Source organism: Oncorhynchus keta, chromosome 29, assembly GCF_023373465.1.
Source record: "Oncorhynchus keta strain PuntledgeMale-10-30-2019 chromosome 29, Oket_V2, whole genome shotgun sequence".
NCBI lineage: Eukaryota > Metazoa > Chordata > Actinopteri > Salmoniformes > Salmonidae > Oncorhynchus > Oncorhynchus keta.
Window position 1 is genome coordinate 40,035,453 of NC_068449.1, and position 143,605 is coordinate 40,179,057.

Below are 143,605 nucleotides of genomic sequence, written 5' to 3' on the forward strand. Positions count from 1 at the left end.
TATAAAGAGTCCTATGGTAGACCCTCAGCTGTACAACAGCACCTCCCAACAGCGCCATCTTAGTGGAAATATCTTAATGTACTTACTACGTCAATCAATAATTCAACTGGATCAAAACAATCATATAAACATAGGCATGTAAATCCTGTGTCAAATTATGCTCCATATTCAGAGTTCATTCTTCATCAAACGTCACACAAAAGGTCTGATAAAAATCTTTATTGACTTTTAAATTCTGAGTAATTGTTTTCCAATTGTAATTAGTACGTTATTCTTTTTTTTTTAATCAGGGCACGTTATTAACAACAACAAAAAAGTCAGGTTACGTCATTTATACGTAGGCTTAGCAGTCATCTTATTACTGGGAATTGACGACCAACAGTTTCTGCATGTAGGAGTTAAGCCACTTCTGTCTCTCCATAGCTGTGAGCATCTTACTCTTCTCTCTGAACGCTACATCATCCGCCACCACGATGTTCCTCTTCCCCTCATTGTTGGAGCCCTGCGGAGCCCAGTCGCCCAGCCAGCCCTTGGCCATATCCTCGTCCATCTGCCACTGGCCCACCACTGGGAGCCACTGCTCCCCCAGGAGCTCTGCTTTGCTCTTGGCCTCACCAAAGTACGGGGCTGACATCATCTGCATGCTCCAATCACGGAGCGAGATGGAAGGGTAGAGCACCTCCCACTCCTCCCTCTTATTGGAGTCTCCTGGATCACTTGGAGAGGAACCTCTGGAAGCAAAGAGTAGAGCAGGATGATAGAACAATAGATCTCATTAGGAACAATGCAAACACGTCTATGGATAGAACTACCATATAAGAATAAGAGTGCTCACTACCATAGAAAGATTGATCTCCGTACATTGTGTCTCAGTCTCAAAATACAACAGTAAAAGGGTAGATTCAGATGAAAGAAAGGCACACATCTGAGGAGAAGGGGGAAAAAGCGGCCCAGGCGAATGTCAAAATTGGTCCCGTTTCCACGGTCCTCACCTCGCCTCCTTTTCAAAATGTCAGAATGAAACGAGTTCTGTCCTCAAATCCTCTCCACGCTTCCCTCTGACATTTGGAAAAGGAGACATGGAGAGGACAGAGGATAGAAGACACAAGCGTGTCGTCATTATACCCAGTATGTCAGGTCATACCTGTGTATGGGTCGGAGGCGTGGCTGAGGGTAGCTGGAGGTCACCAGGGTCATGGCCATAAGGGTGAACAGCAGGAGGGCAGGGCGTGAGGCGGGGGGAGGAGCCACACCAGCCATCCTTAAACCCACACGACTGGCCTAACCGGCAACACAACCCACCAATCAGAATAGCACATATTAGTGTTTTCTAATTTGACCAAACAGTACATTCATAGTCACTCACTCTTTTAAATAACGCTTTCACATTTATATTCAGTGAAAAAAATAAGCTCACACACTTTAAGCTCCTACTTTACAAGCTATATACTCAGTACCTTCTCAAATGTCAACTGTCTAGCAATCAAGGAAAAAAATATATAACACACACACTATCAGTACACTAGATATTCTCACTGATTTATAAAACAATGGAATTCTCGCAGAATTCTAGAGAACCCTCATTAACGTACTGGTGCAGCATAAGGAGCCAGCACTCACGTCACACAATTCAGAAATCCACATGAACTGTGAATAAATACATGAGTAACCTACTCATCTCAGATGTACTAAGTTTTATACCATCTATTGCATTTCGTCTATGCCGGTCGGTCATTGCCCATCCATATATTTATATGTACACATTCTTATTCCATCCCTTTACATAGATTTGTGGGGTAGTTGTTGTGGAATTGTTAGATTACTTGTTAGATATTGCCACACTGTCGGGACTAGAAGCTCAAGCATCTCGCTACACTTGCAATAACATCTGCTGAGCATGTGTACGTGACCAATACAATTCGATTTGATTTGATGTTCTATGCTAAGAAATAAGTGGTAAATTGCTGCCAGTATTATTTCTACTTGGCCTACTCTATTTCTTCTGCTGTTGTTTTTGTGTGACTTTTCTTTGTTGCTTTCCTTCCGTCTTAAAACATAAGCAAATCCAAAAGATGCCAGAGAGCAGATTAAATTCATCATAGAATACTATAAATATACACATACTTTTTTTTTTAAATAAAAGCACAAAAAAACTAACATTAACTTGAATGATAGGGCAAAATGTAGATTTCCGCCTAAATTAACATACCCGAACGTAATCATTTTTCATGAGATGGCCATAAACAATAACTGGTAATGTTGCATAGTCTCAGAAAGGTCTAGAACTCACCTTACTGTAAGAAAATATACATCATAAGTTGCTGAGCTTTTACAAATTCTGAAATTGACATATTTCGTGAATTCATTCAAGTCAAGCAATGTCCCAAGATTTTCCGAAACATTGCACTTACTTTTGTTGATGAGCAGCGCCTTGTCGCCAGTACGTTGTGGTCGGGAACCTAAGTCTTCAGCTTTTTTTCTAACTTCAGACTGGTTAGCTCTTCTGTCATACAGCGTGGTGAAGAATGTTTGGAGGCTACTCCAGTGATGACCTGAGTCTCCTGTCCCCTGGGCTCCAGCTGAGACTCAGGTAATGTACCACAGGTCAACCGCTCTTACTGTGTGCCTGTGTGTGTGTGTGTGTGTGTGTATGGTGGAGAGGTTAAGTACTCTCAAGTGTGAGTGTGTGTGCCCAGGGGTATGTACAGCCCACAATAAAGGGAGTCAGAGTTTGCCTGCTTATATACTCCTGCTTCTGACAGGGGGTAGGGATGATGTAGGGAGGGTAGGGGTGGTAGATGGTATGAGATTAAAAAAAAGGCCACATCTCATTGTCTCCTTTAAAAACAGACCTGAAACATCATAAACAACACCGCTGGATGGATGTCCTGTTTGGTACAATTCTTAATATAGAGACAGGAGGAATCAGAGAATGAGAGAGAGAGAGAGAGAGAGAGAGAGGGAGAGAGAGAGAGTTAGAGAGAGAGAGAGGGAGAGAGAGAGAGAGAGAGAGAGAGAGGGAGAGAGAGAGAGCTAGAGAGAGAGAGAGAGAGAGAGAGAGAGAGAGAGAGAGAGAGAGAGGGAGAGAGAGAGGGAGAGAGAGGGAGAGAGCTAGAGAGAGAGAGAGAGATAGAGAGGGAGAGAGAGAGAGAGAGAGAGAGAGAGAGAGAGAGAGAGAGGGAGAGAGAGGGAGAGAGAGAGAGAGAGAGAGCTAGAGAGAGAGAGAAAGCCTGGCTTGTACCTCACAGAACATAATGATGTCTTGGGAAATCTAAAAAGTTTTTTTATCTAATAGCAGCACACATGTTGAGTCCATAACCCCGGAAGTCCTCATTCCCCGTGGTGGAATATCAGGTGGACGACATAGGGGCTAAGGGCTTGACTCAAACGGTACACAGAATACAGAATACACAAGAGTGGTGTTTGTAGCATTAATTCTGTCTACTGCCTACGCACACCTTGGAATACGGGGAAGCAGGGAGAAGCAATGCATTGGTCTCGTTAAAATTGAAGAGTCCTTTTAGACACATGTCAAACACGACAAATCACTCTCAGCAAACAAACACATAGACACACACACACACGCACAACAGAAAACATGCGCACACAAAAATGCGGTCTTCTCTATGTGACAACTATGACATACCGTTTACACTTCACTTTGTAAATGGTTTCTTTAGCTATAAATATGTCCCCAAAAAAAAGCCTCATTCAAAATGTACCGTTTCAACACCTACACTTATACCCACACCTATATTTCAACATCAATGAACACCTTAGTCATAGAAGCAGAACCCGGTCTGATTGATGGCCAAAGTACTGGACGTGCTCCTCTTTGTGAGACGATCAAAATGCATTTTCATACACCTGGTCTCGTTACCCAGGTGGAACTTCATTAGGTAGTCATTTAAAAAATAATGGCCAGCATGGAAGGAGCTGTTTGTTAGAAGTACAGGCCCTTATACCTCCTTACCTGACGCTCGTTATGGACAGACAGAGCGGAAGGAAGGAGAGGTGGAAAGAAAGACAAAGAGGGGAAGTAGGAGAGATGGGGAAAATAAAAACACAAGAGGGAGAGAGATAGAGAAACACAAGCGGGGAACTTTTTTTCATTTGCTTAAATCATACTTAATTCACATATATTAAGTATAATATAAATTATCTAAATTGGAACGATTTTAAATACATTTAATGTCAATTGTATTTGTATTTTATTAGCATTTAAGTATATTAAATACTGTACATTTAAAATGATCTAAATTGGGACACTTTTTTGTACCTAAGTATATTCTTAGTATATTGGACAAAGAGCTAAACAAATAGACTTTGAATACACCTTAAGTACATTTGATGTATGGTTCTTATAAATTAGAAATATACTAAAATGGTATTTGAATTTGAATTCCTGTATTTTCTTTACAAAAAAAGTGTACTTATTTATGTTTTTCAAGGATACTTTTACAAGTATACTTTTACTAATGAACCACATTAGCTATTTTAATTAGCCATGTAAAGGTTACCTTGATTGACCAAGACATCTTCTCAGCCAGTGTTAACATGTTCTTTACAAAGCAGTTGTGGCTGGAGCAGCAATTTACAAGTAACTCTTTTGAGAACTGTGCACAATTTGCATTTAACACTTTAGTTGTTCACATTATGGTAATGTATAATGTGTAATGTGTAATTAAAAGTGCAACATTATTCAGTTTGAAAATGAACATCAAAACATTTGAATACTGCAGAAAAAGATGGTGGGGAATACGCACATGTTTGTGCACATGCATGAAAGTATATTTAAAATATATTTTGTGGACATTGAAGTTAAATATACTTTTTTGAAAGTATACTTTAGTATTCATACCTCTTGGATTTTTTTTTGTTTTTTTTGTTACGAAGTGAGATTAAAATTGATTTAATTGTAATTCTTTTGTCAACAATCTACACAAAATAATGTCAAAGTGGAAGATTTGTATTTTTAAAAAAAAGATTATTAGAAGTGAAATAACTCAAATATAGTCGTTGCTCCCTGAGTCAATACATGCTAGGAACACTGTTGTCAACGATTACGGCGGTGAGTCTTCTTGGGTAAGTATCTAAGAGCTTCACACACCTGGATTGTGTAATATTTATCCATTCTTTTTTTCATAATTCTTCAAGCTCTGTCAAGATGTTGGTGCTCATGACTACACAGAAATGTTCAAACCTTGCCTTTGATTTTCAAGCAGATTTAAGTCAAAACTGTAACTTGGCCACATTCGCTGTCTTCTTGGTAAGCAACTAGATTTGGTCTTGTGTTTGTACGTTAAAATGTCCTGCTAAAAGGTGAATTCCTCTCCCGGCGTCTGTTGTAAAGCAGACTGAAACAGGTTTCCTCAAGGATTTTGCCTGTGCTTAACGTTATAACTCCATCCCGTTTCTTTTTATCCTGAAAAACACCCCAGTATTTGCCAATGTCAAGCATAGCCATACCGTGAAGCAGCCACCACCATGCTTTAAAATAACGAGGTAATTACTCAGTAATGTGTTGTCTTGGATTTGCCCCAAACATACGGCTTTTGCATTTACGCCAAAAGTTTTTTGTATACAATATCTACAGTATATTTTGGAAAATGTTGATTGTGTATATTTGTATTATTACTTTCCCTCTGTCTTTTAAATCATTACTGTGGAGTCACTATAATGTTGTTGATCCATCCTCCGTTTTCTCCCATCACAGCCATTGAACTCTGTAACTGTTTTACAATCCCCAATGGCCTCCTGGTAACATTCCTATCATGACTCAGGATGAAACCCAGATGCAGAATCTTGAGGCAGATGGTTCAAGTCTCAGAGATTTACTGAATATACAGGGGCAAGAAACAAAAAAGAGACCATGTTAATATGCGGCTTTATATGCGATATATATATTTTTTTACATTGTTTGCAAACTGATATGTGACACGTGTTAATGCCAAAATAACATGCAAAACAGGCATGCTCCCCCCCAAAAAATGGAATACATGTTTTTTGAAATCTTTTTGCTAAAAATGTGGGGCTGAAAACAGGTGGGGCTCTGCCCTTTGACATTACAGAGTATTTTGTGTTCACTGTTGACAACGAATGACAATTAAAACAATTTATTCCCACTTTTTAACACAATAAAATGTGAAGAAATGCGAGGGGTATGAATTACTTTTGCAAGACACTGTACACTTGTAGTTTACATGATCACTGCAAAGCAGAGTTTCATTAAAAAAAACAATGCTTTTTCCAAATCCAAGTGTATTTTTAATGAATACTAAATTACAAATAAAGCGATTGAAGTTGAAGACCAGTTTTAATGAGTGTGTTTAAATTTAATGATAGTGAACATATAGTATTTTATTATTTTATTTAATTAACATTTATTTAACTAGACAAGTATAGTATTCTGAAAGACTGAAAAAACTTAACATAAAGTACACTTTTAACTTTTAAAAAGTGTGTTGAAGTGTAATGATATTATATTTACAGTATACATAAGATGTACTCAAAAAATACATCTCGTATTTGAAGTATATTATTTACATTTTATTTATTTTTTTACAGTTGAAGTCAGAAGTTTACATACACTTAGGTTGAAGTCATTAAAACTCGTTTTTCAACCACTCCACAAATTTCTTGTTAACAAACTATAGTTTTGGCAAGTCTCTTAGGACATCTACTTCGTGCATGACACAAGTCATTTTCCCAACAATTGTTTACAGACAGATTGTTTCACTTTTAATTCACTATATCACAATTCCAGTGGGTCAGAAGTTTACATACACTAAGTTGACTGTGCCTTTAAACAGCTTGGAAAATTCCAGAAAATTATGTCATGGCTTTAGAAGCTGCTGATAGGCGAATTAACATAATTTGTGTCAATTGGAGATGTACCTGTGGATGTATTTCAAGGCCTACCTTCAAACTCAGTGCCTCTTTGCTTGACATCATGGGAAAATCAAAAGAAATCAGCCAAGACCTCAGAAAAAAATTGGGAGCAATTTCTAAACGCCTGAAGGTACCACGTTCATCTGTACAAACAATAGTGCGCAAGTATAAACACCATGGGACCACGCAGCCGTCATACCGCTCAGGAAGGAGACATGTTCTGTCTCTTAGAGATGATGCGAAAAGTTTGGTGCGAAAAGTGCAAATCAATCCCAGAACAGGAAAGGACCTTGTGAAGATGCTGGAGGAAACAGGTACAAAAGTACCTACTGTATATCCACAGTAAAACGAGTCCTATATCGACATAACCTGAAAGGCCGCTCAGCAAGGAAGAAGCCACTGCTCCAAAACCGCCATAAATAAGCCAGACTACGGTTTGTAACTGCACATGGGGACAAAGATTGTACTTTTTGGAGAAATGTCCTCTGGTCTGATGAAACAAAAATAGAACTGTTTGGCCATAATGACCATCGTTATGTTTGGAGGAAAAAGGGGGAGGCTTGCAAGCTGAGGAACACCATACCAACTGTGAAGCATGGGAGTGACAGCATCATGTTGTGGGGGTGCTTTGCTGCAGGAGGGACTGGTGCACGTCACAAAATAGATGGCATCATGAGGATGGAAAATTATGTGGATATATTGAAGCAACATCTCAAGACATCATTCAGGAAGTTAAAGCTTGGTCGCAAATGAGTCTTCCAAATGGACAATGACCCCAAGCATACTTCCAAAGTTGTGGAAAAATGGCTTAAGGACAACAAAGTCAAGGTATTGGAGTGGCCATCACAAATCCCTGTCCTCAATCCTGTAGAAAATGTGTGGGCAGAACTGAAAAAGTGTGGGCGAGCAAGGGGGAGATCATGACAGAAAGAGATGTGGAATGTGTAAGACTCCGAGATGTAGGGAGACCGAGGGAGGCCGAGAGAAGCAACGTGATGAGGGGTAAGTAGTAAACGAGAGGCCATCTTACAAAGACATCCTGGGGTCACACTATTCTAAAACGTCCTTACAGTGTCATCGTGTTCGAGCAGAGCAGGGCTAAGATAGTGTCATTGCTCCAGAAGTAACTAAGGGCCTGGCACGAAAAAATGTAGTCCTGAAAAAGAGAGAAGAGGAAAAAGGGAAAGAAGAGGGATAAGTAAGTGAGGTGCGTTTTGACTCACCTCGTTTCAACGCACTCTTATGACGTTCACATAGCCTTAACCTCAACCTCTTTCTCACTGGTCTCTCTTTTTCTTCCTCTTTTTATCGCCCATGATCATTTCGCTGTCAGCTTCTCGGTGCTGTCTCCTTACTGTTGTTGGCTTCATCCAATCAAATGCAAGTATACACTTCCAAATGGAGAACGACATAAAGACACTTCGTGGCATTGCATAATACCAGTTCAATGATTCTGAAACCATGTCATCTCTAAACCTCTGTGTTGCATTGCAAAGAGGGTCCAAACAAAGAACTAACATATTGCATCATCGCCTTGTACACTTTATGCAAATAGGGAGTCAACCAGTGGAAATGACGTCAGTGTGCTGCTAACAGCACTGCTTCCTCCACTGTCCCTGCCTAAGCTCGTACCAACCAATTAAGCTATAAAAAAAACTAGTTTTAATTTGATAGTTCCATTGGCGACATTTCAAGCTAGATGTGGAGTGAGCTTTCGGTAAGTTCTTAAAGCTAAAATCCATAGTTGCCACATCCATTTTTGGAATTTGAATCCATGATATTATACCCATTGATTCTTGAAGAATATAACGTATAAATGCTTCATGAGCTTAGATCGATTGTCAAACCCCATCAGAACCCAAAGTAGAAGCTTGTTTTACTCCATTGGTTATAAACACTGTAAATGTAAACAAACAAACAAACACTGTGTAGCCTCAAAACATGGTTACAACTATACTTGTGACATCATGGATGGTCAGTCCTTGCAGATTACCGACCATTTCGAATCCCACCATACCTTCTCCGCTATGCAATCTGGTTTCAGAGCTGGTTATGGGTGCACCTCAGCCACGCTCAAGGTCCTAAACGATATCTTAACCGCCATCGATAAGAAACAATACTGTGCAGCTGTCTTCATTGACCTGGCCAAGGCTTTCGACTCTGAAGCCTTGGTTTCTCAAATGATTGCCTCGCCTGGTTCACCAACTACTTCTCTGATAGAGTTCAGTGTGTCAAATCGGAGGGCCTGTTGTCCGGGCCTCTGGCAGTCTCTATGGGGGTGCCACAGGGTTCAATTCTTGGACCGACTCGCTTCTCTGTATACATCAATGATGTCGCTCTTGCTGCTGGTGAGTCTCTGATCCACCTCTACGCAGATGAGACCATTCTGTAATACTTCTGGCCCTTATTTGGACACTGTGTTAACAACCCTCCTGACGAGCTTCAATGCCATACAACTCTCCTTCTGTGGCCTTCAATTGCTCTTAAATACAAGTCAAACTAAATGCATGCTCTTCAACCCATCGCTGCCTGCACCTGCCTGCCTGTCCAACATCACTAGTCTGGACGGTTCTGACTTAGAATATGTGGACAACTACAAATACATAGGTGTCTGGTTAGACTGTAAACTCTCCTTCCAGACTCACACCAAACATCTCCAATCCAAAGTTAAATCTAGAATTGGCTTCCTATTTCACAACAAAGTATCCTTCACTCATGCTGCCAAACATACCCTTGTAAAACTGACCATCCTACTGATCCTCGACTTTGGCCATGTCATTTACAAAATAGCCTCCAATACACTACTCAATAAATTGGATGCAGTCTATCACAGTGCCATCCGTTTTTTCACCAAAGCCCCATATACTACCCACCACTGCGACCTGTACGCTCTCGTTGGCTGGCCCTCGCTTCATACTCGTCGCCAAACCCACTGGCTCCAGATCATCTACAAGACCCTGCTAGGTAAAGTCCCCCCTTCTCTCAGCTCGCTGGTCACTATAGCAGCACCCACCTGTAGCACGCACTCCAGCAGGTATATCTCTCTAGTCACCCCCAAAACCAATTCTTCCTTTGGCCGCCTCTCCTTCCAGTTCTCTGCTGCCAATGACTGGAACGAACTACAAAAATCTCTGAAACTGGAAACACTTATCTCCCTCACTAACTCTAAGCACCAGCTGTCAGAGCAGCTCACAGATTACTGCACCTGTACATAGCCCATCTATAATTTAGCCCAAACAACTACCTCTCCTCCTACTGTATTTATTTATTTTGCTACCCATTATTTCTATCTCTACTTTGCACATTCTTCCACTGCAAATCTACCATTCCAGTGTTTTACTTGCTATATTGTATTTACTTCGCCACCATGGCCTTTTTTTGCCTTTACCTCCCTTATCTCACCTCACTTGCTCACATTGTATATTATTTTTCTACTGTATTATTGACTGTATGCTTGTTTCACTCCATGTGTAACTCTGTGTTGTTGTATGTGTCGAACTGCTCTGCTTTATCTTGGCCAGGTCGCAGTTGTAAATGAGAACTTGTTCTCAACTTGCCTACCTGGTTAAATAAAGGTGAAATAAAAACAATTTTTTTTAAATCCATAGCTCTGCCTATGAATTTGAGAGTGGTTACATTTCTCCAGTCCCGTCCCTCAGCATGTTAGCAAAACAGAGGCGGGGTGACGCTTTGTTATTGTTTCAATTAAGGACTCTGTTACGTGCGCAAACTGATAACCTCTTAGACGTCATCTCGCGTACTCTCCATCTCCCTCTCTCCTCATCTCTCCGTCTCTCCCTCTCTCCATCTCTCCCTCTCCTCCTCTCCCCCTCTTTATCTCTCCCCCTCTTTATCTCTCCCGCTCTCCATCTGACATACAGACAACACACCCCCTCATTTCTTTGTACCCCCAAAACGTCACAGACAGAAAGACATCACACATGCACTCACCAACAAAAATAACCTGATATATCCTTGTCCCGTCTCCTTTTGTAAAGACAATATTTCACTTCATTCTGATTTTTTAGGAAAGCAAGCCAATATGACATAATTTTCCACAGAATTCTACACGGGTAAATTAGGGATTTTGTTATTCAGTGTGTGGATTAATTCTATTGATACCACATTGGAATTTCTGAAAGGAAATTCAGCATTTCTTCTCCTGATACGTCCACATAAAACAGTTCACATATGAAAAACGACACAATTCACTTATCAAATGTGAAAAACAATAAAAGACACACACTATATAAAGCCATGGTGACAGTTTAATTAATTACAGTATAATATGGCTTAGCACCATTAACCAATGTAAACCATGAGTGCCTGGTAGACTTAAGGGAATTGCGTTTGACCTTAATGGATGGTATTGTAACAGATACCTTCTAGAATGAGACATCAAAGGTTCTTTCAGGACGTTGATGAAACCTATCCACAGCACAGCTGCAAGAGTATACAAATCCAGCAGAGCAAATACGGATATACAGAGAGTAGCAGTCTTTCTTGAGCATATAAACCCACTCAGATAATATTGGCAAGGATATTGTCATGCAAAATTCAATTAGCTAAACCATTGAACAGCTCATTGTCTGTCGGAACTGTTGAGGAAGCGTAAAGTCGGTTAAATATGAAAATGAACACCGACCAGACAGGACACATGGTCGGCCCAAATTAGACCCTATTCCCTACATCCCTACATAGTGCCCTTAATGGTCCCCCGGTCAAAAGTACACTACTAGGGAATAGAGAATAGGGTGCCATTTGGGATGCAAGCCGAGTCTCCTTGTCCTGATCCTTTATCTTTTAATTATCCATGCCATTGTACCCTTTCAAACAAGAGGAGGACAATATCCCTTTATCGCTGCAGCTTTGGTCAACCTTGCAGGGACTCACTGAGCAAGATGAGTCAGTGTAGAAGTCATACAGAAGCCAAAGTAAACTTGAGTGAAATTTAGACCTGAGGTCCGAGGTGTGGTGATGGTTCTCTTCTTTCACAAAGTCTCCACATGTTCTCAAACCTGAAGATGGTATTTTTATTGAAGATTGTATGGTTTGGCAGAACTATCATGTCCATCTTGGACTTGAGTCCATTTTGCTCCACGAAATAAAAAAATCCATTGTCTCGTTTAAAATGTCTGTTGTGGTTGAGGAGGATGCCATTGCATTCCCTTGAGCAGCTCCTCAATCATTTGAGCTTCGTCTGGCCATGCACGCACCACACACACACACACACACACACCTTAATATCATATCTCGATCAGCCTCTTCTCCTCGTCAGGCTCTGTCTCCGCTGTGGGTGCTGGCTCCTCACTCTCTGCCTCCTGCCCTTCCGACTCTGTCCTTCCAGGCCGGTAGACAAAATGGTACTCCTTGCGGGGCTCACAGTGGTGGAAACTAGACTTGATGGTGAGGGGGGACTCCCCCGGGGCCAGGAGCTGGTAGTGGCCCTCAACTAGTACACTCAGGCTGTGGAATAGAATAGAATCAAATAGAATCGATACTTTATTGTCCATTTTGTGAGAAAGGTAAATGTGTCTTTTGCCTACATCAACCATCCCAAAAGCATACACATACACTATTGACAGGCACAGTGTCAGCCGCAGAACAGCATGCCTGGATGGAGACGTTTTTAGGGGTTAAATGCCTTGCTCAAGGGCACAACGGCAGGAGATTGTACCTGTAGAACTCTGGCTCCAGCACCTCGAACTTGTCAGCACACTGGGCACACAGGTCCTGGGCCGTGGTGGTGGGGAGAACCCCCAGGGTCTTAGTGTTAGACCCCGCCTCCAGGAACGACACATTGATGAAGTCCTGGAATGGGACCAGAGCAAAAAGCGGGAGGACATCAGATATCATAGGAACATTGTTTTCGTGGTGACAATTACAATTTCAAAGAATAATCATACAGTCATAACTATCCAATGTCCCAATACTGCGGTGACATTTTGTATTGTATTCATGTGGTGGTCCAAACTGACCTGTACAGATGAGCGTGACACCCGAGCCTTGTTCAGGGTGCGTCTCTTCTCCCAGCGGTGGATAGAGTCCTGGATCTCCAGACTGAGCTGCTGTGTCACCGCCTGCTTGTCATAGTTCTTTATGTGCTCCAAGGCTCCATACGTGGTCGTCAGGTAGTAGGAGCCTGGTGCCACACACACAAAATATAGTCACCATTAACAGTGGTACTATCTGTGTGTTTGGGTACAGCAGTTGGTATGAGTGTGTCCGCATGTGTGCTTGCGTGTGGTCTGTGTGTGTGTGTGTGAGATCTTGTCTGCACCTATGTGTGCGTGTGTATGGCATGTTGTTTCTCCCTACCTTCTCCTAGCTGCAGTGCAGGGTCCATCAGCTCCATCATGTACTCTACGTCCAGTAGCAGGAAGGCCATGTTGCTCCTGGCCAGGACGTACATCAGCACTGGCAGGAAGTCATCTACACCAAAGGCTTTTCCTGTTGGCAAGTCAACCGCCATCCCAATCAGTTCACATGACAGTCAGGTGTCGTTGGTGTCGTCAGGCAGTAATGATCGCTCATCATCAACTTCAATCTGCACTCTTATACTAGCCTTGATTTCCATGCTTCCTAACGTTCGTTCGGAGGTAGTCGAGGAAATAAGCAAGACTTGGAAGGATGGCATTGTGAGACTACTGTTACACTAGCAAACATGACAAAGATCATTATAATTGAACCACCTAAATCTACCCGGCAACAAAGACAGTGCCTCACCTGGGCAGCCTATAGACATGGACTCATAGATGATCTTGCAGGTCTTGAGGAGCAGATCAATCTTCTTCTGAGGGGAGTACTCAAGGTGGAGGGTCATCAGCTTCAGCTGGATCTAAGATAGATAGATAGATAGATAGATAGATAGATAGATAGATAGATAGATAGATAGATAGATAGATAGATAGATAGATAGATAGATAGATAGATAGATAGATAGATAGATAGATAGATAGATAGATAGATAGATAGATAGATAGATAGTATTCACCCCCTTGGATTTTTGCACATTTTGTTATGTTACAAAGTGGGATTGAAATAGATTTTTAGCTGCAATATGTAACTTTTTGAGCTACCTGACCAAATTTACATAGAAATGTGTGTAATAGATATGTCATTCTGATTGAAAGCAAGTCTAAGAAGTGGTAGATCTGTTCTATGTGGGCTATTTTTATGCTTCCCTTTCTTAAGTTTAGTTTTTGCGGGGGGTTTTGTACACCAGCTTCAATATTTTGGTTATGGAAAATATATTTCACAGCGGTTTAGATGGTACAATGATTCTCTACACATATACTGAAATTAAGAGAACTATTCAAATTTTAGCCATGATCCCCAACACCTTGACAGAGCTTGAATTGTTTTGTTTAAGAATAATGGGCAAATATTGCACAATCCAGGTGTGCAAAGCTCTTAGCGACTTACCCAAGAAGACTCACGGCTGTAGTCACTGCCAAAGGTGATTCTACCATGTATTGACTCGGCGTGAATACTTATCTCATCAAGGTATATTCGTGTTTTAGTTTATATTCATAATTCATCTTCCACTTTGACTTTACAGAGTATTTTGTATAGATCACAATTAAATCTATTTGAATCCCACTTTGTAGCACAATAAAATGTGAAGAAATCCAAAGGGGGTGAATACTTATGATACCTAGTATAGATAGGTACTTTATTAATCCCAGAGGGGAAATCCACATCGGACAAAAACACACAAGACAAATAGTCAGGAGCCATAGAAAGTGATCAAAGGGTCCAAGCAACGCACTACACAGAGAATCATGTGCCGTTTCAGATGCAGCCCTGTCTACCTTCTCCATGACAGGGATCTCTGGAACGCTGGTGGTGACCCCCAGATCTGTGGTGGTGGTGCCCAGGACCACACTCTGGTTCTCCTTCAGCCTCTTCAGAGAGCCCCCCCTGGAGTGGATGTCCTTCAGGCCGGAGTAGACAGCCTCCCGCAGAGGCTTCAGCACAGCCTTACACAGAGCAGCCTCCATAATCACCTCTGGAGAGGTACAAGACCCAAAACAAACACAGGTTAGAAATCATTGGGGAGAGAGCATGTTGCGGCCACAGTTAGTCTTCTGTGCAGTGCAAAGAGTAGAGGAGGAAACTCGAAAGTGGCTACTCAATGCTGCTGGTTATTATACTCTCTACGCAAATACGGAAGCCGATTAATTCAAGTGTTTTTGGAACTATTGTCATTTTGCCTGCAATTTTGCCTGCATTTTGCATACTGTAGTTCTTTATGGGGGGGGGATCTATCCAAATGGTTATTAATTCAGTATGAATATTATCCTCCCTTTAATATATATTGTATTCTGTATGTACACTGTGTAAGAAAACCTGACATTCAGCATTTCATGCAAAATAAGTTGTATCTCAAAGGGGACTTCTTGTTTAACTGGCAACCCAGTTAAGCCATCAAATGTCAACGGTGACAACGCTCACTAACAACGATGTCTTCTGTCCCTGTTGTAATTTGATAGGTGCCACTACAAAGTCTAATTTACCACGCACAAAGAGAAGACTGGTAATGACAACTGCCTCCTGTTTGACAGGGAATAATGGTAACATAATGGGAACATTTTTGTCAAAATTCTTCAAATGAACACCACCATATCCAACCATATCCAACCCACCATATCCAGTGTCCAACAGGACAATTAAAGTAAGGAACAAGTGGAACTTTAACCGTGTAAGGAATGGAGGAATGGAGTGGAGTCATTCATCTGTATTGACAGATGCATGTTGAGTATATCGAGGGGAATTATGTAAGTAAGCAGGTACCTAGTTTGTCCTCTGTGTAGACGTTGGGCTCCAGGAGGTTCTGCAGCTCAGTGCTCTGGATGAGGTAACTCTTCAGCTGCGTTATCATCTGCCTGATCTCCTGCAGCAGCTCAGTGCTGGAGCTGTGCTTCCCCATGGTCTCCAAAATGTACACCCTGGGATAGATTCACTAATTAGTCGATCATGGGTTTCTGAAGTGATCTTTATTTTATGCTAATTTAAGGGACATTTTCCGTGGCTGGACAGAGATAAGAGTTGATATGAACTAGATTCTGCTTTGAATGAAAATATGTTCGGCCCTAATCAGCCCATCAACTAAGAGATTCTAAAAAAAAATCTTGAGTTGAACTGGTCCGTACCTGTAATCCTTCACCAGGTTCCCGAAGTAGGAGCTCCCGTCCCGGGACAGTTCCACCATCCTCTTCTGCAGCTTGTGGTCAGCGCTCATGAAGTTGGTGAACACACTGGAGAAGTTGACCATGGAGAGGCGTTGCTTGGCACGGTCCAGCATGATGGTCGGGGTCCTTTTCATTGACACCTGGGGTTTGTTGGTTTTTCAATGATAAGTACTTTAATTTACAGGAAAATGTCGTGCAAAATTCTCATACAGTAAAACAGCAACAGCAGCAAGTGAAGATTGTAGTTAGGATCATGTCAGTTACACAGCGGAGCTGCATAATAATGTTAAATGGGATTTCCTGGGGAAATAAAGGTTGAAAATAAATGAATGAAATGAATATATATACTTTGGTATTGTTGGTCCCAACGGCCCCTCCAGCCTGACTGGCCACCGTGTCGGCCTCCTCCTCTGTGCTGCTGGTAGAGTAAGAGTCATGGTCCAGTGCAGGGAGGGCCGCGCCACCATCAGGGGCGTACAGGGACACATCTGCCCCCCTGGCCTCCCTCACCTCCCCCTCAGCGATGGAAATGGCCCTCCGGGCTGGCGAGGGGATGCTGGAGGTCTGGGGTGTGTCTGATGACGCATTGATTGAAAGAAGTCCTCCACCTATCACGTCTGGGGAGAGAGTTGTAGTGGGCGTGGCCTGGGAGGGCTTATTCTTTCTGGGAGGCGGGACTGGCGGTGCGGCCCTCTTCGTCAGAGGGGCTGGTGCAGCCACGCTAACAGCGTCACTGCTGTTTGAAGTCTCTGATGTCCCTTGCCTCTGCAGTGTCTCTGTCTCAACAGCATAGGGCTCCACTCTTAACTCCTTCTTCTCCTCTACCATGTTGGTGGTGCCATCGATGCACACCAGTGAAGCAACAGGCACTGTGCCAACACTGCCCTCCTCCTTCATCTTCCTCTTTGGGGTTGTGGTGAGGGTCAGGGGGCCTCCTTCTGGCTGGGGCGGCTCCTGTCCTGGGGGTGGGGGACGCTTCTCTGAGGGCATCCGCCGTAGGGGCACAAGTGGTATCCTGTGTGGGGGTGGCCGGGGTGCTGGGTGCTGATGGCTAGCTGTTGCTCCGTGTGGTGACAGATGCTGTAGAGGCTGAGTAGCTGCTACTGAGTCAGTGGCTGTAACTGACATCTCTCTCTCTGAGAAAAGCTGAGAAGCAGCTCTCTCTCCCTCCCCACTGCCTTTGCTGCTGTTTCCTTCTCCTTTCTGCCCTAACTTGGTTGTAACTCTAAGAGGTGTGGGTGGTGAGCGTGGGGAGGGGGAATCAGATGTCACTCTGTTCCCATGCTTGGCCCCCTGTGACAGTAACAATCCCTCAGGGGCATTAGGGGGTCGGGGTGGGGGGCGTTTGATTTTGGGGGGTACTTGGCCCTGCCCTTGGCCTGGGGTGTTCAGGCTCTGGCTCCTGAGGATGGGAGCAACGACGGGAGTGGAGGCCTCCAGGCTGCTGCAATACTCCTCAATGAAGACGGGGTTAACGTACCACAGCCGCTCGTTACCGGTCCCAGCAGACAGATGGATCTCACAGGAGGAGCTGTGACCCCGGCCCTGGTCTACTGGTGTGTCCCTTTGTCCTGGATCCTCAGAGGAACTGTTCAGCTGAGAGCCCCAGAAATCTGACAGGAGAAACTGACAATTACCCATCACACTATCACTAGAGAGCTGAACCCCAAATGGACAGTTCCATCATTAGACATGCATGTTACTCTTATGTTCATGTTACTCTTATGTTCAAAATATGCTGAATCTTTGTTGAATCTGGAGGGTTGTGTTGTGTAGATATTAAAGGAGGAAGCTCGCCTCAATATATTCAGTACAGGACACTTCGCTGTCTGAACATCCGCTCACTCACACATCAACACGGTTGTCACACTTCCTCTCTATTTCACCAAAAGGCTCCTCTACACTTTTAGTTTTGCCTTGCCGTGAGATAATGTGCCCCTACCCCATAGACACACCAAAGGGAAGATACATTCAAAGTACCTGAGCCTAACTCCGATATCGTCTCTATATCTTCATACTTGGTTGCCTGGACGATGACCTCAGGCAACCTCAGAGTGAAGGGGAGAATATCCCTGGAAGAGAATTCATGATTATTAATTTAGAACAAGTGAATATGTTGAGTGCCAGGCTGTAGGATCTGAAGTATCAGTCTTGTCTTACCGGCTGACACAGTAGAAGGAGATGAGTTTGAAGATGGTGTCAAAGACCAGGACAGACCCTTCCAGGTAGATCACTGTTACGGGATGGAAAGGGTGGTAATAACGCAAAACTGTATCAATATTGACACTGTATCAATACTGATATTACGTACTGATACTGTATCAATTCTGAAGCAACTGACAGTCATGCTTGTATACATGTTTAATTGATGGGTGGTCCTTTGGGATCAAACGACACACCCTATCCTGGCATTGCAAGCGCCACGCCGTTCCAACTGAGCCACAGAGGATCACTCTACATCACAATGATCCCTTAATCATGTAGTAGGGACAGATTGGGGCATGCACACATGATTCTCTCTCTCTCTCTCTCTCTCTCTCTCTCTCTCTCTCTCTCTCTCTCTCTCTCTCTCTCTCTCTCTCTCTCTCTCTCTCTCTCTCTCTCTCTCTCTCTCTCTCTCTCTCTCTCTCTCTCTCTCTCTCTCTCTCTCTCTCTCTCTCTCTCTCTCTCTCTCATACCGTGCATAACTATACTATGGTAACTATCAATGTGCAAAGTGAAACTTAAACCCATCCAAGCCACAGACAATAACTATTTATAGAGGGGAGAAAACGTTGAAAGTTGACAGAGATGAGCAAAAGATAACAGCTTTGTTACAAGCACTTCCCAATCCTAGGCCAACACATTTACTGGACGTAGCTGCAAGGACATGCATACCAAGTGCATTTCATGCACTCCTTGACAAATATAGATTCTGAACATGCAGATATTGTTATACTTATACTTTACATATCTGGACATCTCTCTCTCACACACACACACCTACCTGGACTCAGGGGTAGACGTAACATAGTAAACGTAAATCGGGGACATTCCAATTATACTGTATGTTGCATTTTGTATGGTATGTATTATGGATTAGGGTTAGGGGGTTAGGGTCAGGGTTGGGGTTAGTTAAGTTTGGTATGGTTATATAAGACAGAAGGTTACGTAGAGCAAAAACTAAAGTAGGGTGGCCTGGATTTATATTTACTATGTTGTCTAGTCTATGATACCAGGCTGCACACACACACACAAACACACACACACACACACACCTCCCTACACTGCGGCCGGGGTCTGGTGAGCTCAGAGTGTCAGGAAGTCCTGTACTGTCGACATACAGCCCAGAAGAGCAGGGGACAGGAAGTTAGTACCCTCACCCTCCCCTCTCCACCACAGAAGTCACACATGTCACATAGAGCAGCTGTAATAATGTGTTCTGTGTGTGGATGGATGGGCAAGCATCATGTGTTCTGTGTGTGTGGATGGATGGATGGATGGCCTAGCATCATGTGTTCTGTGTGTGTGGATGGATGGGCTAGCATCATGTGTTCTGTGTGTGTGTGGATGGATGGGCTAGCATCATGTGTTCTGTGTGTGTGGATGGATGGGCTAGCATCATGTGTTCTGTGTGTGTGGATGGATGGATGGATGGGCTAGCATAATGTGTTCTGTGTGTGTGGATGGATGGATGGCCTAGCATCATGTGTTCTGTGTATGTGGATGGATGGATGGCCTAGCATCATGTGTTCTGTGTGTGTGGATGGATGGGCTAGCATCATGTGTTCTGTGTGTGTGTGGATGGATGGGCTAGCATCATGTGTTCTGTGTGTGTGTGGATGGATGGGCTAGCATCATGTGTTCTGTGTGTGTGGATGGATGGGGTAGCAGGACCAAGGGCTTTAACACTGATATTCCCCATATCTATTTACCACCGACTGTTCACTAGGGTTTGAGGACAGGACACAAACAGACATCCCCTTTGAGTGGGAAACTGTGAAGGCTTAGGGTTAGAACAAAGTTGTTACAAGGTGCATTACAACATTATAGACCATCTCTAGTTAGGATACTCACATGACTTCTCCTCTTTAACCAGAATGTCCTGGACCTGAAGCTCCCCCTGCTGGTTAGACACACGTACTGACAGAACCATGGCCTTCTGGTCCGGGATTTTGCGCACTAAAAAAATCTGGGTGCACAATGTCACGCTATCAATATCATAAGGAAATATCTCGACAGTGATATTTGTTATGTCAGAAAACGATGTCTGGCCCTTCATGTGTTTGTGTGTGTGTGTATGTATTTGACGTCTATGTTTGCAAGTCTATGAAACGGTGTTTGAGTAATAAATTAATCCAAATTTGAGGCTCATTATCCTCAGACAGTAACAACATGTGCCTGTGTGTTTGCGTAAATAGAATTTGTCTGTCACTCACCCCAGGAGTTTCTTTCTTCAGTATAAGTGAGGATTTCTCCTGGGCCATGGCTAACTGCAACCACACAGGACATGTTTTGATCAGCTTCTCCAGGATACTGATGCTAGGTGGTGGGGCTGTGGCTGTGGCTGTGGCTGGGGTTGGGGTTGGGGCTGGGGCTGAGGAGGGCTTAGCTGAAAGAGGGACTAGTGGGGTGGGGAGAGGGGGAGACGAGGGCTTGGTAGATGGAAGAGGGGGTCTGGGGATAGCAGGGGAGGATGGCTTCGCTATCGAGTGAGGGTGAGGAACAGGGGGTCTCGGCTGGGATGGACCGGAGAGTTTTCGAGTTGCTGAGGGTCTAGGAAGAGGGGGGGAGGAGAACTTTGAGACAGGAGGAACAGGGGGAGAGGAGAAAGGAGATAAGGAGGGTTTTGAGAGAGGATGAATGGGGGGTGGGGGGAGGGGTTTTGCTATAGGAGGTACACAGGCAGAGGAGAGAGGAAGTGAGGAGGGATTTGGGACTGGGTGAGAGGAAAGTGCTGGTACGGTTGGCTCTGAAGAAGAGAGCTCTGGGACTGAAGAGGACATATCTAAGGGGAGAGGAGGAGGAGAGACATCCAAGATATTAGGAACAGGGATTGTAGAGGGTACTGAGACTTGAGGGGATATTGGTGTGGGGAGGAGTGAAGTGGATGCCTCTGCTAGGGGTTTGGGGAGTGGGGGGGTACAGTCCTCTGGGACAGTGGCATGAGGGACATCAGTGGTGTCAGTGGAGCCAATGGTCAAGTCAATTTGAGGAGGGAGCGGTTCAGATGCTGAAAGAAGGGGTGGTGTGGATGAGGAGGGTGAGGAGGGAGTGAGGGGTTTAGGGGGGAGGGGGGTGGAGGAGTCTAAATGGAATGGTGGTGAGGGAGTGGGGTCAGCTGGTGAGACAGGGGGTGGGGGTGAGACAGGGGGAGAGGAGGGTTTAGAGGGGGGAGTCGGGGGAGTCGGGGGAGTCATCAGGGGTGGTTCTGAGGAGAGGGGGGTCTAGGTGGAGGGAACGGTGCTGTTGACCCTGAGGATAAGTTAGGGGTGAGGGGGGGTCGAGGTTGGGAGCGAGACTCAGCATTCACCCTATGGAGAGAAGTGAGGGAGAGATTAGATTTCCTTACTAATGTCCCTTAGCCATGAGTAAAGTCTGTTTATATTACCCATGGCTGTGTATATCATGTACTCATTGGTGCAAAAAGTACCTACATGTAATTGTCATACTTGAGTGAAAGTAAATGTAATTGCTAAAATATACTTAAGTTTCAAAAGTAAAAGCATAAATACTTTTCAAGTTCCTTATATAAAGCAAACAAGACGGCAACAATTTAAAAAAAAAATGTGTTGCACTCAGACATCATTTACAAATGAAGCATGTGTGTTTAGTGAGTCCACCAGATCAGAGGCAGTAGGGATGACCAGGGATGTTCTCTGTTTAGTGAGTCCACCAGATCAGAGGCAGTAGGGATGACCAGGGATGTTCTCTGTTTAGTGAGTCCACCAGATCAGAGGCAGTAGGGATGACCAGGGATGTTCTCTGTTTAGTGAGTCCACCAGATCAGAGGCAGTAGGGATGACCAGGGATGTTCTCTGTTTAGTGAGTCCACCAGATCAGAGGCAGTATGGATGACCAGGGATGTTCTCTGTTTAGTGAGTCCACCAGATCAGAGGCAGTAGGGATGACCAGGGATGTTCTCTGTTTAGTGAGTCCACCAGATCAGAGGCAGTAGGGATGACCAGGGATGTTCTCTGTTTAGTGAGTCCACCAGATCAGAGGCAGTAGGGATGACCAGGGATGTTCTCTGTTTAGTGAGTCCACCAGATCAGAGGCAGTAGGGATGACCAGGGATGTTCTCTGTTTAGTGAGTCCACCAGATCCACCAGAGGCAGTATGGATGACCAGGGATGTTCTCTGTTTAGTGAGTCCACCAGATCAGAGGCAGTAGGGATGACCAGGGATGTTCTCTGTTTAGTGAGTCCACCAGATCAGAGGCAGTAGGGATGACCAGGGATGTTCTCTGTTTAGTGAGTCCACCAGATCAGAGGCAGTAGGGATGACCAGGGATGTTCTCTGTTTAGTGAGTCCACCAGATCAGAGGCAGTAGGGATGACCAGGGATGTTCTCTTGATAAGTGTGTAAATTGGACCATTTTCCTTTCCTGCTAAGCATTCAAAATATAACGAGTACTTTTGGGTGTCAGGGAAAATGCATGGAGTAAAAAAGTACATTCATTTCTATAGGAAATGTTGTCAAAAATACAAAAAGTAAAGTACAGATACCCAAAAAAACTACTTAAGTAGTACTTTAAAGTATTTTTCCTCAAGTATTTTACACCACCGCATGTACTGTATATTAGTCACATGTGCAGTACATAACGCACCTACGCCTGAAATACTTGGGAAATATCTGTGGCTAACAGTTCCAATGCAAAGAGGTCCAAGAACAACGTTTTCAGTCGGCTCAAAGGTAGTGGAGAGATCATGAAAAAAAAACATGTCAACCATGACTCATGCATGCCGTCTGCAATCCTCCTCTCCAGTTAGGAACATTTCCCCACATTCTCAGCAGATTCAGCAAATACATTTCCCCCCCCTGAAGCTGCCCTCTTCTCGTTTTCATCTGGATCCCCCACCCCAACCTCTTGGCAGGCAGCCCTAACTTAATTATACCCTAGAAAGATTTGTGCATGTATCAAATACTATTCGTACATCATATGTTTGCTTTAAAACAATCATGTGGCCAAGGGCGGGGCTATCTTTTGACGCAAGCTTTTCGAAAAAACGTTCGCAAAGTTAGGATTGTTCAGCTAGAGGCACACAACCAAACCAGTTGCTGAATTAGTGTCTTCTCTTAGGTTCAGAAAAGAAAAGAGGGCGAGGCCTTGAGCCCCGAGTTGCATAGACTAAACGCCTGTTCATTTAGTTTGCCCTTGAAGAACAGATTGTTTCGACTACAGACCCTGCAGACCTTCTAGTTCTACAGCAGATTGTTTGTACATACCCAGCCAGCAAATGCTCCGGTTTCCTTAGCGAGAACAGCTGTTTTCATAATTATTTGTTTGGACGCCAAACCTATCCCTGCGTCAGTCACACACAACTCCACTGGAACAATCCATGTTGGTAGACTGAGAAGTCCTTCTCTCTTTCGTCAATATCCTTCTTCTATATCTTTTCCATTTCACACTGTGTTCCTACCCTAAATCTGTATTTCTCACACTCCAGTCCAGCACAGTTTGCAAGAAGTTAGGTGACAGGAAAAGTATCCCCTCTCTCTCTCTCTCTCTCTCTCTCTCTCTCTCTCTCTCTCTCTCTCTCTCTCTCTCTCTCTCTCTCTCTCTCTCTCTCTCTCTCTCTGTCTGTCCGTCTCTCTCTCTCTCCCGTCCCACCTCCCCTCTTTCTGTGTGTCTCTACTTCCTGTCTCTGTGAACTGCAGTGCTGTCAGGAAGAGGCAGATCAGGGTGGTCAGCCTGCCCGCCCCCCTCCTCGGTCCTCTCCTCCACTCCTCTCTTAAACTCCTCCCCCCTTCACACAGCTATACTTCAGGTATGTAAGTTTTAGTTCTATACCTACCCTCTCTCCTCTCCTTGTCCCACTTCTCTCTCTCTCTCTCTCTCTCTCTCTCTCTCTCTCTCTCTCTCTCTCTCTCTCTCTCTCTCTCTCTCTCTCTCTCTCTCTCTCTCTCTCTCTCTCTGTCTGTCCGTCTCTCTCTCTCTCCCGTCCCACCTCCCCTCTTTCTGTGTGTCTCTACTTCCTGTCTCTGTGAACTGCAGTGCTGTCAGGAAGAGGCAGATCAGGGTGGTCAGCCTGCCCGCCCCCCTCCTCGGTCCTCTCCTCCACTCCTCTCTTAAACTCCTCCCCCCTTCACACAGCTATACTTCAGGTATGTAAGTTTTAGTTCTATACCTACCCTCTCTTCTCTCCTTGTCCCACTTCTCTCTCTCTCTCTCTCTCTCTCTCTCTCTCTCTCTCTCTCTCTCTCTCTGTCACTCTTAGTTCCTCAACAGTCACATCTGGCTTTTTCTTATTTTCTCTGTAAGGAGTTTGGAAACTAAAACTATAACACAGCGTTACGTCTTGATTGGGTTTAGCACAAAGAAGAAGGCGTGTTTTAGCTTAAACAGATCCAGATGCTGACCCCTTTAATCCCCCCTCAAACCCAGATCCAGACACAGGGAATGTAGGGTAGTATAGCATGTGGTCGGTTTCACAGCTGCAAGCACACACACTGCCATTCTCATTCCCCCCTTCTTTTATAACCTGGATCGAGACTTGAAACTATAGTGAAATGCAGGGTGTGCAGCGTTTCACTGCTAGTGCACAATGGCATTCCCCCTTCTCTATCTAGCCTGGAACCCAACTGAGTTCTTCCCTCTATTTACAGCGTTTCACTCTATGATAAAAACGAAGCAATTCAATGTACATCTTTTCTACTCCTCATCTCAATCCTTACTTCTGATCAAACACATGCAACATATATCCGAGTTGCGTATGCCTATGAACTGCATACTGTATTGGGAAATCGGTGACTAAACAGATCCCTGGCCATAGATGTCTTGTGTTTGTAATGTAGAGTACAGTTCATTTAAATCTTCGCCAAACGACGGTGTAGAACGTCTTGGCGTTTCAGCCAGTGCGTTTGCTTTGATTGTTTTTGATTGAGCTGTCACTGAAAAATCTAACTGAGATCGGGAAACAAATGATTTTCCTCTTTTTCTTTATGTCACGCAAGAGCGTAGCCGAGCAGATGCTTCCTGTTAGCAGTGTGTGTGACCTCTTCTAGGCAGTGGGTTAGAGAGATAGAGGGGGGGGTGAGAAAGAGAGAGAGAGAAATGTACACACTCAAAGGTTAGAGACTGAACCACAGTGAGCTAGTGCACCATGTGTGATCATCACAGTATGCAAGTTCCCTCTTAAATCCATCACTCTAAATTAAAGGGCAATTCCATGCCGGCATAGTCCAGAAATACTTTTGATATCACATACAATATTGTTCTGGCAAATCTCACATAATAATGGAATTGGGAGAAAGGGTGTTTAACATGCTTTTTACATTTGTATCACACCCATTTTTTTTTTTTAATCATGACGAAAGTGGACATTTTAGGCTCTTTTTAGTTCTAAAAATGAAAAACAAACACAGCTGCCACAAATTTCATGCCTTTTGGAGGGTCCGTAGAGTGGGCCGTCAGCTATAGGTGTCACGGATCCCTCCGGAACTGTGTCATTACGCAAACCTGGTCCCTAGTCCCATTGATTAGTAATTGTATAAGTGTGATATTTGTCAGTTGGTGCGTGTGAGTACCTGTGCTGTGTGTTTTGGGCTTTCGAGCCCTTGTGGATTGCGCAGATGATTACGGGTCTCGTCCCGTGCATTAATCACTGTGCACTGGTGTTTTTTATTCAAGGTACTCCTCACTCTTTTGTTTTGGTTTCAACAATGTGTTTTGTTACGTGTTTGTTTGGTCTTCATCCCAGTGCCTTTACACGGCACGCCGTAATTTGGCCTGAGTAAAAAAAACTATTACGTATTCCTGCGCCTGTCTCCCGAATCTCTTCATGCCAGCGTGACAATAGGAAAGATAAAACTTGGACACGAGACAGGATATGGAATTACAACAGGACGTGACTTTATTCCAGGACATGCTACCACCATCAATGAGTCAATTAGTTAATGTGACACAGATGAATTTATAGACACAGGTCTGGAATTAGTCATCAATGATGAACATCCAAATATCATCCTTACTCCTGTTAGACTATGATCTGTGAACTGTACATGGAACAGACAACATCTTGGTGTCATTATAGTCCTTATAGTGTGCTCTAAAATAGACAATATGTCTATATTCTGGAGAGAAAAAAAGCATCACTTTAATTTATTCAACATGAAAAATATTATCGTTAATAACTCAAAAGAAGCCTTTTTAAATTTGCTTATTTTTTTTAACAATAAACTCTTAAAACACATCACATTTACAGAGAGGGCTCTCTGTTACTTTTAAATAAATTATCAATTTTATACATACAATTGAAGTCGGAAGTTTACATACAGTGGAGAGAACAAGTATTTGATACACTGCTGATTTTGCAGGTTGTCCTACTTACAAAGCATGTAGAGGTCTGTAAGTTTTATCACAGATACACTTCAACTGTGAGAGACGGAATCTAAAACAAAAATCCAGAAAATCACATTGTATGATTTTTAAGTAATTAATTTGCATTTTATTGCATGACATAAGTATTTGATACATCAGAAAAGCAGAACTTAATATTTGATACAGAGATCATACGTTTCCTGTAGTTCTTGACCAGGTTTGCACACACTGCAGCAGGGATTTTGGCCCACTCCTCCATACCGACCTTCTCCAGATCCTTCAGGTTTCGGGGCTGTCGCTGGGCAACACGGACTTTCAGCTCCCTCCAAAGATTTTCTATTGGGTTCAGGTCTGGAGACTGGCTAGGCCACTCCAAGACCTTGAGATGCTTCTTAATAAGGAGCCACTCCTTAGTTGCCCTGGCTGTGTGTATCTGGTCGGTGTCATGCTGGAAGACCCAGCCACAACCCATCTTCAATGCTCTTACTGGGGGAAGAAGGTTGTTGGCCAAGATCTCACGATATATGGCCCCATCCATCCTCCCCTCAATACGGTGCAGTCGTCCTGTCCACTTTGCAGAAAAGCATCCCCAAAGAATGATGTTTCCACCTCCATGCTTCACGGTTGGGATGGTGTTCTTGGGGTTGTACTCATCCTTCTTCTTCCTCCAAACACGGTGAGTGGAGTTTAGACCAAAAAGCTCTATTTTTGTCCCATCAGACCACATGACCTTCTCCCATTCCTCCTCTGGATCATCCAGATGGTCATTGGCAATATTCAGACGGGCCTGGACATGCGCTGGCTTGAGCAGGGGGACCTTGCGTGCGCTGCAGGATTTTACTAATGGTTTTCTTTGAGACTGTGGTCCCAGCTCTCTTCAGGTCATTGACCAGGTCCTGCCGTGTAGTTCTGGGCTGATCCCTCACCTCCCTCATGATCATTGATGCCCCACGAGGTGAGATCTTGCATGGAGCCCCAGACCGAGGGTGATTGACCGTCATCTTGAACTTCTTCCATTTTCTAATAATTGCGCCAACAGTTGTTGCCTTTTCACCAAGCTGCTTGCCTATTGTCCTGTAGCCCATCCCAGCCTTGTGCAGGTCTACAGATTTATCCCTGATGTCCTTACACAGCTCTCTGGTCTTGGCCATTGTGGAGAGGTTGGAGTCTGTTTGATTGAGTGTGTGGACAGGTGTCTTTTATAACGAGTTTAAACAGGTGCAGTTAATACAGGTAATGAGTGGAACAGGAGGGCTTCTTAAATTGAAACTAACAGGTCTGTGAGAGCCGGAATTCTTACTGTTCTTACTGTCTACTGGTGATCAAATCCTTATGTCATGCAATAAAATGCAAATTAATTACTTAAAAATCATACAATGTGATTTTCTGGATTTTTGTTTTAGATTCCGTCTCTCACAGTTGAAGTGTACCTATGATAAAAAATTACAGACCTCTACATGCTTTGTAAGTAGGAAACCTGCCAAATCTGCAGTGTATTAAATACTTGTTCTCCCCACTGTATACATTACATTACATTACATTTAAGTCATTTAGCAGACGCTCTTATCCAGAGCGACTTACAAATTGGTGCATTCACCTTATGACATCCAGTGGAACAGCCACTTTACAATAGTGCATCTAAATCTTTTAAGGGGGGGGGGTGAGAAGGATTACTTTATCCTATCCTAGGTATTCCTTAAAGAGGTGGGGTTTCAGGTGTCTCCGGAAGGTGGTGATTGGCTCCGCTGTCCTGGCGTCGTGAGGGAGTTTGTTCCACCATTGGGGGCCAGAGCAGCGAACAGTTTTGACTGGGCTGAGCGGGAACTGTACTTCCTCAGTGGTAGGGAGGCGAGCAGGCCAGAGGTGGATGAACGCAGTGCCCTTGTTTGGGTGTAGGGCCTGATCAGAGCCTGGAGGTACTGAGGTGCCGTTCCCCTCACAGCTCCGTAGGCAAGCACCATGGTCTTGTAGCGGATGCGAGCTTCAACTGGAAGCCAGTGGAGAGAGCGGAGGAGCGGGGTGACGTGAGAGAACTTGGGAAGGTTGAACACCAGACGGGCTGTGGCGTTCTGGATGAGTTGTAGGGGTTTAATGGCACAGGCAGGAGCCCAGCCAACAGCGAGTTGCAGTAATCCAGACGGGAGATGACAAGTGCCTGGATTAGGACCTGCGCCGTTTCCTGTGTGAGGCAGGGTCGTACTCTGCGGATGTTGTAGAGCATGAACCTACAGGAACGGGCCACCGCCTTGATGTTAGTTGAGAACGACAGGGTGTTGTCCAGGATCACGCCAAGGTTCTTAGCGCTCTGGGAGGAGGACACAATGGAGTTGTCAACCGTGATGGCGAGATCATGGAACGGGCAGTCCTTCCCCGGGAGGAAGAGCAGCTCCGTCTTGCCAAGGTTCAGCTTGAGGTGGTGATCCGTCATCCACACTGATATGTCTGCCAGACATGCAGAGATGCGATTCGCCACCTGGTCATCAGAAGGGGGAAAGGAGAAGATTAATTGTGTGTCGTCTGCATAGCAATGATAGGAGAGACCATGTGAGGTTATGACAGAGCCAAGTGACTTGGTGTATAGCGAGAATAGGAGAGGGCCTAGAACAGAGCCCTGGGGGACACCAGTGGTGAGAGCGCGTGGTGAGGAGACAGATTCTCGCCACGCCACCTGGTAGGAGCGACCTGTCAGGTAGGACGCAACAAGCGTGGGCCGCGCCGGAGATGCCCAACTCGGAGAGGGTGGAGAGGAGGATCTGATGGTTCACAGTATCGAAGGCAGCCGATAGGTCTAGAAGGATGAGAGCAGAGGAGAGAGAGTTAGCTTTAGCAGTGCGGAGCGCCTCCGTGATACAGAGAAGAGCAGTCTCAGTTGAATGACTAGTCTTGAAACCTGACTGATTTGGATCAAGAAGGTCATTCTGAGAGAGATAGCGGCAGAGCTGGCCAAGGACGGCACGTTCAAGAGTTTTGGAGAGAAAAGAAAGAAGGGATACTGGTCTGTAGTTGTTGACATCGGAGGGATCGAGTGTAGGTTTTTTCAGAAGGGGTGCAACTCTCGCTCTCTTGAAGACGGAAGGGACGTAGCCAGCGGTCAGGGATGAGTTGATGAGCGAGGTGAGGTAAGGGAGAAGGTCTCCGGAAATGGTCTGGAGAAGAGAGGAGGGGATAGGGTCAAGCGGGCAGGTTGTTGGGCGGCCGGCCGTCACAAGACGCGAGATTTCATCTGGAGAGAGAGGGGAGAAAGAGGTCAGAGCACAGGGTAGGGCAGTGTGAGCAGAACCAGCGGTGTCGTTTGACTTAGCAAACGAGGATCGGATGTCGTCGACCTTCTTTTCAAAATGGTTGATGAAGTCATCTGCAGAGAGGGAGGAGGGGGGGGAGGGGGAGGAGGATTCAGGAGGGAGGAGAAGGTGGCAAAGAGCTTCCTAGGGTTAGAGGCAGATGCTTGGAATTTAGAGTGGTAGAAAGTGGCTTTAGCAGCAGAGACAGAGGAGGAAAATGTAGAGAGGAGGGAGTGAAAGGATGCCAGGTCCGCAGGGAGGCGAGTTTTCCTCCATTTCCGCTCGGCTGCCCGGAGCCCTGTTCTGTGAGCTCGCAATGAGTCGTCGAGCCACGGAGCGGGAGGGGAGGACCGAGCCGGCCTAGAGGATAGGGGACATAGAGAGTCAAAGGATGCAGAAAGGGAGGAGAGGAGGGTTGAGGAGGCAGAATCAGGAGATAGGTTGGAGAAGGTTTGAGCAGAGGGAAGAGATGATAGGATGGAAGAGGAGAGAGTAGCGGGGGAGAGAGAGCGAAGGTTGGGACGGCGCGATACCATCCGAGTAGGGGCAGTGTGGGAAGTGTTGGATGAGAGCGAGAGGGGAAAGGATACAAGGTAGTGGTCGGAGACTTGGAGGGGAGTTGCAATGAGGTTAGTGGAAGAACAGCATCTAGTAAAGATGAGGTCGAGCGTATTGCCTGCCTTGTGAGTAGGGGGGGAAGGTGAGAGGGTGAGGTCAAAAGAGGAGAGGAGGGAAAGAAGGAGGCAGAGAGGAATGAGTCAAAAGTAGACGTGGGGAGGTTAAAGTCGCCCAGAACTGTGAGAGGTGAGCCGTCCTCAGGAAAGGAGCTTATCAAGGCATCAAGCTCATTGATGAACTCTCCGAGGGGACCTGGAGGGCGATAAATGATAAGGATGTTAAGCTTGAAAGGGCTGGTAACTGTGACAGCATGAAATTCAAAGGAGGCGATAGACAGATGGGTAAGGGGAGAAAGAGAGAATGACCACTTGGGAGAGATGAGGATCCCGGTGCCACCACCCCGCTGACCAGAAGCTCTCGGGGTGTGCGAGAACACGTGGGCGGACGAAGAGAGCAGTAGGAGTAGCAGTGTTATCTGTGGTGATCCATGTTTTCGTCAGTGCCAAGAAGTCGAGGGACTGGAGGGAGGCATAGGCTGAGATGAACTCTGCCTTGTTGGCCGCAGATCGGCAGTTCCAGAGGCTACCGGAGACCTGGAACTCCACGTGGGTCGTGCGCGCTGGGACCACCAGATTAGGGTGGCCGCGGCCACGCTTGTGTGGAGCGTTTGTATGGTCTGTGCAGAGAGGAGAGAACAGGGATAGACAGACACATAGTTGACAGGCTACAGAAGAGGCTACGCTAATGCAAGGAGATTGGAATGACAAGTGGACTACACGTCTCGAATGTTCAGAAAGTTAAGCTTACGTAGCAAGAATCTTATTGACTAAAATGATTAAAATGATACAGTACTGCTGAAGTAGGCTAGCTGGCAGTGGCTGCGTTGTTGACTTTGTAGGCTAGCTGGCAGTGACTGCGTTGTTGACACTACACTAATCAAGTCGTTCCGTTGAGTGTAATAGTTTCTACAGTGCTGCTATTCGGGGGCTAGCTGGCTAGCTAGCAGTGTTGATTACGTTACGTTGCGTTAAAAGAACGACAATAGCTGGCTAGCTAACCTAGAAAATCGCTCTAGACTACACAATTATCTTTGATACACAGACGGCTATGTAGCAAGCTATGTAGCTAGCTACGATCAAACAAATCAAACCGTTGTGCTGTAATGAAATGAAATGAAAATGTGATACTACCTGTGGAGCGAAGCGGAATGCGACCGGGTTGTTGAGTGCGGAAGTTCTATTCAGTAGACGTTGGCTAGCTGTTGGCTAGCTAGCAGTGTCTCCTACGTTAAGGACGACAAATAGCTGGCTAGCTAACCTCGGTAAATTAAGATAATCACTCTAAGACTACACGCTCTAAACTACACAATTATCTTGGATACGAAGACAGCAAAGACAACTATGTAGCTAGCTAACACTACACTAATCAAGTCGTTCAGTTGAGTGTAATAGTTTCTACAGTGCTGCTATTCGGTAGACAGTGGACGTTTGCTAGCTGGCTAGCTGCTGGGCAGATAGCAGTGTAGACTACGTTAGGACGACGAAATACGAAGTTGCAATAGAAGTGCTGACTGTTTCACTTTGTTGTCCTCTTTCTTTTCCTTTTTCTTCTGTCCTTCTTTTGTCCTTATTTTGTCTTCCTTTCTTCTGTTAACTAGATATTTTTTGTTGTTATTCTTTGATACCTTAGCCAAATACATTTAAACTCAGTTTTTTCCCTGTCTTAGGTCAGTTAGGATAACCACTTTATTTTAAGAATGTGAAATGTCAGAATAATAGTAGAGAGAATGATTTATTTCAGCGTTTATTTCTTTCATCACATTCCCAGTGGGTCAGAAGTTTACATACACTCAATTAGCATTTGGTAGCATTGTCTTTCAATTGTTTAACTTGTTTCAAACATTTTGCGTAGCCTTCCACAAGCTTCCCACAATAAGTTGGGTGAATTTTGGCCCATTCCTCCTGACAGACCTTGTGTAACTGAGTCAGGTTTGGAGGCCTCCTTGCTCGCACACGCTTTTTCAGTTCTCCCCACAAATTTTCAATAAGATTGAGGTCAGGGCTTTGTGATGGCCACTCCAATACCTTGACTTTGTTGTCCTTAAGCCATTTTGCCTCAACTTTGGAAGTATGCTTGGGGTCATTGTCCATTTGGAAGACCCATTTGCGACCAAGCTTTAACTCCCTGACTGATGTTTTGAGATTCAATATATGCTTCAATATATTCACATCACTTTTCTTCCTCATGATGCCACTTATTTTGTGTGCACCAGTCCCTCCTGCAGCAAAGCACCGCCACAACATGATGCTGCCACCCCCGTGCTTCACGGTTGGGATGGTGTTCTTCAGCTTGCAAGCCACCCCCTTTTTCCTCCAAACATAATGATGGTAATTATGGCCAAACAGTTCTATTTTTGTTTCGTCAGACGAGAGGACATTTCTACAAAAAGTACGATCTTTGTCCCCATGTGCAGTTGCAAACCGTAGTCTGTATTCTTTATGGTGGTTTTGGAGCAGTGGCTTCTTCCTTGCTGAGAGGCCTTTCAGGTTATGTCGATATAGGACTCGTTTTACTGTGGATATAGATACTTTTGTACCTGTTTCCTCCAGCATCTTCACAAGGTCCTTTGCTGTTGTTCTGGGATCGATTTGCACTTTTCACACCAAATATGTTAATCTCTAGGAGACAGAACGCGTCTCCTTCCTGAGCGGTATGATGGCTGCGTGGTCCCATGGTGTTTATACTTGCGTACTATTGTTTGTACAGATGAACGTGGTACCTTCAGGCGTTTGGAAATTGCTCCCAAGGATGAACCAGACTTGCGGAGGTCCACCATTTTTTTCTGAGGTCTTGGCTGATTTCTTTAGATTTTCCCATGATGTCAAGCAAAGAGGCACTGAGTTTGAAGGTAGGCCTTGAAATACAGGAACATCTCTAATTGACGCAAATGATGTCAATTAGCCAATCAGAAGCTTCGAAAGCTATGACATCATTTCCTGGAGTTTTCCAAGCTGTTTAAAGGCATAGTCAACTTAGTGCATGTAAACTTCTGACCCACTGGAATTGTGATACAGTGGGTTATAAATCAAATAATCTGTCTGTAAACAATTGTTGTAAAAATTACTTGTGTCATGCACAAAGTAATGTCCTAACCGACTTGCCAAAACTATAGTTTGTTAACAAGAAATATGTGGCGTGGCTGAAAAACGACTTTTAATGACTCCAACCTAAGTTTCTGTAAACTTCCGACTTCAACTGTATATACTGTACGTTGACATTATAGGTCATTAACCAATCACAGTCCTTCTGTAGCATTGCACTTTCAGCAAATCACCAGCAGAGGGAGTTCCCTTTAAATGCATTTTCCCATTCACCGTGCTGGTGGTGCTCATAAAATGTATCAAAACTTCAAAAGTTGCAGAGAGCTCACTCTGACAAACCAGGAGAAATTGGGAGACAGGTCTGGGGAGAGCAGCGGAGGATGGCTTCGCTATCGAGTGAGGGTGAGGAACAGGGGGTCTCGGCTGGGATGGACCGGAGAGTTTTCGAGTTGCTGAGGGTCTAGGAAGAGGGGGGGGAGAACTTTGAGACAGGAGGAACAGGGGGAGAGGAGAAAGGAATTATTATTATTATTATTATTATTAAAGGAGATAAGGAGGGTTTTGAGAGAGGATGAATGGGGGGTTGCTATAGGAGGTACACAGGCAGAGGAGAGAGGAAGTGAGGAGGGATTTGGGACTGGGTGAGAGGAAAGTGCTGGTACAGTTGGCTCTGAAGAAGAGAGCTCTGGGACTGAAGAGGACATATCTAAGGGGAGAGGAGGAGGAGAGACATCCAAGATATTAGGAACAGGGATTGTAGAGGGTACTGAGACTTGAGGGGATATTGGTGTGGGGAGGAGTGAAGTGGATGCCTCTGCTAGGGGTTTGGGGAGTGGGGGGGTACAGTCCTCTGGGACAGTGGCATGAGGGACATCAGTGGTGTCAGTGGAGCCAATGGTCAAGTCAATTTGAGGAGGGAGCGGTTCAGATGCTGAAAGAAGGGGTGGTGTGGATGAGGAGGGTGAGGAGGGAGTGAGGGGTTTAGGGGGGAGGGGGGTGGAGGAGTCTAAATGGAATGGTGGTGAGGGAGTGGGGTCAGCGGGTGAGACAGGGGGTGGGGGTGAGACAGGGGGAGAGGAGGGTTTAGAGGGGGGAGTCGGGGGAGTCGGAGGAGTCATCAGGGGTGGTTCTGAGGAGAGGGGGGTCTAGGTGGTGGGAACGGTGCTGTTGACCCTGAGGATAAGTTAGGGGTGAGGGGGGGGTCTAGGTGGGGAGCGAGACTCAGCATTCACCCTATGGAGAGAAGTGAGGGAGAGATTAGATTTCCTTACTAATGTCCCTTAGCCAAGAGTAAAGTCTGTTTATATTACCCATGGCTGTGTATATCATGTACTCATTGGTGCAAAAAGTACCTGCATGTAATTGTCATACTTGAGTGAAAGTAAATGTAATTGCTAAAATATACTTAAGTATCAAAAGTAAAAGCATAAATATTTTTCAAGTTCCTTATATAAAGCAAACAAGACGGCAACAATTTAAAAAAAAAATGTGTTACACTCAGACATCATTTACAAATGAAGCATGTGTGTTTAGTGAGTCCACCAGATCAGAGGCAGTAGGGATGACCAGGGATGTTCTCTGTTTAGTGAGTCCACCAGATCAGAGGCAGTAGGGATGACCAGGGATGTTCTCTGTTTAGTGAGTCCACCAGATCAGAGGCAGTAGGGATGACCAGGGATGTTCTCTGTTTAGTGAGTCCACCAGCTCAGAGGCAGTAGGGATGACCAGGGATGTTCTCTGTTTAGTGAGTCCACCAGATCAGAGGCAGTAGGGATGACCAGGGATGTTCTCTGTTTAGTGAGTCCACCAGATCAGAGGCAGTAGGGATGACCAGGGATGTTCTCTGTTTAGTGAGTCCACCAGATCAGAGGCAGTAGGGATGACCAGGGATGTTCTCTGTTTAGTGAGTCCACCAGATCAGAGGCAGTAGGGATGACCAGGGATGTTCTCTGTTTAGTGAGTCCACCAGATCAGAGGCAGTAGGGATGACCAGGGATGTTCTCTGTTTAGTGAGTCCACCAGATCAGAGGCAGTAGGGATGACCAGGGATGTTCTCTGTTTAATGAGTCCACCAGATCAGAGGCAGTAGGGATGACCAGGGATTTTCTCTGTTTAATGAGTCCACCAGATCAGAGGCAGTAGGGATGACCAGGGATGTTCTCTTGATAAGTGTGTAAATTGGACCATTTTCCTTTCCTGCTAAGCATTCAAAATATAATGAGTACATTTGGTTGTCAGGGAAAATGCGTTATAACCCTTTTAGTTACATTGTACTTGTAATGTAACATTCTTTAACAACTATCTCTGCAATTAGTGTTGTTACAACTTACCCAGGAGCAAGCAACTTAACCCATATGTAAAAATAATAATAATAATAATCCCAGATATGCCACTATCAAAATATTCTGTCATTTGTAACCCTAACATGTAATACATATTGCTGTTACCCCAAAGCCCAAACACCCACATGCCAATACCTTTATATTGATACAATCAAGTACCGATACACCCATATCCTACCCTTAAATGCCCTATTTCTTACTTATAGCACCCGGTTCTTTTGCCAATACACCACATCCCTCTTACTTGCCTATCTCAGCCCTGTTACCCACTTCCCATAGGCCTGTAGTCCTCAAGTCACCAACAGTAACCCTGTATCCAGCTATTCACTGTACACCTCAACCCTGTTATTTGCATATCTTAATCCCATGAGCTCTGACCTGTATATGCTAATCATTTCATAGATAAACTCAGAGTACAGTGGTATAACACATGTGCCCCATCCTCATTTACTTTTTTCCTACCACAAACTTGTTGCCAGAAATTATTTGAATGGGCAAATATACGGTGAAATAGGTGAAATAAAATTATAATCAATAAGATGTAAATCTGGACCCATTACCTGTAGGAACGTTGTGTATCCCTACACCCCATTACTCATATAAACCAGATAAATCCATGGGCATACTCATATTAGACAGGTCCACCCCAGTGCTCAAGCCTTCATAAAAACCAGGTCTAAACTTGTTTACACCTGCACATCTAACCCAATATAGATTTTTTTTTGATAACTGGTCTACTGCTATATGTCCTCCAAAATTGTCATAAAAATAGGTGCATTTCAGCCCCAAAATTCATACAGCCATGATCTACACCTGTACTTCAGCTCCAATTTACCAGGTTTACACCTGTGGTTATGTCTCAATACTCTGATAAACTAGGTCTACCCTTGTGACTATACAGAACAACTCACATAAACCAGGTCTATGATTGTGCAAGAGTGACTAAATAAACCTATTGAAATTAAATATTTGTTATTACACTAATTCAATATACAGTCGTGGCCAAAAGTTTTGAGAATGACACAAATATTCATTTCCACAAAGTTTTCTGCTTCAGTGTCTAGATATTTTTGTCAGACGTTACTATAAAATACTGAAGTATTTTTACAAGCATTTTATAAATGTCAAAGGCTTTTATTGACAATTACAGTGGGGCAAAAAAGTATTTAGTCAGCCACCAATTGTGCAAGTTCTCCCACTAAAAAAAATGAGAGAGGCCTGTAATTTTCATCATAATTTCCGTACACTTCAACTATGACAGACAAAATGAGAAGGAAAAAAATCCAGAAAATCACATTGTAGGATTTTTAATGAATTTATTTGCAAATTATGGTGGAAAATAAGTATTTGGTCACCTACAAACAAGCAAGATTTCTGGCTCTCACAGACCTGTAACTTATTCTTTAAGAGGCTCCTCTGTCCTCCACTCATTACCTGTATTAATGGCACCTGTTTGAACTTGTTATCAGTATAAAAGACACCTGTCCACAACCTCAAACAGTCACACTCCAAACTCCACTATGGCCAAGACCAAAGAGGTGTCAAAGGACACCAGAAACAAAATTGTAGACCTGCACCAGGCTGGGAAGACTGAATCTGCAATAGGTAAGCAGCTTGGTTTGAAGAAATCAACTGTGGGAGCAATTATTAGGAAACAGAAGACATACAAGACCACTGATAATCTCCCTTGATCTGGGACTCCACACAAGATCTCACCCCGTGGGGTCAAAATGATCACAAGAATGGTGAGCAAAAATCCCAGAACCACACGGGACATAGTGAATGACCTGCAGAGAGCTGGGACCAAAGTAACAAAGCCTACCATCAGTAACACACTACGCCACCAGGGACTCAAATCCTGCAGTGCCAGGCGTGTCCCCCTGCTTAAGCCAGTACATGTCCAGGCCCGTCTGAAGTTTGCTAGAGAGCATTTGGATGACCCAGAAGAAGATTGGAAGAATGTCATATGGTCAGATAAAAATATAACTTTTTGGTAAAAACTGAACTCGTTGTGTTTGGAGGACAAAGAATGCTGAGTTGCATCCAAAGAACACCATACCTACTGCGAAGAATGGGGGTGGAAGCATCATGCTTTGGGGCTGTTTTTCTTCAAAGGGACCAGGACGACTGATTCATGTAAAGGAAAGAATGAATGGGGCCATGTATCGTGGGATTTTGAGTGAAAACATCCTTCCATCAGCAAGGGCATTGAAGATGAAACGTGGCTGGGTCTTTCAGCATGACAATGATCCCAAACACACCGGCCGGGCAACGAAGGAGTGGCTTCGTAAGAAGCATTTCAAGGTTCTGGATTGGCCTAGCCAGTCTCCAGATCTCAACCCCATAGAAAATCTTTGGAGGGAGTTGAAAGTCCGTGTTGCCCAGCAACAGCCCCAAATCATCACTGCTCTAGAGGAGATCTGCATGGAGGAATGGGCCAAAATACAAGCAACAGTGTGTGAAAACCTTGTGAAGACTCACAGAAAACGTTTGACCTCTGTCATTGCCAACAAAGGGTATATAACAAAGTATTGAGATAACCTTTTGTTATTGACCAAATACTTATTTTCCACCATAATTTGCAAATAAATTCATTAAAAATCCTACAATGTGATTTTCTGGATTTTTTTCTCATTTTGTCTGTCAAATTACAGGGCTCTCTCATCTTTTTAAGTGGGAGAACTTGCACAATTTGTGGCTGACTAAATACTTTTTTGCCCCACTGTACATGAAGTTGATAAAAATAGTCAATATTTGCAGTGTTGACCCTTCTTTTTCAAGACCTCTGCAATCCACACTGGCATGCTGTCAATTAACTTCTGGGCCCCACTGATGGCAGCCCATTCTTGCATAATCAATGCTTGGAGTTTGTCATAATTTGTGGGGTTTTGTTTGTCCACCCACCTCTTGAGGATTGACCACAAGTTCTCATTTGGGATTAAGGTCTGGGGAGATTCCTGGCCATGGACCCAAAATGTCAATGTTTTGTTCCCAGAGCCACTTAGTTATCACTTTTGCCTTATGGCAAGGTGCTCCATCATGCTGGAAAAGGCATTGTTTGTCACCAAACTGTTCCTGGATGGTTGGGAGAAGTTGCTCTCGGAGGATGTGTTGGTACCATTCTTTATTCATGGCTGTGTTCTTAGGCAAAATTGTGAGTGAGCCCACTCCCTTGGCTGAGAAGCAACTCCACACATGAATGGTCTCAGGATGCTTTACTGTTGGCATGACACGGGACTGATGGTAGCTCTCACCTTGTCTTCTCCGGACAAGCTTTTTTCCGGATACCCCAAACAATCGGAAAGGGGATTCATCAGAGAAAATGACTTTACCCCAGTCCTCAGCAGTCCAATCCCTGTTTCTTTTGCAGAATATCAGTCTGTCCCTGATGTATTTCCTGGAGAGAAGTGGCTTCTTTGCTGTCCTTCTTGACACCAGGCCATCCTCCAAAAGTCTTTGCCTCACTGTGCGTGCAGATGCACTCAAACCTGCCTGCTGCCATTCCTGAGCAAGCTCTGTACTGGTGGTGCCCCGATCCCGCAGCTGAATCAACTTTAGGAGATGGTCCTGGCGCTTGGGCGCCCTGAAGCCTTCTTCACAACAATAGAACCCCTCTCCTTGAAGTTTTTGATGATCCGACAAATGGTTGATTTAGGTGCAATCTTACTGGCAGCAATATCCTTGCCTGTGAAGCCCTTTTTGTGCAAAGCATTGATGACGGCACGTGTTTCCTTGCAGGTAAGCATGGTTGACAGAGGAAAAACAATGATTCCAAGCACCATCCTCCTTTTGAAGCTTCCAGTCTGTTATTCCAACTCAATCAGCATGACAGAGTGATCTCCAGCCTTGTCCTCGTCAACACTCACACCTGTGGTCCTTTTGTGGAAGGGCTGAAATTCAGTGGAAATATTTTTGGGGGATTGTCACGTCCTGACCTTAGTTCCTTTTTTATGTCTCTGTTTTAGTTTGGTTAGGGCGTGAGTTGAGGTGGGCATTCACTGTTTTTGTTCTAGGTTTTGTATTTCTTCTTTTGGCCTGGTTTGGTTCCCAATCAGAGGCAGCTGTCAATCGTTGTCTCTGATTGAGAACCATACTTCGGTAGCCTGTGTTACCACTATGATTTGTGGGTAGTTCTGTGTTTTGTGTATTCACCTGACAGAAATGTTTCGTTTCTTCCTTTCACTTTGTTATTTTGTTTTGTGTGTTCAGTCTAATAAATTAACATGGACACTTACCACGCGGCAGGGTAGCCTAGTGGTTAGAGTGTTGGACTAGTAAGTGAAAGGTTGCAAGTTTGAATCCCTGAGCTGACAAGGTACAAATCTGTCTATCTGCCCCTGAACAGGCAGTTAACCCACTGTTCCTAGGCCGTCATTGAAAATAAGAATTTGTTCTTAACTGACTTGCCTAGTAAAATAAAGGTAAAATTAAAAATTAAATATTGGTCCGATCCTTCCTACTCCTCCTCAGACGACGAAGAGATTCGTTACAGGGATTCAGTTCATTTGCATGGCAAAGAGGGACTTTGCAATTCATCTGATCGCTCTTCATAACATTCTGGAGTATATGCAAATTGCCATCATACAAACTGAGGTAGCAGACTTTGTGAAAATTAAGATTTTTGTCATTCTCAAAACCTTTGGCCACGACTGTACTGTATGGGTCTATACATGGCCAATTCTCCCTAAAATATTACTTTTTAAAGTCAAAACCATTGATTTAAACATATGTAAAGGCTAAGGGGTGGATTGAAATTTACATGATGGGTACCTGGAGGAAAATGGGGGAAGGTCATGCTTTTTCAATTTCAGTCAAGGGGAGTGTTAAGTATTTTTTAAATCTAGTCCAGGGGAGGGTCATGTAATTTGTAATGGATGAAATGTAAATATTTATCAGTGTTTTAGAATGTGTTGCTAATTAGGCTATATAACTGTTAAGTTCAAATCAAGACTCAAATTGAGGGGGTATGAGAGGGTAAGCTATAAGCCTACTTTTTATTAAAGAAAATGGCAAAAAGCACAGGCCTTTTTAGTTTAACATTTTGAAGAACATTAAACAGATCAGATTATATAAAGTGATCTAATAACAGCACTTTGGTCCACGATGATTTACGCTAGAAAACAAAAGACCCGGGGAAGACTCCAAAGTATATGGGGATATCATTGTTTTGTTTCATTGATATTTAGAGGCTGAGCTTACAACCTTCTTTAGCCGAGGAGACTGGAAACATTGACTTTGCTTGGGAAGTAATCCAATTCTGTCACTATCAATTGATTAAGCCTGTCACTTTCTGTACAATAGAAGATGTTTAAACCCAGCCAGCTTTTAGGGTGACCTTCTCTCATTGGGTTAAGCCACGGAAGAATATTAGCCAGCAGGTAAAGCTTATATTTGTCTGCGTCAGTAGGCCTACTCTGTCTGTGGTGGAAAGATAGGCCTAACTTTTGTTTGAAAGCACCATGCTCCGATTCCTAATGAAGTCTCAGGTTGAATTATTTGCGAAACAAGACACACTGATTTGGCAGTAAATAAATATGATAAGATGAACACCTAGGCCTATCTCTCTGTCCATTCTTATCCTGTAATTTTGGTAATATTTGTGGTATTAAAAAAGATTCTGCTAATATGTCAAATGATGTAGAGTTGCATGAAATGTTTAAAAGGCTATTTTTTTATCTGTGATTGGCTCAGTGTTCTGTCACTCTCCAGAGATGTTCGATCGGGTTCAAGTCCAGGCTCTGGCTGGGCCACTAAAGGACATTCAGAGACTTATCCTGAAGATGGGTGTACTTCTGGAGGATTCATCTCCACAGAGGAACTATAGAGCTCTATCAGAGTGACCATCAGGTTCTTGGTCACCTCCCTGACCAAGGCCCTTCTCCCCTGATTGCTCAGTTTGTCCGGGTGGCCAGCTCTAGGAAGAGTCTTGGTGGTTCCAAACATCTTCCATTTTAAGAATGATAGAGGCCACTGTGTTCTTGGGTACCTTCAGTGCTGCAGAAATGTTTTGGTACCCTTCCCCAGATCTGTGCCTATACACAATCCTGTTGGAGCTCTACTGACAATTCCTTCGACCTCATGGATTGGTTTTTGGTCTGACATGCACTGTCAACTGTGGGACCATATATAGACAGGTGTGTGCCAAATCATGTCCAATTGATTGAATTTACCACAGTTTGACTCCAATCAAGTTGTAGACACATCTCAAGGATGATCAATGGAAACAGGATGCACCTTAGCTCAATTTTCGAGTCTCATAGCAAAGGGTCTGAATACTTATGTAAATAAGTTATTTTTGTTTTTTTATTTTAATAAATTGGCAAAATTTCTAAATTCCTATAATCGCTTTGCCATTATGGGGCATTGTGTGTTGATGAGAAGAATTTAGTTTTTTTAATCCAATATAGAGGAAGGCCGTAACAAAATGTGTAAAAAGTTAAGGGGTCTGAATGAATACTTTCCGAATTCACTGTATATACAAAAGTATGTGGACAACCCTTCAAATTAGTGGATTTGGCTATTTCAGCCACACCCATTGCTGACAGGTGTATAAAATCAAGCACAGCCATGCAGTCTCCATACACAAACATTGGCAGTAGAATGGCCCATACATCATAGGATGCCACCTTTCCAACAAGTAATTTCATCAAATTTCTATCATGCTAGAGCTGCCCCGGAGAACTGTAAGTGCTGTTATTGTAAAGTGGAAACTTCTAGGAGCAACAACAGCTCAGCCGGGAAGTGGTAGGCCACACAAGGTCACAGAACGGGACCGCTGAGTGCTAAAGCGCATAGAGCGTAAAGATCGTCTGTCCTCGGTTGCAACACACACTACTGAGTTCCAAACTGCCTTTGGAAGCAATGGCAGCACAATAACTGTTCGTCTGGAGCTTCATGAAATGGGTTTCCATGGCTGAGCAGCCGCACACAAGCCTAAGATCACCATGCACAATGCCAAGCATCGGCTGGAGTGGTGTAAAGCTCGACACCATTGGACTCTGGAGCAGTGGAAATGCGTTCACTGGAGTGATGAATCACGCTTCACCCAGCGACACAAAACTCCCAAATAAGCTAAACGCCTTTTAGGGTCGCTTTGAGGAATATAACACTGTGTCTCGTTTTTCATGGTCTGAGAGTTCTTTATAGGTGCCTTTTGGCAGACTCCAAGCGGTCTGTCATGTGCCTTTTACCATCTGGCCACTCTACTATAAAGGCCTGATTGGTGGAGTGCTGCAGAGATGGGTGTCCTTCCTCCACAGAGGGACTCTAGAGCTCTCTCAGAGTGACCATCAGGTTCTTGGTCTGCTCCCTGACCAAGGGCCTTCTCCCCCGATTTCTAGGCTTTGGCCTTTCCAAATCATGTCCAATCAATTGAATTTACCACAGTTTGAATCCAATCAAGTTGTAGAAACTTCTCAAGGATGATCATGAAAACAGGATGCACCTTAGCTCACTTTTGAGTCTAATAGCAAAAGGTCTGAATAATTATGTAAATAAGTTATTTCTGTTTTGAATTTTTCTAAATTTGCAAAACATTCTAAAAACCTGTTTTAGAATAAGGCTGTAACGTAACAACATGTGGAAAAAGGATAAGGGGTCTGAATACTTTCCAAATGCACTATACAATCACAAAGCCACCGGGATTATGCATTACCAGGGCGTGACTCAGAGCATGAGCTGACCAGCTAGCAGGTGTCTTCATTGACATTTTCAACCTCTCCCTGCCCCAGTCTGTAATACCTACATAGTCCCTGTGCCCCAAAATGCCAAGGTACATGCTTAGTTCCTTCCCCCACTCCCTGTTCACCCACGACTGCGTGGCTATGCACGACTCCAACGCCATCATTGTTTGCCGACGACATGATGGTGGTAGGCCATGAGAAAGACAAAGGAGCTAATTGTAGACTACAGGAAGAGGGCAGAGCAAACCCCATTCACATCGACTGGATTTTGGTGGAGAAGGTTGAGAGCTTTAAGTGTCCACATCACTAGGAACTATCATGGTCCAGACAAACCAACACAGCGTTGAAGACAACGCCTCTTCCCCCTCAGGAGGCTGAAAATATTTGCCATGGATTCTCAGATCCTCAAAAAGATCTACAGCTGCACCATCAAGAGCATCATGTACCCACTGGACTCTAACCCCACACTCACACATATTACACTGACACTCCAACACACACACTGATACACACACATTCTTTCACACTCTTCACACATGCTGCTGCTACTCTCATTGTTGGTTAATGGCTCGTAAAGTAAGCATTTCACAGTAAGATTGAATACCTGTTGTATTTGGCACATGCGACAAATACAATTTGATGTGATTCGATTTTTTTATTGAGAGAGCGCTGCAGGCAGAGCAGGGATCTGGGCGAGTGATAGGAGAAGCACCATGACATGCTGTGTGAAAAACAATTGCCTAGTTTTCAGTGTTCATGCTACCCGGGATCCTTGGGATGTCCACCCAAAAAATAGATATGTTTTATTGTCACATACTCCAGATAGTACCGTTTTACGAAGCATGTTACAAATACAATTTGACTTGATGAGCTTCGCACCTTAAACATTGTAATGGGTGCTGGACAAAGGCTCTCATGGGATTACATCCTAACTTGATGTTGGTGGGCAAAGACTCTGCACCAAGACAGTGGGTGTTTCTCAATATGCATAATACCGTGCTCCACACTCTAATTCTCCGAGTAGGTTCTTGTGAGGACGAGAGTGTGGAGAACGCATAAAACATTACATTTGAGATTACATCACTCTCCCTAGCTACTCTATTACCTCACGCTGCACCTCCCCATTCACTGAACCTTCTTCCAGTAGCTAGCCAGTTCACCTTATTGAATTACTATGGGCTTGCGATCTATACACACTACTGCGGGTATAGTAGGCAGGTTAACATGCCAAAATGAACACAGTATGTATTTATTAACATGTCAAGATAAAATATTGTAATCAGGCTACATATGAGATGTGAATGGGCAACATTTCATTCCGAAGTCAGTTTATTTTTCTCTCGCTTCAGCTCAAATAGTGGCCACCATTGATTTCAATACATTTTTCTTGTTTTTTTTACATGGTTGCATCATAGTTTTGTGCATACTTTCTGTTGAAGCTTGCATACTTTTATTTCCCTTTTGACCTACTTTTTTATGACATGATAGACAATCTGGGGAATCAAGTGTCAAACAAACATGAAGATGGCTAGAGGCAATCAAGATGGCGTGTCCTCGACAAGGGAGGAGGGGACGTTACTGCAGCAACCAAGGGGGGGGGAGCCACACGAGGCAATCACACTGTTATTGGAGACAAACACCAACCCGTTCCTGCTTGGTAGGCCTTCATCAGCCAAAAATGATACTGCTTTTAGCCGGGGGGGAGACAGAAATATAAAAATCATAAATATAAAATATGTTTGGTATATAATCCACGTGTCATTGTAATCAAATATCAGAACAGTAGCTACAGATACCACTGTAAACAGTAGGCTACACAAACTTAGCTGTTAAGGTGTGATCCAACGCATGCGCAAATCGCCTTCCGCCACTTGTGGAATCATATGACAGGACATGCGCACCATCGACTCTCAGTCCATATCAATGAATTTCAGAAATTGCAAAGATCACATACGGATAACCTGAAGAAGGAGATTTTTTTCCTACTTGGGAAGCGTGGCAGTAAGTAGCTTTCATCCAGAAGACAACTCATTGTCATTATGTGTTCATCAATCAAATTATCCACAGTCGGGGAGTTTTACGCGACTTGTCTGTGTTGTGTGAGAGGAACTAGCAAGCCTAGCTGGCTTCCACTGCTAGCGGATCTAACAATTACTAGTAGTATGCTGTGTTGGGCTAGCACAACATACTTAATTACAGGAAGACAATGCTTTTAGTGTGTCGGGACGAAGTTTAGAGCATTATAAGTTACTTGGAAAAACTGACACCAACCAGATTCCTGTTGGAGCGTTCCACAAATTATACCCACCCAGCGAAGTTAGCAAAATAAAGTTGGTGACAGTTTTTCCAAGTAACTTTTAATACGTACCAAGGTTGCCAACACAAAGTAGCAACGCATACGAACCTAGCTAACGAGCTGCCGAATAGGCATCAACTCACCACGTAGTTTATTTTTAATGTTTGTCCATAAGGCTACCAGAATGAGAACAGACATTTATCGGAATAAACGTGATGAGTGAAAAACGGAATGAAATAGCCCACTCCCTACCCTGTATCTTATTCTGCCGCTATACAACTTTGTATGCGTTGTTTGTTACCAACCTTGTTATTTGCGTTTTTGGAACAGATTCATGTTGGAAGGTTCGACAAATAATACCCACCCAACTTCGCTAGCCAGCTCACTTTTGCTAGAATACCTAACAACTCCTTTGGTGTTTGGGTGTCTGTTTGCATCACCTTGTTACAGTACAGCTGGCCTAACTACTTGTCAGCTGATGACCAAGCACGTCCAACTAGTTACACTGTAACTGCAGCTAACCCCAATGAACTCATTCATACATGAATATCAGCACAGACCAGACACAGCAGTGGAATCACCCACATTGCTACAAGTTTGCAGATAAATGATTAACAGGTGTCATGATCATGAGGTTGTGTTTGAAATAGGGGTCGACTGATTATGATTTTTCAACTCCGATACTGATTATTGGAGGACCAAAAAAAGCCGATGCCAATTTTTATATTTATTTGTAATAATAATGACAATTACAACAATACTGAATGAACACTAATTTTAACTCAATATAATACATGAATAAAATCAATTTAGTCTCAAATAAGGAAACATGTTCAATTTGCTTAAAATAATGCAAAAACACAGTGTTGGAGAAGGAAGTCAAAGTGCAACATTTGCCATGTAAAAAAACAAAAGCTAACGTTTAAGTTCCTTGCTCAGAACATGAGCGCATATGAAAGCTGATGGTTCCTTTTAACATGAGTCTTCAATATTCCCAGGTAAGTTTTAGGTTGTAGTTGATATAGGACTATTTCTCTCTCTACCATTTGTATTTCATATTCCTTTGAGTATTGGATGTTCTTATAGGCACTATAGTATTGCCAGCCTAATCTCGAGAGTTAATAGGCTTGAAGTCATAAACAGCACTGTGCTTCAAGCATTGAGAAGAGCTGGTTGGATTAATGCTTACGAGCCTGCTGTTGCCTACCACCGCTCAGTCAGACTGCTCTATCAAATCATAGTCTTAATTATAATAAACACACAGAAATACGAGCCTTTGGTCAGTAATATGGTCAAATCCGGAAACGATTGTTTCGAAAACAAAACATTTGATTCTTTCAGTGAAAATACAGAACCGTTCCATATTTTATCTAACGGGTGGCAACCCTAAGTCTACGTATTGCTGTTACATTGCACAACCTTCAATGTTATGTCATAATTATGTAAAATTCTGGCAAATTAATTAGTCTTTTAGGAAGAAATGGTATTCACATTGTTCGCGACGAGCCAAGCGGCCCAAACTCCTGCATATACCCTGACGCGAATGCGCTTTTTCTTAAATCATCACCCGTTTGTTGAAGTAGGCTGTGATTCGATTACAAATTAACAGGCACCAAATTGATTATATGCATCGCAGGACAAGCTAGTTAAAAGAGTAATAGCGTCAACCATGTGTAGTTAGTTTTTTTTTTTTTATATACGTTAAGTTTAATGCTAGCTAGCAACTTACCTTGGCTCCTTGCTGCACTCACGTAACAGGTGGTCAGCCTGCCACGCAGTCTTCTTGTGGATTGCAATGTAATCAACCATAATCGGCGTCCAATGCAGATTATCGATTGTTATGAAAACTTGAAGTCGGCCCTAATTAATCGGCCATGCCGATTTTTAATCGCTCAACCTGTATTGCCATCAAATGATATGTTGACCAATGGATACCTACTGAATGTAACGTTTTAGCTAAGTGGATTGGTAGTTATATGTACTTGTTGATAAAATTAGCTATTTCTGATAATTACCATCTATAACTTTTGCCTGTAAAGACTTGTATATTTGTTCTGATCTGGGATATGAAACCCACAGCTAAATCATTATACTCAGCAAAAATATAAACACAACAATTTTACTGAGTTACAGTTCATATAAGTAAAGTAAATTAGGCCCTAATCTATGGATTTCACATGACTGGACAGGGGTGAAGCCATGGGTGGGCCTTGGAGGGCATGGGTCCACCCACTGGGGAGCCAGGCCCAGCCAATCAGAATGAGTTTTTCCCCACAAAATGGCTTTATTACAGTGGTGGAAAAAGTACCAAAATATCATGCTTGAGTTAAAGTAAGTCTTCCTTAAAATAAATTGAAAGTCACCAATTAAAATACTACTTCAGTAAAAGTCTACAAGTATTTGTTTTTAAATATACTTAAGTATGAAAAATAAATAATTTTCTAATTCCTTATATTAAGCAACCCAGATGGCACGATTTTCTTTTCTTTCATTGACAGATATCCCGGGGCACAATTCAACAGTCAGACATAAGTTACAAACAAAGCATTTTTGTTTCGTGAGTCTGCCAGATCAGAGGCAGTAAGGATGACCAGTGATGTTCTCTTTATGAGTGTGTGAATTTGAGAATTTTCCTGTCCTGCTAAGCATTCAAAATGTAACAAGTACTTTTGTGTGTCAGGGAAAATGTAACGATTAAAAAGTACATTATATTATTTAGGAATGTAGTGGTGTAAATGTTGTCAAAAATATAAATGGTAAACTACAGATACCCCCAAAAACTACTTAAGTTGTACTTTAAAGTAGTTTTACTGAAGTACTTTACACCACTGCTTTATTACAGACACAAATACTCCTCAGCCTCTCTAGATATTCTTGCAGGTGATGAAGCTGGAGGTCCTGGGCTGGGGTGGTTACACGTGGTCTGCGGTTGTGAGGCTGGTTGGAAATACTGCCAAATTATCTAAACTGACGTTGGAGGTGGCTTATGGTAGAGAAATAAACATTAAATTCTCTGACAACAGTTCTGGTGGACATTACTGCAGTCAGCATCCCAATTGTGCGCTCCTTCAAAACTTGAGACATCTGTGGCATTGTTGTGACAAAACTGCAAATTTTAAAGTGGTCTTTTATTGGCCTTGGCACAATGCACCTGTGTAATGATCATGCTGTTTAATCAGCTTCTTGATTTGCCACACCTGTCAGGTTAATGGATTATTTTAGCAAAGGGGAAATAATGACTAACATATGTAAACAAATGTGTGCACAACATTTTAGAGAAATAAGCTTTTTGTGCATAAGGAACATTTCTGGGATTTTATTTCAGCTCATGAAACATGGGACCAACATTTTACATGTTGCATTTTTATATTTTTGTTCAGTGTATTGGGCATTATAAGAAGGTGGTGAGAAATTGTTAAACTTTTCTGTTCTGGTAATTATTACCTATCTTGTACTAGACATCTCAAATCACTTGGCAGACAAATGCATGGACAGGTAGTGCCATATGCTACCTCTGTGTGTAGCCATTGTCATACTGTCTATTGCCATAAGACATTGTTCAGCATGAACAACCTAAGTATGAAAGAAAAGAACAGAACGGAGGGATGTTGTAGTTGTTGAAATCTAACCTGGAGGAACTGGTTTGAGTAGAAGAGCAGGAAATGTGTGTCCCTGTTGTGTTGTGGAGGCATGTATGGATCAGCAGGCTAGGTAAAACACTACAGTAGTTGGGCTGTATGGAGTGGAACGGTGGAAAGATGAATAGGTATGTACAGTAGATTATTTAATTGCAGTTAATCCTCATTGTTTTCATAATCATAAATGTGTGTGTGTGTGGTGTATTGCTGCTGGGTGTAGTGTGACAAAGTATTTTTATGGTGTGAAATTGAGGACCATTTGGTGGATCATAGGGTGATGTAGCAATAGCCTATGTGTTAGGCTTTACCATAAAGAATGAGCAGCAGGGTCGTTCCATGTCATTTCAGCAAGCCTTGACACCCACCATCCGGAAGCATTATTTTGTTGAAAAATAATTTGATCTCTGAGAAATTAAGGGAATTGATTGCACCCAAATTGGCCATTTTTAATTTCTAGGATTCATATAATATTACATCATTTTTGTGTCTAACATCCTATTTGGACAACTTTTTTTTCTAACAATGGGTAAGACATGAGGAATCAAAAGTGGTTAAAGGTCATTCTACACTTCATATCCAAATAATCTATAAGTAACATTGTTGAGTTACACGATACATTTCTAGATCCTTTTAGGATGATTTGGACATGAATCGTGATGATGCTAATATAGGTACCATTGACACACATGCTGAAAAGTTACCATTTGAAACAGTGGCCAGGTAATACAACCAACGCATGGGTTGCTGTCATACCAGAAGGGTATCCTACGGGTATACTACTCAGGGTTTTCTAAAGCTAACCAGCTTCAGTAACTGATACTATACACTCATTGTCAATTTGAGTGCAATTAATAATGTTGCAGGAATGCTAATCTGTTTCTAGCAGAAATGATTTCAGAAAAAATCTGAGACTGTGGGTGTCAATCCTCTTTCTTGTGCTTTTTGAAGTGGAACGACCCAGCACTCTGAAGAGTGAGACATTTCCTGTCTGTCTGAAATGTGCTGATGTGTTCTTAAGTTTGAGATGGTATCTTTACAGGAATATAGCCTCTCGTTTTTTGAATCCAACTTGAAATTTAGAAGTTCAGCGTTTAGGCAAACAATATTTAGGGAAAGGCTATAGTGTGAAATAGGCTTTAAAAGTGCTGTCTTTTATTTTATTACTACTAATTAAAGTAATACTTTGGTTTGTTCTGAAATCATTTGTTAGAAACTGGACAATTTTCTCAATCTCTTAATTCAAAGACTCAATCATGGACACTCTTACTGACAGTTGTGGCTGCTTTGTGTGATGTGCTGTTGTCTGTGCCCAATAATGTTTGTACCATGTTTTGTGTTGCAACCATGTTTTTATGTTGTGTGGCTACTATGCTGTGTTGTCTTAGGTCTCTCTTTATGTAGTGTTGTCTCTCTTTATGTAGTGTTGTCTCTCTCTTGTTGTGATGTGTGTATTGTCCTATATTTATATTGTATGTATTTTTAATTAGTTCTTAACTGACTTGCCTAGTTAAATAAAAGTACGCAGGTAGGCATATGAAAAGTCAACTGAACATCACTAACAGTCAGCCAACCATCCCCTTTCCCTGTTTTTGTAGTGTGGGGAAGTTATAGTTCAGGGGTTATTGCAAAAACAGGAAATAGTTACTCTAAGCAGGTCCAAAGGAAAAGGGGGGAGCAGGAGAGGTAAAGCGAGCCCTAGATACTGAACTTCAACTAGGCCCTCGATAGGCCTACATCTAGGGCTAGGCTATGCCTGCTGGTCCAAACTGTCAGTACCCCTCTGGTCCCAAAGCATCTTAATTGCAGCGGTCTTCCATCAAAGAGCTGGTCAGCATTTCACACATGAACCTTGAACAGAACATACTTTTAGTTATGTGGTGTATGTGGAGACCTGCTCGTCGAACATCTCATTGCATATTCATCTCATTCCATATATTTGTCGATCTCGACAAACCGTTTCTGTATGGACCTTGCTTTGTGCACGGGGGCATTGTCATGGTGAAACATGAAGGGTCCTTTCCCAAACTGTTGCCTCAAGGTTGGATGCACAGAATTGACAGATGATTTTTACGCGCTTTTCAGCACTTGCCGGTCCCGTTCTGTGAGCTTGTGTGGGCCTACCACTTTCCGGCTGAGCCGTTGTTATGCCTCGAATTTTCCACTTCAAAGTAACAGCACTTACAGTTGACTGGGGCAGCTCTAGCAGGGCAGAAATTTGACGAACTGACTTGTTGGAAAGGCGGCATCCTATGACAGTGCCACGTCAAGTCACTGAGCTCTTCGGTAAAACACACAAGTATATCTTCTGCTGCTTTTCTCAAATGCAGTCCACAGGAATAGTGATGTCATGTGAGCCATTAAACACCCTGGCTCTGTTCCAATATCTATGCTAGTTTAAATATTGGAACACACGGGCACTAAAACATGTGACTAAAACCGTCTATCTCTGTCATAACCCAGTGGAGAATCCAGTGCAGCTTGTCAACACCAAGTGTGACATCCAGTGCTAATTGTGTTCCTGACTGTGGTGCCAAACGCATGATCCTCATTTCCCTATCAAGCGCTCCTTATCACCAGCCTCCTCATTGTCAGCATGCTTTCTGCTTAACAACACCAGGCCCTAATGTCACTGACAAGGAACCCACCCGCCTGCTGCTGTTTCCTTTTCCACATTCCAACATTGGGCTGGCAGGAAAATAATCCAATTTGTTTAATGTTTTGCATAATTTCCCTTTATGTAGGCCTAAGTCAAAAAACGTTTTTTTATGTAGTTCCATAGTATGCCATTTCTGTCCGCAAACTTAAATGGGACCTTTTCAGACAATTTTTTAAAATGTATATCTGTGATTCTGATACAACCTTATGCCCCCCCATCTTTTTCCAACTCGCTCTCCCTCTCCACTCCCTGTCCTTTCCCACACTCCTTCCATCCCTCCCTCTCTCTCTCTCTCCCAGGCCTCAGAGTGTAGAGCTTGGTGTGACAGGAGGAACCTCCAACTTTGACAGCAGCAAAATGGCAGACATGTCAGTGGAAGAGATCACCATGAGGGCCAACCAAGTGACCGATGAGGTACAGCTGCCTTTCGTTTCCATGGGGACACCATAGCAATGCTGGGAATGGGGGTAGTAGGTGTTTACAATTAGCATACATTTTCCACTTCAATTTAACTAGGCTACTTAAAATTTTAAAAATGATTGACCTTAGTAGGGAATCAACTAAATGTATTACGTTAATTAATTTGTCCCAAGTTTATCATTAGACATGAACAGAATGCGTCCATGATTCATATTTCCTGCAGCCTTCTGAAGAGGCAACGAGAATGTCCTTGTGTGTGGTGTGCGCGGCTACCACTTTGTGTATCTGTTAGCGATGATGCTAATGAAAATGGTAGTGCTGAGCGATTTAGTGCTTTTTTGAGGTAAGTTCGATTATTAAAAACTAATCACGGTTTTCAATTTCGGTTTCTATTATTTTTTACATTAATTGCACTATGTATTATGTGGGTTGAATTCTGAAAAACAGAATAAAATAAGTTAATAAAAGTCCCATAATGGTAGTGACTGCCCATTTACTGCTCATCACTTATTAACCATCATTTATTCACATTACTTTAATAGAATATTTGTCTAAATTATTTGTTTAATTTTACATTATTTTATTCCAAGGCATCATCTCATCTCTAGAGAGCTGCTGTCTGACAAAATCACAATTTCAGTAGTTCAAAGGGCATATGGCATACTTTTATGACTGCTAAATACCAACCATTAATCACTTAGTTGATTTATTTTCAGCTAGAGATGCCTCGCAAAGCAACTGCTTTCTATCTCTCTTGCGCGTCCTCTTCTCTCAGGCCGTGTCATGACTTGACAGTCCACGTAGCTACAAAGTAGCCTATGTTGACCTGGCAGAATGATATCAGGATTGTTTTTCATTAATCCAGTGGGTATCTGTTTTGCAAACTCAACCATCACATGTGGCTTCAACTCAGCTTAACAGCAGCCTTTTGCTAGACCATGCACACTTGAATTAAAGACACCCCAAAATAAAAATGTATCAAAAAGGTGCATGTTGAAGATATTGGAAGAACTGTCCACATGCACTTTTCATCAGCCAACAAGATGAGTAGACCTAACAAAGAGCAAAATAAGTAGCCTATGTCAATCTACTATCCCCCATAGTACAAAAGTTAACCTACTGTATTCTGTGGGAGAAATAAATAACCAAACATAGTCTGGGAAAGTTGTGGGATGCGATAAGATCCCAAATTAATAAAACCATTAGCATCAAAACAACTTATTTAAACAATGTGGCTGACGCAACGGATCAGAACGTTTAGCTTAAAATGTTGATATGAACTATTAGGCTATTTTTTTTTCACATTATGAGTTCACCAATACGCACACGGCAGTAGGCTATAAGTGTGAATGTTCCAAAATGCAATCAATTAGCTGAAAAACACTCTCAAAAGTGACTGCAAATGAGATTATACATGTAGTTATTTTATTATAAAGGTGCATTTTTACGGTGAAAATGAACTTCCCCAAACTTGAACGATGTTATTTGGCCAGTTGTGATACAAACCTTATCAAAACATATAGGCCTATGGGTTAGGCTACATGAGGTGAGTGACTGATTGGAGAAAGTTGCTGTTTCTTTCCTTACGCCACACAATCTGGACATCGTTCACAAGTGAGAGGCTAATATTGTCACCCTTTCAGACTATTCTTGATTTAATCTGATCTTCACATACACCTAAATAATATAGGTGTGAAATTTGTTTTGATTTAGAATGGACCATTATCATGCACCTGTCTCAACTGGCAGTGGGGAAAAACGCATGTCTTCTATACACTTAAATAGTGAATGGAGGATGGTTTTCCCGTGGTTTATTTTAATGCCAGCCAGGTAGGCTATACTCCTGTTGTAAATATAAGCAATGTGCTTAATATTAGGAAAGTTGAGAAATAAATATAGTAGGCCTAGCCTATAGAAAGCTCATGGGGTCCTCCTCTTTCTATTAGCGGCCATCACTCTGTTTTTCTCCCGCATAGCCTATAGACATTTTGCAAAACATGGGCTCTCATTAAGTGTTTGAATACATTTGCATTGATGTCAGAGGGATTAGTGGGACAATGGAGTGCTGAGTACCAGGCAGTTAGCAAGTTTGGTAGGCTACTAATGACCATCCGCAGCATCAGAGCTTGGAGAATGTCTAAATGGTTTGACCGCCGTCAACCAAGTGTTTGCACCTCTTTGTGAATTGCAGTATGTCATTCATTAAAATGACATACTGACCCACGGATTATTCTTAAAGAATCCTGTAAGAGTCTGCCAACTTCCACAAGCTTCAAGCTTCCTTTTAAGAGGCATTTTCTCAGCTATCTGTAATACAGGTATGATTGAAGAATGAAGCGGGTGCTAATCAATGGCTTTGCTCCACAGAAAGCCGCAATTGACGACTCCATTGTCAATAGTAGACCCATAATATCTTTGAAAATACCATACAAGTATCATGGGCTTTTAAAACAATTCAATCTGTTTTCTTTGATCATATTTTGGACCATATTTTCTCTCTATTGGCCTAGGTGAATCCTCCTCACTGCGCGAATAACATCTGTATCAAATGTTTTCATAATTTATCTGCAGATAATCACCAAAAAGCCTACCAGTGCAAATTATGGTGCTAAATATACGGCTCTCTTACCGATTCGGTAGGCTACTGTCGAGTCTCTCTCACTTTAAACGTCACTGTCTGACAAGTCCTGATGGGACTTCCATGTTGAAAATACAAACAGAATCTTTAGTTTACTTGTAACGCATCGGGACAACACCAGTTTTGTCCATTTTATATGATTTCTGAATGGGAAGGATATGAGATCGGCTTTATTCAGTCAGTACGACACCATTTATAAACTAGTCAAGCTTGCTGTTTGTCAATCATAGCACAGTAAGCCTATGCGCCAGCACTTTGTGGCTGCATATGAAACACGCTCACTTAGATTCTAGATTGCTCGAAGATGCATATCGTTCATTCTAGTGGGAGAGGGCTCGGCCATGCTTTTTCTATGACTTGCAAATTGTAAACAAAAAGTAGTCTAGTTAGTTTGTGGGACTGAAAATGATTGTGTAACTGGCTGTGTAGCCGACAGCCGGCGCTAGTGGAAAACACTGATCTAAGCAAAGTTATTCAGGTCCAGGTTAGTAAAACTGTTCTTTTAACACTATACTAAATAGTGTGGTCCTCTGACATTTTGATTCTAATCTTTATCTCGTCTTACCAACCTGAATTTCTCTCTCCGTCTTTCTCTCTCTCTCTCTCTCTCTCTCTCCTTGCTGCCTGACTGACAGACTGATACCTATGTGCTGGGTTTAGGACAACATGGCTTGGGGTAAACTGTCACAGTAACCTCTTACTGTACCCCACACACATACACACACACACGCACACAGCTTTGAGTGGTTCGGACAAAAGGTAAGCTTAGAAATGTGTCAGAGGTGAATAATTTTCAACTCTGTTAGCTTAAGCCATTTTAGTGAGGTGGCATGGTGTAGCCGCTCATACTGCTGAAGTCGTCATACCCTGAGTCATCCTTTCTCCTAGCTCTACCTCCTAGTGCTCCTCTGCTGTAGGCTACACCTTTCAGTCTTTCACACTCAGTCCTGTCCTGCCTCTCTTGTTGTTATCATTAGGTCCTCTGTCTCACCTGACTGCATTCCATCATTACGCCATGTCACCTGCTGCTGCTGCTGTTTTGTGTATTGATGAGCTGCTGGGAGGGAGAGGGTTCCTGCCTGATTTGAATTATTCTACCTCGTCTGACCAGGCACAGTAAACTGGGCTCGTCACGGGGAAATACCGTGTCTCTTCCTCGCCTAACTGATTTTAAAATGAGGCCATTGTTGTATTTTAGACCAATAGAACCTAGCCTTTGTGTTTCCTAGACCTTGAGCATCTGCTCATGATTGCCTGTACCCCTAAAAGACACTGACTTCTGTCAGTCCAGCTGTCATGTTCATGCATTCGGAAGGAATTCAGACCCATCGACTTTTCCCACAATCTTGTTACATTACAGCCTTATTCTAAAATGGATTAAGTCGTTTTAACCTACACACAATACTCCAAAATCACAAAGCCAAAACAGGTTTTTAGAGATGTTTGCAAATGTATAGAAAAATTATGAAATATCACATTTACATAAGTATTCAGACCCTTTACTCCGTACTTTGTTGAAGCACCTTTGGCAGTAATAACAGCCTCAAGTCTTCTTGGGTATGACACTACATTCTTGGCACACCTGTATATGAGGAGTTTCTCCCATTCTTCTCTGCAGATCCTCTCAAGCTCTGTCAGGTTGGGTGGGGAGCGTTGCTGCACAGTTATATTCAGCTCAGGCTGGGCCACTCATGGACATTCAGAGACTTGTCCCAAAGCCGCTCCTGCGTTGTCTTAGCTGTGTGCTAAAGGTCGCTGTCCTGTTGGAGGGTGAACCTTTGCCACCAGTCTGAGGTCCTGGGCTCTCTGGAGCAGGTTTTCATCAAGAATCTCTCTCTACTTTGCTCTGTTCATCTTTCCCTCGATCCTGAATGGTCTCCCAGTCCCTGCCGTTGAAAAACATCCCCACAGCATTATGCTGCCACCACCATGCTTCACTGTAGGGATGGTGCCAGGTTTCCTCCAGGCGTGACGCTTGGCATTCAGTCCAAAGATTTAATCTTGTTTCTCATGGTTTGCCTGTCATGCTTTTTACTGAGAAGTGACTTCCGTCTGGCCGCTCTACCATAAAGGCCTGATTTGGTAGAGTGCTGCAAAGACTGAAGAACCTTCCAGAAGGACAACCATCTTGGTTACCTCCCTGACCAAGACTCTTCTCCCTCGATTGTTCAATTTGGCCGAGCAGCCAGCTCTAGGAAGAGTTTTGGTGGTTCCAAACTGCTTCCATTTTATGAATGATAACGGCCACTGTTTTTGGGGACCTTCAATGCTGCAGACATTTGTTGGTACCCTTCCCCGGGTCTGTGCCTCGACACAATCCTGTCTCGGAGCTCTACGGACAATTCCTTCGACCTCTTGGCTTGGCTTTTACTGTCAAGTGTGGGACCATTATAAAGACAAGTGTGTGTGTGTGTGTGCCTTTCCGAATCATGTCCAATCAATTGAATTTACCACAGGTGGACTCCAATCAAGTTGTAGAAACATCTTGAGGATGATCAATGGAAACAGGATGCAGCTGAGCTCAATTTCGAGTCTCATAGCAAAGGGTCTGGATACTTATGTAAATATGAGGTATTTCTGTTTATTTGTAATACATTTGCAAAAAATGTCACTCTTTTCGCTGTGTCATTATGGAGTACTGTGTGTAGATTGATTTAATCCATTTTAGAATAAGGCTGTAACATGGAAAAAGGGAAGCGGTCTGAATACTTTCTGAATATTGTATGTACTACTTGTAACATTACTGCTTTGTTCCTCTATTGTCCTCCCCCAGTCCTTGGAGAGCACCAGGCGGATGCTACAGATGGCTGAGGAGGTGAGAAAGATTATTGCCCTTAAATTATCTAAACTGTGGTCTTTGAGTTCCTGATGTGGTGCTGAACTGTGGTCTTGTCTTGTGTCCACAGAGCAGGCAGACTGGTGTCAATACCATTGAAATGCTGGACCAACAGGGGGGTGAGTCAGAGACATATGGTTCACTTCCAAGTACCAGCTCTGGAACACCATCTTTTGTTAGAGGGTGATTCCACGCCAGGAAGGCCCCAAAAAATATTTTTGTTACAGTGGTTGCTCAACTAAAAGTTTTGAGATTATGCTGTGGGATTTAGAGGTAATGTGTGGTTTAGTACGGTACCCTGCGCCACTGCTTCAACCCATGAGGGTTTTGTTGTTTTGTAGAAACACTAGAATATTAAGCTACACTTCTTCAAATCAATCCCATATACTAAGGTTTTAAATTCTCTAGTACAGACAATATTGAAGACTATCAAATATCAGATGCCCTCTGGTGGTCAAACTTGCATTAATCGCAACAATGGCTGACAATTAAATAATATGCCCATAGAATATTGCGGCAGCCCGCAAAGGTGTGCTGCGGTATGACAGTGGTTCTTCCTGTAAAAGTTGCATCTCAGGTAGAAATTTCACTGGGAGGAAGGATTTTTAAATATTCTTTTTACATTTATATCACAAACTATTTTGGGCCATTTTAGACCTATACATCAGGGTTGGGGGTCAAATAATTCCAGTTTAATTTTAAATTATTTTATGTAAAACTGAATTCAAATTTCAACAATCTTCAAATTCTGGAATTGGTATTAGACTGACTTTTTAAATTGGAATTGTAAAACATTTTGTTTAATTTGAATTCAGTGTTTTTACATTTTCCAGTAAATGGAATTAATGCACATAGTATCAAACATTGGCTACAGGATTTGTTATAAATCATTTCAACTTGTATTTCTATATTTCCAGTATACAGTGGGTATCATAAGTACCCACCCCACTTTGATCAAAACAATTCTAATAAATGCATGCCAGTGGAATTGAAATGGATTTAGTTCTGATTTCTTGTCATTGATCTATTCAAAATACTCAAAAAAACAACATATAGCTGTTGTGGAAGTGTTCACCCCTTTTATTAAGGCACGGGTAAAATAGTTACGGAGTAAAATCTGGCTTTACATATCACATAAATTACATTAACCCTTCCTCTGTACCCCATACATGTGTAAGGGCCCTCAGTCAAGTATTGCATTTTAAGCACAGACTCAACTACAAAGATCGGGGAGTGATTGGTAGAAGGGTAACGATAAATCAAATCTGATATTGAATATCTATTTGAGCATGGTCAAGTGAATAATTGGATGATGTATTAAACCACCCAGACACATCAAAGATAGTCTTTCTGAACTGAGCTGCAGAACAGGAAGGAAACTGCTCAAGTGGCGTCACCATGAGGCCTTTGGCCATTTTTAAAGCAGCTGCGGGCTTCAATGGCTATGAAGGGAGAAAACAACTGAGAATGGAGCAACACAATTGTACTTACTCCAGAACAATGACCTAAATGTGAAAAGAAGAATTAAAGTATACAGAAGATATTCCAAAACATGGATCCTGTATGCAACAAAGGCACTACAGTAATACTGCATAAAAACACCACAAAGGAATACAATGTTTGGCCTAAACCCCCCCCGATACATGTTTCAATATTGTACTATAAATTGTTCCTTTTTGTATTATACTTATGCTAAAATGTTTATTCAATTCTACTGAGCCATTTAACTTTGTTTGTCTTTATCTTTTATTTCTTATTGTCAAGAAGGAACCTGCGAGTAAGCATTTTATTGGCCGGTGAATACCATGTGCATTCTGTACATACGACTAATAATAAAACATCAAACACAACACATCACTTGGTAAATGCTTAAATCTATGGCAAGACCCCCAACACCTCGAGTATGTTTACATGCACACTAATAATTCGATATTAAACTGCTTATGGCAGTAGGCAGATTATGCAACAGTCGTGCAAACGCCTTACTCTGCCTACCTTAATCGGCGTACGGTCAAGATCGAAGGAAGCGTACGTCGGTTAAAACACCTGGTTTTCTGCGCCATCTTTCACGTTTATCAGGACATGTAAACGCCTTCCTCGGCGTTCCAGCGGTGCGTTTGATCTGCACGTGTTCGAGAACCAGCCAAGTGAAGCCTCCCTTATTTTAAAAGAATAATGGGCAAATATTACACCATCCAGGTGTGCAAAGCTCTTCGTTACCTAAGACTCACAGCTGTAATTACTTTTTTTCTTCTTCCATTTTAGGTATTGTGTCGATCAATGACAACAAACAACAAAAAATCACAATGAAATGAATTTTAATCCCACTTTGTAACGCAACAGAATGTGAACAAATCCCAGGGGTGGCGGAATGCTTCTGATACCCTCTGTAGCTATGCTGTCTGAATAGTGACATGATACGCCTGAGGGAATTGAATTCTAATTGGGTATTGTTGGGGATAATATTGAATTACTGGAATGTACCTACAATTGGAATTGAGACGAACCTGGAATTTGAATTAAATTGAATTTACAGGGAGAGAGAATTTAATTAGACTTTAACATAAATATAATTATTTGTGCACTGTAAATTGACCACAACTAAGCCCAATAAGAAATTGTATTTTAAAAATAACAATTTCATACCTTGATTCCATTTAGATACAAACATAACTTTATTTTTGGGAATACTTGGGAACATTTTCGAAACTAATTTACCTGGTGATTCTAGTCTTTTTTTAAATGATTTTATCTAAAAACAAAACATCCCTTTCGGGCAGGTTTTGCCCCGTGGGCCGCTTGTTTCCGACCCCTGATACTGTCTAAAATATGTCGAAACATTTACTAAATCAAAAAGGGTACTTTTTGAGATGGTCATGTTGAATAAATTGATTGTGTATTTCTAAATCTAGACAATTCTCCATATTTTAGGGCACACTATAATGAGTTGTTTTAAAAAGGGCCTAAAATGTCTACTTTCATCGTGATTTGTAAAAAGCATATCAAACATCCTTCCTCCCCAAAGTCTCTACGTGAGAATTGCCAGTGCAATCTAAGATACCAAATATATTTCTGGGCCTTCCTGTTGTGGAATCGCCCTAGTGAAGACACTGTCATTGGTCATCAAAACCATTTTTTTTTTTAAAACAACAAAAAACAAGCCAGGTTTTCATTTTAAGTCATTTGTTTTTTATGTTGCATTTCCCTGAGCTGGATCTTTTTGATGTTCTGTTTGTGTAACAGAGCAACTGAAGCGTACGGAGGAGGGTATGGACCAGATCAACCAGGATATGAGACAGGCTGAGAAGAACCTGACTGACCTGTCCAAGTGCTGTGGCCTCTGTGTCTGCCCCTGTGACAGGTAGCAAACTGTAACCTAACCTTTCAGCTACCTAACCTCACTTCTGTCTGCTACGCTGGAAATGAGTCATTGTAACTTACTGTACTGTACCTTCTGTAGTGATCGCTCTGTTTCCTAGCATGTTTTAATCTATCTTCTCCTGAAGTTGTCCCCTGATTTTGATTGGCGGACTGAATGACTTTTATTGATCTTGTCCATCAGGGTAACGTCCATAGAGCATGACTCTAAGTACAAGCGTACCTGGGGAATTGGTGATGGTGGCAGTGCAGGTGGAGGAGAGGGAGTGGACAGCTCTGTGGTGTCCACTCAACCGGCAGGGATCCGTAATGGACAGGCCAACCAGCAGCAGTCCATGGGGGGACCTTACGTCAAGAGGTGAGTGAAGCCAGTCAACCATATAATACACACCTAGTTAGAATTTATTAGCCGGTCCCAAGTCACTCTTGCTTCCTTTGCCCTTTCAATGTTTGCAGATCTGTAAGGTGGCCGGCAATATGGTGGAAGGTCCATCGCTACATTGATTTTACTTATCTAGACCCTTCAGATCTGGTAAAACCGAAGGGTTTAGGGCCATCAAGCAAGAGCAAGAAGTCTCATGAAAATGCGTATGAGATTAGTAGATATTTATGTAACGTGTCCCTTTCTCTCCCCCAGGATAACCAACGATGCTCGGGAGGATGAGATGGAGGAGAATCTGGACCAGGTGGGCAGCATCATAGGCAACCTGAAGAACATGGCCATGGACATGGGCTCTGAGATAGACAAGCAGAACAAACATATCGACCGCATCACAGATAAGGTGGGTTGTCATCATAGCTGGGCTGTGTTATCCAATCCATACACTGCCTCACTCCTTACGCCTTTATTATACTGCGAGGCTCTCTTTCTATGGGCTATTTTTTTTTTCTCTCACTAATTGGTCTTTGGACAAATCTGATCAGCTCTGAATAAAATCTGTGATTGGACAAAACACCGAACCGGGCTGCCTGTATAAACGCAGCCATGGATGTCACCAGTATGCTCTGGAGGTCTTTGTGAGCAAAAGTTTGCCATGTTAGATCAATGCAAACTTCAGTCATTTAAGTGTGAAGAGATTATTTGTAATAAAAAAAAAATACAGTTTAGTCTTTCACCTTCCTACACCTCAGATACCGTAGTCAAGTCTGTTGTATATTTCTCTAGTGTACCATGAGGCTGCCTAACGTTGGCCTCCACTGTCAAGGAAGTGCTACTGTTGCACTAAGTGATGGAAATGTAGACGTGTTCATCCACCTCTCACCTGGTGTCTGTACTGTCTCTCTCTCTCTCTCTCTCAGGCGGACATGAACAAAGCGCGTATCGACGAAGCCAACCAGCGAGCTAACAAGCTCATCAAGTAGACCTACCTGCTCTCCCTTCAGCATCCACTTTGACTCTCTGCCTCAGCTTGCATGTGCACACATGTACAGACTAGTGTTTAAATATACAATACATACTCACACGCACACCTTGAACAAAGATAATCAACCAGCACAAAAATCCATTGAACCACACTTGCCTTCTCTGTAATGATATATGTAAATATGCACACACACACTCTTATTGTGCCTTTTATGACGAGATGAAAGTCTTCGCCCGGGGCCCAATCCCTAGCATGTGACCCGGTGAATCACTTCTCCAGGCGTTGTGAGATCTGTGCCCATATTTATAAAGCGTCACAGAGTAGGAGTCCTAATGTGGGAGAAGTTGCGCAGGACGGGGGACCCGCTCCTAGATCAGCACTCCTACCCTGAAAAGCTTTATTTATACAAGCCCTGATAATCTGCCGTGCGTTCTAGGAGTATAACGTGGAACGCCACCTGATTCACAGCCATATGCGTCTGTCGCCCCCCGGAGGTCTGAAGGTGTCACAGCGGCTGTATCCGCTTCGGGGTTTCCAGGGCAAGGTTGTGAGAGACGACGCTTTAGGTCATGGGTGTCAAACTATTTTTTTCCCGGGGGCCGCATTCGATCTTTAATGAGGTCCGGAGGGCCGCACTGAGAATCGGTTATATTTCCTCACCGTCAAAATTTGCTTTTGGCATTTTCGATGCTCCCTGACTGTCTAGCTTTCATTTTGGTGATTTATTGGTGAGCTGAACACTGTCAAGAAACTGTATAAATGTAGGTCCATTTAATCTTTACAGTTTTGATTTGGTGTTTGTCATTATAAAGTATATGGAGTTTGCTGGATCCCCCCCCATCCAGCCGTATGTTTAACACCCCTGCTTTAAATCCTGTAATTTGGTTCCTGGCTCTTGTAATTATTGTAATTGTATCCAATTGTTATTGTTTGAAATTATGTGCCTATTTAATTATTTGAATAAAGTTAGTTTTTTTAACCCCCCACCCCATTTATCCCCTTTTTAATGCAATGGTTGATCTATAAAGTTCTATGCTGGAAGAATTGTAGCAATACCTCTTTGATCAAGAGTAACAACTAATATTAATGGAAGATCTTAGCATGGTTTGGCACTCAGGCTAGCAGAGTCTGTCAGTTTGTGCAAAACTCATTGTCCCTCATTTGCTTTACATTGAGCAATGGAGTTGGTAACAGTACAAACAGATCTGGGACCAGGCTATACCTCTGCCACCAATGGATCAAGTGCTGTGCTTCATCTCAATGTTATTTCACTCATTTTCATTTGAACTGCCTCGTTGTCACCTGAGGCCTTACTGCCTGTTTCTTTGAAAGGGAAAAGTGGCTGTGTTGTAACAGCCTTGTCCCCAAAACGGCTCTTCTGTCAGTAACCTACTCATCCAGAAATGTCCCATCAGTTTCTTTCCTTACTTTCCCCTATAAATATTTGTAAGAAAATGTCAAACAAAATGTTATGTTCTTCTGCATTCAGGTATACTTTTGGTCAGTTATTGGTTTCCTACAGAGTGAACTGAACTGTTATCCAAGGCTGTATTTAAACCAAAGTGACACTGAAGGACTTCAGAGTGTCTTAATATTAGTCGATAATGCTACTGCTACATTATATTTCTGTCTTGATGCTGTTGGTTCAACACCAGTGTGGGGTTACCGACTGTAATGTAAACTCAGCAACGGCCTCTTTAAGTTTGAATATGTCGAGGAACAGAGCTTGTTCTGTCTGGATGATTGTTTAACATAATAAGTGCCTTTTCTTCAGCAACAGATTTGTTCTTTCTGTTTAAAAGTTATATTTGTATAATTCATTAAACTCTTCAGTAAAACCCTGTTGAGCTTTGAATTTACTCAAGCAAGGCACCCTTATGGCGGCTGACCCTGCTGCTCACCTTGCTCTCTACCCAGTGTGTGTGTTGCCTGGGGGGAACATACAGTTACTCCAAACTATCGGGTTATGAGTTTTATTTTCAAGTTCACCTCTCAATGTAATAGACGTTTTCTGTCAACATTTTGGGATATTTTACATAGCTTGTAGAGAGTAGAAAATGCTGATTTAAAAACCACTACACAGAGGACTGGAAGATAAAGATGTTGAGTTTATGTGATGAGTAGATGTGAGGGTGGGAAAGTGTAATGGATGAAGGATCTAGAGGGACAGTACAGCCAGTACATTAAAAGGCAATGTGTAGCAGGTTTGGGGTCAATTCGATTTAGAGTGATTACCCCTAAAAAGCAACTTTGCGTTTTGGACACAACCTATGCAGCATCAATTTCAGTAAAACATTTATTCTAGTGTCAAAATTGATTACAATGTGACATGTACAGTGCATTCGTAAAGTATTCTGACCCCTTGACTTTTTCCACATTGTTACATTACAGCCTTATTCTAAAATGGAGTAAATTCGTTTTATTGACCTCAATCTACACAATACCCCATAATGACAAAGCAAAACAGGGACAATACTTTGACCTCCATGTTTTTGCTCTGACATGCACTGTCAACTGTGATACCTTTGCAAATGTATACAAAAATATATATTTACATAAGTATTCAGACCATTTACTCAGTACTTTGTTGAAGGACCTTTTGGCAGGGATTACAGCATTGAGTCTTCTTGGGTATGACGCTACAAGTTTGGCACACCTGTATTAGTCAAATTTCTCTCATTCTTCTCTGCAGATCCTCTTAAGCTCCGTCAGGTTGGATGGGGAGTGCCGCTGCACAGCTATTTTCATGTCTCTCCAGAGGTGTTCCATCGAGTTCCAAGTCTGGGCTCCCGCAAGGACATTGAGACTTGTCCCAAAGCCACTCCTGTGTCATATTGGCAGTGTGCTTAGGGTCTTTCTGATGGAAGTCCCTGCCTATGAAAAACATCCCCACAGCATGATTCTGCCACCACCTTGTTTCACCATCGGGATGGTGCCAGGTTTCTTCCAGACTTGACACTTGGCATTCAGTCCAGAGTTCAATATTGGTTTCATCAGGCCAGAGAATATTATGTCATGGTCAGAGTCATTTATGTGCCCTCCAAGCGGGCTGTCATTTGCCTTTTATTCAGGAGTGGCTGTCTGGCCATTGTACCAGAAAGGCTTGATGGAGTGCTACAGAGATGGTTGTTGTTCTGGAAGGTTCTCCCATCTCCACAGAGGAACTCTGGCTCTCTGCTGGAGTGAACATCGGGTCTTCGTCTTGGTGGTTCCAAACTTCTTCCATTTTTAATAATGATGGTGGCCACTGTTCTTGGGGACCTGTTTCAGAAATGTTTTTGGTACCCGTCCCCAGATCTGTGCCTCAACGCAATCCTGTCTCTCTGAGCTTTACGAACAATTCCTTCGACCTCTTGGCTTGATTTTTTGTTCTGACAACTGTGGGCACCTTATGTAGACAGGTGTGTGCCTTTTCTAAATCATGTCCAATCAATTGAATTTACCACAGGTGGACTCCAATCATGTTGTAGAAACATCTCAAGGATGATCCATTGGAAACAGGATGCACTTGAGCTCAATTTCTAGTCTCATAGCAAAGGGTCTGAATTCTTTTGTAAATAAGGTGTCTGTTTTGCAAATGTTTTATATAAAATGTTCTAAAAACCTGTTTTCACTTTGTCATTATAGGGTATTGTATGTTTGTGTGTATATTTTTTTTTTTTTTGAATAAGGGTGTAACTTAATGTGGGCAAAGTCAAGGGGTCTGAATATTTTCTGTAAATAGGTCATTTTGTTTTGGCATTCGATATCGCACACCAGCAACCAACCAACCAGCACAAAGGAAGGGGTTATACCTGATACAAAGGAAAAACAAACTACACAAACAATGTTGTACTGTCAGTAGTCAAATGTATGAGTATATTTTCCTAGTTCCATTATATACTGTACATGTATAGATTTAGGTGATGTAAAATATTTGAGAATGGATTCCTTTTTAAAATATGTATCATTAAGTTTACTAATGTCATTGAGGGAAAAAAATGAAATTTGAATATTCTGACGGTCGATTTCAAATTAAATACATTTTTTTCTGGTTTTCCACATTGCACATCGTTGTCTTTACCCCATCTTCAACGATTTCTGTATTTCCATACATACATACATACATTCATTCATTCATTCATTCATTTTGACACATTCTTCCATTATGAATTTTCATACTGTGTGGGTTTTGGAAAAGCAATTTAGATTTGATTGACCCACAATTTTTATCCTCGATTTTTGACAGACTAAAAAAGTATTTCTGTCTCCGATTTTATGTCATTGAAGATGTTTTGAGTGAAACCAAACAAAGTGTGATAGAATCAGTTGCAGTCCAAAGTAAAAGACCAATCGGGCAGGCCAAGTTGGTCTCGTTTGATTGTGAGTCCTAGATTCAATCAGATCAAGCGTTTACCGGCAATAGCAGACACTCGCATAGAGGATGTGGATTTGACAAATCTAACACAGTTCCATCACCTACACTGTCAAAACAACCGCTATGCGGAGGTTGGCTAAAGCAGAGCTGATTGAAGAGCCCGAATAATATCACGACACTATAGCACCATATTTTAAAAAAACATGCATCTTTAGATACAGTACCAGACAAACGTTTGGACACACCTACTCATTCAAAGCTGGTTGAGAGAATTCCTTGAATGACTAGGTGTGTCCAAACTTTTGACTGGTACTGTATATAGAAATGAGATTCGATACACAGGTGTTTTAGGCATAGGCTATTTCAAGTTCTCAGCAACAGAGATGGCCACAGTGCTATTCTGGTAAAAGTCATTTTTGAAAGTAATTGAGTTGATTTTTTGTTTTAGGTAAAAGCAAGACAATAATCAGGTAACATTATTGTCTTTCAATTGTGTTACTTTCATAATCTCAGCTAAAACAGTCTATAACATCCAATTTCGGTAATGTTATTTGGCTTTCACAGTGCATAGGACAATTAGTTTGCATACTTGCTGTTGTACTTGTCGTGCATGCAGGTATTGTACTGTGCAGCACTGTACAATGTTTCACTCTCTTTCAGGCAACACTAGGCCTATCATTTAATTAGCTAAAATAGCATTTACAAAGCTCTACAAAGAAAATAGCTACCATATTTATGATATGAGCTCCAAATTTACAAACATTCTTCGGTTGAGTGTCAAAAGAACATTCCTGTGCTTTTAATGAACTATTTAAATGTAGCATATTTTGTCAAAGAGAAAACAAAAAGGGAAAGAAAAAGGTGGACATTTGCGTTGATACACTGGCTTTAAATACACTCCGCAGCACGAGCGTAGGTTTAAATCTAAAAACTACAATATCTCATGTATTTTATTGTAAAAAAAAAAAAATCAATATTTTAAGGTGATAAAAATCTGTCTTACTGATTGTACACTACTTCTGCCCATGTGACGGAAATATCGTCATTCAGTCCTCACTTCTTCTTTGCGAACCGACTGAATCCCTTCTTCTCCTTGTCTTTCTTGTCTTTCGCTGGCTCTGTGGTGGTGGTGGAGGAGGAAGGAGGGGGCAAGCTGTGGGCCCGGGCCCCTGCGGACCCTGAGGGTCCTACCTCTTCCTGCGCCAGGGGCTTCACTGCCTTCTCCATTGCCTGGGTCCAAAGATCCAGCTCCTTCTGAAATAACCATTTATGTTCAATATATTTCTTTGAATTTGGGTGTTGGGGTTAAGATTGCTACAAGATTATGGTTCATAATACATCGACAGATGTAACACAGCTGCACAGATACTTGTGATTTAATTCCAGAAAGAGCAGAAAGCTGATCTATTAGATGGTTCAACAGAGCCGTATTTTGCTGACTCATTGATTGACTGATATAGTATAACACGAGTATTTAGGAGTGCATGAAGAACTCACCTTTTCTTTACACTGGAACAAGTACTCACTACCATCGCCAAGCCTGGAAGAGAGACAGCCCAAAATGAACAACATTCAGTACGGATTCAAACAAAAAGTGCAATTAACGGAGCGTGTGAATCACAGGTGGTTGGCGGCAACTTAATTGGGGAGGACGGTCTCGTGGTAATGGCTGGGGCGGAATGGGCGGAATGGTATCAAATACAGCAAACAGGCGTTTTGATGCCATTCCATTCGCTCCGTTCCAGCCATTATTATGAGCCGTTCCTCCCCTCGGCAGCCTCCACGGATGTGAACTATGTAAACTTGAGAGACTCCGGGATCCTCGCCTCAGTTTGAATACGTGCTTCTTCTTCTTGTAGTTGGTCAGGACTTCACAACTGGCGTTGCCGAGCGACAGAGGGTCCTCTCCGTGGTAGGTGGAGCCATGGCTGATGCTCTTGGCGTCCTTATAGACAGACAGCTGACCAGGCTTCAGCACACAGTACAGGTTGTTCCAGGACCTGTGAGAGGACAGGAGCACAAACACATTTAGCTGGAGGAGACCTTAACCAAGATACATAGGCATCCCAAGCTTACCCCAAACTATTTGAATGATCTTGCGGTAGAGCCATGAACTTGAATGATATTAACTTGAACTATACTTTATATCCTATCTACTGTAAGGCCTCGATTCAATCCGATCGAGCGCTAACCTGTGTTGGCAGATATCCGAATAGCGGATGTTTTGGAGGTGTAACTGCGGTATGAGCTGACAAATACACTATTTAGACAAAAGTATGTAGACACCCCTTCAAATTAGTGGATTTGGCTATTTCAGCCACACCCGTTGCTGACAGGTGTTAAAATCGATCACACAGACAGGGAATGTCCATAGACAAACATTGGCAGTAGAATGGCCTTACTACTGAAGAGTTCAGTGACTTTCAACCTGGCACCGTCATAGGATGCCACCTTTCCAACAAGTCAGTTTGCCAAATTTCTGCCCTGCTAGAGCTGCCCCGGGCCAACTGTAAGTGCTGTTATTGTGAAGTGGAAACATCTAGGATCAACAACGGCTCAGTCGCGAAGCGGTAGGCCACACAAGCTCACAGAACGGGAACGTCAAGTGCTGAAGCACGTAAAAATTGTCTCACTACTGAACTGCCCCTGGAACATCAGCACATCAACTGTTCGCCGGGGGCTTCATGAAATGGGTTTCCATGGCCGAGCAGCTGCACACAAGCCTAAGATCACCATGTGCAATGCTAAGCGTCGCCTGGAGTGGTGTAAAGCAAGCCGACATTGGACTCTGGAGCAGCGAAAACACATTCTCTGGAGTGATGAATCATGCTGCACCATCTGGCAGTCCGACAGGAATCTGGGTTTGGCGGATGCAAGGACAATGCTACCTGCCCCAATGCATAATGCTAACTGTAAAGTTTGGTGGAGGAGGAATAATGGTCTGGGGCTGTTTTCATGTTTTGGGGAGGTCCCTTAGTTCCAGTGAAGGGAAATCGTAACGCTACGGCAAACAATAACATTCGAGACAATTCTGTGCTTCCAACTTTGTGGCAACAGTTTGGGGAAGGCCCTTTCCTGTTTCAGCATGACAATGCCCCGTGTAAGGTCCATACAGAAATTGCTAGGTCCATACAGAAATTGTTTGTTGAGACCCGTGTGGAAGAACTTGACAGAGGCCTGACCTCAACCCCATTGAACACCTTTGGGATAAATTGGAACGCCGACTGCGAGCCAGACCTAATCGCCCAACATCAGTGCCCGACCTCACTAATCTTGTTGTGGCTGAATGGAAGCAAGTCCCCGCAGCAATGTTCCAGCATCTAGTGGAAAGCCTTCCCAGAAGAGTGGATTTTGGAATGAGATGCTCGACGACTTTTGGTCATGTGATGTAGATGAGCGGCTGCTCTTGTATGTCACAAACCACTCCCTTCCTTATTATCACTACCAAGTTAGATGTTCAAAACGGCAATAGAAAGTTGACTCTTAAGGCATGTTCTCATGTTCATTTGGTTGTTGTTTATCTGTCTAATTGAGGTGTAGACAATAGAATACGTGGCTGCATAGGATTTGTCCGATTAGAAAGTTGGGTGGTTTCATTGCATCCAGTGGCAGTGCCCACAACAAGCTAAAGCAAGGAGCCACTCGTGGATTTGATGGTTCTAACACAGTTTTACCTCTTACACCGCCAAAACAACCCTTGTGCGGGTGTTGGCTAGCGCGGATCTGATCAAATGTAGCCCGCAGTCGAGTGAGTGCAATGGTACCTTCTTATAATACCCCAAATGATAAAAAGAATGTTACACGTTACGTGGATAGTCCATCTATAGATGCTCTACAGACTCACTAACCTTTCCACTATCTACTCACCCTAGGTCGAACCCTAACCTTAACCCTTATCCTAACCCAAAACTTCACCGTAACCCTAACCATAGCCTCAGCAAGAAGTTGTTAATGAGCAGATAGTTTGTTGATTGTATGGCCTTCTGTAGAGCATCTACAGATAGAAAATCTGGTCTATCCAAACAAAGTGTGACCTAAAAAATAACTGAATTCTACGCAAATCATTTTCGTATCTACCTGTTAGAAGTCTTCTTCCCAGCAGCCTCCAGGTCGTGTTTGCGTCCCAGCATGCCCTCCTGCAGAACAGCCTTAGCACTGAGGGGTTCAGCGGGCAGGGTAGTGGCCCTGATCTCCACCTCCCTGAGGGTCTGTCCAGACACAGAGGCATCCAGCAACTCCAGAGAGCTAGCCTCCTGCAAGCCAGCCTCCTGCATCTCAGAGAGCAGGGGCATCGTGGAGTCACCTGCTGTCTCCTCCAATTGACCTGAACTTGCCTCCACCACTGCCCCAGACGCAGGCTGGGAAAGGAGTGAGGGAGGGAATATGATATATATATATATATCTTTTTCATGTATAATCAATATAATATCCTTATATACAAATTGGGAATAATATTGTCAGAGATGGTCATTTTGTCAGCATACATTAGCTCAGTACGAACCAGTGTCTGCTCTTCAATGGTGTAGAGCTGAGAAGAGTCCTCGGCAAACCCAGTGTCTTCTCTCCTGCTCTCCATCTGTGAGCGCTGCTGCTCCTCTGTTACAATCTGCTGCATCTCCTGCTGCTGCTTCCTCAACTCCAACAGCTCCAACTGAGAGAGAGACACAGACATGGAATGTAGTCATTTTCACCCGCAAATAGAGGTAAGGCATAGATACACCCACACTGCACTTGTTTATATGAAGAAATGGGGACATCAGGAAAAGAAAACTGCTTAAGGAGACAGATTTACACAGATCACAAACAACCCCCCCTCGCCTCCCCTCCCAAACACACACACACAATCCTATCCACAATATACCGTAGTAAGTCTCTCCAGTGCTGAGAAGCGCTCCTCCCAGGTGGCGGTGGACTTCTCAAAGGCTTCATGTCTCTTCAGCAGTTTCTCCACCTCGTCTACCGTCTGTCCCAAGTCCTTGCTGGCCACGTATGGCTCCTGAGCCACTAGCCACGACTCGGCCACTGAGGCATCCCGTGCAAACTGGCACACCTCCAACACTGGGACATAACACAAGACGAGACCAATGTGTAAGTATGCTATATGGACCCAGGGCCTTGTGTTTTTGTGCTCACTCTGATCTATAATACCGCATCAGGAAGGAGGGGAAAAGGGAGGGTTGTTGTTGTTGCTGTACTCACAGAGCCTGAGCCAGTCCCACCGGTCCTCCCACTTCATCATCATTTCCTTCCTCTTCTCCCTCTGCTGGCTCAGCTTAATACTTATCTGACAGAGAATGAGGATGACAGCAACAGGGATGGTCAGATGAATTCAGTTTTCAAATGAGGTAGAGTCACAAGGTACGGAAATAGCCACATATCTGAAAGAGTTTAGTGTAGCCCCAGGCTCTTCCCCAATTCAACTTTACTTGATTGCTTGCATACGCTCTCCTCGCCTCCTTCTTAAAACACATTGGAGGAGAAGATCTGAGGGAAGGGAGAGGCGTGGAGATTTGATATAGAGCCCTGGTGTTCCTCACCTCAACAGAGTCTTTGTGTTTGCGAGCCAGCAGAGCTTTGCCGTGCTCCTCACATTCAGAGAACTTGGGTCCACGCTGGTTGATCTCTGACATAATCCCTTGGTGGTATTTCATCAGCAGCTCTACTGATGACACATCCCTGAGGAGAGAGAGGTAGAAACAACATGCGATCATCTAGATTTTATCGCTCTATCCTCTATTCCTCCATCCCTCACCCTTCCTTTCTCCCTTCACCCCCTCTCCCCTCTGCTTCCCCAGTCCACTCTCCCCTCCATTTCCCCAGTCCACTCTCCCCTCCGTTTCCCCAGTCCACTCTCCCCTCCGTTTCCCCAGTCCACTCTCCCCTCCGTTTCCCCAGTCCACTCTCCCCTCCGTTTCCCCAGTCCACTCTCCCCTCCGTTTCCCCAGTCCACTCTCCCCTCCGTTTCCCCAGTCCACTCTCTCCTCCGTTTCCCCAGTCCCCTCTCCCCTCCGTTTCCCCAGTCCACTCTCCCCTCCGTTTCCCCAGTCCACTCTCCCCTCCGTTTCCCCAGTCCACTCTCCCCTCCGTTTCCCCAGTCCACTCTCCCCTCCGTTTCCCCAGTCCACTCTCCCCTCTGTTTCCCCAGTCCACTCTCCCCTCCGTTTCCCCAGTCCACTCTCTCCTCCGTTTCCTGTTGTCTAGTCATTTTGAAGATGTTTTTCTCTGCATATATTCCTTGTGACAATTAAACCCACAACTGTGGTTGCAAATACCTGGCTCCAACCCCTTTCCTCCCCTGTCCTGTTCACTTTAAACTCAGAACACAGAACAAAGTTTCGCCCGCACTAGCTAGCTAGCATTTATGTTAACAGTCCTGTCACATGAGATTACCGTGGTTTCTCCTGTGTCTCTATCTGTTGTATGGTGCTCTCCATCCAGGCCATGAGGTCTCGAACCATGGTGAAGAAGCGGAACTTATCAGCTGTCTCCTCCAGGCGTCTCCTGCGGCCGTCACAGGCATCCAGCAAGGCTTTCCAGGCCTCCACCACCTCCTTCTCCTGGGTCTGGATCTCCACAGCCTGGTCCCCAGCGTACTGGGCATGCAGACGGACCGCTGTCTCCTGGAATTGCTGCACCTGGTGGGGGAGGAGGAGGGTGGTTGCGGTGGTGAACTTAGATATAGAATCTCTATGGAGGTGATTATGATAAAGAAACCATTGTGAGAGCAAAAGTACAAGATGATGTTATAATACTGTTATTGCATCAAATGGTTATTTTATGGAATAGAATAGAACGCTCTCATCTGTGCATAGTCTTCTGAGTTGGGCATCTGGGGGCTTAATGCTCACAGTGGATTTACAATGCCTTTGGTGATTTAACCTAAAGACCACATTCCATAGTATGAGTTGGTGTTTGTGTACTGGTTGGTACCAGGGCAGAGATGGCTCAGGTGTGTATAATGATGAGGGGAACCTTGTTTTTGGGGCCAGACCCTGGTTTCCAAACAATGAGAACAGTCTTTACAGCAGATACTGTCTGCTGTGAATTATTAATTTCTTTCATACGAATCCTAACCTTGTGACCCATTCCACACATCTGTTGTTTGTCATGTAGACGAAGGGAGTGTATCTTGCCATTTAAAAGATCTTTGTATCCTTTGTGTCGGGGCTCTCAATGATTCATCTAAGAGTGGTTCGTCGACCAGCCATCGTAACTGCAGAGCACTCACATCATTCACTTGTGTGTGTGGTGTGACATGCTTTCCTTACTAATATGTGAATAAAGATTTTGTTTAAGTATAACTCTGACTTGCGTGATGCGTTTGTTTCTCCTCATTAGATAATACAGAAATGAACCACGACAGCCTCGATGTAGAAGACTTTCAATCCCATTTCACATATTTTCTTTATCGTCCTTCGAGACGGATTCGAGCGACTCCAATCACGACTGGCGTTCAGTTCAGTGTTATTGCAATGTGTTGTTTACAGGGAGGCCACCAAGGCATACAAAAACAAATGCTGTCTTACAACTACTCACCTTGAAATAACTTGAAATGTACATGGCTGTACACTAAGTCCCATCTCTAAATCAGCATAACACCTCTTAATATCTTAACACTGTCTCTCCCATTGACCTCTCAACCAAACTCCAGGCTTCCCAGGTAGTAGAGGGTTAAGGTGTACCTGTTTTCCCAGGGCGCTGATGTCCCTCTCGAAGGCGGCGTGCATACGGTGGAAGGTATCTGCCTTGCTGAAGTCTTCTCCCAGGTCAGCAGGAATCTCATTATGTTTCTCCTGGATCTGAGCCACCAGCTCCTTCCCATCATCGAAGTACCTGAGAACCACCAGGGCATTCACTGCTCAGCACTCACTGTACCACTACTGTAGTATACAACTGTAATCTGTCAGAAGTCAGATCTCAACCGTCTATGAAAGGAAAAATGAAACGTCTTCACTGTCTAAAAAAAATGACAAATTATTGTCTTGTGTTTGCCTTGTGTGTTTTGTCTTGTGTGTTTGTCTTGTGTGTTTGAGCCTAGGCATACAAAGCCAAAAACAGTGAGGGGCATTCATGTGTCCAGACTCACTTGAGCAGGTCATATGAGGCTTGTAGGAGCTGAGCGCGGGTGTCTATGAGTTCCAGCAGGTCAGCCCAGCTCTCATTGACGCTGTCCTTCCACTCGGCCATGGCAGAAGCCTCTGTGTGGCCCGCCTCAATCAGTTCGTCTATGGTCTGATTCACATAGTCCACACGCTCCTGCCCCACCGTCCCCGTCTCCCGGGCAAAGTCACGGAACTTGTCCCTCAGGAGCTGGACAGTTTAGATTTGGGGAGGGAAAAGAAAAAGGAAATAGTTTCAAAAACACGAGAGCTCAATCATAGAATACTCCATGAGAATACAGAACATTACAGAGAGAACCAATACAAGGTGTGACTTCACATTCGTGCTTGGACCGTCCCTTCAGCCGCCTAGAAGGTCCCATTAACCCGACCCCCCCCCCTGGCCTCTGTATTTGGTATGTATTCCACCCTCACCGTGACATGGTCCAGGTCCTGTCCCATCTCCTGTGAGGAGGCCACCACATCCCTCTCAGCGATCAAGTGCTCCAGATCCTCCACCTCACGGCTCAGCAGGAAGTGATGATAGGCATGGTCCAGCTTCCTCCTGCGGTCCTCTGCCAGGTCCTTCAGACCAGCGTACTGCTTATCTACCTGGCCCTGACGACGGATGACAGACTCACTATCGGGAGGGAGGAAGGGAGAGAAAGAGCGAGTGACTGACAAGAGGAGACAAGTCACCATCATGTATCAAGATGTATCATAGCTGTCTGGGACCCAATCGTAACCACACCCATCACTCTCAATACTGTTACACAGTGAGGAACAAGAGACTAATCCTAAAAAGGGAGGATTCTCCACATGTATGCAACACAGTCTGAGGCCTACAGAGGAGGTAGTGATACTATACTGTAGTACTATACTGTACTATACTGTAGTACCCACGGTAAGCTGACTGAACCCTAAATATCTAGGTTCCACTCACCCATCAGGGTGGTCCTCGTTGAGCATCTTCTGTGCGCGGTCAGCCAGCTTCTGGATGGCGTCTGAGTAGTCATCTACAGCCTCCTTCATGATCAGGTGACGCTTCAACATCAACATGGCTCCCCGCTCATCCTTAAGAGAGGTGGGGGGGGGGGAGAAATGAACACTTTAAAGCCACAATCTTTTATATGTTTTTTTTTCAGCCAAACAGCATCCCCACCGCTTGGTTTACTATGAGGGATGAGATTGGACAAATATCACCACTCTCGATTCACCAGTGGAGCTATGGTTGCAAGGACTGACGGTCCATAAGATCCCCTTGATAGTTGCAAATATATTTGGAGTACAATGCCTTGGCCTTCTCATCGGCAATCATGTAGAGTTCCTGCTCTTCTATTCAAATCTCAGCCTCCTCCCCTCCTCTCTCATCTCTCCTCCCATTTCCTCTCCTCCCATTTCCTCTCCTCCCCTCAGCCTCCTTACCTTGGCTTTCTCATCAGTGATCATGTATAGCTCCTCCTCTCCTATCCAGGCCTCAGCTTCATCAGCGTCATTAAAGTACTGTTGGGCCAGGTTAGATCCGTTCAGCCTGTCTCTCCTCTTAGCCATCTCATCCTGCAGCCGAGACCACACCTCCTCCAGCTCCTTCACCTGGAATCAGGGACACAATACATAACAACAACAGTATCAGTAACAAACCTTTTTCTAAAAACCAACCGTTGAAAACGAGCAAAAAAATGGGAAAAGGTGGAAGGAACAGAGGGGGAGGAGACGGGACACGGGGTAGAAAGCAAGAAGTGTGCACGGGCGTGTGCACGTGCAATCGTGAACATGTGCACACCTGCTGTCCAATACGCTCAGCCTCCGGCCCGCCCGCCTCTGTCGCGGCCGATGCCATCCTCCGGCCACGCTCCAACACCTCATCCACCCGGGGCTGGTGGCCCTCCATCTCCCTCTGTAATGTCTGGTTCTTCTTCAACAACATTTGGACCGCTTGGAGATTGTTGCCGTGTTCGTCTGACATCGCAAGGGGCAACCTCTCCTCGACCCAGAGCTGCGATAGAGAAGAGAAAAGGAGAGAGAACAGAACGGTGAAACACAATGTTCATGTCAGCATTTCTCTGAGGAAGCATTCTGACACGTTTCAGGTGGAAACGACAGCGCCGTAGTGGCGATGGTGATAATCTGAAAGGCATCCTCACAATCTCATCAGCCAGGTCCCTGTAGAACTGGTGCACGGACTTGGCTGCCTCCAGCTTGCCCCTGCGCTGGGACAGGGGGTTGAGGAGCTGCTGGAAGTCCATCTGGATAGCTTGCTGCTCAGTCTCAAGCTGGTCCTCCCTGCTCCCGGCTAGGCCTCCGTGCTTCTCGACAGCCTTCTGGAGCTCTTCCAGCTCCCGCGCACGGTCGCGCACCTGGTTCTCTGTTTGCTAGAGGGGGGTTAAAGTAGTGGCTGGGTAGACTGGAGACAGAACTTTTTTTTTTCTCAACGAGAAGATTGGAACTCTCCGGCTTTTGTTCCGGAGTCTAAAGTGTTATTGTTTGATCAACCTCCGAAACTGGGGGAGGGACATTAGACAGACACACCCCTCCACACACACACACACCTGGTGCTTCTTGAGCAGGATGTTAGCATTTGTGAGGTCCTTGACCTCCTCGTCTCCTTGTAGCTCCTTCTGCAGCTCAGCCAGCCACTTCTTGATGTCGGCCTGACTCTGGTCAAACAGCTCGGAGCGGTTAGCATCAAACAACAGACGGGCCTTGTCCTCGGCAGTGGACTCCAGCTTGTCCCACAGCTCATGCAGCTTCGCCAGGCGTTCTGTCACGATGGGCTCGAACTCAGGTTTGGCATCCATCAGCTCCTGACCCTCCTGTGGATGAGAAGACGGGACGGCGTTAGAAAGGTCACAGGGGAAACGATCATACTTGTTATATCATCCATCATCGTCTGTGGCACATGTATGATAAGTAATATGGATGGGATGTACACCAGGAATAATTCAAGTAGGCTATATGATTACTGGGATAGACTAGCGTCATGTCCAGTGGGTGTACGTGTACATTAAGCTGCCTCACGATCCACAAACAGAAGATCATGCCTTTTGGGACATTCTGGCTCGCTTTGTATATTACTATTTCAATCCAAAATAAGCATTTTAAGAGAACAGAAACAGAATCCAGTTCAGCTAGATGCCTTTGCGAAGAGCAGGGTTGATGTTAAAAATGTCACATGGACAATATTCTTACTTATTACACCATGTGGCATATAGCAAGGATGTGACCACAAGGACACATAGAAACTGATACTGTAGTGGAGCGAGTGTACAGGCTCTGACAGCTCAGTGTAGCTACGTCACTTTGCACCTTGCGCGCGCGCGCACACGCACACACACACACGCACACACACACACACACACACACACACACACACACACACACACACACACACACACACACACACACACACACACACACACACACACACGCATGCATCCACACACACACACGCATGCATCCACACACACACACGCATGCATCCACACACGCACACCTGGTCTATTTTGTTCAGCCAGTCTTTGTTGGAGGACAGCTCAGCCATGAAGGCCTGATGCTTCTTCCACTTGGTGTGAATGTTCCTGTCCCCGTCATACGACACGTCCTGAGCCGTCAACATCTTCTCGTTTATCCACAAAGTGAGCTGGAGAGAGGGAGAGGAGAGAGGGTATGGAGAGGAGGGGGAGAGGAGGAGGATGGACAGAGGAATTGAGAGGGGGAGAGGAGAGGATGGAGGGGTGGGGAGATGGAGGTGAGAGGCAGATTGAGAAAGGATAGTTGAGAGGATGAAGAGAGGGAGTGGAGAGGGAGAGGATGGAACGAGGGAAATGGAGACGGAGAGGATGGGGAGAGGGAGTGGAGAGGGAGAGGATGGAACGGAGACGGAGAGGATGGGGAGAGGGAGTGGAGAGGATAGAGAGAGGGAGTGGAGAGGATAGAGAGGGGAGTGGAGAGGATAGAGAGAGGGAGTGGAGAGGATGGGGAGAGGGAGTGGAGAGGATAGAGGGAGGGAGTGGAGAGGATAGAGAGAGGGAGTGGAGAGGATAGAGAGGGAGTGGAGAGGATGGGGAGAGGGAGTGGAGAGTGAGAGGATGGAATGAGGGAGTGGAGAGGATAGAGAGAGGGAGTGGCGAGGTGGAGGATAGAGAGACGGAGATCAACACAGAGTCCGCACAGACAAGAACAGTAGTAAGAAGTAAGACAGGAACACATTTGCTGTATCAGGTTACCAAAAAATGAATAAAATATCTTACATCCTGTGTGTTTTGCAGGAAGTGTTGAAGATCACGGTTATCCTTGAGTACCCCTGTAACCTCGTTGGCTTTGTCTCTGTTCTTGTGGTACCTGCAGATCGAAAACACACAGACACAACAGAACAACACGTTAGACTCAGTCCCATATCGCCAAGGTCGTGTTCATTAGGGCACGCAACGAAAAAATGTTTGAAAAGACAACTAAAACGAGCATCTCTTATTCGAGTCCCTTCCTGTTTCAGTCCATTTTTCTCAGTTTGGTGCCTAATGAACATGACCCAGGTCCCCACAACAGAGACTGATGGTAGGGTGTAAACAACACATGCAATCCCCTCTACTGAACCTTTCCAGTTCCAGCCCCAGCGCCACACAGTAAAGAGTCTTTACTAAAGACCTTACTTCCACAGCCCCCCCACCCCTCCTGATCTCTCAGTATAGTTATTACTACCTCCTCTGGGTTGAAGAACACTCTCTCTGCGATCAATACCCATCATATCAGGCACCCGGTGCCCTCCAACCATCTCCCTCCCAGCAGAGTAGAGTGAAGCCGGATGGGATGATAATTGCGTGTGTTAATGGGAGAAGGAGCTCCCTACCTCGCCTCTCCCCCCTCCACTAGAACAATGTTAAAACGAATTATGTATTGCTGACCTCGCTGACTCAGAATGGCAGGCTAATAGCAAGCTGAACTACTGTACAGTATGTCTACGTCCCAAATGGCACCCCATTCTCTTTACAGTGCACTAGTTTTAGCCAGGACACATAGGGCTCTACGTAGGAAGTACTGCACTATGAAGGGAATGGGGTGCCATTTGGGACACAGCCTATGTGTTTCATGCTCCTCAAAGTGGCAGAATAATAGCTAGCTGAACTACAGTACGCGATTAACACTTACTACTGAGGGAACAGACAAAACAAGTATAGGTCAATAGGTCAGATAAAGTAGAGATTTTCTCAGTGAAAGTTCATTACAATATGTACAGACAGATCCTCTTATAAGCCCAAGGCTGACATTAGAATTAATTGAATGAAACAGAGCCATTTGTATTCATTTATAGTTCATAAACTTAAAACGTCTTTTCAAAGAAATCTGATGTCTTTTGGGTGTTTTTTTATTTATTTTTATTTTAATTAAGCAAATATTAGAGCAGAAAAATATCCAAGACTAACCTGTCATGGATTAGGTCCATCTTATCTTGGACCCTGGGGGAGTAGAGGTTCCCCCTGTCAACCAATTTCTGTCCACCCTCCAGCATGCTGGCGATCTTCTCCATGTTGGCGTCCATGGTGGAGACGAAGTCCTCGTGTCTCTTCAGGGCCTGCTCTGCTCCGTCCAGGGTGTCAGGCTTGTCCGTATGGGCCAGAGTGTACTCCTGAAGTAAAGAAATAAAGAATCCACAACCATTACGTTTGGTGCTGACTAATAGACGATAAGCTACATCAATGTACTCTTGACCCACCACAGTCACAAACATAGCATAGCACCCTTCAAATTGTCACTTTCTGCTTTACAGTTTTCGATTTTCATTGGGGTTTTTAACTCTATTCATATTCCATGTTTAAATGTTAAAAACTTTATTTGCCAGGTGTAATGAATACATCGAAAATCATACTCACTCCAGCATTCACAGTAAAACACACAATACAAAGACAACAGGGAAATGGTATACTGTAGTAAAGGGGAAATCACAATATTATTGGTTTATCTTCATACGTATGTAAACCTTTATTTCGCTAAGTTAGTAATTAGCTAGGTTTCCATCCAATTGGCGACAGATTTCCATGTGGATATTCTATAATCCACATAAAACAATATGCGTATTGTTTGCTGCCACCACCATGTTTGACAGTGGGGATGGTATGTTCAGGGTGATGAGCTGTGTTGCTTTTACGCCAAACATAACGTTTTGCATTGTTGCCAAAAAGTTCAATTTTGGTTTCATCTGACCAGAGCACCTTCTTCCACATGTTTGGTGTGTCTCCCAGGTGGCTTGTGGCAAACTTTAAACAACACTTTTTATGGATATCTTTAAGAAATTGCTTTCTTCTTGCCACTCTTCCATAAAGGCCAGATTTGTGCAACATACGACTGATTGATTGTTGTCCTATGGACAGAGTGTCCCACCTCAGCTGTAGATCTCTGCAGTTCATCCAGAGTGATCATGGGCCTCTTGGCTGCCTCTCTGATCAGTCTTCTCCTTGTATGAGCTGAAAGTTTAGAGGGACGGCCAGGTCTTGGTATATTTGCAGTGGTCTGATACTCCTTCCATTTCAATATTATCGCTTGCACAGTGCTCCTGGGGAAGTTTAAAGCTTGGGAAATCTTTTTGTATCCAAATCCGGCTTTAAACTTCTTCACAACAGTATCTCGGACCTGCCTGGTGTGTTCCTTGTTCTTCATGATGCTCTCTGCGCTTTTAATGGACCTCTGAGACTATCACAGTGCAGGTGCATTTATACGGAGACTTGATTACACACAGGTGGATTGTATTTATCATCATTAGTCATTTAGGTCAACATTGGATCATTCAGAGATCCTCACTGGACTTCTGGAGAGAGTTTGCTGCACTGAAAGTAAAGGGGCTGAATAATTTTGCAAGTTCAAAACCTATTTAATCTGTAGCCCAATAAACTGCGTGCTTTCCCAAGTCGTATTGGGAGGTTAACACAACATGGCATCGCTTGCCTTGTTATTAAATTCAAATTCAAATCAAATTTTTACTTACCGGTCCACTTCAAACTATGCTGAGTTAATGATACAATAGAAACATATAAATAGTGACACGAGGAATAAATACACAGTGAATAAGGAATAAAAAATAAAGTAAAAGTAGCCTGACTATACAACGCATTCAGAAAGTATTCAGACCCCTTGACTTTTTCCACATTTTGTTACGTTACAGCTTTATTCCAAAACATATCAAATTTCCCCCCCCGCATCAATCTACACACAATATCCCATAATGACAAAGCAAAACATGTTTTTAGAAATTTTGGCAAATTTATTCAAAATAAAAAACTTAAACATTACATTTACAGGCAGCGATTACAGCCTCGAGTCAAGCTGCAAACTTGGCACACCTGTATTTGGGGAGTTTCTCCCATTCTTCTCTGCAAATCCTCTCAAGCTCTGTCAGGTTGTATGAGGAGTGTTACTGCACAGCTATTTTCAGCTCTCTCCATTGATATTTGATTGTGTTTAAGTCTGGGCTCTGGCTGGGCTCCGCAAAGACATTCAGAGACTTGTCCTGAAGCCACTTCTGCATTGTCTTGGCTGAGTGCTTAGGGTCGTTGTCCTATTGGAAGGTGAACCTTTGCCCCAGTCTGAGGTCCTGGGCGCTCTGGAGCAAGTTTTCATCAAGGATCTCTCTGTACATTGCTCCATTCATATTTCCCTTGATCCTGACGAGTCTCCCACTCCCTGCCACTGAAAAACATCCCCACAGCATGATGATTCTTCCACCATGCTTCACCGTAGGGATGGTTCCAGGCTTCCTCCAGATGTGACTCTTGGCATTCAGGCCAAAGTGTTCAATCTTGGTTTCATCAGACCAAATAATCTTGTTTCTCATGGTCAGAAAGTCTTTAGGTGCCTTTTGGCAAACTCCAAGTGGGCTGTCATGTGCCATTTCCTGAAGAGTGGCATCCGTCTGGATGGCCTGATTGGTAGAGTGCTGCAGAGATGGTTGTCCTTCTGTAAGATTTTCCAATCTCCATAGAGGAACCCTGGAGCTCTGTCAGAGTGCCCATTGGATTCTTGTTCACCTCCCTGACCAAGGCCCTTCTCCCCGATTGCTCAGTTTGGCTGGGTGGCCAGCTCTAGAAAGAGTCTTGGTGGTTCCAAACTTCTTCCATTGAAGAATGATGGAGGCCACTGTGTTCTTGGGGACCTTCAATGCTGCAGAAATGTTTTGATACCCTTCCCCAGATCTGTGCCTTGACACAATCCTGTCTCAGAGCTCTACGGACAATTATTTTCGACCTCATGGGTTGGTTTTTGCTCTGACATGCACTGCTAACTGTGGGACCTTATATAGACAGCTGTGTGCCTTTCCAAATCATGTCCAATCAATTGAATTTACCACAGGTGGACTCTAATCAAGGAGGATCAATGGAAACAGAATGCACCTGAGCTCAATTTCGAGGTGGTATAGAGTTCCAGGATGGCAGGGAGCTCGGCCCCAGTGATGTACTGGGCCGTACGCACTACCCTATCAATACCTGCGCATAAAAGCGTTTCCACCGCTATTTCTCACATAATTAATCTTACCAACACGAAAGATCCCACGTCGTCGAGGGAAATTTTGTTTTGTCGACATTGGGAAAGTTTACCGAAAAATATGTTGTTTCCATCAGGCTGTGGCAGCCTATACTTTATTCACATAAAAAGGTTGGATGGAAACCTGGTTAAGAAAACAATTGTTTTCTTTCAATATAACAACCTGGTATCACAACGTTGGTTTATCTCACCTGGTTGTTGAGGATGGTCTCCACCTGTTTGGCGTCCCTCATGAACTGCTGGAATCCCAGGCCCTGGTCCAGGAAGCCCTTCCTACTGTCCCACATCTTGTGGAGCTCATCCCAGCCGCGGTCCAGACCCTTCAGCCTCTTGTCCAACTCCTGGTATTGAGGGTCATCCAGCTGGCCCTGGGTCACCGCCACACCTGTGTCCCTCACCTAACGTAATAATAATCATAATATGCCATTTAGCAGACATTTTTATCCAAGCAACTTACAGTGCAGTGACTGTAAACATTTCAGTATATGTGGCTCCAGCAGGAATCCAACCCACGACCCTGGCATCACTAGCACCACGATCTTACTAACGGAGCCACACAGGATCACATATTTATGTCACTGCCTTGACAACTCTTTGTAAAACTATCCCCACTGTTCTTAACAAACGTTACAACTTGAAACTAACCTTGTAGTAGTCCTCCTCGTGTGTGCCCATGTCATCATGCACGGCGTCATGGAGACTCAGCAGCTGCTCTGCCTGGGGCAGAGTCTCAGGCATGTCCTCGGACGCCACGGACTTCTGGGTCTTGAAGAGCCAGGACTGGAAGTCATCCATGTCCTGCAGGAAGTTCTGCAGCTTGGACACCTCTCCCAGAGACTCCTACAATACAACTGTATTAGTCCATTTGTTATGGAGAAGTGCACCACAAAAATGTGTTTTCTGCTTGTTTCCCGACACAGATATAGACCCAGACACACACGCACAAAGATACGCACGCATGCACACACATACCTCCCGGTCCTTCAGGGTGGCCTTCAGGTTATCCCAGGCTGCGTCCAGCTCGGCTCGTCTAGCCAGGATGTCTGCAGCGTTGTCCGGGTGATCCTTGGCCAGCTGGTCCGCCTCACTCCGCAGGAAGGTGAGCTTGTCTCCGATGGCGGCAAGGTCGCGCTCCATGCCATAGAGTTTCCTCTGGATGGTCATGACAGCGTTCAGATCATTGCCCAGTTCCTGGGTGGATTCGATGACCCGGGTTTTGTCTCGAATCCAGGACTCTGTCTCGTCACACTCCAGGCCATAGTTGTGGTAGCTGAGAGCAGAGTCCACCTTCCGCTTCCTCTCCTCAAACATGGCCTTGAAGGCCTCCCACCTGGAAGAGAAGAGACAGACCAGAGGGTTAATACTAAATGTTACTGTAGACTGTGGATCATAATGACGACATGTCCTTTTTGCTACGAGTATATACTACATCTACACATGAACATCACATCATCATGAGTCTCACCTCTTATTCAGTCTCGTCTGGCATTCCTTCACCTCTTTGGTACGAGGGTGCCTGCTGTCCTCAAGCTGCTTCACTGCTTTGTTGACATCATCAACCCGTGACTGGACGTTAGCCATGTCTGAAGAAAGTATACTCAACCTGGGAAGGAAAGAAATTGTAAGCACTAAATCAAACAGTATGTACCAGAGCAAGCAGGTTACATTCAGAGAAGCGACCAATCCCCCATCAGTCGGTCCAACTGTAACCCGCATTTGCAGAGATCTGATACAGATGTGATTGGTGTCAGATTTATACAAATGTAAAAGTACTCTTTAACATTGCTGGTACCCCAACAATATGACATGACGTCATATCTGTGGTTTGTACCTGTTCTGCACCACCTCCAAATCCTCTAGTTTCTCAGGCACATCCAGCCCTACCAGCCAGGTCTCCTTCTCGCCCATCCACAGCTCACAGGCGTCTGTCTCGCTGAAGATGATGTACAGGGCCATGGCATCATCCAGCTTCTTCTGTCGCAGGTCACACAGGGACATCAGCTCCATGTACAGGTCTCTGATTTCCGTCAGACGCCTCTGGATGTCCGGCGTGTTACGCAGCTCCTCGGGTAGCGCCGCTGCCTGGTCATAGGAAGTTCAGGTTTATTAGCCATATGGAATAAATACATTGGGGAAATCTGGGGAAATCATCAGAGCTCTTACAATAAAAACAGCATTAAAAACAGTAAGATTAATCTGGATGAATTTCAACAAATATGCACATATGTGACAACTAGCGGTTAAATCATGATGCTAACATAATCTAGTAGATCCTAATTGTAAAGCTATGTAAAGTATAGTAACACAGGTTTTATAGGCAAGAACCAGCCATTTGGTCAGACAGTTATTTTACCTGTTTGGTCAGAGCGTCAATGGTGGCTCCGTTCTTGGCCACGTCGTCCCTTAGGCCTCTGTGTCTCTTCAGCAGCCTCTGGGTGGTATACTCATCATGACCCACTTCATCACTGGTCATCTGCCTCTTGGCATCCAGCAGCCAGGCCTTCAGGTCATCAGCCTCTCCCTGGAACTGAAAGAACCTCTGGGTGTCCTGGAGGTTCTGCCTTCTGAACGCTGCCAGCTCCTCCAGCTGCTGCCACTGCCTCCTCACGTCCTCCATGCGATCCCCGACCTTACGATAACATTTTTAAAAAAGAATGACTTTATTGTTCCCATGGGCACATTGTATTTGTGGCCATGTGCATACATATATTAAAGACATTTCATGTATAAACACATGATATAGTTACAAACAAAAGAAATACAGTCAACGTGGCGGGAAAAAAGCTACTTGTGGTGTGTCGAAGTGTCCAGCCTGGATTATCTTATCTCCTTCGTCCATGATCTCCCGCAAGTGGACACGGCGGGCCCCCAGCTCGTCCTCGAAGGCACTGTGTTTGCTCTGCAGAGTCAGCACACTGGTCAGGTCCTTGCCGTAGTCCAGCGAGGAGAAGATGTGCTCCTTCTCCTTGATCCAGCTCTCCAGCTCGGCCATCTAAGATAAAAACAAGGTACACTTTGTAGTCATTTATCACAGAGACACTGAAATGTGCATTTTTCTTTATAATAAAAAAGCTGATATATTTTATAGTCAATTATCACACAAAAAAACCCTTGAGGAACACACATACAAACACCCACGGAGAGGTTGGAGGACATGGTCCGCCGCAGTGCGTCGCCCCTGCCGTAGGGCCTTGCTTAAGGGTAAGACCTTTCAGTTGCCTACCTCTGTAGCCTACATACCTCCCAGAAGAAGTTCCAGAGGCGTCGGGACTGCTCCAGTCGGGCACGGCGCTGGGCTGCCAGGGCACACAGCTCCTGGTAACACAGGTCGAGGTGTTGCACCCGGTCCTTAATCACCTGGGGGTCACAGGGCTTGTAGCCTGGGAGGTGAGAGGACGGGGGAAGATTTAAAAACAAGAGCTATGTTTTTGGCATGATTATGTACTTTTGTGTCTTTTGGGTTAACACTTGACATGAAGGTATCTTTTGGGTTAACACTTGACATGAAGGTATATTTCGGGTTAACACTTGACATGAAGGTATCTTTTGGGTTAACACTTGACATGAAGGTATATTTCGGGTTAACACTTGACATTAAGGTATATTTCGGGTTAACACTTGACATGAAGGTATCTTTTGGGTTAACACTTGACATGAAGGTATCTTTCGGGTTAACACTTGACATTAAGGTATATTTCGGGTTAACACTTGACATGAAGGTATATTTCGGGTTAACACTTGACATGAAGGTATCTTTTGGGTTAACACTTGACATGAAGGTATCTTTCGGGTTAACACTTGACATGAAGGTATATTTCGGGTTAACACTTGACATGAAGGTATATTTCGGGTTAACACTTGACATGAAGGTATCGTTCGGGTTAACACTTGACATGAAGGTATCTTTTGGGTTAACACTTGACATGAAGGTATATTTCGGGTTAACACTTGACATGAAGGTATCTTTCGGGTTAACACTTGACATGAAGGTATCTTTTGGGTTACATGTTAGAAAGGGAAAGAAAAGGAACGGCGATACCTAGTCAGTTATACAACTGAACGCATTCAACTGAAATGTGTCTTCCACGTTTAACCCCTAACCCCTCTGAATCAGAGAGGGGGGGGGGGGGCTGCCTTAATCGACATCCTCGTCATCGGATGACGGTGTCTCTTGGGTTACACTTCACCTGAAGGTATCTGTTGGGTTACACTTAACATCTTGGTATGCTAAAAAGGATCATGTAAAGTGTTACCCTCTTTTGTTAGATGCGGGTGTACGGTCCAAGTACAAAACCAGTTGCTAAGGAGGGACAATTCAATGAATAGGAAAGTCGACTTCACTTACTGTCTCCATTGGCAAACTTGAGAGCAGCTGCATTGGCGTTGTGAACTCTCTCTGCCTGCACTGCGATGTCAGCCTCCACCAGAGCATGCTTCTGGAGCAGGTCCTCCACCTCCAACAGGTGCTTCCCAAAGTCAGGAGACAGGAGCCGAGACTGGGGACATACCACAGGTTCAGGGGTCAGGGTTGAGAGGAAGGGGTGGGGGTGGTAAGGAAGGGGTCAAACATGGCAAAGGAATGTTCTGGCATACAGATGTGGGAGCGTAATTTGACCCGTAGTTTTGTCGCAACAAAATATTACTGCAGAAACGGGATGTGAACGTTTAGTCCATAATGATGCTTGATAGGCGGTTAGGCTAAAGTGCAATACTGTTAATACAACCATGTGTTAGTGCGGGTTTTCAGTGAATTTATGTACATCATGAATACATCTGCATTTCCTGGTGCAGGAAAATACTCAGCAACAAAGGAGTGATTAAATGAAATCCTACATCTATAGCTATAGCAGGGAGAATGCTAACATATTCTTCTGCATGAATATAGATTCTAACCTTTAACCAACATGGCTTTTTCAGATTCATAATTTATAGATTCTGCACATGGCCTATGACAGTGGTAGGCAACTAGATTCAGTCGCGGGCCAGTTTTCAAACAAAGCCTCTCTCTCTCTCTCTCTCTCTATATATATATATATATATATATAAATACTAAAACTTTGGGGTCCCCAAAAAGTTTTTGGGCCTATGGACCACCTGTTGCCGACCTCTGGCCTATGATGTCTGGTTCCAATGGCTCAGTGGGTTAGCTAGCAAGTAACACAAGGGTTATAGGTTGGATCGCAGCAGGGGCTAGATAGAGTGAAAACAACATGTACTATATCCCTGTCTATATCTATAATTCTGCACCTTCGATACATCATTTCTATGGCCCTACTGTTAATGATCTACCTTCATCTCATCGATCCAGTTGATAATGTACAACATCTCCTGGAAGATCCTCTGCAGGGTGAGGTTCTTGTCCAGGCGTGCCCTGCGAGCATTCAATAGTTCCAGTAGGTAATCCCGTAGCCTCAGGATGTTGTCCTTGCGTACGTCGATGCGCTTGGCGTCATGGTAGAGCTCAGACTGCAGCTCTTTCGAGATAGCCACTATGCCCTGGATGCGTTCCTCGTAGGCAGCGATGTCCGTCTCGATGGCGTCGTGCTTCTTCTTCGCCGCTTCCACCGCCGGCAGGTCGTAGCCAAAGTTGTCCTGAAGGGGGAAGGTGGGGGATGTTTCAGAGGCGAAGAGGTTCAACTGTTATGTATGTCTATTTGGAGAAGGAGGGTATTCTGACTTGAGATCTGTAAAAGTTTTCGCTCGATTATTCCACTGACATCAAATGAAGGAATTTCGGTCCACTTATCTCAGCTCTGAGTTGGCCCCAAAATGAATAGCGCATGTCTGTTTTGTTATAGACTATATGTGTGCAGGAGTGCTGCCCAGGTGGATATATTACCTGTGCCACCAGTCTCTGGTTCTCCAGCAGCCAGGTCTCTCTCATGGCAGCTTTCCTGTCAAAGCGTCTGGCCATCTGCTCCAGCTTCTCCTGACGAATCAGCTCGTCTCTCAGGACACGCTCCCTCTCATGCTCCTCCCGTTCTAGGCGCTCCCAGGCCTGCAGAGGGCAACACGGTTGTTTAAAGTGCCGGCTGGCTACCGTAGGATTTCGTTATAATAAGTAATTATTCTGTCTTTGTGCTTTGTTAGCTTTGTCGATTAATAAATGACCCATTACTGAATTGACTAAATGTGTCTCCTCCGTTCCTGAATCCCGGCAGACTCAAAATAGCGCCAGTAAGTACGGAACCAGCCCGACTAAATTAAACGTACACTCTTTGTTTCAGTATTACTGAAAACTCAGGTCTCTTACCCTGTTGATATCAGCCACTAGAGCCCCGTCCTTCGGGGTGTAGACCCTCTGGTTGTTGGCTCTCATACGGCTCTGGATTGTGAACAGCAGCATCTCAAGGTGACCTTTCTCCTGGAACCTTGTCCATCACAGACAAAACAATAAACACGGTGTCAGAACCAGAACTTGTTGACCAGCACAGGAGGTTGGTGGCACCTTAATTGGGGAAGACGGGCTTGTGGTAATGGCTGGAGCGGGACAAGTGGAATGGTAATCAGACGTGTTTTCATGCTAGAACTAGTGTTACAAACTTGCGGAAATGTTCCCCAAATTCCCAGTTTCTCATTTGGATTCGTGGAGGATTTCTAGGAAAACTTGATGTTTTCGGGGAAAATGTACTGGATTTGTGCAACCCTAGTTGGGGTATATTGTATTAAGGCATGCTGGTGTGACTCACTTGGGTGGTTTCTCCACGGTGCGGTAGGAGTTGAACGCTTGGAGCTGCTGCTGGACACCAGTTAGAGAGTTGGCCAGTTTACGGTTGTTCAGCACGATGATGGTCTGCTCTATCCACATCAGCAGGTCTGACGATAGGGTCTCGTACTTGTCAATCATCTTCTCTGTCTCTATGGCATGGTCTAGCACCTAGAGGATGGACACAGAGGGTGAGGTTACCCAAGCGCTTTGGTGTTTGGGTAAACAAAGCAGGCACGGATGTACACACGCACACACACAAGCATATACACACTGCATTATTTATCCCATCCTTACCTTGCCAACTCTCTTCCCCTCCACTGCTAGTGCCTTCATCTTGGAGAAGTAGTGGTAGAATGCTACAACATATGTGATGATGGACTTCTCATCTGGGTTCTCCGTGAACACATCTGCAAAACGAACAGACAGTCCATGAAAGCTAGAAGATCACTGGACTCTTTTATTTCAGCCTTGAGTTCAGCTCATAAAGACTAGAAAGGACCAGTTACCCGAACACAGGTAAAGCGTAGTCCTGGACTTAAAAAGCTATTTCAATAGAGATGATCCATTAAGCTTTTTAGTCCAGGTCTAAGGTTTAATCTGTGTCTGGGAAAATGGCCCATAGTTCTAGGTGAGGGAACAGGAAATTGTAACTTGCCTTCGGGGTCTAACAGTTTGGTCACGCCAAGCTTCTGCTCTGCTACGTTGAAGGCATTCTGGAGGTTATGGGTTGGGTTGGACTTCTTCAGGCCACCATAGTCCACCAGGTCTGGCCTGAGAGATTGAGTGAGAGTGAGAGTGATAGTGAGAGAGAGAGAGAGAGAGAGAGAGAGAGAGAGAGAGAGAGAGAGAGAGAGAGAGAGAGAGAGAGAGAGAGAGAGAGAGAGAGAGAGAGAGAGAGAGAGAGAGAGAGAGAGAGAGAGAGAGAGAGAGAGAGAGAGAGAGAGAGAGAGAGAGAGAGAGAGAGAGAGAGAGAGAGAGAGAGAGAGAGAGAGAGAGAGAGAGAGAGAGAGAGAGAGAGAGAGAGAGAGAGAGAGAGAGAGAGAGATTTGCCTGCAGCGAGATCCATCCGGAGATGGTATTATACACGGCATTATGTCTCTTCTTACCTGTGTTTGTGTATGAGAGCATTGAACGCAATGCCATCTTTCCAACTGGTGGTGAAGTTGGTGATGTTCACATTTGGATATCTGTAAAAACACAAGAAGAACAAAGAGTCAATGTCACGGACTGACCTCAATCACAAACTGATCCCAGTAGTTTAGAGGACTTAGCAGCGTAATCAGATAAACTCATCTCTAATCAAGATGGCGTTATCCAGGCAACCCTGATCATTGATCATTTTGCGGTTCCAATGTCTCAGGGAGTTAGAGCATGGTTGTTGGCAACATCAGGGCTGTGGGCACAGAATTCCATATAGAAGCTCTATGGGTCCTATTCTCACACGGGCCAAACATCCTGAATATATGTGTCTCTGTCAACGCTGACAGTTCTGTTAGCTGCTTTGGATGAAATAATCTACTAAATAAGACTATTTTTTTTTTCAATCTCACCCAGCAGTCTTCATCTGGCACCAGAGTAGCAGAGCGTCCTTGGCTGTGCGGCTTTCCCGTTGGGTCCCGTCTGCCTGTCCCATCTCCACCACAATGTCCTGGATCTGTAGGTCAGGGACAGGCAGGACAGACAGTCAACTACAGTAACAACAATGGAGTGGACACTAGACCAGATTGTTCTTACGTGGTAGAGGAGACAAGACCTACATAACGAAACCTAAATGTTATGGGGCATGTAGTGTATACATATTGTATATTTGAAAATGGAAGAATGTTTAGGCATAAACTGCCCACATCCTATTTTAGGTTGAAGTACGAAGTGTATATTTTATCAGTATGAACCTATGAAAACAAGGTTGATCAAGTAATGTTTTAATTTATACTAATTGTAACCTTAGTTAAAACTGTTGATTTCCAAGGTTTCTATTTTCCCACTAACTGCACACACACATACACACACGCACACACGCAGGCACGCGCGCACGCACACACACGCACACAAATGCATGTACACACACAAACACACACAGCTTTTTTTCCCCACCAACACACACACCAGAACGAACGAACGCACACACACATCCAGACACACCTATTTTCCCACACACACACTGTCAGTAATTAGAACAGTGATTTTATCTGTGAGACATACCGCTCCTCAGAGAGGCTAAATTTAGCACCGCTTTGCTTCTCTCCTCCTCCGTTTGTTCTGATGCTACGTCGGGATGCCGACAGAGGCTAGCTAGTCGTCTCCTCTTTTTCCCTCTCCTGCTTTTTGAAGGTGTGAATAATGCAGCAGCGAGGGCATATTGTTTGAACTAGCAAAGCTAAAAATAACAATAGGCTGTCAAATTGAAAAATAAATACTGGATCAGCCTGTTCCCAGGTAAAATCATCTAACACACGGTATGTTTTGTTTGGGATGTGGTTTTAGTTCTAGCACCAGATAAGGTCAGCTGTTGGCTGAAACCAGACCGTATACAGCTCCAGCCAGAGGGGATTTACGTTGAGTTCTCGTTGATTTTGTAACCAGTGTTGTTGTTATAGTGGTTAGCTAACTCACCAAGCCTAGTGGTCCCAAATCAGTTTGTTCTATCTTGCCACCTAGACATAGAAGTTGGCAATACAGAACAAACAGATCTGGGACCAGGCTAGCAGAGGGTGGTTTAAATTTAGGCCATTTTGTAACCTGTGGTTTTTTGTTGTGGTTGGCTAGAAGAAGAAGAATCCTAACTCACCTGGAATCTGAGGATGATGGTCCAGATGAGTCCCAGGATGAGGCGGTGGTTGCCGTCGACGATGTCGTGTGATCCCATGTTCTCCAGATGGACCCTCTGCTCCTTGAGGAACTGCAGGGCCTTGTCCACGTTCTCCAGGCAGTGGATACGCATACGACCCTTAGTGGGCTTGGGCTGGGGGGAGAGAGGGAGAGGATGGAGAGTAAGGGGCGGAGATAGGAAGGGAGAGAGGGAGAGGATGGAGAGTAAGGGGCGGAGATAGGAAGGGAGAGAGGGAGAGGATGGAGAGTAAGGGGCGGAGATAGGAAGGGAGAGAGAGAGAGGATGGAGAGTAAGGGGCGGAGATAGGAAGGGAGAGAGGGAGAGGATGGAGAGTAAGGGGCGGAGATAGGAAGGGAGAGAGGGAGGATGAGATAAGGGGCGGAGATAGGAAGGGAGAGAGGGAGAGGATGGAGAGTAAGGGGCGGAGATAGGAAGGGAGAGAGGGAGAGGATGGAGAGTAAGGGGCGGAGATAGGAAGGGAGAGAGGGAGAGGATGGAGAGTAAGGGGCGGAGATAGGAAGGGAGAGAGAGGATGAGGATGGAAGGGAGAGAAGGAGAGGATGGAAGGGGGCGGAGATAGGGGAGGGAGAGGATGGAGAGGATGGAGGGAGTAAGGGGCGGAGAAAGATAGGGAGGAGGAGAGAGGAAGGGGAGAGGATGGAGAGTAAGGGGCGGAGATAGGAAGGAGAGAGGGAGAGGATGGAGTGTAAGGGGCGGAGATAGGAAGGGAGAGAGGGAGAGGATGGAGAGTAAGGGGCGGAGATAGGAAGGGAGAGGATGGAGAGTAAGGGGCGGAGATAGGAAGGATGAGAGAGGGAGGGAGGATGGAGAGTAAGGGGCGGAGATAGGAAGGGAGAGAGGAGAGGAGAGGATGGAGAGTAAGGGGCGGAGATAGGAAGGGAGAGGGGAGAGGATGGAGAGTAAGGGGCGGAGATAGGAAGGGAGAGAGGGAGAGGATGGAGAGTAAGGGGCAGAGATAGGAAGGGAGAGAGGGAGAGGATGGAGAGTAAGGGGCGGAGATAGGAAGGGAGAAAGGGAGAGGATGGAGAGTAAGGGGCGGAGATAGGAAGGGAGAGAGGGAGAGGATGGGAGTAAGGGGCGGAGATAGGAAGGGAGAGAGGGAGAGGATGGAGAGTAAGGGGCGGAGATAGGAAGGGAGAGAGGGAGAGGATGGAGAGTAAGGGGCGGAGATAGGAAGGGAGAGAGGGAGAGGATGGAGAGTAAGGGGCGGAGATAGGAAGGGAGAGAGAAGAGAGAGAGGAATAGAACGTAAACGTGTAGTGTGTTGCTATTTAGTGCAGTGAAGTGATTAATGAGACTGCGACGAGTATTTCCATTCTGATCTGGACATCATCAGATCATGTCATAACAGGGACAAAGAAAGCACGCAGACTAAACACACATACAATACATCATAAATACACATACCGTCCACACCGTCCACGCACACGCCCACGTACCAGTTTCTCTTCAGAGAGGACCTCCAGTAGTTTGATGAGCATGCGTCCATCCCTGAGGTCCAGGTACAGGTCAACGATACGGCAGTTGACCCGCGACAGGATGGAGTTGACCCACTTCGTGAAGGTCTTCTTCTGGACCGCCTCGCGCTCATCTGGAGGTAGACAGAAAGAGAACTAGGTTAGACAGTAATAACCTAGGAGTTTGTTTTGTTGGGGTTCATTCGCCCAAGCACCTCGATACCAGTGGAATCTGAACTGTAAAAGAAGTGTTATACTTCTTGCTTTATCCTTTACAGGGGGGTACATTATGGAACGTACCATGTCTGAAACGTAGCAGGACACAAACCAGGCGTTTGTGTGGGCAGTTGCGTGAAGAAAAACTCAAGGCTTGACTGAGTAAGTGTTGAGAACAGACATTAGAATCCACAAGGCCTCTGAGAGTAGGAACATCAACGTTGTTGTGAGTTATGTAAGTTTGAATAGTGAATACCACCACCCACCTGGTGGCATCATGTCTCCCTACTAGTTAAGAGCAGGAGATCACAGTCACACTTTCAAGTCCCAATCAACACACTGTCAGTTTCAAATGGCACCATATTCCCCATTTAGGGGGTCCACAGTATGTGTGTGTGTGTGTGTGTGTGTGTGTGTGTGTGTGTGTGTGTGTGTGTGTGTGTGTGTGTGTGTGTGTGTGTGTGTGTGTGTGTGTGTGTGTGTGTGTGTGTGTGTGTGTGTGTGTGTGTGTGTGTGTGTGTGTGTGTGTGTGTGTGTGTGTGTGTGTGTGTGTGTGTGTGTGTGTGTGTGTGTGTGTGTGTGTGTGTGTGTGTGTGTCCCAAATAGAAGAGTGCAAAATACTGCATCCTTAATGACTTGTACTATAAATGATTCAGGCCCTCAGCCTGTGTAGAACAGAGAGAGAGAGAGAGACAGAGTGAGAGAGAGAGAGAGAGAGAGAGGTAAGAGAGAGGGAGGCATATAGTAAAGAGGGAAGATAGAGAGAGAGGGAGGCATGGGAAAAGAGGGAGAGAGAAAGAGAGGGAGGCATGGGAAGAGAGGGAGAGAGAAAGAGAGGGAGGCATGGGAAGAGAGGGAGAGAGAAAGAGGGAGGCATGGGAAGAGTGAGAGAGAGAAAGAGAGGGAGGCATGGGAAGAGTGAGAGAGAGAAAGAGAGGGAGGCATGGGAAGAGTGAGAGAGCAACACACACTCAGAGAGCGGAAGGGAGGTAACCCCGAGATAGAGGGAGAAAGTAGGAGGACAAGCAGCTAGAGGGAAAGGTGAATGAGAGAAAAGTGGGATAGAGAGAAAATTATACTGGTGGGGACAAGAGACAGATGTAAGCTTTTAAGCCTGGTCTGTAGAGACCACAATAGGAACATTTTTGACAAAAAAAGATTCCTTGCTTTTGAATCACTAAAAATGACATGTCATCATTGCTCTCACATCTATTCTCTGCATTGTCAAAATGTAACAAATCTGTCACCTTTGACCGTGTTATATAGTCCTATATTACATAAGAGACCAGGCAGTATTGTTAAATGAGTCATGTCCCATTCTGTTTCTTGCCTGGTAAATAACAAGGAGCCTACTGCACAACATCCACGTGGTTCACCCCCACCATAATGAAAAAGTCATGACAAGTAAAACGCACCATGCGCGTCCCAAATGGCCCCCTATTCCCTACGTAGTGCACTACTTTTGACCAGGGCCCACACTTCTCCCATCCAGGCCAGGTCTGTATCAGTACAGGCTGAACTAAATACTACTATGTTGTTTCACATGCTGCTGCTTCCCACTGATTTCCAGCCCTATCCGCACTCTGACTCCAGCGAGCGACAGCCACAAGACACATGACTTATTGATGCTGATGGGTTTTCCCCTGTACACAGGCAGAGCCAGAGAGCCAGAGAAAGAGCCACGCTCTTAGAATAAAAGGTGTTCCCTGTCCCCATAGGAGAACTCTTTGAAGAACTTTTTTGGTTCCAGGTCGAACCATTTTGGTTCAATGTAGAACCCTTTCCACAGAGGGTTCAACCTGGAACCAAAAAGGGTTACCTTGTGGTGACAGCCGAAGAACTCTTTTGGAGTGCAGAGCCAGGCTGTTTTCCCACAGTTAGCCTCCTTATATAGCTCTGAATGTGGCTAGCCCAGCAGAGAGCTGAGCTAGCCACATCTAGCAGAGTCAGCCCAGCAGAATCAGCCCAGCAGAATCAGCCCAGCAGAGTCAGCCTAGCAGAGTCAGCCCAGCAGAGTCAGCCTAGCAGAGTCAGCCCAGCAGAGTCAGCCTAGCAGAGTCAGCCCAGCAGAGTCAGCCTAGCAGAGTCAGCCCAGCAGAGTCAGCCTAGCAGAGTCAGCCCAGCAGAGTCAGCCTAGCAGAGTCAGCCCAGCAGAGTCAGCCCAGCAGAGTCAGCCCAGCAGAGTCAGCCTAGCAGAGTCAGCCCAGCAGAGTCAGCCCAGCAGAGTCAGCCCAGCAGAGTCAGCCCAGCGGAGTCAGCCCAGCGGAGTCAGCCCGGCGGAGTCAGCCCGGCAGAGTCAGCCCGGCAGAGTCAGCCCGGCAGAGTCAGCCCGGCAGAGTCAGCCCGGCATAGCCTGAGACCATTGGACGTAAAGGACTGGTAGTGTTACCTGCGGGTATGTAATCTCGGTTAACCCAGAACTAAAATCGAGGTTTACGTTTCCGTAGATGTCCACGAGAGATTAGTTTAGCTGGTATGTAACCTCGACTTGGAATCCATAACTAAATCAACTGTGTTGGCGAGCTACTCCATTTGTCATATTAATGTTTGAAGTCTGTCATGAGAGACTACAGCGGGCTCTGCAACCGCCCACGGCTCAACACAAGAGCAGAGAACACAACACACTGTAAACAAGCCAACCAATTGCTTAACCAGCGTTATTCTGGGAGTTGGGTGGACTTCATAAGGACAGGAAATGTAACTAATGTGTCAAAGTTTGTTCACTCAACAAACGTTGCTCACAGTGAGCTGGATGTATAAAAACTTGTCGAGTGAATGTTTCCCGTTGTTAGTCAACACTGTATGTTGGTTCAGCTATATGCCCAAGTGTTGAGCAAACTCACAATCCTTTCACAGCTGGTTACCTTACAATACATTGAATCAGCAAACTCTGCTCAAAGTGAGCTGAATTAGAACAAGCTTGTTGAGTAAAATGAGAAATGTATGTTTGCCCAACACCAAGCAAAACCACGGCCATCACTATCATATTTCTCAGCGTGCTCTATTGATTTGCACAATTGTTCGTTTCAATACCTGTGTTTTTGCGTGTACATTGATTGGTTGATTCATTTTATGCTACATAAGCATCAATAGCATATATTTTTCTAAACTAATCCAATCTCTTAGCAGTTTGACTTTTTGCACTCGTTACTGAGATGGCTGTTCCACTTCAGAGGCCCTCGCAGTAATCACTCTTTCATGCCCTGGCAGTCATTCTCAATGCAGGTTGTGTGGGAAACTGGTCAAATGATGTATGTGGTGTAGCTAGCCACTGCATGGCTCTGAATTGTCATAAAGAGTTCCGTTTTGCACCGGGAAATATGCAAATAAGGCACAATAAATTCTCAAGTTGAATTGTATGTTCATGCAACCCAACATTGTAAGTTGAGGGAACATGCGATTCAAACTTGAGAATGTGTGTTGGTTCAGCTAAAGTCATATGCCCAAATTCCCAATCCTATTGCAGCTGGTTATTGTACACTGAATGACCTTTTTTTCTTACAGTGTACAACACAACGAGACAACGGACAGAACACAGCGCAACACATCTTGCAGCAGTCAAAACAGAGACAGAACAAGACATTAACAAAACCTGGCGGAGCCCGTGGTCTAGAAGCCCGGTTCAATCCCCACGTCCACCCTTTCTACTATTCTCCCACTTGCCTGTCTCACCCTCTGTCCCCCCCCCCAAAAAACATAGATATCCTTCTATAACCAGAATACAACCTGACAACCTGACCAGTTTAGTCCGTTGGGAAGAGTGCTGCAGGAGTCTGGGTCTGGTGTGGAGCATGGTTGATGAGAGGACAGACTGACAGAGACACCGGGGTAGCAGAGGCACCTATAAGCTAAGCAACACCCACCCAGGCAGTCGGGGAAATACTTTTTAATGACATCAGTTCAACTCAACACAGAAGCCGCCTGAAGGAATCTGGAACAGGAGCAGGGTGAGAGGACAGAGACAAAGTAGAGGTAGAAATAAACAATGCATTGCAGACAGGTACAATGTATGACAGTGTTACTCTAGCAGATACACAAAGACGCACAACAGAGACAGAATGAAGTAGAGTTGGCGGAGCGCAGCACAACGGAGATATAACACACAGACAAGACAGAAAGACGTAACACTAACAAACGCATGATGGAATAACAACAGCATAGGTCATGAATCAATATGAGGCAGGAGAGATGATGAAGACATAAACAGAAACACAGAGAGAGAAACACAGAGAGAGAGAGAGAGAGAGAGAGAGAGAGAGAGAGAGAGAGAGAGAGAGAGAGAGAGAGTACCAGGTTACATCATGGGTAAGAGAGTTGTGTGCATCAGCATTTGGGTGAATCCAGGGGGCTTTATTCAAAACACTCTGACTTTGAAGAGTTTCACATCTCTTTAAGAATCCCCTGAGCCCATTAGACAGCAGCGGTCGGGTTAAATGTTGAAATATACCAGAGAGAATAAATGAAAGTATGTCTCTCTCTTTCTCTTTCCAACCTGTCCTATTCTCTTCCTCCTCTCCTCTCTCCTCCTCCTAATGTGTTTCTGTCATCAGGGAGCTGGCTAGAACAAGCTAACGTAAATTCACAGTGACGGACAACCGCTCTCTTTGAAAATCGAATAACGGAGAGAGAAATGAGCAGTTAGGAGAGGAGGAGAAAAGGACGAGAGGAGGGGTGGATTATTCAATAGCTGTTCAACACAGTCATCTGTGGCAAATATAACGTTTCTGAATAGTCCCACCGCTCATCAGGAGAAAAGAAACCAAATGAATATGAATACAGCTAGTGTTTACGTTACGTCATACCACGGTGACCGCAGGCGAAAATAGTTCACGTGAAATTTGAATGTGGCTAGTGTAACGGAGGGGTGGTAGCGCAGCTAACGAGACAATTCGGTGAACACGTAATCATACATAACCAATCCCGCTCTGATTAAATGGGAACGAACGGTTACAACAATGGCCTGCCGTGAATGGTAGAGGGGGGAAAAGAAAAACACGGCGTGTCCTTTTTAGGAGTTTGCTCCATGAAATATTCAGATCAAACTCAGCGAACAGTTGGGGCACAGCCACTGCTTCCTGGAAAAGAAATAAATAAATGCACACACATTAAAAAAGGGCCACTACAGTGGAAGCGCAGCTCTTTTCCCCCGACTCTCCAGCTCACACGACAGCAGGAACAATCAAACCACCCACATGCTCGCTTGCATCACAAGCTAGACCTCGCCGTCAACCCCTCCCCCGCCTCAATCTGTCCCAAACACAGAGAGAGGGATGGGAAGGGCACACAAGGAAACGGTGCTCTCTTTTTTTTTACCCACTGTGGGGTTGGAGGTGAGAGGTGGGAGGGACAAATTCCCACCACCACCATCCCCACCACCACCACCACCACCACTGCAAGACTGGACCTTAACCCTAACCCTGAGCGGTGGGAATGAGAGAGGGTGGGCCGTGAACCCACCTCTACCATCACCACCCCCAGCCCCAGACTGGACCTCGACAGGAACTTGCAGCTAGTGTCCAACCCACTACCAACACCATCACCCCCAGACCAGTCTGGACACCAGGTACCTTGCAGCTGCCTGAAGCGTCCATCCAGGATGGAGTTGAAGCAGATGTTGGAGGTACTGTAGCTCAGCCACCTCGCCTTCTTCATACTCCTGCCAGAGGTGGAGGCGTAGGAGGAGGTGGTAGGGGGCAGAGCGGGGCGCGGGAGAGAGGGGGCATGACGCTGCTGACGCCTGGCGGGGGTGCAGGTGGAGGAGGACGAGGAGGAAGAGGAGATGGGGGAGAGACCCAGACCCAGTCTCAGAGGATGAGGTGCTCCAGATCCTGTCTTGGATATAACCCGGAGGGTCCCATTCCTCTCAGGCTGGTTCTCTGGCTCCTGCCTGGTCCTCCCATCGCCCTTAGCTTCCCCCCTCAGGGCTCTGTGGATGGGTGGGGTGCTCCGGCTGCGGCTGCTGCTGCTCAGAGTTGCCCGGAGCGGGGTCTCTCTTCCTGGGGTGATGGCTCTGTCCCTGGTGGCCTCTCTGTAACTGTCCCTGTCCCTCCCTAGCGCCACTCCACTGGATCGGAGGTCTGTGGAGGTCTCTCTGTTGAATTCCCGGGTCACCCTGGTCTTCAGGCTGATCTTCACCTCTCGGAGCCGAGGCTGGGTGACGGCACGCAACAGACATGGAGACGGGCTGCTCATCTTGAGTCCTGAGTCCTGACCCCAACAATGGAGGGAGTCTGCAGGACCTGGAGTATGGAGCTGGGAGAGATGCTCAGCTCAGCAGCAGCACTCCACTTCTCTCCTCTTCTCTCTCACGCTCTCTCACTCTGTCCTCTTCTCCTGTTCCCTCTACCTCTCCCATATGACTCTCTCCTGTTCCCACCCCCTCTCTCTCTCTCTCTCTCTCTCTCTCTCTCTCTCTCTCCCTCGCTCTCTCTCTCAGCTCAGCTCGGAGTGGTTCTTTCTCCAGCGCACCAGCCATGCATACAATATGTTCCAGGCTGCACACAAGTGTTCCTGACAAGGCTGTGCACCCCCTGACTAAATGGGACGTGTAGGTTGGAGGGCTTATCCTCTGCATATGCCTCAGTGATCATACATTTTAAACAGTGGGTGAACATCTTCATCACAGTGGATCAGACAAGGCATTCCCAACCTGAATTTGAGAAGGTTATGACTTTGGATGTAGAGTCGATGTTTGTTGTAGGGTCTCTAACATGTTGTGTCATGTAAGTGTAATCTCATTATGAACAGCTCAGACAGTAGATGTAGCTCACACTTGGTTTGTCCACCAGCTGGAAATCAACACTGATGTGTAAAGAGCTACTACTTCCTCTTTCCATTGCCTACCTCGTTCTCTCTCTCCCTCCACTCTCTCTTTCATTCTCTCCCTCCCTCGCTCTTTCTCTCGCATTCTCTCTTTCACCCCCCCCCCCTCTCTGTCTGTGACAGGACACTGATTGCATTACAGAGACATCAGTGCAGTAACACAACACACCAGCTAGCTACACTCTTAGAGAATAAGGTGCTAAAAGGGTTGTTTGGTTGTCGCCATAGGAGAACCCTTTGAAGAACCATTTTGGCTCCAGGTAGAACCTATTTGGTTCGGGCCTCCCGAGTGGCGCAGCCGTCTAAGGCACTGTGTCTCAGTGCAAGAGGCGTCACTACAGATCCGGGTTCTATCCCGCTGACACGGTCGCCAGTTGGACGGTGTTTCCTCCGACCACATTGGCGCGACTGGATTGCGGGTTCTGCGAGCAGTGTGTCAGGAAGCAGTGCGGCTTGGCGGGGTCGTGTTTCTGGAGGGCGCATGGCTCTTGAACTTCGCCTCTCCCGAGTCCGTACGGGAGTTGCAGCGATGGGACAAGACTGCAACTACCAATTGGATATCGCGAAATTGGGGAGAAAAAGGGGTCAAAAAATTGTGGGAAGGCTGAGCCTTATCCAAAATGGCACCCTATTTCCATATAGTGCAATACTTTTGACCAGAGCCAATGGGTCCTGGTCAAAATGGCGCAATAAATAGGGAAACATGGTGCCATTTGGGACTCACACGGGAGGGCAGCTGTCCACATCGCTCACACTGGAGCATTCTGGGAATGTGCAAATGATCCCAGCAACTTTAGGGGTGTGTATGTGTGTGTGTGTGTGGGGGGGGGGGTGTAAGAGAGACTGTACGTATGATAAGTCTCAACTGCTCTGCTGGGAGTGTGTGTGGCTGACAGCCAAACTCAGACATGATGATACAAGGCTCAAAGCTATCAGGTAGACTTATTAAGCATACTGCACAGCATAAACAAGCCTAGATAGTATTCTGCCACTGCCATCTTTCATGTTTTCTTATATTGGCCAGATTATAGACATTGAAATAGATGAGACATATGGATGGAAATGGAAATACAAGGAGTGGTGGGACTAGCATTTGATCCCATGCAGACATGCACTGTAAGCGGTGGTACTAGCTGCTGGTGGCTAGCTAGACCATCCCCAGGCATAGCGTTTTGCCAAGAGGCTGATTCATATAATAGCTGATTCCAAGAGACAGTAGGTGACAGAGAACGACCCATAAGGGAAAAACACCCCAATCACACAACCCAGCCCACATCAGAGCCCTAGGTCTCCCCTCCCAGCTCCAACTCACCTGTTAGGGTTTTGATGCGTGACCTCTCAAACAGTCGTACAGAGCTCTTGTCATTGTCCAGCTCCTCTTCCAGCAGCTCGAAGCGCGCGTTGATGCGGCTATACTGCTGAGTGATCTCCACGTTGTCGAAGTCCGTGGTGGACGTCATGGCAGCAGCCAGATTGGCGGTGGGACGGGGGCCGTTGGCTGGGGTGAGGTAATTGGGGGCCGGGGACAGCCTCAGCTGCTCTGGGAGGGGAGGATGAGGAGGAGGAGTGGAGGAGGGAGAGATACAGTAGAATGGACCTCACACAGCAGGACGTCTGAAAGAAGGAGAAATAAAGAGCTATTAGCATTGATGTTTTTTCCATCTTTGATTCACAGACATGTGTGGAGACAGGGTTTTCTATCAAAGGTCAATGGCTGTATTAAGTTCTGGGTAGGATAGTTGTATTATGTTCTGGGTAGGATAGTGGCATTATGTTCTGGGTAGGATAGTTGCATTATGTTCTGGGTAGGATAGTTGTATTATGTTATGGGTACAATAGTTGTATTATGTTATGGGTATGATATCTGTATTATGTTATGGGTATGATATCTGTATTATGTTCTGGGTAGGATAGTTGTATTATGTTATGGGTATGATATCTGTATTATGTTATGGGTAGGATAGTTGTATTATGTTATGGGTATGATATCTGTATTATGTTATGGGTATGATATCTGTATTATGTTATGGGTAGGATAGTTGTATTATGTTATGGGTATGATAGTTGTATTATGTTATGGGTAGGATAGTTGTATTATGTTATGGGTAGGATAGTTGTATTATGTTATGGGTAGGATAGTTGTATTATGTTATGGGTAGGATAGTTGTATTATGTTATGGGTATGATAGTTGTATTATGTTATGGGTATGATATCTGTATTATGTTATGGGTAGGATAGTTGTATTATGTTATGGGTAGGATAGTTGTATTATGTTATGGGTAGGATAGTTGTATTATGTTATGGGTATGATATCTGTATTATGTTATGGGTATGATAGTTGCATTATGTTATGGGTAGGATAGTGGTATTATGTTATGGGTAGGATAGTTGTATTATGTTATGCGTAGGATAGTTGTATTATGTTATGGGTATGATAGTTGTATTATGTTATGGGTATGATATCTGTATTATGTTCTGGGTATGATATCTGTATTATGTTATGGGTATGATATCTGTATTATGTTATGGGTATGATATCTGTATTATGTTATGGGTAGGATAGTTGTATTATGTTATGGGTATGATAGTTGTATTATGTTATGGGTATGATAGTTGTATTATGTTATGGGTAGGATAGTTGTATTATGTTATGGGTAGGATAGTTGTATTATGTTATGGGTATGATATCTGTATTATGTTCTGGGTATGATATCTGTATTATGTTATGGGTATGATATCTGTATTATGTTATGGGTAGGATATCTGTATTATGTTATGGGTAGGATAGTTGTATTATGTTATGGGTAGGATAGTTGTTTATGTTATGGGTATGATATCTGTATTATGTTATGGGTATGATAGTTGTATTATGTTATGGGTATGATAGTTGTATTATGTTATGGGTAGGATAGTTGTATTATGTTATGGGTATGATATCTGTATTATGTTCTGGGTAGGATAGTTGTATTATGTTATGGGTAGGATAGTTGTATTATGTTATGGGTATGATATCTGTATTATGTTCTGGGTAGGGTAGTTGTATTATGTATGATATCTGTATTATGTTATGGTATGATATCTGTATTATGTTATGGGTATGATATCTGTATTATGTTATGGGTAGGATAGTTGTATTATGTTATGGGTATGATATTGTATTATGTTATGGGTAGGATAGTTGTATTATGTTATGGGTATGATAGCTGTATTATGTTCTGGGTAGGATAGTTGTATTATGTTATGGGTATGATATCTGTATTATGTTATGGTAGGATAGTTGTATTATGTTATGGGTATGATATCTGTATTATGTTATGGGTAGGATAGTTGTATTATGTTATGGGTAGGATAGTTGTATTATGTTATGGGTAGGATAGTTGTATTATGTTATGGGTAGGATAGTTGTATTATGTTATGGGTATGATATCTGTATTATGTTATGGGTAGGATAGTTGTATTATGTTATGGGTATGATAGTTGTATTATGTTATGGGTAGGATAGTTGTATTATGTTATGGGTAGGATAGTCTGTATTATGTTATGGGTATGATAGTTGTATTATGTTATGGGTAGGATAGTTGTATTATGTTATGGGTAGGATAGTTGTATTATGTTATGGGTATGATATCTGTATTATGTTCTGGGTAGGATAGTTGTATTATGTTATGGGTATGATATCTGTATTATGTTATGGGTAGGATAGTTGTATTATGTTATGGGTAGGATAGTTGTATTATGTTATGGGTAGGATAGTTGTATTATGTTATGGGTATGATAGTTGTATTATGTTATGGGTAGGATAGTTGTATTATGTTATGGGTATGATAGTTGTATTATGTTATGGGTATGATAGTTGTATTATGTTATGGGTAGGATAGTTGTATTATGTTATGGGTAGGATAGTTGTATTATGTTATGGGTATGATAGTTGTATTATGTTATGGGTATGATAGTTGTATTATGTTATGGGTAGGATAGTTGTATTATGTTATGGGTATGATATCTGTATTATGTTATGGGTATGATATCTGTATTATGTTATGGGTATGATATCTGTATTATGTTATGGGTATGATATCTGTATTATGTTATGGGTATGATATCTGTATTATGTTATGGGTATGATATCTGTAATATGTTATGGGTATGATATCTGTATTATGTTATGGGTAGGATAGTTGTATTATGTTATGGGTAGGATAGTTGTATTATGTTATGGGTAGGATAGTTGTATTATGTTATGGGTAGGATAGTTGTATTATGTGTATGCATAAAACAAAATAAAGAACCCAGAATACTACCTGTTTATGTGTTGTGCATATGTTGTCTGTCAATGTTTATTCTTACTTGTTTTGTACACCAGAGGGCACTATATGTTGGGGTCATGGGTCACTGGTCAGTGTGTGTATATAGGTAGCACAGGTGACCAGGAAGTGTTAGCACAGGTGAGAGGAGAGCACATATAGTTGTTACCGTATCACAGATATAGGGTTTTAGAATGCATCTCTCTCTGCACCTCTTCTATAGGAATATGTGTTTTGGAGCTATATATATTTTATATACCCAATAAATGAGAATTTCACCCAGAAAGAGTAACGTTTGGAAAGTTGATTTTTGTGGACGTGTTATGGACAGCTCTCTCCTGTGCCAGTGGCTTTTCATAGGGAATCACCACTACATGAAGTCTTGCTCAAATATACTAGTGGCAAGTAGTCTAGCGGTTAAGAGCGTTTGGCCAGTAACTGAAATGTTGCTTGGTTGAATCCCTGAGCCAATTAGGTGAAACAAATCTGCCGATGTGCCCTTGAGCAAGGCACTTAACACTAATTGCTACTGTAAGTAACTCTGGATAAGAGTGTCTGTTAAATGATGTTAGGGAAGAGAGGGAAATGGAAACACAATAACACCTCCCTTTATATGTTAGTATTTAGTATAAAAAAAGACTGCCTGTCCAAAATCTACAATTTCAAACAAAAAGATACAAACTAAAGGAAGACATCAAACTGTTCTGAATGTAAAGCAAAAATTCCAAGAGAAGAAATGCTGTAACATACATCCTATGAATGTATACTATTTTGTTTACAATATTTCGCTGCTATTTAGGAATCACAAGTAGTTCCCTTCACTCCTCAACTCACTCGTCCCTCATCAGCCGTGGCCATTTTGAGCCTGACATATCCCCCAACCGTCACAGAGTGGGGTGTGTATGTGTGTGGAAAGGCGGGTAAAGGTTAGCCACCAAGATAGCTCTATCTTAGTGCAGCGTGCCGCTCTTATCACCCCACACAAGGGAAGGGCAACCCCCTATCTGTCTCTACTGGGGAACTTGATGAATGTTACGCACAAACCGCCTTCCTGTGCTGCTGTACGGTCAACGTTTCAACTGTAAATGTGGGTCTGTGTGTTTCTGCTGGCTACATCTGGTTTCATGTTAGTGTGGCTGGGAGGCAGGTCGCCTAACAGTAACAGAAAGGTCAATGGTTTGAATCCCTGAGCTGACTAGGCAACACAAAAAAAAATGGGTTGATGTGCCCTTGAGCAAGGCACTTAACCCTACTTGCTCTGGATAGGAGTGTCTGCTAAATATTGTATGGGAATGTGTCTGTACAGTCCAATGAATATGGGAGAGAGTCCTTGTGTGGTGTTCTCCTGTAGTGCAGAAATACTAGATATTAGTACTAGAGAGTCATCATAATTCAATGCAAATCACAGATATTGTAACTCGCTATGTTTACAATGTGGCCGGCGCCCGACTTGAGCTATGCACGTGCAGCTTGAACCTTTACATAAATCATACACTGATGTCAACGGGGATTTGGGAGAAAGTTAGTTTTATAACACACAGGCTTTGTGTTCCTATTCTTATCTTTGATTATTTCTTATTGTTGCTGCACTTATCGAGAAGGAGCCTGCGAGTAAGCATTTTATTGGACGGTGAATACCATTGTTTATCCTGCACATACGACTAAAAATAATCAAACTTGAAACTTGAAACATACTGTGTCTCAAGGATTCAGCCCAACCCGGCATGATTACTTTGAGTTCTACTCACATGTTCAGAGGTGTGAGATACAGTCACACTATGCACATCACCTCTCCCCTCCCCTTACACGACAAAGTCAACCTCTGGTTTTAAGGAGATAAAAGGATGACTGGTTCTTTTCCATTCAGAGAAGGGGCCCTGGTTGTGGTTACGTAGTATACAGTTTTGTTAGTCCCGGTGGATCGAGACTCAGTTTAGCCTTTATAAATCATAATAAAAAAGAGGGAGGATCGTAGATCAGCACTTCCATTTTTTTATTTGTATTTTGTATTTCACCTCTATTTAACCAGGTAAAGACCCACTGAGGTTAAGAACCTCTTTTGCGAGGGCGACCTGGCAAGAAGGCAAAACAGGGAAATGGCAGCATGTCCATAAAATATTACCAATAGAAAACATACAAAATAGACACAAAAGACAAAGTGTCACAAGTTACAGATACAATTGAATATTACAAACAGCTGCAGTTATCACAAACAGTGTTGTCAATCAGAGTCTTAAAAACAGGCAAGGACTAACTCCCTAATTTCACTAACTATCTTTTGAAGCATGGTCCAGGATGACTATCTCAGTTCTAGCCGTAGGAACAGACAGGGACAACAGCGACTGTGAGCGAAGACTGTATTGAGTGACTGATCTGCTCGGTAAGGAACAGAGATACTCTAAGGCGCTTTGTGAATTCAGGCCCAGGTCTCCCTCCTCCTCATCTCTGTATCAGTCCCGTGCAGGGGGATGTTATCAGACATAACCCTACCTCCACCCACTGACTAGCAGCACAGGGGATCCCCTTATCACCGCACACACAACCTGGGCTAGCTCCAACAGAGCAGGCATGTCCCTACACTATGTGACGTGCATGTCTGCTGACACCATTAAATCCACTAGCCTAACTGCATGAAACCCAGGACGTCATGTTGCTCTGGGCCAAACTGACGACAGGAGCATGTCATGGCATAGCCTCTCTGGATTCTACATGGCTTGGACAAAGACTACCTCTTCACTGAACTGGCAGCCTCTACCCAGGCACAGCTTAGTTCAGGTGGAGGCAGAAACCTTAGCCCCATTACAGTCCTCACCAATTATAATATCAAAAACACCAGCTGGGTACATTCAGCAAGATATGTCTTTCAATCAATCATCCTGATTGAACAGTGATTAGACCGCCTATTCAAACCTTTTCAAATGAATTTCATGATAGCTAGAGAGGGGGAATGGAAATACAAAAACACCTCCCTTTGTGTAAAATATAAAGGCTAACACAAAACAACCGAGCAGGAACCATGGCAACTAACTAGAGAACACAGCCAGCCGATGTTCCATCTGTAATTCTTGGATTTTCTGAGTAGCATGGAAAGTGGAGAGGGAGAAAGGAGAGATGGCAGAGGGGTGTGGTTAGGAGGACTAGCGACTCAACGTGTGGGAAAGTGTAACAGCAACAGCTGGAGTGAGGTCTTGTGTCATCTCGTCTTCGCACGGTGAAAATCTGGTAGAGGCAAACACATAGTAACATGTTTTCAGACACAAATGAAGCCTAGTACTGCACTAATACGCATAAGTATTCAGATGCTTTTTAGTGCAGAACTAGGCTTAACCTGTGCCAGGGAAGCTGCCCCACAGTGAATAAAGAAAAAGCTATGTCAAAGAGTGTGACAGAGAGAGACAGGAGGGGCAATCATCTACCTTGCTCCCCTACACTCGGGGGACGGTCTGAGATCTGTCATTCCTGCTTCTGATAGATTGTTCATATCTATAGATTGTCCCCTAATGCACAACTATACCTGCCACACAGACAGAGACAACACTACACCATATACTTTTCATAGACGCTACCACAACATATCAATCTACACATAAAAAGATCCCACTGGGCACAGACGTCAGTTCAATGTCTATTTTTGATTTACATTTGAGTTGTCATGAATTCAACGTGAAATCAACAAAAAAATGTCACCATGACATTTGATTTGGGTCAAAAAAATCTGCACATTTAAATTCGGGGGTTGAAATTACGTTGCTGGTTTGAATTCCTGAGCTGACTAGGTGAAAACTGTTGATGTGCCCTTAAGCAAGGTACTTCACCCTACTTGCTCCGAAAAGGGTGTCTAATAAAAAAATCACTGAAACGGAATGGTCAAGTGGCTTCATGTTGATTTTAATATTGAGTTAAACCCTCGTTCATTTAGGATATGAACATGACAGTATGTTATATTACTATACCATTTGTAGCCTACTAGAATGGCAATACTAAACCCTGTTTGGACCGCCATAACACGTGAGTTTGATCTTGGGAGAGGTTAGGGACAGAATTGGCTGTTCCAAAATAGGGGAGGGTTGTCAAACTTCTGGGGGGCTTTGGGGAGGGTTGTATGTTTTTTTATTGGGCACAGGGGAGGGTAGAGAGTTTTCTTCCAGGTTTGCATTCGTCTCTTTTGCAGGTTGTACTATATCATTCCTTCCATCCAGCCAAATGTCTTCATCTGCTTCCATGTGCCTCCCCCATATCAAGGTGTTTTTGGTACTACCCTCCTGCGCCTCCCCCATGTCAAGGTGTTTTGGTACTACCCTCATGCGCCTCCCCCATATCAAGGTGTTTTGGTACTACCCTCATGCGCCTCCCCCATATCAAGGTGTTTTGGTACTACCCTCATGCGCCTCCCCCATATCAAGGTGTTTTGGTACTACCCTCATGCGCCTCCCCCATATCAAGGTGTTTTGGTACTACCCTCCTGCGCCTCCCCCATATCAAGGTGTTTTGGTACTACCCTCCTGCGCCTCCCCCATATCAAGGTGTTTTGGTACTACCCTCATGCGCCTCCCCCATATCAAGGTGTTTTGGTACTACCCTCATGCGCCTCCCCCATATCAAGGTGTTTTGGTACTACCCTCATGCGCCTCCCCCATATCAAGGTGTTTTGGTACTACCCTCATGCGCCTCCCCCATATCAAGGTGTTTTGGTACTACCCTCATGCGCCTCCCCCATATCAAGGTGTTTTGGTACTACCCTCATGCGCCACATTTTTCTGCGCGGTAACTTTTACTATACCACAGGTCAACATAGTCTACCAGTCTGTCTGTCCTGCCCACTATCCACTATTAATAGTGACAATAGTGGTAGGTGGAGCATTTGTACATATTTGCAATAGGCTATTAGCAATCATACCACACGTGAAAGCATTCAAAGCTGCATCAATTTTCGATATGAATCCACAATAACAACTATGAATAGCTGATAGGCAGTGGCCAGGCCAGGTGCATCACTGTGCATGAAAGAACAGTGAAGACATATGAGACACGCAGCTGGAAATGATCCCCTGTTGGATCTTGTTTAGAGACAATACAGGCAGAGCAAGCATTAAGCCTCCTCTCCAATACGAGGGCTTTTCCTCGCGCACCTAGAACGCTTCAATATGGCCTAAATATTGGTCATTTGAAATGTGTTACACTGTATATGTGGCATAAACACAACCAGTCACCATGTTTTCAATCTGTTTTGTCTACTTTAAAAGTCTCCTCTGGGCATACGCACATTCGTCCAAAATATCATTCCAGCATCCTCAAAATGGCTTGATATCAACCAGGTCTCCATCCGACCTTTTTATGCAAGTAAAGTACATGTTGGATTAAAAAATGTCACCACATCCTGGGAAAGAATGCAGTTTATCAGGCCAGAGTTTCCCAAACTTGGTCCTCTCCCCCTGGGTGCACGTTTTGTTTCCTCCTGGGTGTACGTTTTGTTTCCCCCTGGGTGTACGTTTTGTTTCCTCCTGGGTGCACGTTTTGTTTCCTCCTGGGTGTACGTTTTGTTTCCTCCTGGGTGTACGTTTTGTTTCCTCCTGGGTGCACGTTTTGTTTCCTCCTGGGTGTACGTTTTGTTTCCTCCTGGGTGCACGTTTTGTTTCCCCCTGGGTGCACGTTTTGTTTCCCCCTGGGTGCACGTTTTGTTTCCTCCTGGGTGTACGTTTTGTTTCCTCCTGGGTGCACGTTTTGTTTCCCCCTGGGTGTACGTTTTGTTTCCTCCTGGGTGCACGTTTTGTTTCCCCCTGGGTGCACATTTTGTTTCCCCCTGGGTGCACGTTTTGTTTCCTCCTGGGTGCACGTTTTGTTGGGTCCCCCCCTGGGCACGCCTTTGTTTCCTCCTGGGTGCACGTTTTGTTTCCTCCTGGGTGTACGTTTTGTTTCCCCCTGGGTGTACGTTTTGTTTCCCCCTGGGTGTACGTTTTGTTTCCCCCTGGGTGTACGTTTTGTTTCCTCATGGGTGCACGTTTCGTTTCCCCCTGGGTGCACGTTTCGTTTCCCCCTGGGTTATGTTTTGTTTCCCCCTCCTGGGTGCACGTTTTGTTTCCTCCTGGGTGTACGTTTTGTTTCCCCCTGGGTGTACGTTTTGTTTCCCCCTCCTGGGTGCACATTTCGTTTCCCCCTGGGTGCACGTTGTTTCCTCCTGGGTGTATGTTTTGTTTCCCCCTGGGTGCACGCTTTTGTTTCCTCCTGGGTGCACGTTTTGTTTCCCCCTGGGTGTACGTTTTGTTTCCCCCTGGGTGCACGTTTTGTTTCCTCCTGGGTGCACGTTTTGTTTCCTCCTGGGTGTACGTTTTGTTTTCCCCCTGGGTGCACGTTTTGTTTCCCCCTGGGTGTACGTTTTGTTTCCCCCTGGGTGCATTTTTGTTTCCCCCTGGGTGCACGTTTTGTTTCCTCCTGGGTGCACGTTTTGTTTCCCCCTGGGTGCACGTTTTGTTTCCCCCTGGGTGTACGTTTTGTTTCCCCCTGGGTGTACGTTTTGTTTCCTCATGGGTGCACGTTTTGTTTCCTCCTGGGTGCCCCCTGGGTGTACGTTTTGTTTCCCCTGGGTGCACGTTTTGTTTCACGTTTTGTTTCCCCTGGGTGCCTGGGTGCACGTTTTGTTTCCCCCTGGGTGTATGTTTTGTTTCCCATGGGTGCACGTTTTGTTTCCCCCTGGGTGCTCCTGGGTGTTTTGTTTCCTCATGGGTGCACGTTTTGTTTCCTCCTGGGTGTATGTTTTGTTTCCCCCTGGGTGCACGTTTTGTTTCCTCCTGGGTGCATGTTTTGTTTCCCCCTGGGTGTACGTTTGTTTCCTCATTTGTTTTGTTTCCCCCTGGGTGTACGTTTTGTTTTGTTTCCCATGGGTGTATGTTTTGTTTCCCCCTGGGTGTGGGTGTATGTTTTGTTTCACGGGTGTACGTTTTGTTTCCCCCTCCTGGGGTGTACGTTTTGTTTCCCCTGGGTGTATGTTTTGTTTCCCCCTGGGTGTAATGTTTTGTTTCCCTGGGTGCACGTTTTGTTTCCCCTGGGTGTATGTTTTGTTTCCCCCTGGGTGTACGTTTTGTTTCCTCCTGTATGTTTTGTTTCCTCCTGGGTGTATGTTTTGTTTCCTCCTGGGTGCACGTTTTGTTTCCCCCTGGGTGTACGTTTTGTTTCCCCCCTGGGTGCACGTTTTGTTTCCTCCTGGGTGCACGTTTTGTTTCCTCCTGGGTGCACGTTTTGTTTCCCCCTGGGTGTACGTTTTGTTTCCCCCTGGATGTACGTTTCGTTTCCCCCTGGGTGCACGTTTTGTTTCCTCATGGGTGCACGTTTTGTTTCCTCCTGGGTGTATGTTTTGGTTTAATGCCCTAGCACTACTCAGCTGATTCAAATTACCAACTCAGCATCAAGCTTTGATTATTTGAATCAGCTGTGTGGTGCTAGGGCAAAAACCAAAATGTGCACCCAGGGAGGGCCTCAGGACCAAGTTTGGGAAACCTTGTATATGGCTACATGTTAAATAATGATGAACTTCACAGGGTGGTAAAAGTGCATGGGGATGATCTTGATGCTCCATTCAATAAATATCGAGGGTCTTATTCTTGTGACATGTTGATTGGCTGCCATTTGACAAATTAAAACAATCTCTCAATTTTGTCCCTAATAATCTTTTTCTGTTGGCTATTTCCACACTGTATCCTCGAGCTATTGGCTAGAGCGCAAGTGGAAATACCAGGCCCCAATCGCTATACCTACGCAACATCTTTAGTGACAAAACCATCAGTTGGCCAAGAGTGGAAACCTAGACCCCCTAAAGCAGAGATCATCAACTAGATTTAGAAGCCCAAACATATAGCATTTGTTACTAAAACTTCATCATAATTTCAAACCTTGCTTACATTTGCATAAGTTAACATCTCCTTGTTATGTGTGGGAATACTTGGGGAAAGAGTTCCAAAATCAAAATCAATTGGAGCTGACTTCCTTGTGTTTTTAGTGTTTTATCCAACAACGAAGAATAAAAATAAACACAAATGAATAAACATTAAAAACATTTGCCCAGAAAACTTTGGGGGTGGGGGGGCAAATAAAACAAATTGGCCTGTGGGCTGCAAGTTGGGGAACCCGAAAGACTGTGGAAAAAATAATAGTATTAATTGAACTTGGTCTAAACCACAGAATTATCACTGACTCAGCCCCCAGGTACCTATCCAACAACAAAAAAATATTTGTTAGTGTCCAAATCAAATCAAATTGTATTTGTCACATGCGCCGAATACAACAGGTGTAAGTAAACCTTACAGTGAAATGCATACTTACAAGCCCTTAACCAACAGTGGAGTTTTAAGAAAATACCTAAGAGACTCTAATATTCACTGTTTTAAATATGCGTCTATCTGGTAGGAATACATTGTTAAATACCTGCGCTTTTGAGTGGAACAAAGTACCACGGCAACTCAAAGCCATACCAACCATAACCACTTTTTAAGATACGGTCAAAAGCTGCCTTATGTGTGAACAGTATATATTTTTGGGATTGTTTCTCTGTAATATGTCTGTATCTATGTCATTTATATGCATTTATATACAAAAACAAAACAAGATAGGGACCAGAAGATCCTGACTTTATTGCGCAATCATGGTCACTTTTAAAAATCGTTGTAATGTGTGTATGTATATACAGTGCATTCGGATACTATTTACACCCTTTGACTTTTTCCACGTTTGATTACGTTACAGACTTATTCTAAAATGTATTAAATAGTTTGTTTTACCTCATCGATCTAAACACAGTACCACATAATGACAAAGCAAAAACAGGTTTTTTGAAATGTTTGCAAATGTACTAAAAATACAATTCTGAAATATCACATTTACATACAGTACCAGTCAAAAGTTTGGACACACCTACTCATTCAAGGGTTTTTCTTTTTGAAATTATTTTCTACACTGTAGAATAATAGTGAAGACATCAAAACTATGAAATAACACATATGGAATCTTGTAGTAAACAAAAAAAGTGTTAAACAAATCAAAATATATTTTATATTTGAGATTCTTCCTTTACGTTGATGACAGCTTTGCACACTTTTGTCGTTCTCTCAACCAGCTTCATGAGGTAGGCACCTCAATGCGTTTCAATTAACAGATGTGCCTTGTTAAAAGTTCATTGGTGAAATTTCTTCCCTTCTTAATGTGTTTGAGCCAATCAGCTGTGTTGTGACAAGGTAATGGTGGTACACAGAAGTTAGCCCTATTTGGTAAAAGACCAAGTCCATAATATGGCAAGAACAGCTCAAATAAGCAAAGAGAAACAGCAGTCCGTCATTAATTTAAGACAGTCATTCCGGAAAATGTCAAGAAGTTTCTTCAAGTGCAGTCGCAAAAACCATCATTCACTATGATGAAACTGGCTCTCATGAGGACCGCCACAGGAAAGGAAGACCCAGAGTTACCTCTGCTGCAGAGGATAAGTTCTTAAGCGTTAGCAGCCTCATAAATCGGTAATTAACTGCACCTCAGATTGCAGCCTAAATAAATGCTTCACAGAGTTCAAGTAACAGACACATCTCACCATCAACTGTGCAGAGAAGACTACGCGAACCAGGCCTTCATGGTCAAATTGCTGCAAAGAAACCACTACTAAAGATAATCTGTTCTTTGGTGTGATAAGTCAAAATGTTAGATTTTTGGTTCCAACCGCCGTGTCTTTGTGAGACGCAGATTAGGTGAAAGGATGATCTCCGCATGTGTGGTTCCCACCGTTAAGCATGGAGGAGGTGTGGTGGTGCTTTGCTGGTGACACTTTGCTGGTGACACTGTCAGTGATTTATTTAGATTTCAAGGCACACTTAACCACCACGGCTAACACAGCATTCTGCAGCGATATGCCATCCCATCTGGTTTGCACTTAGTTGTACTATCATTTAATTTTCAACATGACAATGACCCAAAAACACTTCCAGGATGTGTAAAGGCTATTTAACCAAGAAGGAGAGTGATGGAGGGCTGCATCAGATGAACTGTGTTAATTTAAGGATGCTCCCTCTAATTCTCTCTCTCGCTTTCTCTTTTTCTTCTCTCTGAGGACCCGAACCCTAGGTGACTCCTTGCTGTCCCCAGTCCACCTGGTTGTGCTGCTGCTCCAGTTTCAACTGTTCTGCCTGCGGCTGTGGAACCCTGACCTGTACACCGAACGTGCTACCTTGTCCCGGACCTGCTGTTTTCGACTCTCTCTACCGCACCTGCTGTCTCTAAAACTGAATGATAGGCTATGAAAAGCCAACTGACATTTACTCCTGAGGTGCTGACCTGTTGCATCCTCTACAACCACTGTCATTATTATTATTGGACCCTGCTGGTCATCTATGAACGTTTGAACATCTTGGCCATGTACTGATATAATCTCCACCCGGCACAACCAGAAGATGACTGGCCACCCCTCAAAGCCTGGTTCCTCTCTAGGTTTCTTCCTAGGGAGTTTTTCCTAGCCACGGTGCTTCTACATCTGCATTGCTTGCTGTTTGGGGTTTTAAGATGGGTTTCTGTATAGCACTTTGTGACATTGGCTGATGCAAAAAGGGCTTTATAAATACATTTGATTGCTTGATTGATTGATGAACTGGCCTCCACAATCACCCAACCTCAACCTAATTGAGATGGTTTGGTATGAGTTGGACCGCAGAGTGAAGAAAAAGCAGCCAACAACTGCTCAGCATATGTGGGAACTCCTTCAAGACTGTTGAATTCCAATGCCAAGAGTGTGCAAAGCTGTCATCAAGGCAAAGGGTGGCTACTTTGAAGAATCTCAAATATATACAAAAAATATTTGTTTAACACTTTTTTGGTTACTACATGATTCCATGTGTTGTTTCATAGCTTTGACATTTACATACATTTACATTTAAGTCATTTAGCAGACGCTCTTATCCAGAGCGACTTACAAATTGGTGCATTCACCTTATGACATCCAGTGGAACAGTCACTTTACAATAGTGCATCTAAATCTTAAAGGGGGGGGGTGAGAAGGATTACTTATCCTATCCTAGGTATTCCTTAAAGAGGTGGGGTTTCAGGTGTCTCCGGAAGGTGGTGATTGACTCCGCTGTCCTGGCGTCGTGAGGGAGTTTGTTCCACCATTTGGGGGCCAGAGCAGCGAACAGTTTTGACTGGGCTGAGCGGGAACTGTACTTCCTCAGTGGTAGGGAGGCGAGCAGGCCAGAGGTGGATGAACGCAGTGCCCTTGTTTGGGTGTAGGGCCTGATCAGAGCCTGGAGGTACTGAGGTGCCGTTCCCCTCACAGCTCCGTAGGCAAGCACCATGGTCTTGTAATGTCGTCACTATTATTCTACAATTTAGAAAATAGTAAAAAAATAAACAAAACCCTTGAATGAGTAGGGTGTCCAAAATTTTGACTGGTACTGTAAGTATTCAGACCTTATACAAAATTGTTTGTTGAAGCACCTTTGGCAGCGATTACAGCCTCGAGTCTTCTTGGGTATGACACTACAAGCTTGGCACACTTGTATTTGGGGAATTTTTCCCATTCTTCTCTGCAGATCCTCTCAAGCTCTGTCAGGTTGGATGGGGTTCATTGCTGCACAGTTATTTTCAGGTCTCTCCAGAGATGTTCGATAGGGTTCAAGTCCGGGCTCTGGCTGGGCGACTCAAGGACATTCAGAGACTTGTCCTGCAGCCACTTCTGCGTAGTCTAGGCTGTGTGCTTAGGGTCATTGTCCTGTTGGAAGGTGAACCGTCACCCAGCTCTGGAGCAGCCGTTCATGTTTGTCACATCCTGACCTTAGTTCCTTTTTTATGTCTCTATTTTGGTTTGGTCAGGGTGTGAGTTGGGGTGGGCATTCTATGTTTTGTTCTATGTTTTGTATTTCTGTGTTTGGCCTGGTATGGTTCCCAATCAGATGCAGCTGTCTATCGTTGTCTCTGATTGAGAACCATACTTAGGTAGCCACCTGTGTTTTGTGGGTAATTATTTTTCTGTGTGTGTTTGTGTGCACCTCGGTTGCTTCACGTTCTTTGCTGTTTACCTGTTTATTTTTTGGTTGTTTCGGTTTCACTTTCATTAAAAGATGTGGAACTACATGCACACTGCGCTTTAGTCGATTTATAACAGGGAGTTTGAGGATAGCGAGCGTGACAATGTTTCCCTCGATCCTGACTGGTCTCCCAGTCACTGGCGCTGAAAAACATCCCTGCAGCATGATGCTGCCACAACTATGCTTCACTGTTAGGGATGGTGCCAGGTTTCCTCCAGACGTGACGCTTGGCATTCAGGCTTAAGAGTTCAATCTTGGTTTCATCAAACCAGAGAATCTTGCTTTTCGTGGTCTGAGAGTCATTTAGGTGCCTTTTGGCAAACTCCAAACGGGCTGTTGTGCCTTTTACTGAGGAGTGGCTTCCGTCTGGCAACTCTACCATAAAGGCCTTATTGGTGGAGTGCTACCAAGATGGTTGTCCTTCTGGAAGGTTCTCCTATCTCCACAGAGAAACTCTGGAGCTCTGTCAAAGTGACCATCGGGTTTTTGGTCACCTCCATGCCCTTCTCCCCCAATTGCTCAGTTTGGCCAGACGGCCAGTTCTAGGAAGAGTCATGGTGGTTGCAAACTTCTCCCATTTAAGAATGATGGAGGCTACTGTGTTCTGGGAGACCTTCAATGCTGCAGAAATATTTTGGTACCCTTCCCCAGATCTGTGCCTCGACACAATCCTGTCTCAGCGCTCTACAGACAATTCCTTCAACCTCATGGCTTGGTTTTTACTCTGACATGCAATGTCAAATGTGGGCACTAATAAAGACAGGTGTGTCACTTTCCAAATCATGTTCAATCAATTGAATTTACCACAGGTGGACTCCAATCAAGTTGTAGAAACATCTCAATGATGATCAATGAAAACAGGATGCACCTGAGCTCAATTTCGAGTCTCATAGCAAGTACTTTTGTAAATAAGGTATTTCTGTTTTTTAATTTGAATAAATTAGCAAAAGATTCTAAAAAACGTTTTGCTTAGTCATTATTGGGTATTGTGTGTAGATTAATGAGGACATTTTTTTATTTAATAAATTTTTAACTGACAAATTACATCTATCAATATAAACTGTGTAGCAGACATTTGATGAATGGAAAGAGACATCTGTTACAAAACACCAAAAAGTTTAATGACATTCATAGATTGTCAAGCCATGCCTTCTGTACTGGGTAGGCCTACAAGGTAGGGAGGGATGTATTTTCTGTTTGCCGAGATTGACATAGTCTATTTATTGTGGTGTTGAAAACGTAAACCATTATATTAAAGCGCCCGAAGTCGGTACACTTTGCTGATTGATTGTGTGGTGCATTGGCACAGAAACCTGTTGGTGAAATTTTTTTTTATATAGTTATAAATAGGCATAAAAATGTTGAAAATCTAATTTCCCCCTAGCTGGTCATTGTGTGCAGCTGGCTCTGATCATAGTGTAGGCCTAATGAAACAGGCAGGGAGAGTGAGCTCGTCGGTGGTGGTGATCCGCGAAACCTCAACTTTCTGGCTGGTAGCCCTGCGTGGCACCGACTGCGCCACAAAAGCATGTTGGTGTGGTCTATATCCACCTTTATAAACACACGGTTATTATTTGTGGTCGTCAATATTATTTTTAGTTAATTCTATGATGGGGAGGGTGTGCAATTATTTTACACTACAAGGGGAGGGTCATGTGAAAATATAATTTATGTTGGGATTGCATTTTTTATGACACCTTGAGTTGGTATGGAAATAGTTTGTTGCCTCAATACTGCCTCCCGCTCATGTAGAGTAGAGTGCATCATGTAAGTAAAAGTATATAACAGTTACATACTCCTAGTGTGGAGAGGAGCACCCAGTCTGTATATTCTTGCAGCAACCGAATTGCCCTTTAAGGAAAGAAAATATATATTATATTTTATTATATTATTCTCCATGTGCCAAAGGCAAGGAGTGGAGAGAGCTCTATGTGGCCTTGTGTTGGAAGAGGATAAGTAGTATCCCTCCAGCAGTCAACAATTTTGAGACAATATTTTCGTCTTCATCTCTCTCCCCTCTCTTTGAAAGCTATGTAATGTTTCCAATAACACTAGAAAGGATGGGCAGCAAGCGAAGCGCCCTTTGGATTTCTGTCAGCAGAAGCGCGCAGAATATGCATCAAGACCGTTATGACCCCGCATAGCGCGCGCGCCAAAAGTTCACCTAAACACCCGCCTACTTGCCGAGTACCGAATTAAATCATTTCAAAGTTAAAATGATAAAATCTGAATAATATATGTGTCAGAACAATAAGCAAGAAATACAAAACTTAAATGTAGCCAATGCTACAACAGTTTATCCATCGTGGTATTTGAAAGGAAGGGAATGTCCTTCAGCAAGTTTTGCATCGAGTAACAACAGGTGGTAAGCAAAATTTGCCTTTGGTGTCTACATTTAGAAATGAATCGCACCGAAAGACCACTATGTCAAATATATCTGTAAACAGTATTCTCAATAATAATCTAACACATAACCATTATCATTTTGAGAATGTAAATAGTTCACCTGTATGAATTTACATGAAACGTTTCGCTGTCAAAGAAACTCACCTTTGCTTGATTTAATCCTGTAGGAAAATATACACTTTCTGATGTCCCTCGAATTAAAAGCCAATTATAATCCCATTGAAGCTTCCCACCGATACTGGTCACGGCCGTGGACTCCGCACAGAGGGAATGGTCTTGGAGAGCCAGAGGGGCAAGGTGGAGAAAGGGGTTGTAAATATTGCGGTCCAAAAGCTGCGGCCGCGCACACAGCACGCTCATTCCTCATTTCCGTCAGCCAGTGAGCCATCGTTTGACCCATCCAATGTGTTAAAAATAAAGTAGACGCATCTAGTACATGATCTCTGTGCGCAGGGGACAGACATTCCTGTCATGAGCTGGTGACTTTAAATGGCAGCTATAGACACACTTCTGTGTGGTGGGGTGCGCCCCCTCTCCTCCTCTCACCGCCTGGCTGTCGGTCTGGTCTAATTGGAAGACATAACAACCTCCGCCCCCGCCAGAAATGTCACCTCCACTACTCTGCTCCCACCGGGTCCTCATTCAAACAAGCCAGTGCTACACTCCAGCAAGCTATAGCAGTGTACATAGAGTGTAGACGCTCCACTATTTAATGTAATGATTCATTGATTGTGGTCAAATTTAAAACATTGTTGATCACGGTCAACATTGCATACCATACAAATAAATAGGAGGGCGGCAACAATCAACATACACAAGGACATACTTTTGAGTAGGCTAAGTTAATACATCATGGATTTGTTTAAGTCTAGGGGCTATAGTCAGGAACTTGACAACAGCCCTGCAATTTGCAATAAATATACCTCATATTTACACAGCTAAACAAGCTGCAGGTATGTACACATTTTAAAACATGTCAAGTTTATATAGGAAAATAACACACACTCATTTGCATTTCTTTAGGATTAGAATATATAGTTATTAAAATAAACAACATAATAAAAACCAAAATAATTATACATATTGACATGGTGTTATACTTTCATGTCACGTAATAGGCACTTGTAAAAATATGGATAAAAATAAAAAACTCAGTACAAAAAGGTTGTCAGTCAGCTACTTCATTGTTCTATCCCCGGGGAAACTAGATCTTTCATAGCAGTTCCTTCTTCTTTGGTTTCCCCGGGGACCTTCTTACTGTGACACTGTGCAGTACAACAACTAGAGCAAAACTAATGTCCTGAACCGTCAACAAAACACATAATATGGCTTTTTTAAAGGTTGGATCTCAAAAACTGTGCATGACTTGCCTGAAGCGTCAACTAAATAATAAAATATAATATATGCCATTTAGCAGACGCTTTTATCCAAAGCGACTTACAGTCATGTGTGCATACTAATTAACAGATGAATGGGCTTGGTCTATTATTGGCCAACTAATATGTCTTCTCTCTCACCAACACCATTGCGAAACACCAACACATTATAGCATGGTCAGAGATCTGTTTGTGCTGTCTTGTTAATCAACGTTCAGAGAAAAACCCATTGTTCATTATATCCTCAAGCATATGGTTTACTACATGACTCTATGTGAAATTACCAGTATTGCATATATGCAGGGCTAATAACATTGTCATTGGGAGACAGTAGTAACAAAGTAGTATGGTACATACAAATCTGACTAAGAAACAGATAAGGACCTATAGACTCAGCTTATATGGTTTTGGGGCTATAGTTTACAGTATGTAACTTAGTGTTAGCTTTACAGCTACCCCAAATAAGTGGTTGCATATTTTTTTCTTCCTTTAGACTACAATTCTTAACCCTTTAAAAGTGCTCACCCTGCTTCTGTTTCTGGTTAAAGCAAAACATTTTTAAAGATGAGGGACGGGCCTGGAGAAATGTAACCACTCTAAAAATGCATAGACAGAGCTGTGGATGGAAGGACTGACCATCCGTGATGTCAAAATTATAGTTCTAATCACGTGGTCGAGGCTACAACACCGTCTGTCTACATCTACATGGTTTACAGACATTGGAGTAAAACAAGCTTCTATTTTGGGTTCTTGTCGGGGTAAGATCATGGGGCATTTCTAAGTTATACTCTTCAAGAATCAATTGTTATATAATCATTAATTTGGAAGTCTGAAAATGGATGTGGACACTAAGGGTACTAGCTTTAAGGGTAGTGGGTGGGTAAAGTGTGCTGTGCCTTGGGACGCTACCATAGGATTCAGAGGATAAGTGGTCTTCATAGTGGTTAGGATTGAGGCTGAGGCCTGTGAAATGGGAGACAAATCATGTTGTATCATAAATCAGTAATTATGGAAGTAGTACAACTGAGTCTCACGGTACAGATAGATTGAATAGAGGAATGGGCAATAGGAGACATCATTTTGCGTTATATATAAATCGGTGTTATTATGAAACGTTTGGGGAATTGTAAACCTTCAGGAGCCTGGGGTCTCTCTGATCAGAAGTTGCAGTAACGCAGTAGGATCTGTTGAATGGGCCACATCTAGGAGCCAGCCCCTCAAATCCTCCCTGACACCCAGTCCACACCACTCAAACTTTAGCAAGATACGATTAAGATTGCTAAAAGCATACATATTAAACACAGATCTACAATTAACGATTTTAAACACAGAATACTCAAATATGTACTGACATACATATATTTATAAAAAATAAATGTACATTAAAAAAAGCTGCATGATACTTTGTATCACAAAATCAAGGTCATCAGTGCTCTTCATAAGGTTAAAATCAAGTAAATAAATTCAGGTGCAAATTGAAAGAGAGAAGTCACAGATCAGATTCCGGACATAGTTCTAAGTGCTCACTGTTACAACTGTGGCCTTTAACTTGGGGCCTGTTCATTAAGGCACACCGTAGCCAAATGTTTTGAAACATAACACGAAAATGATTATTTCTTATTGGACAAGTCCAGGTAGCCCCTCACTTTTTCAGTCAGTTTTCTTCAATTTGGTGACTAATGAACACGACCCTGGCCAGCTGTCAGTCTCACAGAGAGAAAAGGGAATCGAGCTCTGCCAGGACTGCAGCCTGTCTCCTAGCCACTGTTCCCAACAGCCTCTGTGGGAAGGATGGAGTGCCAAGGTCAACCTGAAAGACAGGAGGACAAAAAAGTGAGCCAAGGGAGGGATGGAGAAGAGAAGGGGAGGGGAGGAGAGAAAAGAGAGAGGAAGAGAGACTCCACATTGACATAAGGAATCATTAAGCATATCTGCATCTGAAGTAAGAACTGTTGATGTAAAACAAGATTGATAAATCATTTTGATGAATTGATTGATAGATTTTTCAGACCACTCTACATTGACATACAGTACACGGGTTCCTGTCTCACCTGCAGCAGGTAGATGACCCTGACAACCTCTCGGCCGTGGCGTGTGATTGGCTGAAGGACCCAGGCGCTAGGCAACATCTCCCCTCGGATTGCCTCCACACTGGGCCGAGGGAGAGACTCCTCGAAGACTGACTGCACGGCCAGCACACAAAGGTCATCCTAGGAGAGAGAAGAGGGCACTGAGTTAGGCTTTTTCCTGACCATGTAAAAAAAGAAAACATGTTCAAAAAAAGGGTGACATGTAGCCTTTTGCTGCACCTATCCGGTGTATGTGACAATAACATTTAAACTCCTGGCTATAGGGCAGTAAGAATCATTGCCCCTGAAATGAAGAGGTTCTCTGTCCCCCTGATTCCACACAGCAAATTCTCCAGTGTTAAATCCACTCTGACAGTGTTCAATTTCACACTGGTCCAGTGTCTACACGGGTCCACACTTTTCTGTGTTAAATTAACCCACTGCTTAGTGCCTTGCCTTTCAAGTGAGTTTACCGCCCATCACTATATTTGTTAGTGACAGAGACATCCATTTTCAGTCCTGTGGCCTTCACCGACTGAGATCCTAAGCTTATTTATGTTATCATGATGTAGATTTCCTATTGGAATCCAGCCAGAGTGGGGATATTCAGCCATTTGAATTTTTATTCACCCACAACCTGCATTCAGAATTACCTTAAGCATCTAAACTGGAACAACCATTTCAGTAACAGGTGCAATAAGTCCAAGTAACAGATTGCATAAGTTTAGAAAAATACATTTATATTTGTGTAACATAAGATTAATTAATAAATGTACAGTACATGCAAAAACATAGATATTGAAAAAAAAAAAAGATTTAAAAAAAATCTACCTGCAACAGCACATGCTGGGAAATATGATAATGATGGGCAAGGTTTTTGTTTAACACTGGTTATTACCACCAACACTTATGTTCTTTTACACCAATGGGTGTTAATTGAACACTTAAGAGAGTTAATTTAACACCTGAATCAACTCTAGAAATGTTACACTGAAAAATCAACACTAGGTAACACTGGCCAATTTGCTGTGCAGTTAAACATTTAAAACAATTATTGGTAAGAAAGAGCAGTTGAGACTTGGAAGTCAACTGGAGGTCCATTAAGTGTGTAGCTTCTGACCTGTGACCTCTGACCCTACTGACCTGTCGTGACTGGGTGCTGATACAGCAGAAGTCTCTGGGCTGTTTGAGGTGGCAGCAGGACGGGTCTGTCAACAGGTACACTGAGGAGAAACACATGGAAAAGCATGAGGAAAATTACAATTGGATTCTGCATTTCACTTTACTTCCTGGAAGTAATTTGTCTGAACTGAAATGGAATGACTCCGACATGGAAAGATGGTGCATTTGCCAAAACGCCTGTTTTAACTTGGGCAGCAGCATTGAAGGCTTTCACCATTTTCAAATAGAGAATTGACCTCAACCCTGCTATACTCCAGCCAGCAGACTCACCCAGCTGAGTGCTGTCATCTAGTGGCCGTGTCCGGGCTGAGTGGATAGCCTTGTGGTACAGGTGGGTCTTGGAGTGGTCTCGGACCATGCTCCACAGGCTGGCCAGGGGCCTCTCTAGCTCCACCGCCCCCAGGAAGGAGTGCACTGACGGACTAGAGGAGGGCTTGTAAAAGGCCTGGACACCTCGCTCTAGCCCCTGGTACCTGAGAGAGAGAGGACAGGGAGGTAGTTAAACCATAGTATCTCATTTCTGTGTACCTACAGTCGCGTATAACATGTTTTGCTGACACTTTACTTAAAGCCTGCAGCTGTGCTTGCTGATGCTTTATAACTTAAGGGTGTATGAGCATTTGTCGTGTGTTATAATATGGGTTATGCGGAGTGTTAACCATGTGTTCTCTCAGAAGTCTTTACAAATGAATATGAAAATGACGGGAGGAGAAACCATAGTGCAACTCGCCTCCAACCGGCAGCAGCCTTCCCCCTTACTAGGTTCCCCATGTCACCAGCAGCAGCCAAGCGCACCTGGAGGCACAGGTGAGAACAGCACAGCTGTTTATTCTACACAATGTTCACATAAATAGTGTTGACATGACATAATTACTCAGCTGATGGATTTGGTCAGAGCATGCAGTAGATCCACAACAGCGGTTGTGTAACAGGTGGATGGCGAGGAGGAGAAGCCATAGAAATAGGATGAGCACGTTCTACTTTTAATGGAAAAGCGTCATATTCTACCTCAGCCATGGCGCGGCCAAGCAGACAGGATGTGAGGTCCTGATAGGCTGTAGATAAAGAGGAGGCAGAGCCGAAGGAGGCCGTGCGCGGGCGTAGGCTGGTGGGAGATGACGGTGAGGATGACATCAGAGGGTCAGACCCTGACACACCGGGCTCCAGCCGTACATCTACAGAAGACACAGGAGAAGAAGACACGAATGGCAGTGTTTCCGCTGCAGTCAATTTAGCTGTGGCGCTGCGCCACGGCAAAATCCTTAGTACCACACCAAAAAAATATGGAACATGAAAGAATATTTCTGGCGAGGCACACTTTGAAGATGCTGGAACTGTCCACCTTTTCCTTTCAGACATAGAAGAATAGTCTATTTGCCTAGTCGGCTTGTTGTTGTGTGTTCTATTCGAGAGAATCATTCATCTCGAGGCGCATTCAAGTTGCGAGTGCCATCGGGAGGGAAACACATTCTGACAAGCAGTCAATGGGCAACAACTCTTGCAATCGCGGGTGAAAACAGCATTAACGGTTTTAATGGGGTGAAACACCAACCTACCAACAAACAAACAAAAACTATAATTGTTGTGACTTAAAAAATAGTGATGAGACAGATGACATTTTTTGTTGAGCGAGACTAGTGGCAACCAGGGAAAGTGTTGGGGGGGGGGGGTTGCGACATGAAGTGGTTTCTGTGAAAAGTACAGATGGGTGGCAGGTCACCCAAAGTTACCCTAACAGGTCAGCCTACGTTATATTCCCTGTGTTTTCAACAGGATGCTAACTATACTGAACAAAAATGTAAGTGCAACATGCAACAATTGCAACGATTTTACTGAGTTACAATTCATATAAGGAAATCAGTCAATTTAAATAAATAAATTAAGCCCCAATCTATAGAAGTCACATGCGTGGGCATATAAATATGCATCTGTTGATCACAGATACCTTAAACAAAATGTCAGGGGCGTGGATCAGCAAACCAGTCAGTATCTGGTGAGACCACCATTTGCCTCATGCAGAGCGACACATCTCCTTCGCGTATGTCACGTTCTGACCTTAGTTCCTTTGTTATGTCTTTGTTTTAGTATGGTCAGGACGTGAGTTGGGTGGGTTGGTCTATGTTCCGTTTTCTATGTTGTGTTTTTGTGTTTGGCCTGGCATGGTTCTCAATCAGAGGCAGGTGTCGTTAGTTGTACTTAGGTAGCCTTTTCCCACTTGTGTTTCGTGGGTGTTTATCTGTCTGTCTGTGTGTCTGTGTGTTCCACACGGAACTGTTTCGGTTGGTTATTTCACGTGTCGTTTATTGTTTTGTTTCAGTGTTCGATTGTTTTAGTAAAGAGCATGAACACGTACCACGCTGCGAATTGGTCCTCCGATCCTTGCTACTCCTCCTCGTCGTCGGAGGAGGAAGACAGCCGTTACAGCGTAGAGTTGATCAGGCTGTTGATTGTGGCCTGTGCAATGTTTTACTCCTCTTCAATGGCTGTGCGAAGTTGCTGGATATCGGCAGGAACTGAAATACGCTGTCGTACCACGTCGACCCAGAGCATCCCAAACATGCTCAAGGGGTGACATGTCTGGTGAGTATGCAGACCATGGAAGAACTGGGATATTTTCAGCTTCCAGGAATTGTGTACAGATCCTTGCGACATGGTGCCGTGCATTATCATGCCCATACATGAGTTGATGGCAGCAGATGAATGGCATGACAACGGGCTTCAATATCTCATCATGGTATCTATGTTCATTCAAATTGCCATTGATAAAATGCAAATGTGTTTGTTGTCCGTAGCTTATGCCTGCCCATACCATAACCCCACCGCGAGCATGGGGCACTCTGTTCACAAAGTTGACATCAGTAAATTGCTCACCCACACAATGCCATACACGTGGTGTGCGGTTGTGAGGCTGGTTGGATGCGCTGCCAAATTCTCTAAAACGACGTTGGTGGCAGCTTATGGTAGAGAAATGAACATTAAATGATCTGGCAACAGCTCTGCTGGACATTCCTGCAGTCATCATCCCAATTGCAAGCTCCCTCAAACTTAAGACATCTGTGGCATTGTGTTCTGTGACATAACTGCACATTTTAGAGTGGCTTTTGATTGTCCCCAGCACAAGGTGCACCTGTGTAATGATCATGCTGTTTAACCATATTCTTGAAATAGATGGGTTATCTTGGCTAAGGAGAAATGCTCACTAACAAGGATGTTTTTTTTGTGCACAAAATGTGAGAGAAATATGCTTTTTGTGTGTATGGAACATTTCTGGGATCTTTTATTTCAGCTCATGAAACATGGGACCAACACTTTACATGTTGCATTTATATTTTGTTGTTCGGTATAGTTAAAATATCACGTTTAGATCCAGCTGATGATGAGCCCAATAGGGTAAATGCAGATAGGCAACCCCATGCTTCAGCCTATTTGTTTATAGCCATAATGCTGCATCAGTTGGGCTTCAGGTGATAATGCTTATTGCTAATAGCATACCTGATAATATGAACCGTGCACAGTCTACATGCATGGTCTAATGTTTTACCAATATATTATTGGGCTCATTTCTGGAAGTGGAAATTCTATTTTAGAGGGTGTCAGCATCATTCTATTTTCATTCATTTTGGAGTAGAACATCCTTTTAAAAAGTGACCATAACTGAGATTCAGCTACCTTTTCTCCCCACTGAATTTTTTTTTTTTTCAGAGGAAACACTGCTAATGGTTAATATGAGTAATCAAAATATTACAATTGTTTGTTGAAAATTAGGAAGTAGAGAGTGGCTCAGGGGGACTCAAGGCGGAAGATGCAAATGTAGATGCCCCAAAACAAGAAAAACAGTTGAAGCTCCGTTTACTTTTATTTTTTTACTTAACACTTATTTTTCTTAAAACTGCATTGTTGGTTAAGGGCTTGTAAGTAAGCACTTCACTCTAAGGTCTACACACCTGTTGTATAACAGGTGACAAATACAACGGGATTTGACTTGATAAAGGAATTGATGCCAGGCTGCCGAACAGGCTTTAGACCATCAGAAGTTGGAGAGATGTTGTCTCTGCCTTGTGCATGAAGAAAGCGGCTGTTGGTAATGGTAGTGAGTCACTCAATCCTTACCTTGGGCAGAGAGCCAGGCACGCTGGGTCGTCACACTCTGAGAACCACAGATGGGAGGGCGAGACCTGACCTTCAGCCCATTTATACCATTATCCGGGACCCCAGTGACCTTGGACCAGACAAAAAACACAGAGAATTCCTTAGACTTGTTTATTTATTTGTAGTTGATTTAAATGGGGACATAAACAAACTAGGACTGTCAAAGTTAACGGGTGGGAAGAGGTGGGAAACATGGTTTCCAGGTGGGGAGGGAGGATGCTGGTGTTGTTTTTCAAGTGGCAGCCCACATGTACCGTAAAGTATGAAATATGAAAGGCAAATATTATAACTGAATGTATGAACATATCTGAATTAATAAGATTTTGAATGTTATTCCTGTACCCCCCATCTGAAAAAAATGACAAGCTAAATAAAAAGTTGATCACAAAAAAAATATAAGTAGCTAGCCTTATCTGCTAACGTTAGCTAGCTACTGTAGCTAACCATAAAATATTTTAGTTTTAATTTTAGTTAAAACTGTTTTGGTTGTAGTTCTCAGGTCAAAAGATTTAAGCAATTGTAGTAGTAGTAGCAGCAGCTTGGGACTAGTTTATGTTGAAGAACATGAATAAGTAGCCCAGGCTAGATCTAATATCTGTATCATATTTTACATGAACTCAGACCTGGTTGATCTGTTGTTATTGTCTTCTGTGGAAATAATTATGATTTATTTGGAAGGATCTACACACAATACCAAATAATGACAGAGCAAAAACAGATTTTTAGAAATGTTTGCAAATGTATTAAAAATACAATTCTGAAATATCACATTTACATACAGTACCAGTCAAACGTGTGGACACACCTACTCATTCCAGGGTATTTCTTTATTCAGACTATTTTCTACATTGTAGAATAATAGTGAATACGTTAAAACTATGAAATAACACATATGGAATCATATAGTAACCAAAAAAGTGTTAAACAAATCTAAATATATTTTCTATTTTGAGATTCTTCAAAGTAGACACCCCTTGCCCTGATGACAGCTTTGCACACTCTTGGCATTCTCTCAACCAGCTTAATGAGCTAGACACCTGGAATGCTTGAAGGAGTTGCCACATATGCTGAGCACTTGTTAGCTGCTTTTCCTCCACTCTGCGGTCCAACTCATCTCAAACCTTCTCAATTGGATTGAGATCAGGTGATTGTGGAGGCCAGGTCATCTGATGCAGCACTCCATCACTCTCCTTCTTGGTCAAATAGCTCTTCCACAGCCTGGAGGTGTGTTTTGGGTCATTGACATGTTGAAAAAACAAACGATAGTCCCACTAAGTTTAAACCAGATGGGAAGGCGTATTGCTGCAGAATGCTGTGGTAGCCATACTGCTTAAGTGTGCCTTGAATTCTAAATAAATCACAGACACTGTCACGAGCAAAGTGTCACACCATGACACTTCCTCCTCCATGCTTCACGGTGGGAGCCACACATGCAGAGATAATCCGTTCACGTACTCTGCGTCTCACAAAGACACGGCGGTTGGAACCAAAAATCTCACATTTTGACTCATCAAACCAAAAGACAGATTTTCATTGGTGTAATGTCCATTGCACATGTTTCTTGGCCCAAGCAAGTCTCTTCTTCTTATTGGTGTCCTATAGTAGTGATTTCTTTGCAGCAATTCGACCATGAAGGCCTGATTCACACAATCTCCTCTGAACAGTTGATGTTGAGATGTGTCTGTTACTTGAATTCTGTTAAGAATTTATTTGGGCTGCAAACTAAGGTGCAGTTAATTGCCGATTTCTGAGGCTGGTAACTCTAAAGAACTTATCCTCCGCAGCAGCGTTAACTGAGTATTCCTTTCCAGTGGCGGTCCTCATGAGAGCCAGTTTCATCAGAGCAAATGATGGTTTTTGCGACTGCACTTGAAATCTCTTGACATTTTCTGGATTGTTGTTTCTCTTTTCTTATTTGAGCTGTTCTTGCCATAATATGGACTTGGTCTTTTACCAACTCTACCTTGTCACAACACAACTGATCGGCTGAAACACATTAAGAAGGAAATAAATTCCACCAATTACCTTTTAAAAAGGCACACCTGTTAATTGAAATGCATTCTAGGTGACTACTTCATGAAGCTGGTTGAGATAATGCAAAGGGTGTACAAAGCTGTCATCAAGGCAAAGGGTGGCTACTTTGAAGAATCTCAAATATAAAATATATTTAGATGTGTTAAACACGTTTTTGGTTACTACATGATTCCATATGTGTTATTTCGTAGTTTAAATGTCTTCACTATTCTTCTACAATGGAGAAAATAGTCTAAATAAATAAAAACCCTGGAATGAATAGGTGTGTCCAAACGTTTGACTGGTACTGTATGTTACAATGCAGCTTTACTGTGTTGGAATGGTGTCAGCGTACTCCAAAAACAGAATGATGTGGGTGAATACCGGTCATTAATAATATTCATGCGAGGTGTCCACTGATTAGCCAGCTAATCCTCCTCAGGATGACATCATCCTCTATGAGAAAATAGCAAGCCTTTTTTAAACAGTCTGTTTCAGATACGGGTTTGAAGTGGGGGGTTTTTCCCTCCAATTTATGCTTTGGCCATAAGTATAGATTGTGTCAACAGCAATATTTGCGTCTGAGTGAACAGAATATTAACTTTTAAAAAGTGAGATTTTCACTGGACACTTACTTTAAGTTTGGTTTACAGTAGGTCTACTGTTAGGCTTTACTTCGTAACATTTCGTTTTTCAGGGACAGTGCACATGAATCAACATAACTGTAAGTGTGCCCGTTTTGGGCAAACAAAAGCAACACAAAATGTCTTCAAAAACTAGTACAGTACCTCCTGTGTCAGTGAGGGTCTACTGCCGTCCTTCAGCTGAGCTGTGTTGCCACTGTTGTAGCCAGAGGTTGGTCCAGATGATAGGCTCAGACTCGACCCAGTGCATAATGTACTGCTGCTGACTCTGGTCCGATACCGCAAGTCATCCTAAATGTGAATGAATAATCAGTAGACAGAGAAGAAGAAAGATAGATGTTTTAGGAAAACAGCACAGATCAGGGGACAACACACACTACATATACAAAATGATGTGGACACCCCTTCAAATTAGTGAATTTGGCTGTTGCTGACAGGTGTATAAAATTGAGCACACAGCCATGCAATCTCCATTGACAAACATTGGCAGTAGAATGGTCTTATTGGAGAGCGCAGTGACTTTCAACGTGGCACCACCTTTCCAAAAGGTCTACGGTCTACTGTAAGTGCTGTTATTGTGAAGTGGCAATCTCTAGGAGCTACAGCGGCTCAGCTCACAGAACGGGAAGCGTGTAAAAATTGTCTGTCCTCGGTTGCAACACTCACTACCGAGTTCCAAACTGCATCTGAGTTCCAATCTGCATTAAATTCCTGTTACTAACAACTCAAATATGAGCCTTCGCTTCTTTTATTATTTTTTTGATTGCACTTAGCTTTAATTTATAGCCTAGTGGCTCATTGAGATGAAACAATTATAACGATAATGTTTCAAGGTAAATGGCAAATTTTAGCACAAAATAAAAAAATATAAATAGTGTGTCTCGTTAATCAATAGGCCACGTCAAAATATACCTCGGTGATATTTGGATGTCTGTGAATCAGGAGACACAGAGACACCAAAAAAATCAAGGCAACACCCATTATAGAAAGGAGGACAGTGAAAAATCATCGTTTAGTCCCTTTGGATTCGCATTGTCTAAGGAGTAGTGCCCGAATGCTTTCTTTATTTCAGCTTACATACGATATCACCTCCTCTTGCTGAAATTTGAACATGATCAATAAGAAATCAATCTCTGCCTTTTTTGTAGAGAGCTTTTTTACCTCTAATTAGAACTTTTGGAAGCTTTTCTTGGTAAGCCATTCTCGTAACTCAAATAAGAACTTCCAATCCATTTTTATTCCCAACTTGATGTTTATTTTGGAAATAACAGAGTTCCAACCAGGCGGTTTTTACGTCAAAAGAAGGTCATAACATTTGCATTTTTAAATAAGGACTGATGTCAAATGTTTACAAATTATGATAATTTTGTATGTCCAAACATTAATATTCAAATAAAATAAAATGTTATTTGTCACATGCACCGAATACAACAGGTGTAGGTAGACCTTACAGTGAAATGCTGACTTATGAGCCCTAACCAACAATGCAGTTATACCTTAATTTTAAAAAACATAAATGAATGTGTTTTCAGGTAGTGTATGGTGCAATGTTCCTCAAAATAGTTTTTCTGAAATGTCAAATGATCCAGGTTCTTCCACCATCTTCAGACTACATGTTGAAATAATATATGGCAAAGTGCAGTTTTTTATTGCTATTATAGGCATTATTTTATAGGCGACCTTAAGTCGGAATATTGATTAATTGACTCCATGAAATGTGGATTAACCAATCTATGTCGCCTAATATAATGTGTTGTCAGCAATTCAATCACACATTAATGTACCTTATTCTTAGTCCACCGTCCTTTTTTCACAGCATTTGTACTATTAATTTCATATTCCTACTCTTCAAGGTCTCCACTAACAGGAATGGTGCAATTTTAATCCCTGACCAGGGAATCATGTTCCCTCCGAGTCCATTGTCAATGGATTCGGAGGGAGGTGACCGAAAGGTTTTATTATAGAATTAATGGAGAAAATATGCTGAATACATCTTGAGGCTTTCGACTAACTATGGAGTGTGAAACTAGGACTTCCTGCCGGGACTAACCTTGACCACCTGAGACAGAGCCTGTTGCTGGAGACGTCTCTTCTCCTGCTCTGTCCTCTCGCGGAGCCGTTCCCGTGCATGTGCTATTTCCGTCCTGGCTTCCTCGCGGGCACGGCCGTAGTCACGCAGCAGCTGCTCGATCTCAGAGGGATAATGACCCTCTCCTCTGGGTGGATCTGGGATCCTGGGGAAAGACATATTTACAATCAATCAATTGATAAATTAATCCACAGATATAACCCTCTTTACAACAGAGACTAAATCATCTGACATTGAAAACTGTTGAGCAATTTAGCACAAAATGATTATTTGGTCTGGATCCTGTCTTACCTACTGCCCTCCAGTTCTTCTTGGCGGAGATGTTGGAGGCACTCTCTGCGTTGGCTAGGCAAGGTTGAAACCCCGGAGGAGGATATGGCTTTTTGAGGAGGGGATCGGAGGTGAGAAGGGGATCGGGATTGAGGAGGGGAAAGGGGGTAGTTATGTTTGCTGGGGCTGAGGCTGCGAGCCCGACGACAGTTCTGAAGCCGAGTGTCCCTCTCCTGCCTCAAACCCTCGATGCTGCTCCGGTGCCTGAAACAAGAGGAACATAGAGAAAAATGTACATTTTAAAAAACTACCATTTTATAGTTATCTAATTACATCATAATATCAAGACAATCACATACATAAGGCCTTTTTCTTCCTTAATCACATACATAGGGCCATTTCTAGCCTTTACCGTTCATAGAGCTGCTGTTTAGTAGGGACAGCGGATGGTTCCTCCTCCTTGGTTCCTCCAGAAGTTAGGATCTTCAACAGCATGTCTGTCTCGCCCAGACCGTAGTGTAGCTTTGCTTCAGTCAGCTCCACGGTCAGCTGATGAGGGTTCATGTTCAGCTGGACTGTAGCCATGACCTGCTCTCGCTCCTTACGCAGCCTCTCTATCTCCCTCGTCTTCCTGATCGTCTGGAACGTGGACTCTGGACTCAGACTGGACCACTCTGGCTGGTTCCTCTGTGCTTTGTGACCAGTGGGTAGATATATGGCTGGTTTCATTGAACTACTAATCTGTCCTCTGTCAGATGGATGCTGGCTGATACCGGACCAGTTGGTAAACTTGTTGTGCACCGGTAGGTCCTCAGGGAGACACTGGCAATCTCGCTGCTGTGGCGAGTGTTGGAAGTTGGAAGTGTGGGTGACTGGGTTGATGTTCACAAGGATGTCTGTGTTGCACTCACTTGGGGCCAATGACACCATGTCATCCTCCTGAACCTGGACGGTGTTGTCACTGAGAGGGGCATGATCATAAGCACCACTGAAGCACTCTACTGGGCCCTCTGAGGGTCGACAGTGGTGGTAGTCTATTGAATGTCTCCTGTGGCTTAGTTGATCTCCAAAAGAAGAGATGGATTTCTCCTCCTTTTTGGACACATCCGTCTGCCTGAAGGTGAGAGAGGTGTGGTTCAGTAAAGTGACTCCATTACTGCTTAGAACAGAAGGAAGAGAACATCTTGGACTTTGGCTGGTTTTGTGCCATGTGCTCATTTCCCCTTCTTCTTCGTGGCTGACAATTCTGGTTTCATTGTGGATGTATTTATCAATGGACGAACTAAGACTTTCTGAGCGTCCATCAGACCCTTTTGGGCTTGAATTGCTGAGGGCACTCACGTTCTCGAGAGATATTGATCCCGTTGATTTTGTGGTGGACATATCACAAGGCTCCTCACACAGATGAAGGGAGTCATGTCCTGATAGCTTATCATTCTTTGTGAAAGATACGCATGTTTTCTGTTCGCTGAAATTTAAACAAGGTGTTGACTGGCACTCTTTTCGGGGTGAAATGTGTTCTTTACTTCTATTTTGGATCTCAAACTTCTGTTGTTCTTTGAGACTCTGTAAAGACGTTCTACTGCTCTGGTTGGAACCAGCCCTAGGACTTACAGTGAGAATGGGTGAGCATGCGCGATCTGTGGAGCTCGCTTGTTTTATACAGCCTATTCCCGGGTCACTCCTTCTCAAGATGTTACGGCTTTCTGGTCTGAGTATTTCTGACAAATTATTGCAGACTTCAGAGACTCCCAAACTTTTGGAGAAGGACACTCTCTCAGGTTTGCAGTCCTCATTGCTTCTACAATGAACGGCAGGATTTGAATGGCTGTGACACTGGACAACAGTCTCCAGAGAAGGCACTTTGTGAGGGACAATCTCTGATTCCAAGATATATCTTTGGTTAACAGTGGAGCCATTGAGTCGCAGGTCAGGAATGCTCTGAATCCTATCATCTGGCCTGTTCTTGAGTTGATGTTGAAGGGGGAGCTCTTTCTCTTGTGACACATTAAGAACTTCTGAGCCAATCACTTTGACTATCACATTAACTTCATGAGCTTTGGACCTCTCCGTGGACAGAGTTTGGTGGATAAACATGTTGTCTTGAATGGTTGTTGAAGTCCTTTCAGTCTGGATCCCAATATCTACTGCAGTTTGTGTTGAGCAGTCTCTCTTGGTCCAATCTCTGGAGGAGTACAGATGAGATGAATATTTAACATTTCTTATCGGACTATGTCTGAGGCTATCGCCAGACCTCATACCCTGAACATTTCCCAGAAGATCGGAAGTGTTGTGTATCAGCTGAGAGAGATGCTCAGACATGTTTTGAAGGCTGGCCCATGTGGTGGTCTTTCTACTGGCCTCTGTATTCTTCTGCAACACTGGTACCTGAGTGCTGCTCAGTCTGTGATGGTTGTTTCTCCTCTGTAGATCACTATGGTTGATCGTTGTCTTAGTCATGGTTTCTTGAGTCATGGTTGTCTGGGTGCTGTGGTCACATGTGGTGTGTGTTTCAGGACTCTGAAACCCCTTAGACTGAGACTCCTGCTCTGAGGAGTAGACCAACATGATCTCATCTACCTGGCCAGAGCTGTTACCAGGATCTCCAGATACATCATGGCAAGAAGAGGAGTTACAACTCATGGTCCGGATCAGTGGTTGATTGTGATCGTCAATACTAGAGGCTTGGTTAGTACATCCTTTCAGATGGGCTTTGGGGGACGTTTGACCTTTTAAATCTTCTTCCATGCTGCTCAGGGTGCTGGAGAGTGTCTTGTTGTTGGCGTAAGTGCTCAGGTGGGAGTTGAAAGGAGAGTTCTGTACGTTTAAACCGTTGTCGACACTGCAGCATCTAGTGATGCGTTTGTCAGTGGAATCCAGCATGGGGGATTTGCAAGATATGTCAGCAGCACTTCCAAACACTTGGTTCTTGTAGCACCTTTGGTTTGGCTCTTCTTCTTGCCATTGGTGAACAAAGGGATTGACGTCACTGGAGGCAAAATGCATTGGCGAATCCCGAGGCTTTGGTGTGTAGTGTGACATCTTATTTTCTTTGATACTGGAAGCCATGATTTTCTCCCGAATGGTCCTTTTCTCCATTGCAAGAGTATGTGCTGATTGTCCATTGAGGCTGTGTTCTTTCTTACCAAAACTGATGCCAACTCCAGCTTTATCGTCATATTCGCCCGGGGTCGGGACAGTACAAGCTTCCGTATTGTGATTGTCTTTTGACTGTGGTGATTGTCTTTTCACTGGAGGAATTGCTGCACCATTGCATTGACTGACCTCTAATTTTCCATGAGTTTGAGATTCATGCTTCATTCTTGTTGATGAAGATCTGCTTCGATGCAACCTGGGAATTATTTTCTGTTCTTCGTCTGAGGAAGACTTGAGTGTGGAGTCAGAGGATGAGCTAGGAGGTGCCTGGACTTTGGACCTTCTGAACCTCTTGGACGTTCCCTTTTTGCAATGAACAACACTACTACCACTGACCTGATGGGATTGCCTGAAATGAGATGTTTTGTTATTTCCCTTTCTGGACATGATATCTCCGCAAATGTCACCCAATATCTTCATATTAGCATCACTACTTCCCTGTGTTATTTGGGATGTAGAAGATCCATTACTATTCATTTCACTTGGTACGTCAAAGGAGGATACAGTAGACTTTGTCCGTGTTTTTTCTGTCATTGACCCCTCTTCATTGTTTGCCATTTGGCAACCTTTGGTATTGTCCGAGGCAAAGTTTCTCACATTGCACTGAGCCTTCAGCCATTTTTCAATATGGCATTTGTTGGGTTTTACAGGATCGACGATTACACAAGTGTTATGAAATGTGTCTACCTGAGTTTCAGATGAGCACTTTGACTGTGGTAGTTCCTTACTTGTGGCATAAGGGGTGTCTTTTTTTAACTCTTTTCTGACCTCTTTCTCCTCTAGCTTCTGTGATTCACATAAAATGTCACAGTGAAGACTGACAGTCAGAGTTTTTATAGCATCGACAGACTGTGGATTATTTGAGTGTATTTGACTGTTGTGGCGCTTGTCAATGTCTTCTGGTGTACGTTGAAGTCTGCCTTTGTTAGAGAGTGAATCTACAGCTGCATGCCGATCACGATCCTTTAGATCAAGTTGTCCACCTGCACCTGTTGGGGAGATCAATTTGCATTGGTTCTTGTTTTTGCCTTGAACCTCTGAATCCATTATGATGTCCCTTAAATGTGCAAAGGCCTTATTTGGTGGCGTAGTCACTGAGGACATTGTTCCTTGGCAGTTCTGGAGAGGTTGTAGAGCACTAGGTTTCAGGGTTTGCTGAGGTGAACCAGCCTGGTTGACAGTTTGCTTATCATTATTACCAAGACAGTTAAGGTGAGGATGATACTTCTCAGGACCTGTTTGTTTCTTTATGTTGCCCATATGTTGAAAAGGGACATCTCTTTCCAACCTTTTCCCTTGAGAAACTAAACATTCTTTGGGTATGGTGGTAGTGAAAGTAGACCCTGAAGAATGTCCCATTGGTAGCAGTACAGGTTTGTTGATGGATTCAGGTTGCCCTTGGTTGTTCAATGCCAGACTTAATTTGATCTCATGGCTTTTTACAGCACCAGAATTTACACTTGCTTGATCATTTGCTGCTATGACAGCACAGCCAGAAGCATCCAGACCCTTGTCAACATCAGTTATTCCATGTTTCAGTTGCACCTCTCTTACTTTCTTTCGAATGCTCTGACTTAACTGGGACTCGGAGGGGATCTTTGTCGTACCGTCTGAATCATTGTCTTTGGTAATGAAACTTGATTGTTTCATGGAAATTAATATGAGGGAAGTAGAGTGTCTAAGAACTTTTTCATGGCTTAGATTTTCCATGTCTGTCATGTTGTCCATCTTCAGCTTCTCAGAACAGATAAGAGACTTTTCTGATGTCGAACAAGAGACAGGCTTAATGCTCCTCAGTGGGGCGGCTACTTGATGATTACTAACTATTTGTAGATCCTTTGGGGAATCACATTTGTTAGGATTACTTGTTGGCAAGGCATTAAGGCTTTGACTACTTTGACTCTCTAGTTCACTGTTACTGTTGTCTCCATCCCCATCTATACCTGACATCCTCATATGCTCCTTTACCACCTCTGAGATTCGCTGGTCTATTGGACTACAGTTACTGTCCTCATGGTGAGGTCCCCATCTACCATTTTCTACATCTCTTCTCTTGCCATCTGAGATCAGATTTTCACCCTGCCTTTGAACTTCTATTTCTTCACCTTGATTTACTTCTCTTGTCTTTATAATAACTGCACTCTCTCCGAAAGGAGTGCCTATATTGCCATCTTTTTCAATGGTTTTATGGTCACATGGGGAGAAATGTTCTTGGGATATGTGCACAGACACTGACATTGCTGAGGTATCTTGTTGGAAATTATCTTCATTGCAGCCCAGATTTAGTTTAAATGAATCAACTGCAAATGACATTTGTTTGTCTTTTAATTCACTAGTGTTATTTTTGTCATCTGACCAAATAACTTCCTGGCTGTTCTTGACAGTGGAGAATGTACAAAAATCCCCTTCATGGCTCCTCTTTGGAATTTTCAAGCTGCCAATGAAATTGTCCTGCAGGACTTTGTTCCTCTTCCTGGGATTTTTACAAGACGCTTTGAAAGACTCCTGCTCTGGTGACAAACAATTCTGCCCTGTGACTTTGGCTCCAAGATTTTGCAGCAATTTAAACTCACTTTTAATTGAAGTGTCTTTGGTATTGCTAGCTTCACAAAACTCCTCCACTCGGACTTCTTCCATGTCTCCATCTACATTGAATAGGTCATTATCTCCAGAAGGATTCTTTGGGGCACTTTCCATGTCCAATGTCTCGTTCAACATGCCACCTTCAGGTTTAGGTAATGTTTCCTGCTGCATCTGATGCCCATGGAACATTGCAACCTCCAATGTTGACGGGATGCATTGAGTCTTATAGTCAATGGTTGGAGAAAATGCAAATCTATGCGAAGGAATCTCTGATGAGACATCTCCATTTTGATTGTTGCAAAAGCCTGGATCATCAATAGACACCTTCAGCAAACCTTCTGTACTGACTGTCTGCCTTTTAAGATAGTCTTCGCAACATACTGGCTCCTGAATTATATGTGGCGCTGCCGTTTGGAGGAGCTGAGAATTATGTAACTTCAAAGTATCAGTTGTCCCCCCTGAAACCCCAAGTCTTTGTTCCTCTACTGTGACCTGTTCTCCCTCTGTTCCATCAGTAGATGCGGAGCTATGGGATTCAGTGGATCCAAATACACTCAGAGAGTCAGATAGATCGGCACTGACGGGGCTGGGACAACTGCTGCTGTCCAATGCACCGTGACTAAACACTGTCCTCCTCCTCAACACGCCAGAGTCCCTGGGTACCCTGGGACTATCTGCTGCATCAATGGAGGACCAGGCGTCTGTAAGCGCTAGCAAACTCTCTGGCTCCCTCACACTACAGCTACTCAGAGAGCGAGGACTGCCGGTCAACATGGTGTGGACGTGCCCAAGCTCTTCACTCAACTTTGATACAGTGTCTCTACACCTGGGTTCTTGCGCTGACTGCTTCTGGTACCGTGATTCCCTTGTCGTTCCGGTTGCTTCATTGACTCCTGTTTTAGGACCGCCATGATGGCTCCAGTAAACCTCTGCAGGCATTTCATTTGGTTTCCCAATGTCTTCGATTCCCTCTCCAGTTCGCTGAATATCTGAAGCTATGTTCATAGTCTTTTCGATCGAAGGATTGAGACCCCTCACCACAGAGTGACTGGGTACTTCCCCAGTCCATCTCTGTGCCAGCCTAGATACAACATGTTTCCCTCTGCTCTCCATGGCGAGTGAGTCCTTTGACATCTGACTGTCTTCGCTCTCTGCTTCGCTCTGGATAGCCTCCTCCTGCTTCAGCTGCTCTGCCAGAGCTGTGGCATAGGCCGAGGACAGGGAGTCCATGGAGAACAAGCTGTCACAGTCTGAGGAGTGGTCACCCTCCCTTTCCTCTTCTTCCTCACTGTCATACTCCTCCCATCCTGCCAGTCCCTGCGGTCTCTGCACCCACCTTAGGATGCTAGTCTGGTTTATCAGAGTCTCTGCACTGTGCCACCGTCTTTGTCTCTGTCGACAATCATGTGAAGGAGTCTTCTGATCAAGATCCTCACACGAGACAGTTGTTTTCATCGTGCATTTCTTTCTGCTCATATTGGCTTCTTCTAAACCTCGGTTTTGTTTCCAGTTAAATCGGCTTGCTGTTTTACCAGTGGGCTTGGTCCTTCTGCTCAGTCCTGATGGTGGCTTTCTAAACACCCTAGCCAACGCGGTCTTTAATCCAGGGCCGATTGAGTGTGATAAGACCTTACGGATGGTCTCCAAGCCCTTTCTACCTCCACGGGGAAGGCTCTTCACTGCCTTACATTGAGCCTTCTGAGTCTGACTGCTGGATTTGTTTACTGTAACTGTTGGTTCCTTCACAATGGCATTACTGCTTGACTGTAAAGTCCCACCATTTTGTGATTGCGATGGGTTCTGATTGTTCTTGAATGTAAATTCAAGCCCACGTTTTGGAAGCAGTGGTTTCCTCTCAGGTCTTTCACGACATGGTGGCTGAGCTCGAGCCTCCTCCTCGTCCTTCACAGGCAGCTTAAGGTTCTCAGAGGAACTGGTTCTGCTCCTCCACCCCTGCTCCTGACTACTGGGTCCTGTTCCTGAGGAGAATGTGTTGGAGCGACTCCTCGTCCTTTCGCGTGGAAGACATTCGTCAGACACCCACTGTCTTGAGTTGATGGATCCAAATGTCAGTTCAGATGGTCTGTTTCTCTTCAGGAAGTGGCTGTTGGGGAAAACAAAACGGGCGGTAAAGAAATGCATTATCCTTTACACCATGCCTGTGTAATTCCTTTATACTAGTAAAACATTGGCTTGAATAGATATATTTGTGAGAGACTTCATACTGACCTGAAGATTGGGGTGTGTTGGGGGTACAATCGGGACAGAAGGTCCGATGAGAAAGAATGCCTGCGCAAGACAGGTTGAAGTCCTCTGGAACTTGAGGAGGACACTAGTTCAGGGGAAGCAGGGCTCTCTAGACCTGGTGGCAGGGCCTTCTCCAGCCGCTGCAGTTCCCTCTTAGCCTCTAGTAGATGGCGCTTGCGAGCGATCCTCTCCAGCTGGTAGTGAAGTCTTTTGCGTCGAAATCGGGTCTCGGCGCGCCGCAAGGCGTGATGTCGTAACAACTCCTCCTGAACAACCTTCTTCCTGTTTAGAACAACTTTAGAGGGAGGGGCCACTGTTTGACCACACCCTTCCTCAGAACCTTCCGAACCTTCCGTTAGCAGGCTGTCTAGGATGGGAGCTGGAATAGGATCAGTCTGTACACCAAACTCCTGAGTTCCTTTTTCCTCTAACGTTATAGCTGCCAGACGCTGCTTCTCCTGCAGAATCCACTGCTGGACTGTAGACAGAGGAACCAAATGACATGCATGAATGAAATAAGCACTATCTGCACATACAAACTTTAACAACATATTTTTCAGATCTGCTCCCTTACATATTTTTTTTGGGACAGTGAAGCTAAAACTTTTTCTATTCTTTAGCATGTTTTTTTTCACCATATGTTTCATATGAGGCGACAGTACATAATGTCACCTTTTATTTAAGGGTATTTTCATACATTATCTGTTTTACCATTTAGAAATTAAATAACTTTATGTATCTATTTCCCACATTTGAAGGTGTAATAAGTATTTTGACAAATTCACTTACACAGGTATGTGTATTAAAGTAGTCAAAAGTTGAGTATTCGGTACCAGTATTCCCAACACAATGCCTACATCAAGCTTGTGACTCTACAAAGATGTTGGATGCATTTGCATTATGGGTTTGTTGTGTTTCACATTATGTTGTGCCCAATATACATCACTGATAAATAATGTATTGTGTCATTTTGGAGTCACTTTTACTGTAAATAAGAATAGAATATGTTTCTAAACACTTCTACATTCATGTGGATTCTACCATGATTATTGATAATCATGAATGAATCATGAATAATGAGGAGTGACAAAATTAGAGGCGTGAATATCATACCCCCAAGACATGCTAACCTCTCACCATACCCCCCCCCCCCAAAAAAAATGCTAATATTG

General features: G+C 43.9%; 5 protein-coding genes across 10 annotated transcripts in view; 1 reads left to right on the plus strand and 4 right to left on the minus strand.

The window, feature by feature from the left end:
* Window positions 1-204: 204 nt before the first annotated feature.
* On the minus strand, window positions 205-2,726 carry LOC118362078 (tuberoinfundibular peptide of 39 residues). Its single transcript, XM_035742282.2, has 3 exons — window positions 2,412-2,726; window positions 1,145-1,281; window positions 205-731 (listed from the first exon to the last, which is right to left on the minus strand). Exons 2-3 carry the CDS (start codon window positions 1,258-1,260, stop codon window positions 359-361), a joined length of 489 nt encoding a protein of 162 aa, XP_035598175.1. The 5' UTR covers window positions 1,261-1,281; window positions 2,412-2,726; the 3' UTR covers window positions 205-358.
* An 8,415-nt stretch (window positions 2,727-11,141) lies between these two features.
* LOC118361840 (ras and Rab interactor 3) lies at window positions 11,142-23,912 on the minus strand. The gene is made up of 14 exons (XM_052486567.1): window positions 23,514-23,912; window positions 20,504-21,598; window positions 20,142-20,256; window positions 18,246-18,318; window positions 18,066-18,157; window positions 16,434-17,698; window positions 16,047-16,225; window positions 15,688-15,842; window positions 14,706-14,902; window positions 13,618-13,729; window positions 13,210-13,341; window positions 12,870-13,033; window positions 12,569-12,702; window positions 11,142-12,357 (listed from the first exon to the last, which is right to left on the minus strand). The coding sequence occupies exons 2-14, from the start codon at window positions 21,482-21,484 to the stop codon at window positions 12,138-12,140; spliced, it is 3,819 nt and encodes a 1,272-aa protein (XP_052342527.1). The 5' UTR covers window positions 21,485-21,598; window positions 23,514-23,912; the 3' UTR covers window positions 11,142-12,137.
* A 5-nt stretch (window positions 23,913-23,917) lies between these two features.
* On the plus strand, window positions 23,918-64,695 carry LOC118362882 (synaptosomal-associated protein 23-like). 4 transcript variants are annotated; one of them, XM_035743589.2, is made up of 8 exons: window positions 23,918-24,055; window positions 52,521-52,635; window positions 58,053-58,094; window positions 58,186-58,234; window positions 61,359-61,476; window positions 61,678-61,851; window positions 62,131-62,275; window positions 62,793-64,695. In XM_035743589.2, the coding sequence occupies exons 2-8, from the start codon at window positions 52,579-52,581 to the stop codon at window positions 62,853-62,855; spliced, it is 648 nt and encodes a 215-aa protein (XP_035599482.1). In that variant the 5' UTR covers window positions 23,918-24,055; window positions 52,521-52,578; the 3' UTR covers window positions 62,856-64,695. The 4 variants fall into 4 exon arrangements, with proteins under 4 accessions (XP_035599482.1, XP_052342528.1, XP_035599481.1 ...); XM_052486568.1 differs by lacking the exon at window positions 23,918-24,055 and adding an exon at window positions 24,273-24,392; XM_035743588.2 differs by lacking the exon at window positions 23,918-24,055 and adding an exon at window positions 45,470-45,632.
* A 3,477-nt stretch (window positions 64,696-68,172) lies between these two features.
* Window positions 68,173-121,150, minus strand: LOC118361839 (spectrin beta chain, erythrocytic-like). Of its 3 annotated transcripts, XM_052486565.1 has the most exons (42): window positions 120,800-121,149; window positions 120,046-120,100; window positions 103,210-103,511; window positions 94,842-94,993; window positions 93,340-93,513; window positions 92,102-92,205; window positions 91,658-91,738; window positions 91,207-91,322; window positions 90,846-90,958; window positions 90,532-90,719; window positions 90,096-90,213; window positions 89,682-89,840; window positions 89,132-89,434; window positions 88,188-88,338; window positions 87,083-87,222; window positions 86,631-86,834; window positions 86,196-86,471; window positions 85,674-85,924; window positions 85,308-85,445; window positions 84,815-85,172; window positions 84,488-84,682; window positions 84,034-84,240; window positions 80,734-80,936; window positions 79,564-79,654; window positions 78,807-78,953; window positions 77,863-78,126; window positions 77,458-77,685; window positions 77,097-77,309; window positions 76,739-76,906; window positions 76,257-76,387; window positions 75,749-75,953; window positions 75,301-75,524; window positions 74,897-75,047; window positions 73,605-73,849; window positions 72,752-72,890; window positions 72,414-72,498; window positions 72,076-72,272; window positions 71,716-71,865; window positions 71,292-71,572; window positions 69,041-69,214; window positions 68,712-68,754; window positions 68,173-68,468 (listed from the first exon to the last, which is right to left on the minus strand). In XM_052486565.1, exons 3-42 carry the CDS (start codon window positions 103,355-103,357, stop codon window positions 68,268-68,270), a joined length of 7,116 nt encoding a protein of 2,371 aa, XP_052342525.1. In that variant the 5' UTR covers window positions 103,358-103,511; window positions 120,046-120,100; window positions 120,800-121,149; the 3' UTR covers window positions 68,173-68,267. The 3 variants fall into 3 exon arrangements, with proteins under 3 accessions (XP_052342525.1, XP_052342526.1, XP_052342524.1); XM_052486566.1 differs by lacking the exon at window positions 120,046-120,100 and having other exon boundaries at window positions 68,173-68,465; window positions 120,800-121,150; XM_052486564.1 differs by lacking the exon at window positions 120,046-120,100.
* A 407-nt stretch (window positions 121,151-121,557) lies between these two features.
* Window positions 121,558-143,605, minus strand: part of stard9 (StAR-related lipid transfer (START) domain containing 9) — a 56,366-nt gene continuing 34,318 nt past the window's right edge. Inside the window, exons 21-32 of the mRNA XM_052486569.1 lie at window positions 142,416-142,911; window positions 134,860-142,290; window positions 134,469-134,711; window positions 134,139-134,322; window positions 132,233-132,379; window positions 129,393-129,501; window positions 126,291-126,457; window positions 126,013-126,077; window positions 125,553-125,755; window positions 125,244-125,323; window positions 124,083-124,241; window positions 121,558-123,841 (exon numbers count right to left, since the gene is read on the minus strand). Of these exons, the coding sequence (XP_052342529.1) occupies window positions 123,740-123,841; window positions 124,083-124,241; window positions 125,244-125,323; window positions 125,553-125,755; window positions 126,013-126,077; window positions 126,291-126,457; window positions 129,393-129,501; window positions 132,233-132,379; window positions 134,139-134,322; window positions 134,469-134,711; window positions 134,860-142,290; window positions 142,416-142,911 (9,386 nt within the window). The 3' untranslated portion in view covers window positions 121,558-123,739. The remainder of the gene's footprint in view (window positions 123,842-124,082; window positions 124,242-125,243; window positions 125,324-125,552; window positions 125,756-126,012; window positions 126,078-126,290; window positions 126,458-129,392; window positions 129,502-132,232; window positions 132,380-134,138; window positions 134,323-134,468; window positions 134,712-134,859; window positions 142,291-142,415; window positions 142,912-143,605) is intronic.

Coding starts and splice junctions, on each gene's coding strand:
- LOC118362078 (XM_035742282.2), bottom strand. CDS start 1,260: ATGGCTGGTGTGGCTCCTCCCCCCGCCTCACGCCCTGCCCTCCTGCTG. Junction 732..1,144: donor CGCCTCCGACCCATACACAG/GTATGACCTGAC, acceptor CTTTGCTTCCAG/AGGTTCCTCTCCAAGTGATC.
- LOC118361840 (XM_052486567.1), bottom strand. CDS start 21,484: ATGACTCCCCCGACTCCCCCGACTCCCCCCTCTAAACCCTCCTCTCCC. Junction 14,903..15,687: donor CTACACAGAGGACAAACTAG/GTACCTGCTTAC, acceptor GTACCTCTCCAG/AGGTGATTATGGAGGCTGCT. Junction 13,730..14,705: donor AGATCCCTGTCATGGAGAAG/GTAGACAGGGCT, acceptor TATCTATCTTAG/ATCCAGCTGAAGCTGATGAC.
- LOC118362882 (XM_035743587.2), top strand. CDS start 49,665: ATGGAGTGGAACGGTGGAAAGATGAATAG. Junction 58,095..58,185: donor TGCTACAGATGGCTGAGGAG/GTGAGAAAGATT, acceptor TTGTGTCCACAG/AGCAGGCAGACTGGTGTCAA. Junction 61,477..61,677: donor TGTGTCTGCCCCTGTGACAG/GTAGCAAACTGT, acceptor CTTGTCCATCAG/GGTAACGTCCATAGAGCATG.
- LOC118361839 (XM_052486564.1), bottom strand. CDS start 103,357: ATGACGTCCACCACGGACTTCGACAACGTGGAGATCACTCAGCAGTAT. Junction 78,954..79,563: donor TCCTGCAAAACACACAGGAT/GTAAGATATTTT, acceptor CCCTCTCTCCAG/CTCACTTTGTGGATAAACGA. Junction 75,954..76,256: donor AACGAGGACCACCCTGATGG/GTGAGTGGAACC, acceptor CCCTCCCGATAG/TGAGTCTGTCATCCGTCGTC.